We start from the raw sequence: 144,179 nt of genomic DNA, 5'->3' as shown, positions 1-144,179 counted from the left end.
TTTTTCTAAAATAAAAAAAAGGTGGTTTTACATCCTCAAAGGTAGCTTCTGTACATGTTAATTGTAACGCTTGAGAATATAATACTGCAACTATATATATATAACTTTAGAAATAATTAATATGGAGATTGGCCATCGATCCTCACAGTATGGCGATCAATCCACACGGCGATCGATCTACTCAACGCTCAATTGCCAATACCTGGCGATCAATCTACCTGACGCTCGATCGCCAATATCTGACCCTCGATCACCATAGTTCTGTAGAAGATGAGCTTCGCCGCACAACTGTCCTTTGATTTTTGTAGAATCATGATTATATGCATGACTCATCGTAATAGCTCATTACACAGGTGACTCAACACCCAATTGCTGCTTCCCTAACCCTTGATCAAATTCCTCCCAAAGTGATCCAAACCGTTCACAGTTTCTATAAATAGAAGGGTGCACCCCCTTCAGTTCACGCATATCCTTCTTCTTCGCTGTTGCTCTCAATTCCCAGCAGTCCATCCTCTTCTTTGAAAGCAGTAGCAAAAGCAAAGAAAAAATAAAGAAAGGAGAAGTCCTCTCAAAACTCTTCTTTGTTTCTTCTCTTCTCTATTTCGGTCACTGCAAAGAAAAAAGAAGAAGAAAAGTTTCCTCTCTCTATCTTTCGATCACTGCAACTCCAAAACTCTCTCAGAATTCTCTATTTTCTCTGTTGTCTCTCGGTAGCAGTTGGTCCAACAAAGCTCTCTTCTTTCTCTCTGTTCTAGTCTTGGCTTGTAACAGGAAAAAAGAAAAAAGGAAACCCTCTTCTCTCACCCTCTCTGGTTCAGTTGCATCATAAAAAACAAAGAAAAAGTCTCACTCTTCCCTTCTCTCTCAACCAGTAACAAGTTTCAGCTCTCTGTTTTTAAAGGAAAAATACAAGTTCCTCAAACTCTTACTCTCTCGGTCGGACAGTGGGTAGTAGGGGTGCAATTCTAGCTTTTGGTTTCTAGAAGCTCTTGGTAAAGCCTCTAAACTCTAGCTTATGGTTTTTATAAATTTTAAGTTATTAGGTTTAAAGAATTGTGCTTAGAGCATTCCTAGCAGCTTCCCTTCCCTTCCCATCCATTTTCCCTAAATGTAGGGAACAAAACTACTTTTTGCTTCCCTATCAAAAAAAACTCTACAACAGCTTCCCAATCATTTTCCCTATATCAATTAAATATTATTTCCTTATTACTTTTTCTTTATACTTTTTTATTCTTTATTATTTTATCAATGATTTTCAAGTCTCACTCTCTCACTCCTGGCTCACTCTCTCTGTCTCTCAAGTCTCCGGCGCCACAAACCGCATATCAGTGGCATTGGCACATTTCTGGTGCCAAGCTTTCCAGTTTAGATTCCTTCTCCAATTCCGTCATCTCCCCCCTACAAATATTTCCGGCAATTTATCTTCAATTTCACCAATGGCTACGTATAGTTATACAATCCAGTACTCATCTCAAAGATTAGTAGAAATGGTGCTTGCTCTAGCGTTTGCAATAATAGAGCTCTGGGGTTGTTTTGCCCATGGTTCTTGCTGGGCTCATAATTGCCATTAGAACAACCTCATCGTGTTGATCCATGTCTATGCAGGGAGGAGGTAGAGCTTCCAGAATTCCCTCGCCGAAGTCCCAGAGCCTTCTTGGGTGCGTAGAATTCGAAGCTTGTCTTGGGGGCTCGCCGAGGTTTGGCAATACTGATGCTTGTGCTGTCGTGGCAAGAATCTGTCCAGGACTTTGCATACTACAAACAGTACAAACAAGATAACCTTAACCAAATCTCACCGATTCCGGATGAATAGGACGTAACTGGCCCAAGTCAGTCTCTGAGTTCTTTACCTCCTCACCTGAAGAATTCCTAGAAGGCGGTAGACTGAGCTCGTCGTCCGAAGCTTCCAGAAGCTACCCGAGCTCCAGTTGAGACTCGCCGGAATCTGACGTCAGGTCGACCATCGGCGCCGGAGAAGAAGTACAAGCCTGGGCATGGTGGAGACGAGTTGGGAGATGTGATATGAGAGGAAGAAGAAGTGATTGAGAGTTGGGAGACGTGAGAGGATAGAGGAGAGAGAGCGGATGTTTTTGTTTTAAGATTATAATATTGAATGGGAGGTGAACAGTGCTTCCCAATGCATTGGGAAGCACTGTTCACTTCCTAGGGAACAGATAATGATAGGGAAGCTGCTGTGGGATGATTTTTTTGACTTTCTTAAAATTTTTCCTAAAATTTAGGGAACAGTTCCCCTGTAGGGAAGCTGCTAGTAATGCTCAATGATATGTTTAGAGTAATGTATTTATTTTATAAATACGCTATTATAATACCCAAATAAAATTAAGTATTTTATAAAAACGTCGTTACGCTGTCCAATATTGTAAAAATGTTTTTAAGCATTAGTCATACTAATACTGTTATTCTGCCAAATTTTATAAAAGGATAAAATAGAAATTATTTATATGCCATTATGTCGCCCATGTGTTTTAAAAATATTATATCCGTTATTTATATTAATGAAATTGTTATGTCTATTTTTGTAAAAGAGAACATTACATTTTAGCATACTAATGCTATTGTGATACTTGTTTTACTTTGTAGGTATTTTAAGCGTTAATTAATAAATGCCATAATAATGCCCACATGAAAATATGTGGTCATGCAACCGGTCTTAATTTATATGCTGCTATAATATCCAAATGACATTAGAAAACTATGTTAGGTTGTATAGAAGTCAGATATGACCAAAGTATTAAAATAGGTTTAACTATCACATGTACAAAATTGTATTGCAATGAACACTTGTGTGAATATTTTCTGAAGCAGGAAATGACTGTAAGTATAAATTACTTATTGAGCGTGATACTGATTTCCATAATCTAATGATTATAAATTTGATGAATTGTATGTGTGTGAATGGAGCATTGCATATTTTGCGTGCTATTATGATTAATGAATTTGTGAATAAAGAACAAGATCGGGGGTTAGAGGCACACGACACCAATAAATAAATAGACCGGGGGTTAGAAGCCCACATCAGCAATAAAGAAAAAGATCAGGGGTTAGAGGCTCATGGCACCAGTAAATGATAAGACCGAATTATGGGTTAAAGTTTCACAACACCAATAAATGAGACTATGCATATAAAACTGTCATTGCGCGCATCTCATATTTGCATTATGTATTTTGAAATAAGTCAGTAACCATTATATTATTAAAAATAGTTGATTCACACAATTACAGTATGAGATTGTGGTAATATCCACAATCACATAATTATGGATGTAGGTTTTAAAGATAAATGCATGGACTTATTTGCTAGCTTTAAATGATTTCAAGCTAACACCTATGTAGCTGGTTGTATTTATTTATATTCATTTGTGTTTATGGTAATGATTGGAAGTAACATGTTTGGAGAAATGTTTATATTTGGTAGGCTTTCTATGTATTTATTATGTAAGAACATGTTGTTCTTAGTTATTAATTTTGAGGTAATTCAGTAAGCTCTAATGTGTTATCAATTCCTAAGTTTTAAAAAGAAATATATATATATATATATATATATATATATATATATATATATATATATATATATTCCACTGCTAGATTTTATTGTTTCTAATATAGTAATGTCACGTAGCTTATTAGATATAACCATTTACGCCTTTTTGTAAAAAGCGGAGCGTTACATTAATGAGCCGTTTGGACATCCTTAGGATTTCAAGCCTTATAACAAGAAGTTCTTTGGACACCAGCGAATGCCTTGGTAGACGTCAAGGTAAAAATGCAGATGTAGATGCGGTTATTAGCAATATATGCGTCTGCATAATGCAGTTATCACTTTTAGGTATCCACATTCGCATTATGCGATTACTATCTGCATTCACGCGATTATTAAATGATGTTATTATCTACTATACACATATGAGGTATTGGACATGTTGGTTTATTTTAATTGGCTACATTCTGTTTAACAAAAACGCTTCCATATCAGAGACTTCCATAATAGAGATACCGTAATTCCAGAAGATTTGTTGCAGAATATTATTTTCAATATGGAAAGAGCTGAACAGGAAAGTATTTGCACATAATAATCACTAAGAAGGCAATATTCTGAAGATCTTAAGATTTTGGAGACTTTACAGCTCAGAAAGTCAGTTTTCTCTACAGCCCGTCCGGACGCCCAGATACCAGAATCCGGACGCTTAGCTCAAAAACTTAGAGTCATTTGAAGGTACGAACGGCTTATCGAACACGAGCCACAGAGAGCATCTGTTTACAAGAAGTCCGAACGGCTTAGCAGACGCGAGCCACAGAGAGCACCCATCTGCAAATAGGTCCGAATGCCGATGCGATGACTGTGGATGAAGGAAGTACTTTATGCAACCGTTCGAACGCTAGAGTTGCAAGTCCGGACGCGCTTCAACGATTACTTGAAGTTTTAGGTTCAAGTCTGGACACCGCCTATGCAAATATGAGTTTGTGTAGAATTAGGATTTCTGAAGTCTATTTAAAGAGGCTCATAGGCAGTGTTATTGTAAGGGATTCAATGTAGAATTCTCATTGTGCTAAGAGAGGTTAGGCAGAAATTGTTAGATGTGCTAACTCTCTTAGAGTATTTGGTTTGTATTATTCAACCGTTTGAAGTCTAACTTAGAGAGAAGCTCTAAGTTAAACGAATCTATTGAAGATCTCTTCAGACGGGGTCTGGTTGAGAGGCAGACAAGTAGATTTCCTGGGTTTGGTTGCTAGCCTCGGAGTGATTTTTCTCTTTGGTGCAAAGAGTTTCCACTTCGTAACCAAAATATCGGTGTCTATTGTTTTTCTGCTTTTATATTTTGGTTGCATGTTTATTTACGGTTGATTATTTAGGAGTCTTAATTTTTCAGGACATTTTGGAGTACTATTTAAATCTATATGCAAGATTAAATAATGCAGTTATTACTATATGAACTGTACTATTATGAAATATAAAACACATAAAACACAAATGACTTGAAATGGATTCCAGCTAAGTCTTGATATACTCTCCTGCTACGCCTGACTTACTTCAGCTACGATCCTTCCTCATTTCAGCAAAACTTCATCTTTCCTTCTTCTTTTCTGCAAAACCCAACAAATAGAGGAACCAATTGAACACAAGGTGCTCAAATTCTGATTTTGAGTTCTACATCAGAAGCAACTTTGAACATGAATCTTGTTCACTAGCTTTTCTCCAATGGCATACTTCTTCCACTTCAAGTTAAAGATAGATTTGTTGCCCCAAAAGAAATCCATGGTTGTGATTCTTGTGAACCTTGGCCTATTGCTCCACTTCTTCCTCTTCCTTGTGATAAATCAATGAAATAATTGATGGGTAGGGGCCGTAGGGCCAAATTTTTGAATGAGGAAGGGCCAAACAAGATGAAAATCAAATTACACCTTCTAAAAAAAAATTCACGCGAATTTGGGAGGGGCGGGCATTGGCCTATACCTGCCACCCCTCAGCTCCGTCTCTGGATTATACACTAGCACCAACTTACTTGTTTACCAAGTCATGCACTCATCCTTCCACCTGTAAATTTGATTTTCAAAGAAAACTAAAAGTGAATCCACACATTAGGACTAGAGGAGGCAAAATATTAGAAGATTGGGTTAAAGAACCTAGTCAAAAGTGTAAGTTATATGCAATGTGGATCCTTGAATTTTACATTTATATAATTATTCTCGGGCTAGAAAGATATATTGCAACTCGTAAAAACCCTTTCCATTTAGTCTCCTTCACAATATTGCTTACCAATTGCCTTAGACAAAAGTCTAAGGCTTGGTTGCAATATTCTCTTGTATATATATCTCAATACAAGAAATTTGCAAATTTATCATGTGAGTCCATGCATGTGTACGTACAAGAGACTGATATAACATATATATATATATATATATATATATATATATATATATATATATATATATATATATATATATATACCTCATTTCCTTATGATTCAAGTCACCCATTTATTGATTTTATTTTTATTTTTTTTCAAATTTTCAACTACTAAAAATGCGCGCCAACAATCTTGGTTCGATCCTTTTCTATTCCCCACATAAAAAGAAGGATGTCCACACATATGACGTACATATTCTCTTCTTTTTTCTCATCTTTCTTTTCGAACACATATATTCTCTTTTTATGACAACTGTTGCAACTTTTATTTTCTTCTTTTTTGGTTCTAATATTGGTTGCCACTTTAGGGTGCCTTCGAAATCAAAGCCACGTTCATGTCTCGGCTCCATGCATGCAACCCATGTTTTTAACCGTTGTCTTATTCCTACTTTTACAATTAAGCGCAAACTCCCACTCTACGAAATTCTATATGATTCTCCTTGCATATGTCCTTTTTAATCTAAAGTACTTATAACTAACGTAATGATCACTTTAATTCAATAATTTTTTCTTTTTTCTTTATTTTTTTCTGAGCAATTACTCTTTTGTTGATTATTGTGTTGGCAGTTGAATGTATCGTTTTTTTTTTTTTTTTTTTATGGATTAACGTGATTCGTTTAGCATATTTTGACTTTCTATTTTTATTTTGTAAAACGAGAGAGTGTAAACACTAATTAAAATAACCTTAACGTAATATTAGCATCTATTCGTTATATGAGCATGATTATAGTAGCACTTATTTGTTGGGGACCAATGGCAAGAGAAGCTTAATTAGATAGTAAAAAATCGTAGGCGTTATTTCAAGCTCGGTTGAGTCATAGTCTGACCTAATCCCATCAAAACATCTGTAAGACCTAAAGTGATTGACACTAATGAAGCTTACGTGAGGATTTTCATGGCGGAATTCCACGCAATATGTGTACGTGTTTCCTCCCCTCTGAATGGAGCAACAGTAGTAGATCGAGATGCTTTGCCCAATCGGCCACTACGTACTTAGTATTCCATGGGGCTTAATTATTGTTCTACATGGTTACCAAAAATCCTGGGCCTTTACCCTTTTCTAGTTTTCTTCAAGTTTTATTTTTTCAACTTTTTCTTTATCGATAAATATAAGACTAAAAAGTAAAACCTACCTCTTAGGATCTTGGACTTGAACACACATTTCTATCCTCGATTTAAGTTCATGTGTCCCACATTTCATAATCTTTTTGTGGTTGTCAAGCTTTTAGTTGGAGTAATGTTATATATATATATATATATATATATATATATATATATATATATATATATATAAGTGCTGATCATCCAAGAGCTGATTTTTATTGTTACATCATTTAGCTAGTTGAATGATAGTTATACTGGTGTCTATTAAATAGATTTACTCTAATGTTAGATACTAATCACTATCACATGCACCACTATTCCATTATGCTGATGGCCGGGAGACATTGTCTCTTATCAAAAGAAAAAAGAAAAGAAAAATATCAATGGTGGATTGGTAATTATGTCATGTTAGCATAGTGTGGTGGTTGTGTTGTATATATATAACATTATTATTATATTTTTTTTTATATAATTGAGTAATGTTATATTTCGCACTCATTTGTGAAAAGTAGCATTGTTGTTGACAATTTAGTAATAAAATACATTGAAACACCTTAAAAAGAAAAATTATTATTCAAAGAATACCATCATAATGGGCAGTCCGAGTTTAAACCCTAATTCACAACCAATAAAATAAATTATAGAAGACAAATACTTTAGTTGAACTCTTGAGACGAAGTTAAACAGGGAGAGAGAGTATTGCTAAGAATAATTAATTAAAAGGAAAAGGAAAAAATTGAGAAAATACAATATATATACGAAGAGGGACGTTAGATATCTAAATATTTCTTCCTGAAATTTGATTCCAACATCATTTGTCACAATCTTATAAAATCTATCATTTTAAAAAATATGTCAGGATTGTGATACATCAAATTAAAATCAAATTCTTCAAAAACAAAATAAAAAATTGAGATGTCAATCATTTGATTCATTTCCCATATACAAAGGCTCGAGGGACGGAGAGAGAGCTACGGATTCCTCTGCCAGTAATGTCTTTTGAGAGCCAATCAGAAAGCGAGTGCGGTGGGGTGGGGGGGTTAGATCCCACGTGGAACCCTCAAGCCTCTGTACAAGTCCCAACAAACAGCAATACAGAGCATCTCATCACGTGGATGGCCCATGTGACCCCTCTGCCTGCTGTGCTTCTCCCACGCGCGCACGTACGACCCCTAGACGTCGCCGTTTTACCAAAACTCCAGAACTGTTTCATGCACGAGCGTGTCCACAATGTCCTTCTCTATCTCCGTCACCATCTCCTCTCCTTCTTCCTCAAACGCCATCGCGCTTTCCACCTTAGCTTTCGGCAAATCTTTATCAATCAAACCATCAATGTCTTCAAGAACACGACAATCGGCACGTGGGAAGCTTCGAATTTTGGCACACAGCGTGTCAAGTAGCTGTGACCCTTGCATGTGACAGTTATAACCATGCCCGTTCGAGCTAGCCCATGGCTTCATGTTCATATACGGCTTCAGAATATCAGCCAAAAGCTCATCAACAAGATGAAACAGTAATCTTCTGTTGTTGCAAGAATAATTATCGAGTTGCTGAAAGGTTGATGGGTCCAAGGGGTGAGAGGGGGAGAACCAATTAGTGAAGGACACCAAGGTATCTTTCTGTATGCCAGTACGGCTTAGTATGTTGGCAACGAACTGATATTCTCCTGCACTTGCTCCGGTGGTGGAGGCACCGTTATCGCTTTCTCGGGCCGTGAGCGTGCGCGTCGCTTCTTGTCTGTACGTCTGGCCCGAAGAACTAGATAACTGTGTGCTAAATCTTGATTTTTGGTCATCAAATGGCGCCTGCGGCAATAACAAAATAAGTGGATAGACTAAACAAAAGTTTAGCAACAAGAATAAGGATATGACCTGAAAGTTAAAATTAATAAAAGTATATAAAAATAAAAATAAAAATTATTTAATAGATTATTTATACTACTGTTATATTATTGAAATAACATGGTAGTAGAGAAATTAACTCTTAATTTAATTTTCTTTTAAAAAAATAAGAGCTAATCCAAAAAAAATTTTTCTGAGAGATAATGAAGTTGTATTGTATAATTATATATCAGTATTCTAAATAGTATTATTTATAAAAAAATTAAGAACTGATTTTAACTACTATGTAACCCTTGTATGGTAATTCTATAACTGTCTACTAATTAAATAGCATCTCCCTTACCATAAATAAGATTTATTTTTTTTAAAAAAAAAAAGAAAGAAAAGAAAAGAAAAGAAGAAGAAGAAGAAGAAGAAAAAAAGAAAGAAAGAAAAAGAAAGCAATGGAAAAATGAGTCTTACCAGTTTTTGAGGAATTCTGGTTGCTGGTGGTGAAGGGTCTTTCTTGAGAGGGAGAAGGGTTGGGACAGTGATATTGAGAAGGTCATTTGACAACGGGGTTTTCTTGCATTTCTTGTCTGGCGTGGTGGCTGTTGATGGACGAACAAATGGTTCTTCTTGCTTGTTTCGAATTATATCCGATGTCTGCGGAGGCTTCTTTAGCCTTTGACCGAACCTTTCACCGGCTATCCCTTTAGATTTCTGGATTGACTTCTGGCCGGACGGCACCTGTTGCTTTTGCAATGTTTGAGGTTTCGGCTGAGCATTGGATGGTACTGAAGACAGTATAGACGACGAGGTTTTTGAGAAATGAGAAGCTCTATCTTTGGTGGATGGTGGTGTTGTGCTTGTTTTGGTCGTCTTGGGCTCCAAGAATCTGAGCCTTGGAGAGAAAGAAGCTGTTGAGACGTGCTTGCCTGGACTTGATTCTTCTACATTAACTTTGGCGAACGCCTTTGAAAGTTTCCTGGATTTGAACTGGCTAACAAGCTGATGATCAGTTCTTCCTTGATCTCTGACGTTCGCGATAGTGTTTGTGATGTCAAGCCCAACTTTCCTGCTAACTTTTTCTTTCATCTGCTTCACAATTTGCCTAGCATATTGGCTTGGAGTACTACTTCTGTTATTCTCATTATCTTCAACTCCCAGCTCTTTCCTTCTGAAATATGAAAACCGAGAAAACTCCAAGTCTTCACTGGCGGCGCTGATCAAGTTCTCTTTGTTGATTTGAAGCGACAGCCTGTGCTCCGCGTCCGATCTTCTGGCTGAGGATATTCTAGGAGTCTCCGGCAAAGACTGTGTACCCGTAACAACGTTGTCCAAGCCTTTTCTTAGTCTCCGGCGAAGAGGTTGTAAATGTGACTTTGAAAGAGGATTTGATGCGCCGTCTGTTGAAGAAGAAGAACAGGGTGATTGTGTTTCAGGAAGTATGTCAAGACCCATAAGCCTGGCTACCAAATTTGGAGTCTTGGTTCCAGGAGAGCCGCTGATTTCTGAGGAAGAATCATTTGGAGCTCCTGCTTTTGATCCTGCGCGTCCACTTGTTTTAATTTGGATACCCATCTGGATTTTTCAAAATTTTATTAGAGCATTAGGGGTTCAAGAATTAACACTATCATTATCATCATCATAACAACTCACTTTTTACAGAAAAATAAGATTATAAAATAAGTTCTTAACAGAGTAACTTACTGGGATATGTAAAGATTTTTCTTCTACTCTTTCTCTTATAATATGAGACAGCAAAAGCTCCTCTGATTGCAGGCTGTTTCTTGGTGCCTCGGCTCCTGAATTACACGAAACCCATAAATCGAAGTTTAAAAATGTGTGTGTGTGTGTGTGTGAGAGAGAGAGAGAGAGAGAGAGAGAGAGAGAGAGAGAACCTTTGGGAATGGTGGGTTCTTCAGGGAGGATAAAGGTGGAGTCAAAGGAGGGTTCTTGGTGGTGTAAAGCAAACTGAAAGTGATGGAAATCAAAGAACTGAAAGACAGCATTCATGCAACCAGAAGAGGAGGTGTCTTTCTCTCCTCCGGCGCCGCCTCGCTTGGAGGATTTTCCACCCCAATACCATTCCCTGCCCATTAGTACTCTTCTTTGGAGACGGGAAATATGTTGTAGAAAAAGCTTCTCTAACAAAAGGAAATCAGAACGAAAATGACAGGAAGATGCAGTACACTACAGAAAGAGACTTGGGTCTGTGTGTGTAAATATGGAAGAGATAGAGAAGTTTTCAGAGATCGAAAAAAGCTAAAAAGCTTGTGGGATATGTTGGCGAAGAAGCGAGAAAAGCGGATCCATGAAGCATAAAACAGCAATATTTGATTTGAGGAATTAAGTACATATATAAAAGAGAAAAAAAAAGAAAAAGGTGTACTCTCTCTCTCTCTCTCTCTCTCCCCTTGTTTTTACTACCGTTTCTCTCGTTATCTCATTCGGCTCTTCACACTCACTCCCACGTTTTACCAGACCAAAACAGAACCAACTCTGGCGTCATTGGGAATTGAGATGGGTAAAGAAATGAAAAGGATGACGATTGACCGCTATCCTCTCTTTCGCAGAAGGAAGCGTGACGGCCGCATGCATGTACATCAGTACATGCCTTAGCTAGGGAATATGTGGCTTACATGTTTTGGATAATTCTATTTTAAACCTTTTTTTTTACTTTTCTTTTTTTCCCCCTGTAAAAGAAGTGGTTACAGCTCACATGCACTACAAGAAAATTAAAATGCTATCTCTATATATATATATTCGTAAACTTATGGAATTACTGCTAAAAAAATTACAATTACAATATTAATATTTAATATTCTCTCTCCACCACTAGAAAGAGGCTTTTTTTTTTTTTTCTTATTCAAATATGGAAAAATGGTTACAGTGGATAGCACAACCACAAAGAAGTGGACACCATAACAACAGAGCCTAAATAAAAAAGATAGTATGAAAACATTGAACTCGGTATGAAAAAGTCTAATGTGTAGTCTATTTCTTTAAAGTTTCAAGCCAACATTGAATATCTATTTGAAATAAAAATCCTCCCAACCGATAGGAGAGGCGAATTTTGGGCTCTTATTCCCACCTCCAAAATGTGAGATATACCATAAAGTTTCATCTCTCCACACCCATGATCAACAAAATAGGGTTATTGAAAGGAAACATTGATATATTGTCGAAGCTGATCTCTTTATTTTGGCTCGTGTCCATGCCACAAATATTTTGGTAGAGACTTTTCAAAATGCCTCCTTGTTAATTAATAGAATATCATCACCTCTCCTAAAAAATAAGTCACCCTTTGACGTTCTTTTTAAAGAGTCCCTGATTTCCGTTTTCTTAAGGTTGTTGGTTTCTATCTTCTCCATTAATAGGAGTTGGAGTTGGTGTAGACTTTAGAGTTGCCTTTGACGTAGTCTCTTGTACTGCATGAACTTCAACACTCTTAGTTTTCTTTAGAATCAACAAGATGTTGGTGTCTTCAATCTTAATAGAATATGTGATTAATAGGCCTGAACAAGGTTTCCTCCTAGTATTCATTAACGAATTAACATATTTACTTTTGTATGCATTGTTTTTTCCTTGTATGCATCCCTGTATTAATTAGGTTACATTTAGTACGCTGAAATGATGATTACATAAAAATATGAATAAGTATTACTAAGAATACAAGAAGTTAGAATGAAATGACCATTTTTCTTCATTCATTTAGTGACAACGTAAGAATGACCAAATGTGAAAGCTCATAAATACTAAAATAAGAGGATGCCATTTAGCATGCAATGAGGCTTAGATTAAAAAAGGAAAAAATGATTACATGTCATGTTTAAAACACTAAAAGCTAGATTCCAAACTAATATATGTGCCTGTTTTTAATTTTTTTTTTTCTTCTTTTCTTTTCCTAATTGTTAAGAAAATTTGTCTTTCCTTTTGCAGGTTGAGAGTGTTAGATAATCCTATTATAAAATGAAGTTGAAATAGTGCCTTTAATACTGTTGATACAGTATGACCGCTACCTTTTGAACCCAATATCGGTATCTACAAAACAAAGGAGCAAATGGTGACTTGCCGGAGGTACTTACGGGAACACTCTGATGCCTAAGTCAATAAGGCTTTCTCTGTATAGAAAAAGCTGAAAGTAATTGTGAGAGGATGTATATTTAGCATACCTTTAGCCTAGGGTTTGTGGCGGTCTTTATAGAGCTATTACCAGTAAGGCAAATCCGCCCCACAAGGAAAGTATAAGGAGCAAGGAGCCTCTATGGGGAAAGTTGCTGATTCTTACGAGATGCCTTTCCTTTTTAGTATATTCTTGATGGATCTTTCCCTTAAATGGAGTAGGGGTGTATATTGGGCAAAGTAGTGAATAACTTCCCTATTAATGAAGCTAGTCTGCCATTTATGAGTACAATGGCCAAAGGTGAAATTATAGGTTTGTACAACTGATTGCTGTTGCGATTATTTTCTCATAACCTCAAGTGCAATCGGGGTAACCAATTATTCCATTTAAATAATCGCAACCGGTACCGATTGCGATTATTACCAACCATGAACAATGAAAAATCCATACAAGAAAACTCACTAGATATGTAACCCATAAACTCACCCGAGAAGGTAAATCCTAATATATACAGCAGAAACAAGCCCCGCGTGATCAATAAGTCCAGGTTGTTGCATCCTCAATGTGGCAGCCATTCAATTCAAAAACCTTATGTATGTTCTGAAATCCAAGTTGACAAATCTGCTTAGTGACCCGTAGCGTATTAGGCTACCTCTTATCCCCTTAAGGTACCATTTTGGGAAGTAAACTCTATCATTAATCAGTTGTAGCCGCAGTATTGCAAAACCCACAGGAAATGCAACTACGCACAAACTATTAATAGCAGCAAAGACAACAATATCTTGAAGGGTAGCCATTTGTTACCTTGAAAATTATTGATCTGCTAGATTCAGAAAATATAAACAAAGGAGGAACACCTTGAGTGAGATTGAGAAAGTGGGACTCGGTGAGAGACTGTGAGAGAGAATGCAAGGAGTCCAGTGAGAAAATGTTGGGTGGTCCCTTCTACGTGGGGGACCAACCCATATAAGCTAAAGAAACAAAAACTGTCGCCTCTGTTTCTGCTTGCAACAGAGCAAGTCACACACAATGCGTTACTTGCGACCAACAAAGAAAAGAAAAAAAAAAGAAAAAAGAAAAAAGGGAAAGGGCTTGCAGTTTTTACAGCCGAGACTGTGAAGAAATCAAGTTTTGAGAGATAGCTTTGAGCAAAAATAGTGAAAGAAGTGAGAAATGAAGTTTTTCACATAGTTATTTTCGTTAGAGATTGGAGGATCGTTTCTGGTCCGATCTTGATGAAATTTCAGTATGTTGTTCCTGACGACGAGAGCTACGCATTGACTGCTGTCGATCGTTGGACTCCCTTTCCAATTGCTTGGTTGTTCATCACCACTTGGTGAGACATTTCTTTGTTGTTGGAATACTCTTGAAGTGATGAATTTATGTTTTAATCCAATAATATATGTATTCTTAATGTGGTGATAACCTCTATATATTGTTTTAGAGAAGACACTTATAAGCCATTATTGTTGATAGTGAAAGTTTTAACTGGACTAGGTCCCGTGGTTTTTCCCTTCACATTGAAGGGTTTCCACGTAAAAAAATCTTGGTGTCTTGCTTGTGGGTTGTTTGATTTATTTCTATTCATTTTTTTTAGTGAGTTGATATTTTGGTGCTAGATTGACTATTTAATTTGCGCAAAGACGGGTAGATAATTTCCATTGTGTATGTTTTTGTTATTGACATTCACCCCCAACACAGTGGTATCAGAGCTTTGGTTGTGAAGTTGTGTAAATCAAATGGATGAGTCATCTAATAGCATGGTTAAACTCACAGCTTCCAATTATTCAATTTGGAAGATTAGGATGGAGGATATTTTGTATTGTAAATAATTGTTTGAGCCTATTGAGTTAAATGGGGTTAAACCGGATGCCAAAACCGATGATGAATGAAAGAAATTAAATAGGAAAGCCGTCGGACATATTAGGCAGCGGGTTGATCAAAGTGTCTTCCATCACGTAGCCAAAGAACTTGATGCTTACATACTTTGATTGAAATTAGAGAGTCTTTATAAGCAAAAGATTGCTCAGAACAAAGCTTTTATGATATGAAGGCTTGTGAATTCGAAGTACAAAGATGGGCAAAGTGTTATAAAGCACTTGAGTAATTTTCAGGGATTATTAAATGAGTTATCTACCATGAAACTTGTGCTAGATGATGAGGTGCAAGCATTATTTATGTTGAGTTCTTTGCCGGACAGTTGGGAAACCTTGGTAGTGTCACTCAGCAATTCGGCTCCCAACAGTGTGATGACTACGAGTATGGTAAAAGACAACATGCTTAATGAAGAGGCAAGAAGAAAAGAGCATGGTATTTATTCTCATACAGAGGCACTTGTTACAGAAAAGTGGGGGAGAAGTAAAAGCAGAAAACCTCGTGGTAATGACAGTCGTGACAAGTCAAGAGGAAAGTCTAAGTCAAGAAAGGAGATAAAATGTTTTCATTGTGGCAAGCCTGGGCATATAAAGAGAGTGTGCATAAAATTTAAAAGGGAACAGCTGAAAGAAAAAGGTGAAGATCGAACCAAAAGAAGAAAAAGACACAGCAGCATTTGCATCTGATGGTAATGGTTTAGTTGTTTGTGAAGATACTTATGTTAATCTCGCAAGTCATGAGTCTATGTGGGTAGTTGATACGGCAGTTTCCTTTCATATTACACGATATAGATATTTCTTCTCTTCTTACACCAGTGTCAATTTTGGTTGGGTAAGGATGGGAAACAAAGCAAAGTGTGAGATTGTGGGCATGAGAGATATACAGTTATAAACCAGCATTGGGTGCAAATTGCTTCTCAAAGATGTCAAATATGTTCCTGAAATGCGCTTCAGTTTGATTTCCATTGGGAAACTTGATGATAAAGGCTACCATAATTACCTTGGAGGTGGACAATGGAAAATTTGCTAAGGTTATCTTATTTTAGTCAGAGGGAGAAGACTCACACTCTCTATAAGATAGAAGCAAGATTAGTCAAGGGAGATGTGAATGTTGTTGAGAATGAAACTTCCTCCAAGCTATGGCACAAGAGGCTTGGTCACATGAGTGAGAAGGGACTTCAAATTCTTACCAAGAAGCAGCCCTTACCTAATATCAAAGGTATACCACTAATGCCTTGTACTCATTGTTTTGTTGGAAAACAAAGAAGAGTTTCATTTCATAAATCATCTCCATCAAGAAAAACTAATATTCTTGATTTAGTTCAAACTAATGTTTGCACTATGAAAACTAAAACTCTTTGTGGTGCACTTTATTATGTGACCTTTATTGATGATTACTTTAGAAAAGTATGAGTTTTTGCTTTGAAAACTAAAGATCAGTTGCTGGATGTGTTCAAAGTCTTTCACATGAAGGTCGAAAGAGAATCTGGGAGGTAGCTGAAATGTGTTCGAGTAGATAATGGTGGTGAATATAGAGGTCCATTTGAAGAGTACTGTAGAAGCCATAGCATCAGGCTTGAGAAAACTGTGTCCAAGATTTTGCAGCATAATGGCGTAGTAGAGAGAATGAACAGAACTATTTGTGAAAGAATTAGATGTATGCTCTCTCATGCAAAATACCTAAATTCTTTTGGGGTGAGGCAAGAACATAATTGACTTGATCAATCTTTCTCTGTTATTTCCTTTGGATTGTATCTTTCCTCAAAGGGTGTGGACAGGGAAAGATGTTTCTTTTAAGTTTTTGAGAGTGTATGGCTGCAGGGCATTTGTTCATGTTCCTAGAGTCGAGACGTCCAAGCTTTATAACAAGGCTAAACAGTGTATCTTCCTAGGTTTTGGACATGAGGAGTTTGGTTACAGATTTTGGGATCGAGTTACTAAGAAAATCATACGAAGCAGTGATGTTGTTTTCTTTAAAGATCAAACCATTGAAGACATGGAACAGACTAAAAAGCCAGAGTCTTTCTATGAAGAAATTGTTGATTAAGGTTCAGTTGTTCCTCCTTGTGTGACAGATGATGAACGTAGGAGAGATGTATAAGAAGAACAGGTTGACATAGGTGGTAGAAATGGTGAATCCACATTTGATAATGTGGATTCAGAAGAGCACCTAGAGCAAGCTCCCTCAAAGCCATCCACAGGGATTCAGTTGAGGAGATCTACCAGAGAGCGCCAACCTTCCAGAAGATATTCAATTGATGAATATGTGTTATTTTCTGATGGGGGAGAGCCAAAAAGTTATTAGGAGGTTATGCTGCATGACCAGAAAAATGAGTGGCAAAAAGTCATGCAAGAAGAGATGAAATCCTTGCATGAGAACCACATATATGATTTGGTGAAACTGCCTAAGGGCAAGAGAGCACTTAAGAATAAATGGGTGTTCAGATGCAAGATTGAACCAAACAGATCACAACCAAGGTACAAGGCACGAGTTGTTGTAAAGGGGTTTAGTCAGAAGAAGGGTATTGACTTTGAATAATTTTTTTCACCCATGGTGAAGATGTCTTCTATCAGAGTTGTTCTTGGTCTGGCTGCCAATATGAATTTGGAGATTGAACAGCTTGATGTGAACACTGCTTTCCTCCATGGCGACTTGAAGGAGGAAATATATATAGAGCAACTAGAGAGGTTTACAACTAAACGCAAGGAACATCTAGTGTGTCAGTTGAAAAAGAGCTTGTACGGACTCAAGCAAGTACTGAGACAGTGGTACAAGAAATTTGATTCCTTCATGGTTGAAGCACATGTATGACAAAACTACTTTTGATCACTATGTATTTGTGAAGAAGTTCTCAGATGGAGAATTTATCATTCTCTTGCTATATGTGGACGATATGTTGATAATTGGTCGAGACATTAGCAAAATTGACAGATTGAATGAAAAATTGAGTAAGTCCTTTGCTATGAAAAACTTAGGACCCGCAAGATAGATTCTTGGTATAAAGATATCTCGTGACAGGAAAAATGCAAGATTGTGGCTATCACAAGAGAGTTATATTGAGAAGGTATTGGATAGGTATAACATAAGTAAGGCAAAACCGGTGAGCTCTCCACTTGCATGTCATTTGAAGCTAAGTTCAAAGCTAAGTCCTACAAGTGAGAAACAAAATGAAGAAATGAAGAAAGTGCCTTATGTTTTAGTTGTGGGTAGCTTGATGTATGCTATGGTGTGCACGAGGCCTGATATCGCTCATGCTGTTGGAGTTGTCAGTCGGTTCCTTTTTAATCCCGACAAAGAACATTGGGCAGCTGTGAAATGGATTCTCAGGTATCTCAGAGGTACTTCAATGGTATGTTTGTGCTTCAGTAATTGTAAGCAAGTGCTTAGACTCAAATATGGCCGGTGATATTGATTCTAGAAAGTTTACTTTAGGGTACTTGACTACTTATTCAGGGAGAGAAGTGTTATGTCAATCCAGATTACAGATATGTGTTGCTTTGTCTACTACAGAGGCTGAGTATATTGCCATAACAGAAGCTACCAAAGAATTGTTATGGATGAAAAAGTTCTTACAAGAACTGGGTCTACAGTAAGAGAGGTATTTGCTTTACTATGATAGTCAGAGTGCGATTCATCTCAGTAAGAATTCAACTTTCCTCTAGATCGAAACATATTGATGTTAAATATCATTGGATTCGTGATGCATTGGATGAAAAGTTGTTGCAGATTGAGAAAATCCATACTGATGATAATGGTTCAGATATGATGACAAAAACGTTACCAATGCAAAAGCTTGAAACTTGTAGAAGGAAAGCGGACTTGGTGGAGCCCCCCACCTAGACTGTGAAGAAATCAAGTTTTGAAAGATAGCTTCGAGCAAAAACAGTGAGAGAAGTGAGAAATGAGGTTTGTCACATAGTTATTTCCGTCAGAAATTGGAGGATCGTTTATGGTCTGATCTTGACAAAATTTTAGTATGTTGTTCCTAACGACGAGAGCTACGCATTGACAAGTGTCGATCGTTGGACTCCCTCTCCAGTTGCTTCGTGTTCATCCCCACTTGGTGAGACCTTTCTTTGTTCTAGTTGGAATCCACTCTTGAAGTGATGAATTTATGTTTTAATTCAAGAATGTATGTATTCTTGATGTGGTGATAACCTCTAGATATTGTTTTAGAGAAGATACTTGTAAGGCCATTATTGTTGACAGTGGAAGTTTTAACTGGACTAAGTCCCATGGTTTTTCCCTTTACATCGGAGGGTTTTTCACGTAAAATAATCTTAGTGTCTTGCTTGTGGGTTGTTTGATTTATTTCTCTGCATTGTTTTTAGTGAGTTGATATTTTGGTGCTAGATTGACTATTTAATTTGTACAAAGAGGGATAAATAATTTTCACGGTGTGTTTTTGTTATTGACATTTACCACCAACAGAAAAGAAGAAAATAAGAGAAAGCAAGGAGTCCATTGAGACTGAGCAAGCGGCGTGAGAATGTGATGAGAAGAGAATTAGGTTAGAAACTTAATTATTTATTTATATATATTGTTAGTATTTATTTATTGGTGAATTCGGTGTCAAAACTTTATTGATTTATTCAAGAAAGGAAATAGACAAGATGGAAATAATATTGCATAAGTTTTCCTCAAGAAAAGGAAATGGCTAAGATGGAAAGAATATTGTAGAATATTCTTCAAAAAAGGAAAGATATGAGTGGAGAAAATATTGCAGAATATTAGTCAATGAAGGGAATATATGTGATGTAAAAAATATTCTGCATATTTAATTGTGTCTAAATTAATTCTTATTCTGTTGACAAAAAGATTCATTTTCAAGGATCTCCATAACAGGGACACCGATATTCCAGAAGATTCTTGCAGAATTATTAATTCCAATATGGAAGGTGAAAAATAAATATTGACTTCTAAACAACCAAGTGTCTGTTTGTGTGCAACAAAATATCTTAAATGCAAAAAATAAAATAGACAAGATATTTGTTGACGAAGTGGAAACTCTGTGAAGAAAAAAATCACTCCGAGGCAGCCAAGCTCAGGAAATTCACTATCCAAAGACAAAGCAAGTTATAAAGCACTTGTACTCACAAAACCCATTACAGTAGTCATACATTTAACTATAACACAAAGCCCATCGTGAATGATTCTCAACCAAGTCTCCTACTTGAAGGGGTCTTTGATGGATTCCTTTACCTTAGGGCCGACCCCTAAGATAAACTTCACACGAACTGTTGAGCACACACCGGCAACGGCTAGAGAGTTAGCGGATCTTCAATTCTCCCTAAACACCCTCTCTAAGCACTATGGAATTCGATACAGAATTCATATAAATTACAAGCCTAGAGTCCTCTATTTATAGGCTTACAGAAATCCTAAATCTGCTCAAATCTGAACTCTAGCTATCGAGCGTCCGGATGGAAGTTAGCCTTGTCCGGACAGTCTTCTGCGACCGCCTTCTAGAATAGCGCAATTCTTTCCATAACAAGTCCACGTCCGGACGATTTGGCCAAGAGTCCGGACGGTCTTCGTTGTAACTCCTTTTTGCACTTGAAAAGGAAGTCCGAAATATTCTGAAATGCTGGACAGCGTTCGGACGTGTTACCACGTCGTACGGATGTCTTGCAGAGACTTCCCAAACAGTGTGGACTGAAATCCAACTCTGTGTAGAAATTGGAGAAGCTTGACCTAGCGTCCGGACGATGTTGCTCTGAAATCCGAACGTCTTCAATGTTGAAGCTTCTAGACACTGCGGGGTGTCCGGACGCCTTCAAAGGCCCGTTTGGACGGTTGCACAGGAACCGGCTGTTTTGACTTAGAAACTGTATGGAATCTTCATGGACATCTTCTAGAAACTTGTGACCAGTCACATGACTTGAAATGAACATTGTCCATATTACATGAAGACTCTGAATAGAAACCAATCATCCTGTTTAAATTGCAACCATTACATGAAGTGTTTTTGTCATCCAGAATGTAGCCAACATAAAATACTAACAGAAGGGACTCAACAAGATAGCAATCTGCATAGATTGGCACTGATAAAGTAATTTCCTGATAAAGGAAATATTCTGGAAGATTTTCCATAGCAACTGTTCTGACGGGTCTTTGAATACGTCTGGAAGCTCCCAAGTGTCGAGAAGCTTCTGCTAGTGCATCTGTCCAGACGACCGGAAAACACCATCCGAACGCTAGGTCAAGCTTTTCGAGTCCTTCAAGTATTCGGATTTCTGTGAAGACACTGTTCGGGAAAGATTTCTGCAACCATCCGGATGCTTTGACAACACGTTCGGACATGACCCTATTAAAGGAATAATTGCATTTTTTTGGAAAGACGGTTGCAGAAGACCGTTCGGACGCTACCTTACTTCCGTCTGGACGCGCATGCTCAAAGTCCGAATTTTAATTGTAATAGGTTTTGTAAAGCCTATAAAGAGGAGGCTCTAGGCAAGTATTATTTACACAATTCGGTATTGAATTCTCTATAGCTTAGAGATGGTGTTTATGGAGATTTGAAGATCTTCTAGCTCTCTAGCTGTTGTCAGTGTGTGATTTGATCAGCTGTGAAGTCTATCTTAGGAAGGAGCTCTAAGGTTAAGGATTCCACTAAAGATCCATTCAAGTAGGAGACATGGTTGGGAGGCGTTCGTGTATAGGTACATGTCAGAGTTCAAGGTATGACCACTGTATCAGGGGTATGTGAGTGCTACTGCTTTGTAACTAACTTTGTCTTCTGAATAATAGAAATCATGGGTTTGGCTGCCCCAGAGTGGTTTTTCTCTTAACTGAGTTTTCACTTCGTCAACAAAATATTTGTCTCCTTTAAATTCCTCATTTAATATTTTGTTGCACACTGTTCACACATACACGGTTAATTAGAAGTCATATTTTATTTTCAAATATATATATATATATATATATATAGAAAACCGGTTACAGGTTACCCGGTTATAAACCGGTTTCCTAAAACCCTATAACCGGTAACCGCAACCGAGGTACCCGAGTATCGGGTTGCAGTTATTTATAGTTTTTCGATTTTTTGATAATCCAGTTAGCAGTTGTTCGTGATTATTAGCGATTAATAACTGCCTCACTTGTACACCTTTAGGTGAAAACATAAGCCACAACCAAGTATTGATACTCACACTTTGAGGTCACTTGGACACCTTTTAAGGGTCTTTCCTCGGGAGGGTACTTGTTGGCTAGTACGACACTTGGAAAGTCATTCAATCATTTCCACTAATTGAGGGCTTGGAAGGCAATCAAGGACCTACTAGAGAGCCGGGAGTACATATTACTCATCACCAAATACAATTGCTTCTGCAGAAGAAAGTTTTTCAAAACTAAAATTGATAAAATCCTATATAAGATCGACAATGTGTCAAGAAAGATTAAGTGAATTAGCCATATTCTCAATTGAAATGGAGATGTTAGAAAAAAATAATTTGAATATAAAAACTAAATTAGTAATTTTGCATCTCAAAAGATGAAAAGAATGGCTTTTAAATAAAAAATTAAAAAAATATATTTAATTTCGTTTTTTAAAAAAAATACCCTCACTTAAATTTGTTATCTTTCGCTTCAAAATTTATCGAGCCAAATCGAAAGAGAAGGGACTTTCCATTGCATGTTGGGTGCTTTTTGATCACTTTTATTTAGACCCAAACTCAGGCTTAGAATCAATGCATTGATGTGCACTCTACAATAATTTTCTATATACCTCAAAAAAAAAAAAAAAAAAAAAAAACCTCAATTTTCAAATTTTTTTTACAGAATTGGTGGTCCTATATGGAGCATGCATGTGATGATAGATAGAGAGGCTGGGTCTCTGTATTTGCAGGAGAAGGCAGTGGGGCATATCTGCCATCCTTTCAACTGATAATAAAATCCCACTTAACCCAGATTGTTGCTTGTCCATATGCACCTCAAGCACTCGAGGGGCTAGGGGACCACTACTATTCAAATGTTTCTATTCCTTTTTTGATATGACACATGCTTCAATTCCTATCCATAATCCTAACCTGACCAATATATTCAACTGTGCTTCTATAAACAATGATTTGGTCCCAATTTTTACTACACTCTTTACGCAAGTTTAAAAAAGTTAATATATACTTAACTAATGGAGTTATTTATTGGGTTGCTACTTCGTTAAGAAAGGGTTCTTATCTAATAAATGAAAGCATCCAAATATCTAGAAGGAATAAGGCATGCAATATGTGTTTCAGTTTAGTAAGAATAAAATATTTTGCATTTGTTCTTTCAAATAATGTAATCTCTTAAGAGAAGATTCGGGAGTATCTTTTCTTTCAAATAACTTGATTTTTAAGAAGAAGAAAATTGGGATAACCCAAGGTTTTTTTTGAGTAAGAGGGATCTTACGATTTGTTCATCAGCATATTTTATCTTGTATGAATTTCAGGAGGCCTCAACTCTCTTAAAGTGGCCAATCTATTTTCTATCTGATTTTCTCCCTGGGTTTCTGTCTGTTAATTTAAAAGTACATGTCAGCATTTAATTGAGAAGTGAATTTCAAGTTAAAAGATGGAGATGCTCCTCATTTCATTTGAAATTAATAAAATTTATTTTATGATTAAAATTTAAAGTTAATATTTATTCCCAAATCCCCGATAGGGAATAGCCTATTAGCCTTATCTATCCACACGTAATGCAAATAAAAAGTTCAAAATTACAAGGAACTCAAAAACAAATCTATGTTGAATAGTTATCGCTGGATATGATTAAATAGTAATAACATAATCAATTAATCATATGTTATGAACAATTAATACTCCTATTTCTTTTTCTATTCTTCTTTTCTTTTCTTTCTTGAACGGTAGGAAGATTAAAATTGTATATTTAATCTTATCTTATATATTGTCGTTTTTTACGTTTATTTGGTAATGGGTGAGGTCATCAGATTCAGTTTTTACGCGAAACATGGCAGATTCCCCCGGCCTACACATTATTCCTGAGACCTGCAGTTTGCTCTAAATTCTAAGTTGAATCTATCACACACACACAGAGAGAGAGAGAGAGAGAGAGAGAGAGAGAGAGAGAGAGAGAGAGAGAGAGAGAGAGAGAACTATTTGAAATTCAAAGTGGTCTGACCTGCTCCCAGTGAGCATAAAAAAGAGAGTAGAATATATGAGAGTGCCCAACTAATTATAAGAACTATTGAGCACGATTTTGAATTTAAGATGAAAGCAACGTAAAGCATCCCCATTTGATTGAAAAATATTAACTGCCCAGGAAAAAAAATTTTGAAAAATATTAAGATTTTTCATTGAATTATGAACGTATAAATTGTTATTTTTTTAGGAAAAACTTCACTTACTAATTATCACTCATGATCTTTCATTACTCATGTAATCATACCCATAAACTTTAAAATGTGTCAATTTAGTGTCTGCATCTTTCAATTTTTTCAATTGCATCCCTCCGTTAGAGTTTTCCATTAAATCTTAACGGAGGGGTGTCAAAATTCATAAAATATCCCTTCTTTAGAGAAAAAAAATTGCAAGAATTTAGGCAATGATCGGGATTTAGCAGATTTTACAAAAATACATATGCCTGACTCTTTATTTTTTTTTATATATATATATATATGTATATTTTTTTTTTAAAGAAAAAAAACAGGGTTATTTTGAGAATTTTAATATGATTTAACAGAAAATCCTAACAGATTTGTAAAATTGAAAGAAATTCAAAAGATTAATACACTAAAGTGAAACTTTTTAAAGTTTGAGGGTATAATTGCAAAAATAATCATAAAAGAAAGAGGTAGTAAGTGAAGTTTTTCCTATTTTTTATAATATGTGTCTAGTGCCTGTCTGCCTTGGAGCTTATTTGGGATTGCATTGGGACAAAAAAGGCTTTTATCTTTAGAGCCTAAAAGAGCATTTTAGAAAAAAAAATCTCATTTTCAAGCTTTCCGTAAACCAGTTTTGAGCTTTTAATAAGGAAAGAAAGTAAAAAAAAAGAAAAAAAAATGCTTTATAAGTGCTTTTATGAAACTTACTTATTATTGCTTGACACAGTTTTTGGTGTATTATGAGCACTTTTTAAGCTCCTTAATGCAATCCGAAACAGACTGTTAGTCTTTTTCTTTGCTTGTGTTTTGACATTTTTCTTCAAAATATTATGAACTTTTTGGTGAGAGTGTGTGTTGAGTCTTCCATAGTAACAACAGGACAATAGGTTGGAATTGGGAGCGTATGGTAGGGCAAGACAGAGAGGTGGGGGCGGGGCATATATAGATAGGGTTGTCCTGTATTGAGCAGAGAGAAAGAAGCTATTATTGAAAGAGAAAATGGGAAATGGAAACAGAGTATGTATGTATGTATATATATATATATAGAGAGAGAGAGAGGGGGGGGGGGGGGGGGGGGGGGGGGGGGGGGAGGTCCATCCCTACTCCTGATCTCCATCATAGTAGCATGTTTATGACCCCGGCTGATCTTTAGGAAAATAATGATTATTTTTCTTGCTTTATTTATTTTTTTATTTTTTTATAACAAAAAACGAATTAATGGCTGATCACCCTCTGTTTTTTAATCATAAAAAGGTGTAACGTAAGAATTTGGACCGGTGTTCATACACATGCATGATTGAGTTTGAATCTTCACATGGAAGGAAACAGGGAAGCATGCTTCATCTTTAATGTTTTTTTTTTTTTTTTTTTTTTTTTTTTTTTTTTTTTTTTTGCCATAAACGTAGAGAAGGGTTGGAGTAAAGGAAAAGCTATTTCAGCCTATTTGCATGATCATTGAAAAAAATACAAACAAAAGTGAGGAAACCTATTTCCACCTATAATAAGTCCGTGAGTTCTAGCAAGACTTGTAAAAAAATGGCCAAAATAAAAAGTTCGGAGTTCTAGCAAGACTTCAAGTCAATGTGCATGATTGCATGCAATTATGGACCTATCGCCAGGACCAATGGCTGAGATAGGAGGCCTGGGGAGCCCCAAAAGTTTTGATATAAAAAAAAGTTGTTTTAAGTGAGTTTTAAGCGTCAACCCCTTGTAAGATTCTACAACTGTGTTCTATGGTGTGACAGCCTTACCTCAATAAAGGTGAAGGCTATAAGGAAGTTTTTACATCATTATCAATCTGTTACAAAATTTTAAAACTGCGATAAACACTTGAAAATGTGTTCTATTTGTACTTTTAACTTCTTATCTAAATCTTCATACGCTTCTTCTTTTTTAATTGGATAAGAGAAAATACGATAGGTGAGGTTCTTCACTTTTAATCCAAATGGAAGAAAAAATAAAAGATCTTATGAGAATGCTTTCAAAAACAAGATTGAAAGTAGCACACTCAGCTAAATAATGACAACATTAATTGATCTAATTAATTATTTTCTCAAACCCCCATCACAATGACTTAGAAACCATGACCAAGGCCAAGCGCTATTTTTCCTCCCTTTTTTTTATTTGAATCGTTTTTTTAAAAGAAAGAAAAAGAGTTTTCATCTTCTATACGTATGCTCCATTTTCTATGGTATTAATTGCTTTAAAGAGACCTATGCATTCTAGGAGCTGGTTTTTAAGCACTTAAGAGATGTAGGGGCATGCTTAGAAATAAAATAAAAAAAAAAAAAAAAAAAAAAAAAAAAAAAAAAAACAAGATGTAGGCATGGTTGTAATTGCCTTGATATATGCCTTCTGAGTTTTACAAAAACAAACAGGATAATTGTACATAGTTTAATAATTATTATTTTTTTCAAAGAAAATTTGTAATCCTGCTTGTAGTTTATCACAATTACGTTGTGGCTGTTTTGCTTGATCTTTATCTGTAGCATGCTGGTGTTATTTGTGACTTGCTTGATCATTATCTCTAACACACCCCCCGCAAGCTAGCTAGGCTCAAAGGTAGATGAACAACTTTGAGCTTGTGACGAAGTTGGGCAAACTAAAAAGATGATAGATGAAAATATACTTGGGTCTTTACATGATAAAAATTCGATGTCTAAGAGTTTGGCAGCAACCATATCTCTAATAAAGTGGAAGTTAATTTCCACATGCTTCGTCCGGGCATGGAAAACGGGACTAGAGGACAACTATGTTGCACCAATATCATCACACCAAAGGATGAGAGGTTTGGATATAGAAATCACAAGTTCCTACAATATGATTTTTAACCCAGATAATTCAGTTGTGTTTGCAAGTACCTTATACTCAGCCCCAATACTTGATCCTGCCACTGTGGCTTGTTTTCTGCAGTTCCAAGAGATGAGATTGTTCCCTAAAAATAAGGAATAGCCACTGGTAGACCTCCTATATCATCATGGGAACCAGCCCAATCAGTATCAGATAAATGCCTGCAGCTTGCGGTAGAAGTAGATTTCTGAATTTGGAGGCCAAAGTGAACAGTATGTTTGAGATACCACAAAGAGTCTTTTAACAGCTTGCCAATGAATTGTAGAGGGTTAGTTCATGAATTGAGAGAGTTTATTTACTCTGAAGCCAATATCAGACCTTGCGATAGACAAATACAATCAGGAAATGATTTGCCATCAAATACTAACAGATGAGCTAAGGTTGCCATGGGAGTGGAGATAGGTTTGGCCTCCATCATGTTTGTGCATTTCAGAATATTGAGGATATACCTCTTCTGAGAAAAAAATAATCCCAATTGGATTGGTAATCACTTCAATTCCCAGAAAGAAATTCAATGTTCCGAAGTCTTTGACAGTTCTGCTGCCATCCACAAAGCCGTATAGATGAATGCCTCTCAAGTAAAGAATACACAAGAATGTGTTTTTTTTTTTTTTTTTTTTTCTTCCTGTTTTTGTCATATTAGTTTCTACGGCTAAACCATGTAATGGACTGGATTCAGATGAAAATGGTATTTGCCGCTAATGTAAGATACACAAGAATCATCAATAATTTCAATTCTATGCCGCTAAAACAGAATATATTTCAATTTTTTCAATCAATGGCATGTACCAGCAACAATTTCAAAGTACATATAAACCTCATGAAACCTGCTTGAACTAGTGTACAATGTTCAATAAATCAATATACACAAATACATACTTGAAAAACAAAACAAAATTAATAATAGACGCTTTGTCTCAAGTCTTTAATTACCTTATCAGTGGCATGAATCATATTACATAAGGTGGGTGATATACTTACATTCAAATATGTGCTTACACTTTCATTAACAATCATAGGAAGGAGAAGTATTATTTGACCTGGACAAGTCAGAAAGTAAACAAATACAATCATAGTGCAATATTATTTTTTTTACTTACGAAGCAATTTATTCGACGGTGAGAAATCATCTTTGGGTTTCAAAGACACCAGAAGCCTTCACTGCTTTTGAGCAGCGCATTTCTGGCAGTCCAATGAACAATTCAGTCTCCACATCTGTCTGTGAACTCTGGCAACTTCTGCTACAGTTCGTTACAACGTCTTTCTCTTGAGCTAAAACCTCCCGTGGATTTTTTGCTCCGTACTAATGTCATCAATATTAATAGGAAATATATATATCAAACATCATGGTTCATGTTCGGTTGAAAAGGATGGCAATATGACAATCTAAGAAAGACATCAAAGACCACCAGTGATGGTGGTTCAGTGGTCTCAAGGTAATTCTCACGTGGTTAGGCACGCACTAAGGAGTGAGTTTGAATCCCACAATGGGAATCACTCTCTTGATTAGTGTTAGCAACCTTAGGTCCTACTCATGCATTTGTAGGATTGGGTCAGATTATGACTCAATTGGTCTTGAGAGAACGCCTGCGGTTTTTCACCGTCTAGGCCTCTCCTGAGCAATTCTAGGCGGGTTAGTGCTACCATGGTAACGTCCAAATAAAGTAGTCACAATTGGTCGTCCCCTCCAAACCTTTTTAATGACACAGAAAAAAATAATGAAGAAGCTATCAAAGGTTCACCTGTTCGCGTAACCTTGCATTCTCCTCAAGCAGAAGGCTCTCCTGAATTTGAAGAAAAGATAATAAATTTAGTCACGTACATTTTAGCAACCCAAAAAAGAAGAAAAGACAGTCTCAACGTACGGCAATATATACCTTTGCTTTTAGCTGCGTTATCTGCTCCACAAATAATTGAGCCTGTAATTTAGGCCATTTCCTGTTTGTTAGCTTTCATGATTTTTCATTTTGTTATCATTTGGTTGCTGAGAATGGCAAGATGCGGAACTGAGAAGATAATCAGAATCTTCCAGCCTCTCAACTTCCTCTCCCCATTTCCATGGCAACCGGAGAGAATAATTTTGTGGAAGAAAGCCGTGTTCAGTTGAGGTTGTATACCTTTCTTGCCCTGATGCTGCGTAAGCTTCGCCCCAGCTGGCTTTCAATCTCCTGGAGTTCCTCAAAAGTACATAAGCTTAAGCCATGTCCCAAAAGCTTCCTGTGACAGGCTGATTCCAAAGTTTAGAAATACCAGTTAATTTATACCAAATACAGCAAGAAGAAGTGTCAAAGCAAGTGATGAACCTTTGAGAATCATCAAGATGCTCAATCTTCTTTGCCATGCTTGCACTTTCTCGCTTCAGTCGCTGCATGTAGAATTGATTCATATTACTTGTAGACTTTGTAAAGTATAATCCCAAAGCGTATAATGATGCTAAGAGAGATTATATTCGTTACTAGAGAAAGGCAAGAGAAAAACAAGTGATCATGACTTCCTTGGCAATGGGACTTCTATTGTTGCATGCATATGCATATGACAATGGGACTCTATCAATGACGTATACACATAAAGGCCTTATTGTTATTACTATATTTATCCTTATGTTCTAACTTTTATAGCTAACGATCAAGTATTATCATATTTCCGCTATTCATTCAGTGGGAGAAAAGATTAATGTTTTGAAGGCGAGGAAGATTAGATTTCATTATCAGAATTTCAAGCCTAAAGATAGTTGAAAGAGAAGGAGAAATTTGGTCTCTTATTATTTCTTGATGATCTTACTGATACAATTACAATGTTTATAAAGAGGAGCAATGATGTCAATCTAATATGAAAATACAACAAATGAGAAATAAATCGAAATCATATTAGAATCAAATCAACCTCATATCTTCAACACTCCCCCTCAAGCTGAGGCAAAGATGTTTTGCATGCCCAGCTTGCACAATGCTGAATGAAAAAGACTAGTGGACACCCCCTTCGTCAAAATATCCTTAAGTTGCTCCCTTGTCCTCACGAGGTGTACAAATTATACATGCACGCAACTTTTCCTTAATAAATTATGTGTCCATCAGTTTCAATGTTTTTAGTTCATTTAGTTCAATCATGCTTAATTGGATTATGAGCGGTATTAATGTGGCCTTGTTGTCGCAGTATAATCTCATAGGCTCCTTACAATCATATCCAAGTTCTTTTAGCGGAATCTTCAACCATAATAACTCACATATCCAATGGGTCATGGCTTGCAATTCAGCCCTGCACTAGATCTAGCAACCACTGACTATTTCTTACTATTTCAGGTAACAAGATTTCCTCCCAAAAGAGAACAATATCCCAAAGTAGATCTTCTATCAGTGACTAACCCAACCCAATCTGTGTCTATATAAGCTTCTACATTCCGGTGATCAAGTCGAGCAAACAACAATCCCTTCCCTGTGAAGATTTCAAATAACAAAGTATTTTGTAAACTGCTTCTATATAAAACTCCCAGGGTGAATTCATAAACTGACTTACTACAGTAACTACATAGGCAATGCCAGGACGAGTGTGCAACAAATATATTAACCTGTCAACCAATCGTTAGCACCTGCCTTTATCCACCAAAGGACTTTCATTACTTTCTTCTAACTTTTTATTCTGCTCTACTGGATTGTCAACAGCCTTAGGCATTCATATTCCCTTGAGTAGATCAAGAATATATTTCTGCTAGGAGGAAGATACCATGTCTCGATCTTGCTACTTCTATACCCAGAAAATATTTTAAATGACCCAAGTCTTTTATCTCAAATTCATTGGCCAAATATTTCTTCCACCTCTGTATTTCCACGTTATCATTTCTAGTGAATACGATATCATAACATAAGAAATTAAAGTAGTTACCTTTCCCTGTGACGAATGTTTGAGTGTATGATCCGCTTGACTTTGTTTATAGCCAAATCTCTGAATAGCTCGAGAGAATCTCTCAAACCACACTTTTATAGCTTGTTTCAGTCCATATAAGACTTTCTTCGATTTACACACTTGACCCTTAACTAAAGAGAATTGAAGGCCAGGAGAAAGTTCCACGTATACTTCTCCATCTAGATCTCTATGAAGGGAATGCATTCTTCACATCAAGATGCTGAAATGGTCAATCTAAGTTAACTACCACAGAAAGTACGATGGGATAGAATTCATCTTTGCTACTGGGGCCAACGCCTACTCGTAGTCTATCCCATAAGTTTGAGTAAAGCCTTTTGCCACCAACCGCACCTTATATCTTTTCACTGAACCATTAGCCGTATGCTTCACTCTAAACACTCATTTACATCCAACCGCCTTTTTTCCACTAGGCAACTCAACTAGCTCTAATGTTTTATTTTTGTATAGAGTTATCATCTCTTTCTGCATCGATTTCCTCCCCTTTGGATCACTAATTGCCTCTGTAAATTTTTGGGAATAGACACAAAAGACAATTTGAATACAAGAAACGATATGAGGATGAAAGATCCTAATAAGATACAAAGTTGGAGTTAGGGTGTTGAGTACAAGATCTAACTCCTTTACATTGAGCAGTAGCCAAATTCATATCATCGACAACAGGTATTGAAGAATTTAAATAAAGGGTAGAAATACTATTACTTGAGTCAAAGTAAGATGTTTGGCAAGTAGCATAAAAAAAAGTCTTACTTTTATTGCGTCCGAAGTAAACTCTCAACTCCTCCACTAAAGGTTGCTCATACAACTCATTAGTAGGAGACTAATCAACAAGCGGGAGACTCATCAACAAGCGGTTGTTGTTTATCATGCTCTAGCATAGGAGCAGGGTCAGGTAAAGAACTACTCATAGAATACTTCTCTTCGCTCGAACTCTCCCCTTGAATAGAAGTGTGGGTGGATAAAAAATATGGTTGACTCAAAAAAGGTAACATCCATCGAGACAAAAATGCTTCCGCAATGGGGGATGATAACATTTATACCTCTTCTAAGAAGGGGAATAACCCACAAAGATACATTTGAGAGCACGATGATCTAATTTACCCCAAGTTAGACCATGAATATGAACAAAGCAAACACAACCAAACACCTTTGGAGTTACCTCAGGAAGATGTAGATTCTTCTACTCAACAACTCCATTATGCTAGGGGCTATCAACACAAGTGGTTTGATGGATAATACCATGTTCATGAAAAAGGTACCGATACTAGACAGATATTCACCCCTTTTATTAGAACATACAATTTTTATTAAAGGCATTAAATTGGGTCTAAATCATGTGGTGAAATATTTGAAAAACAGATGAAACCTCACTTTTATCTTTTAACAAATAGACCCATGTGATCCAAGAACAATTATCAATGAAATACAAACTACCAATAATCAGATAAAGAAACCATCCGTGAAGGACCTCAAACATCAATATGAACAAGAACAAAAGGCACATCACTTTTAGTTATAATACTAGGAGAAAATGACACCGGATGATGTTTAGCATGTTCCCAAGTTTCAAACTCTAACTAAGAACAAGATTACTCAAAAATAAGGAAACATCTGATGCATTAACAGAATTGAAGGATGCTCTAACCACTGATGCCAAAGCCAAATTCTTTCTCCAGAGTCATCCAAGCGAACAATGTGATAAGCCTGTGTGAGACAACCTTGTGTCGTGGGCTGAGAATCCACATAGTACAAACCATCTCTCAAGCTACCAATACCAATATCCTACCCGTGACTAGGTTATGAAAAAGACGATAATCATAATAGAAGATGACTCTACAAATTAACTCATTGGTAATATGAGCAATGGACAAGAAATTAGCTACAAAATCTGGTATATGAAGGACAGATGACAACGATATGGAAGGTGTGAAAAAAATGGAGCCTTCACCATACATTGAATTCACTATTTTAACTTTTTCCCTGCCAGAACAAACATTATAAGAAGAAAATGAAGATATACTGGTCATATGATTGAAGGCCTCTGAGTCGATGATCCAAGAATCATAAGATAGAGTAGCAAATGCATTCAAAACTATGGTCAAATTACTTGTATAGGAGTAGAAAGAGGATGCAAGAGCAGATGATTCCAATCGGGACCTAAGCTGATGAAGTGTATCTATCACTTCCTTGTAAAATTTATTTCCCCTATTGTACTTATCTTGTTCTTTTTTTCAGAATGAAAATTTCGCCGTCTTTTAGCTCTCTTGCTCCCATTCTGAACCAAAACAAATTAACTACACCCAATTACATTGTTTGGAAATGTAATTTGTATATTGTGCTTACGGTTGAAAGGCACAAGCTTGTGTTGACTCAAACATGCCTAGATTTCCCAACTATTGATGCCTTTCATAAGGATCATCAGCGATATGATCGTTGGCATAAGTCCACTAAGATAGAAAAGTGCTACATTTTGGCCACAGTGTCAAATGTACTTCAGTACCAGATGCAGGATATGTAACACCCAAGAAAGTAATTACAAGTCACCATAGAAACACTTAGTGAGAAAAACCTTAAAATTTGGGGGGGAAAATGCCCAATACTAGTGTTGGCGTTTGAGTGGGAGTTTTTTTTTTTTTTTTTTTTATCAAACGAAACACTTCAGAAGTGACACAAAATGTTTCGTTCCCTAGGAGAGGTCGAGCGGTGTAGCAAACGGTAAAGGCCAGAACATTCTGTTCGCTAGGAGTGTTCGAACGTGTAGCAAACGGTGAAGGCCAAAACATTCCGTTCGTTGAGAGCGTTCAAACGGTATAGCAAACAGTGAAAGTCTGAATGGGACAGAATGCACCGTTTGCTAGGGCGTTCGAACGGCGCCTGTTCTAAGAGGAATATTTGAACATTGACTTGTGTCGTCGAAAGAGGCATCGAATTTGATGCGGAAATTGGGTTTAAAAACATGATTTTTGGCTCCACATTTCTCACTCTCTCTTCACAATTTTCTCTCTTCTCCCACCGAGGACTTGAGCTCAAGCCATGGATAATGATTCAAGAGAGTTTCTAAAGCCAAATCTAACCACGGGAACGTGATTCTTGGTGTTAGAACATCGTTTTCGTCGATCGATTTAATATAAATCATTAAACCCTAGTTTTTTCTAATGTTAGATTCATTTTTGGAGGTTAATGCTTAATTTCTCAAATTTCTTTAGGGCTTTTACTTGTAGAAGAGTAATTAGCTTGGGTCAAGCTTTGGATTGGAGTTTTGTGGTATGAAACTTCGGATTTCTACGTAAATCAAGGTAAGACCCCATACCCTAGATTTTTCTTCTAGGTGTTGTAAATTAGAATTTTGGTTTCTAACCCTAAAGTTTCTCTATGGGTTAATGCTAGTTAATAGGGTGTCAAATGAAACCCTAGAATTTCTACGAGTTATCATGGGTAGATGACACTTGTAATATTCAAGTATTATTGGATTGTGAATAATGGTGCTTTTGCAATGTGAAACACATGGTGGGCATAGCAAAGCTTAGGTTAGGAGTCCTTTCTCTAAGGTCAAGTTGATATTGTAAGTATATAATTTACTGAGGATGATACCACTTTTTTAATGTTTTTTAAAGGTTTTAATGTTTAATGTTTTGTAAGTATTTTACTTATAGATTAGCACAGGGACCATTTTTTAAAGTGGTTTCAAAAGCATGATATATGAATTGAATCGAGCCAATTGTATGTTGTGTTGATAAATGTATGATGATCACTTTTGATGTTTTCAAGTATGTTAAAAATATGTTTTGATTAGTTATGAGTTATGAAATAATGTTGAATGATGCATGAACATGAAAACAAAGTACGATAATTTTATGGCATGACGCCCAATCATGAACAAGAATAAAGAAATGTGCATAAGAGATTAATATATTAGGAAAAATCCCAGGAATTAGTCTAAGGAACAAGTCCCTAGGCGCAAACCCTCGATGTTGTTAACTTAATGATGATATGAAGGACAAGTCCTCGAAAGAAGTGAGTAGCAAGCTCTCACTACTTAAAGACAAGTTCCTCATGATGATATGTATGTTACGTGCAAGGATATCCTAAAAGCCGTCAGGAACAAGTTCCAAAGCAATAAGCAAGAAAGAATGTAAAAGACTGAATGGAACAAATGAAACCATGCATTTCATAATTTACAATGATGGATATGTTGTGAATTGTTAAGTTTTCATGCTAGATGTATTAGTATGTATATGTGCCTGAATGGAACATAGCACATATATATTGTTACAACTGGTTGCATATGATATTTTCATACGTGTCATGTTTAGATATGTTTATATACTTGTGTTACGCTACTCAATAGGACAGGCTGCATGTATATGGGTGTAACTGAGTTGTGATGCTTTACGATTCTAGGCTTAAATATGCTTATATGCCTGTGTTTTGCTACTCCAGAGGGTGAGATGCACGTATGTATGTGCAACTAAGTTATACCATATACTCACATATGTTATTACTTAAATGGGTTTGTATATGTATGCTTCCAAGCAAAAGTTTGAATCGTGCACATATATTCACAACTAAATAGTATGTTTTATGGTTTTCATAACTACAATTTTTTACTTCATTAGCTACGAACTGTTTCTTCTAAAAGAATATAAAAACCAAAAGTAGCTATTAATGTAAACTCGTGTGAAAAGTGAAAAGTCAGCTCAGTGTGAAAATTCAATGACTCTTATACTTGTTGAGATCGTGGACTCATATATCTGCCTATCTTATTGTGGTAACCCCACAATTAGGCTTGGCAATTTTGACACGACCCGCGAATCCAACACGAATATATAGAGTTTGGGTTTAGGCTATAACCCGTTTATGACCCGCCGACCTGTTTATGACACGTTATGACCCATCAACCCGTTTATGACATATTTATATCGCGTTAATGACACATTTTTTATTAAATTAGCTAAACGGGTTGACACACCAACCCGATGGGTTGACACGGCAACCCGAATTGCCAAGCCTACCCACAATCACATAGAAAATGTTGTTGATGCAGGTGGAGAGGACGTTGATGAGGATCATGTCCTCATGTACTTGGGCTACTACGATTGAGGTCGTGTGATGTTGTTTGCTTTTGTTAGTCAATCTCCTTTTGTACATCATTAGAGCTTGTCTGTAAACACTCACGATGTAATTATGAAATTTTGTCGCATATAACACTTTTGTATAGCCATTCTTTTGTATATAGTTGATGATACAATGTTAAAACTTGAAAAATATAAATTTTTTTTTTTATAAGTAAGAATTCATAAAAAAGCACAGAGAGGCGCAACCCTAGAACACAGGAAGAATACAGAAGAGCCCCTAAACAGAGGAAAGAAACGAACAAGAAAGTAAAAAATCAGCGAACAGCATACTACCCGAGCTATGTGCCGACACCCAAAGATATAACATTTTAAGCACATTTCTACAAAGAGCTCCAACCGATACCTCCATACCCACAAAAAGCCTAGAATTTCTCTCATGCCACAAGCCCCACAAAACACATGAAGGAACCTGCTTCAAAATACCGAGAACAGGACCACGACCACGCAAAGTGCTCCAACCACTCAATAACTCCAAGACACTACTAGGCATAACCCACTCCGCCCCGAAAAAGCTATAAAAAGAACTCCAAACAACCCGTGCCACATCACAATGAAGAAGAAGGTGATCAACGGATTCCCCATATTTTTTACACAAATATAGACTTTTATGTCAGCTTTGTGTGTTATGTGTTATTATGAAATGTTTAGATGTTTCCGTTGCAAAGTAGTATCTCTAATGTGATATGTTAATGTTATGAGAAGTTATTCAGTATGCACAGGTTATTGTGATGATTGGGATAAAATATTTATATTAAATCGGGTCATCATAGGATATATAACACATAGCCTAAACCAGAGTTAAGAGATCAAGTTTGAATTATGTGAATGGGGTCTTGGACCCGGAACAATTCTCGATTCAGCTTTTGGTCTGGGGGATCGATCCCAAGGACTCTAGGATGGATCCTAGGTCCTAGAAACCCTAGAGATCGATCCTTACTCGAGTGTATGCGATATTTAGGGTTTTTAAGGCTCCCGAACGATGGTTAAAGCTTGTGTATACCCCTTTAACATAACCCTAGCCTCCATTTAGTTTCCCTAAGCCTTCAAAAGCGTTCCTAGAGTGAGAAACAAAAAGAAGAGAGAGAAAGTTGAAATACAATAGTTCTGAAGTTTTTGTTGAGAGTTTCAAAGCCCCGTAAGCTGAAGATATCGTTTCTTATACGTAATCTCTCATGTTGAGTGATTCTTTTCTCTAGGTTTGTGTGTGTGTGTGTGTGTTCTTGGTTTATTTTAATCATTAGAATATTGTATTATGAATAGTTTTACAGTGTGTTCCGTTAAACTATAGCTTTTGGTTTGATGAATGTCTTAATCGATTTGTTTTTGGAGTTATAGCATTTTGGATTGATGAGACCAGAATTGTTGAAGAGGTTTATTGGTTGGTTGTGTTTGATTATCAGGTTGTAGACTGCTGTATTTGAAATGCAAAACTTTCTGTATTTGAAAAACATAGGCTTGGTTTTGAGATTTGAGGCCTTAGATGATGTCTAGGATGATCCTTCCGAACTTCCTGAACCCTTATGAGCTTGTTGAGTTCATTGAGGTTCTATTTTTGGTGTATTGTATCCGCTATCGTGCAGGCATGTTAGAACGGTTATCTAGAGATCTCGATGAACCAGACTATAGGTTTGATCATGATTTCTATTTAAGCTTTGAAGATATTTATTATTTGATTTATCGTTCTTAGTATATTATTTTTGGGGATTGTTTTGGATTTTCAGACTAGAGGGTTATCTATTGTTATTTAAGTTATGTGGGAAGGCTACTATTTTGCTCTGGATATTTATGGTGTTATGGTTTATTATATTTAGCAATCTTGTATGTGTTTTATGTGTTTAGTGAGCCTAGAGGTTTGAGAGATCCCTTGTAGCTTATTTACTAGGTAAATAGGTCTTGAAAAGCGCACCATGTTAATTATTAATTAATTAATTAATTTCAGGGGCGTTACAAGATGTCACTTGCCTCACACATCATGACCAGTCTGAATAAGATGTTTGGTGACCAGGGTCATGTTGCTACAGGACACGATGAGAAGCCTATTGTTGCGAGGATTGCTGAAGGAACTCCAATTAGAGAACTTTGTCTAAAAATGATCTCCTATATAAATGAACTAGAGATCTTGGGTGCTAAGATTGATGGTGAATCTCAAGTGCATATGATCCTCCAATTCCTGCCAAAATCGATCAGTCAATTCAGTATTCATGATGCGATGAATAAAAAGGTCTATACATTCTCTGAGTTGATAAATGAGCTTTGTGCAGCGGAAGGCATCCTGAAAGCCAGGGATACTGTCAATATGGCTCACGCTTCTACTTCTAGGTCTCAGCTAAAAGGCAAGGCTGGAAAGAAGAAGAAGAGGACCAAACAGTCAAGTAAGCAAGTTGCCACAAGAGTAACAAAAGCAAGAAATCAGGCAAGAAAGGCAATACCAAAGGGAAAGTATTTCCACTGCAGTGAGGCTAGGGATTGGAAGATAATTTGTCCCAAGTATCTGGCTACTAAGGGCTAAGGTATGTATACATCATTCTTAGTTGAAACATGTTTTGTGCTAAATCCCACAAGATCCTAGTGAATGGATTCAGGGTCCAGTAATCATATCTGCAATATGTTGCAGGGATTCCAGGAGACTGTATGATGGGGAGATGTACCTGACACTTAGAAATGGGACGAGTTTCCAATTTTAGCTATTGGAGTTTTTCATTTGTATTTCGGTTCTAGAATTTTAATATTAGAAGACTGTTTTATGTACCTAGTATTTGCAGAAATTTTATTTTTGTAACTTATATGGGTAAGTCTAGTTATATTTCTATTTTGAAACATGATGAAGTCATTAAGGAATATAAATTGTTTATATGTTCAAGTTCTATTGTTTATGGTCTTTATATTATTACTCCTTATTCAAACATTGCACAACTCCGAACACGAATCAGACTTACATGTTTTACCATCAAAGAGAAAATTTCCTTCTACAAATGAAGTTTATCTTTGGCTCTAGGTCATTTTAATCCAAACAGGATCCAAAAATTAAAATTGGTTAAGGATGGGATTTTGGGCTCATTCGAACTTGAGGAATTCCTAGTTTGTGAATCTTGTTTAAAGGGTAATTTGTAACGCCCTAGCTTTTTAAATAAGTCATAAAAAGATAAATTCCACGTACCACGTACTACTTTCTCATACACTTGCAGTGGAAGAAAGTCGAGTATAATTTTTCTTTTTCTTTTTTTGAAACTAAAAACTTACAAAAGTTATCCGAGCTTCTATTTGAACAACATTTCTCATATATGTAACTTAGTGTCATTTACAAACTTAACTATAATATATTTACATATACTAAAAAGAAGCCACAAGCGAAATATAAAACTTCTAAGAACTGGCTTTAGCAAAAGCCAGCTCTTCGAAAGGTGAAGGCCTCCGGCCAGCCTCACGGGTAAAAGTCCAGAACCACATACGGGTCCTTAATTAACCGCCTCTTAAGTGATATCTGTAAAATTTCACAATTTTACAGATGCATGTATGAGTCCAAGGCTCAGCAAGCATAAACATTCTGACCTTTGTAGTGTGTGATGTTTGTTTGCCCCATTTTCCTTTTAAAACTCCCTTCTCTATTATTTGTAAAGCAACTATCACAATTCAGAGTTTTCATAAAAGTTGTTTATATATATAAAGTGTCATAGCCGTTTTGAAAGTCACGTTTTAAAGAGAGGGTTTATACATAGTAGTAAAAACAAGCTTTATTTTCTTTTGCATTTCCTTTTCTACATATATAACTTCATACCCCATAAAATGAAGCAAGTAAAACAGTTGATATCATGTAGTAATGTAAACAACAGTTATTCAGAACATAAACAGCATAGAACAGATGCAGATATATATACAGAATAGTACTGTCAAGTGTTTAACCCCCACTTCACCTTGGGTAAAATAGATAAGTGTTTGACTCTCTTAATGATGTTAGACATGTTATGGATCTAAAGGAGAATCATTTCTATTAGATCCAAATGGCTGCACATGGAAAACAGAAAACGGAATTCTAAAACTGAGTAAGGTGCAATGGTTGGAAGCAAAGGACAGAAATTGGGGAACTCTACAAGTTAGTACGGAATACAGTTGTAGGTGGAGCAACAGTTACTACCTCAAGTGATAATGATAGTGATAGTACTGATTTATGACATGAGCAAAAGAGGCATGATGAAATCCTATAAACAAAAGCTATTGAAGTGTGTTTAAAGGCTGTGGGTAGGCTTTTGGAAATATTGCCTATATGGAAAACAATGTAGGGTTAGATTCAAGAGAGGTAGTCTACTAGTCACAGAAGTGAAGGTGATTGGATTGTGCATATATACAGAAATGAATGGGGTCTTGTGCCAGTACTATCAAAAGGTAAAAGCTGAGTACTTTGTTTCTTTTGTTGTCTATTATTCAAGAAAGGTATGGATTTATTCTATGAAGAAAAAAAAAATTAAAATAAATAAAATAAAATATTTAAGAGATGAAAAGCAGAAGCTGAAAAACAAATTAGTAGACAGTTAAAGCGCGTAAGGTCTAAAAATGGTAAGGACTGCAAATTCACAATATTTATTGATCACTGAAAGGAGGAAGGAATTGTGCCTCACTTTACCAATAAGGAATTCCACAACAAACTGGAGTAGCCGAATGATAAAACTCTCTTAAAAAGTCGAAAGCAGAATGTTGGACTTGATAAATCCTTTTGGTCTCAAACTCTGAAATAGCATGTTTTCTTATTAACAAATCCTCGTCTACAGCCATTACTCCAGAAGAGGTATGCATGATAGGCCAGCTAGCAAATTACTCTATTCTCAACGTATTTGAATGTCCAGCATATGCTCACATTCAAAGCACAGAAAGAAGTAATTTTGACCCCAAGTCAAGGAAGTGCATGTTCATCAGATATAAAAAGGGAGTGAAATAATAAAAGGTACTCGTTATCAGGATGTAGTGTTTGATAAATAGTGTGTACAAAAACGTAACAAAGAAGATGATACAAAAGGGTATTAAAATGGTCGTCAGAAAAGAGATATAGTTCTGCTGGAGGTAGAGTTAAATGATGCAAAATGTCATGAGATAGTGACATGGTGCAAACAGTGAACAAAAGTAGCAACAACACTACGTTATTGCCAGAGGAAGAGATAGAAGAAATCATAAGGCAACATCAGGTAAGACTTTGAAGATATGGTTTCTTTTGCTTTTATTACTAAATCTGGAGATCCATCTAATTTTCAAGATGCCATTAGTACTAAGAACCCTAAAGGAAAGAAAGCTACAGTATGTTGACAAAGATGGTGCCATTAGAAAAGTTCAAACATTGCTTAAACTTAAGTAGCTTGGAAAGATATTGACGTTCGCGGGTGTGGAAGAAAGCTATATTCTAAGTGGAGAGTGTAGGAAGTATGCTATCTTTTGGTCAAGGCATACGCGAGAGATCTTCAGATAACTTCCAAAATTCAACTCAAGGTGATGTGCCTTGAATTCTTCTACTTCGGATTATAAGCATTTTGAGAATTCCACACTCTATATAAATTGTAAACTCAAATCAAGGTTTCAATACTGTGTCTATTTTGTATGAGGAGCTGCCATTAGGCTTAGGAAGAGAGCTGGTAATCCTTATCTCTCACAAGTCAGCTAGCCGAAGGAACTCTCATCTTCAGCGAGCATAGGTATCATTTACCGAACCACTTAAATCCTGCGTTTTTGTTTTTCTTTTTTTTAATGTGAGTTGTTCTTCTTTATTTGCTTGCATTGAGTTTCATCTGTTTTGCACAACAATCCATTCTATCTCTTTCTGCCCCTTTCACACTGTCTATTTACAGTGATGCGCAATGACAAAAGTTAATTGGGTCCTGTAATTTTATTTAGGTTTTATTAATTCTAATTTTCAAGAGTCAAATGTGTTTTTGTAATTTAATTTACTAAATGGGCGTTGCCACAGGTTATTTTAGGTTATTAATTCAATAAATGGTAACAATGATGTTGCCCTAGATTATGTTAGACAAGTCAGTAAATGGGTGTTGCCCTATGATTTAGTTGTAATTAAGTCTATTTAAACATGCTTTGTAGTACTCCAATGGAGGCAGATTTTGATGGAATAAAATTATGAGAAAGTGATTTTCTCCCTCCTCTTTTTCTTCTTCCTCTCTTTCTTTCCCAGCTTCTTCTCTTTTCACTCTTTCCTTAGTTTTTTCTCTCTTTCTAGCTTGTCTTTTCTCTCTCTCCTCTCTTAACTTTTATACTCTAATTTTGCCCTAATTTTGTTGTGTGGTTTTTATGATTATTTTGTCCGGCATCATATAGCCCCATGAACTGGCCAATTTTGACTCTTAGCAACCCTATAAAAATACTCCTTCCCTCATACCCTCTCAAATCTTAAATTTCATAAATTTTTGCCAACATTTAGCCACCAATAACCAATCACATTTCAACCTTGAATCCTATTTTTATCACTGCCCAGAAATTCCAAAAGCGAGTTCTTTTGACGTTCATTAGAATCAGTTACTTTGCTCTCAAACCTTAAGCCTTTTCAATCGCTAATTAATATACGACCCTAAAGCATTTCTTACAGAATCACAAATCTTACTACCATAATTTTAACCAACCCCAATTCACTCACTTAGTAAGGGTGCGTTTGACATTGTGATTTTGTAGATAAAAAGTGTGATTTTAAACCAAATTCTTGGGATTGCGTTTTTAAAAAAATTGTGATTTGAAACGCAGAAGATCTGCATTTTGAAATCTCAACCAAAGAGGTGCTTTTTTGAAATCCCACAATTATAAAAAGCTTAACTGCAACTTTAAATGCCAAACTGCTATTTTGTCAACCATAACTGCATTTTTAAAAATCACTTTTTCAAATTGCACATTTTAAAATCGCTATTTTTAAATCGCAAACCCAAACAGACCCTAAGCAATAGCGGGTTTCTGGTAGGCACTATATTAGGAAGACAACTTTCCAACACATGGAGCAAACTGGTAATGCTTCGCCACATGAATCAGAAAAACCAGGATGTGATCATATAAACTGAACTACACTTATTCTCCTATCATGTCTCCTTCTCTCCTCGTCCCATTTCCAATATGGGGGGATATATGATATATAACCCTTTCAGCAAAGACATGATGAGAATTGAGCAAAAACTGCCTAATTATTTTGAACAAAAACTGCTGTAAAAAACGACGTGGAAGCAAATATCGGCAGTATTTATCTTCTTCATTATACTGATTGTGATTGATGCCAAGAGTGAAGAATTTACCAAATCCTTATTTAGTACGCATTTCTACTATCTTTTCCTCAAGAATATCACAAGAATATATTCTTAAATTCCAAGATAAAGGTCTACCTGCATATATTGTTCCACTTGATCAGTGTTGTTGGTTTGCCCACCTTTTGCATGTTTATAGTATCGTTCTATCGTCTTTTGCATGCTGACCATCCAAAGAACAAGATGTTATCATTACATGTAACCTATAGCTTAAAAAAGAAACTCTACAGCATGATGTAACTAAATTGTAATTGTATGATCGATAGCTAAAATATAACAGTTGACTTTCCAAGTTTTGGTATAATTTCAATTGAGAAATATCTTTTTACTGCATCAGTGTAATTGTGCCTATCATTCCAATTTAATGTACAGTTTGTTACAATGATGGGTTAGAGGCGATTATGGATCCCATGGAAAGAAAATTGTTTCCCTCTAATTCATTTAGAATTTTATCTGAAAAATAATATTAATGTATGTGTAACGAAAAGTATGACTCTAAAGCTTTCCATGATTGAAGTATGCTGCAACAACTCACGTTTTGTCCATTGTTATGCTAATGTTTCTCTACTTATTGGCATTTTCAAATGCCCTATTCATTTATTCAGCATATAATTTACTACTTATCTATTAAAAGTAAAAACACAGAAGTGTAATGGAATATATATGTTGCACCACAGAAAAAATGCTCATACTCGTTTATGATACATTATGGTCAAATATCTGACCCTAACTGTTATATGAGAAGCACATGAGAATTCAAATTGATATGGACACCTTATGAGAATTCAAGTTGACGTGACCCAAATTAGTTATCCTTATAATAGTTTACGAAACAGTCAATTGTTTAAATGCCTTAGAAATATAGGTACATTAATTCTGATACGCCCTTTTTTGTGTGCCAAGACCCCCTTATAAGTGGAACCTAACACATGAAACATTAATTAAAATGGGAGATGGAGTGTTGAGAAGCTTCAGTGCGATTTCTTATGAGATGGACTAGGCGAAGAGTTCAAATATCACTTGGTAAGTTGGGCTAAGGTTTGTTCTCCAATCTCTGAAGGAGGGTTAGGGGTTTGGAACATGGTGACGTTCAATCATGCTCTCTTAGGAAATGGCTTTGGTGCTATGTGCTTAAGAAAGAGGCTTAGTAGAGAGTGGTGGTTGACTCCAAATTTAGAAGTTCTTGGGGGTAGGTGGAGCTCTAACAAGCCTCTTGGGGCTTAGGGGTAGGGTTAGTATGGAAGAATATTATGAGCAGTTAAAGGAAGTTTTCCAAACATATATACCAGATTTGATATGGGAGATGGATCTAAGGTTAGGTTTTGACATGATCTTTGGTGTGTGGACACAGCCCTTAAGGATGCTTGTCTAGATTTATTTGGTATTGTGTGCACAAATTATGCATATGTCATGGCTCTCTTGGAGATTTCTAGCAGTTCCAAACAATGGAACGTGAGCTTTGCTAGAGCAACTCATGATTGGAAGGTAGATGTCTTTACTTCGTTCTTCAGGGTGTTGTATTATGTTAGAGTGAGACGGGAATGTGAAAACAAATTGTGGTGGGTTTCCATTCAAAAGAGGGTTGTTCGCTATTAAATCCTTCTACAACGTCATGGTTAGTAATGCTGGCTTTCGTTTTCCATGGAAGAATGTTTGGCGAACTAAGGTTCCTTTGAGGGTGGTCTTTTTTGCTTGGTGCAGCCCTAATGAAGATCCTTACTATAGATAATCTTATAGGAAGTGGCACATCATTGTGGTCAGCAGGTGGTACATGTGTAAAATGAATGAAAAGTCTGTAGACCTCTTCATTGTGAGGTTGCCGGTACCATTTGTAATTTTTTTTTTAGTCAATTTGGGTTGTCTTGGATTATGCCTAGACGAGTAGTAGACTTGTATGCTTGTTAGTGGATTGCTGGTAGTTCTCGGAGTGCAACTATGTGAAAAATGGAGTCTTCTTGCCTTTTATGGTGTTTTTGGAGGGAAATGAACAACAAAAGTTTTGAGGACCGTGAGAGGACTTTGGAGGAGATTCAGTCTTTATTCTTGAATATATACTTTGTATCTCTGAACAGCTTTGTTTACCCTTTGATGATTATTTATTATGATTTTTTTGTTCCTTCTGCTCCTAGCTAGGTGTTTCTCTCGTATACTTCCTATGTAAGTGGGAGTACTTTAAGCTTTTAATGATATTTCAATTACTTATAAAATGAAATAAAAAAATAAACATGTTACGCCATTGGCTTCAAAATTTAAATTGATAGAAAATAGTAAATTTAATCATTTAATTAATATTTTAATCGAATTCATGAGTAAATAAAATTAAGGGAAAATCTAGAAATCTTCAAAACTAGCTAGCTACCTCCTCACTCGGATTATAAAATGTAATAGAAGTATGCATAAACCTCATATTTTCACCTACTAACACCTAACAGCAAAAATTCGAACTTTCTTCTAACAAGTCCCAAATAAAAAATAAATAAAAAGACGGATGAGCTGCTAATCATTTTATGCAAAAGCTCCTTTAATGTGTTTAACATTAGGCATATCCTCCAAAACTTTTAGTGTTCTCAGTTGCCCTCTTTCAACTTATGCAGCTTTACTTTGAATGAGAAAAAAAGCCTGGATTATTAACTCCTTTAGCATATAATTTAGGTGATCTTAACCATCATGCACAACACTCCCACTGAAATGGGACTTCATTTATACTTGATTAGGTCATGACTCTCATTCCAGTCATTAGAGTAGAGAAGTTTTAGCTAGAGATCTTGTTAAAAGAAATAAATTAATTAATTTTTTTAAAAAAAAAAAAAGAAGAAGAAGAAGAAGAAAGAAAAGAAATAAAACAAATTGCAAAAATGTGTAAAAGAATATAGGACCGTAAAGAATTCATTATGCTCTAGAGCAATTTGAGAGTGAGATACTTGAGCTCTAAAGCTCATAGCATAAATTTATTTTCTTTTCTTTTATTCTTAATTTTGGCCAGAAGAAGACACGTAGCATGAAGCTAAAACTGCAAGAACCACAGAGGTGCGAGGTTCCTGATATCTAATGCACAAGCCTAGATTAAATCAATGCAGTTTATAAATGAGATGTATGTAAAGAAAACAAGGAGAGTACTGGGAAGGAATAATGGAGACATTTTGTTCTAAGTCGGTTTTTACATGCAAACACTAGGGTTTTTCATTATTTCTCTATATAAGGATGTCCATACTCCATAGTCGATTGGAGACTAAGCCTAAGCCGTCAAAAAGTTCTATATTGTTGCCTAGCTTCATTCTTCTTGTGTGCCAAGAGAGTTTTGTGTTACAGCTTCTGTTGCTATCTCCATTGGACTAGTTCTTTGTTCTTCAAACCACAAGATCATTGTTCAAATCAACATGTAGTCTACCAGTGGGTCGATAAGGATTCCATATAAAGAAGATTGGCCAGTGAGGAGATGGAGCTATCGTGGGCAGAGGCAAGCAAGAAGTTTGTCTACGCACAGATCGCCTTAGTCGTTACAAAGGGTTTTGTGAGTGTACTATGCTAACATATCAAATCTTCTTTAGTGATTGGTTTATTTGGTTTCACTGGCCAGAATGGTTTTACTTTTGAGGTGCTCAAAGTGTTTCCACTTCGTCAACAAAATCTTTGTGTTGATTGTGTGGTGGTTTTATATTTTGTTGTTTGTGATTTCATAACTGCTACATAATTTTTCAATTAATTGATGCATATTGCGTTTTTGTTTGTGCTTGGGGTTGGATCACAATCCTTTCACCTGTCAATTGGGAGCCCACGCGGAAAAATGAATGGCCAGGATCGAATCTTAGATGATAGCATTCAAACGAAACATCATCTCCATGTGTCAACCATTGTGAGGGTTACTAAAGAGCAGCACGATTCGGCGCGTATTTAATGCTTCTAACATTGTATTTTGAATTGGCTTTAAAAAAAAAAAAAAAAAAAAAAAAAAAAAAAAAAAAAAAAAAAAAAAAAGAAGAAAGAAGTAAATAGAGGCTCCCATCACACAAAAAGTATTGGTTTGAAGTAATTGCTTACTAAAACGTGGACTCACCAGTTCCATTTGTAGAATTGTTTGATTTTATAGTTTTAGTAGTAGAAAGTGAGGAGGATCCCAACATTCACTTGGACTACTATCCTTAGGATTTAAGGAATGTTCATTTTTTAGGTTTAGTTTTTGAGGTCGAGGCTATTTTGTGGAGGACCAATCAAGCTCAGGCCTTGAGCATGTGTAAACTTTTGATAATGTGTAGCATAGGGTAACAATGATATGTATATATTGTCAAAACATGTTTATGGTTAATGAAGTTATCTTTTAGTTAGTACTCTAGTGTTTATACTAAGTTTGTGGTTTCAACAAAATATATATATAGAAAATTTAACTTTGTTAATGTATGAGTAATAGTAGTAGCGCCACATGGATTATATGAAATATAGAATTTATTTATGGCGAGGCATTACAAGACCTGGTGAGGACGTCGGAGATTTGAGCGGGTAAGATTGGGACACCCCAAAAATTTAGTCTCACATGGTGGGTGGATTGTCCAAAATGAGTAAGTGATAAAGGCGTTCATGAATGCTAAATTCTACATTGGTTTCAGATTAGGTGAAATTGAGTTTTATAAATGATTCTATGGAACACTAATTGTAATTGATTAGTTCTTTTATAGTGATATTGCAGTTGCAAGTTTAAGCTCCCATCACAAAACTTATTAGTGGCTTTATTTGTAAAAAGTAATTGGTGAGAAGCTTAAAGGAGGAAAGACAAAAGTATTAGTTTTGCGGACTATTTGGAGATAAACACCACTTTCACGTTATGAGGACTATATAGAAGGAGAAGAATGCTAAGACTGTCGAAGGAAAGGGAATCCATTACCACATTCACGTTAGTGGACCATATAGATCGAAGGGGATAAATGCTAAGACTGTCTAAGGAAAGGAGCTAACAATATTGGGATTGGAAATTATATTCTTGAGATTGCTATTTGATTGGATGAAGGCCCTAGGGAAATTTCATTTTCATCTATCTTGGAATTCTTAGGCTTTTGTAATTCTAGAACTTAGTTTTAATAATCTTGCATATGTATCTCTTGTATATGTACGTCTCCTGCAGTACTAGAGTATACGCCTTTTTTCATTCCTTAAATTCAGATTATTTATCAAATTGTATCTGTTCCCCATAAAAAAAAAAAAAGGTTAAAAAAAAAAAATAAACAATCTTCTATTTACACCAGTAATGACCTTATAAGTTAACAAATCACTTGACTGCAGGTTTCTTTTACTGTTAATTTGAAAGTACTGCATGTGGCTGAAAGGATCATTTAAAGGAGATGTACTTGAGTCATCTCAAATATTTAGAAAAGAATGTACTGGGCATTAGGTTATAGAAAAAACTGTGTTCAGGAAAAAAAATTATTCAGGTCGTTTCGTATGCATATTGCTTATAGTTAAATTAAGGTTCAATTGAAGTTCCTTTCTTTCTATGCTACTGCTTCTGCAGAAGTTTAGGAGGCATTCAACAATATAATTCTATGATTGCAGAGAAGAGCTATAAGTAACTCAGAGTTAAAGATTTAGATGAGTAAATTAGTGCAGGTTTATGAAGAAACCAAAAGAGCTACTATTTTCTTCTAAAAGATATTGAAAATGATAAGAAAACTGATGGAATAAGTGAACTTGAAAAGGGAAAAAGAATGAAGTAATGATTTAGTGATGATATATACCAAATAACAAAGGCGATGGCATAAACAAAAAGTTAAGTGGGGGATGAAAAGACCAATGATTATGACTCTTGAACTTGAAGGTGAGCAAGTCGGTTGGATATATGTACTCTTTGGATGAATTGCAAGCCGTTTTATATGTCTTTGGATAATTTTCAATTCCACTAAATATTGAATGCAAAACAAACTTAAGCAACCAAAGATTTAAATGAAGACAGTTTTTGTAACAAAATATCTTAAACAACATAAAATTTTAAATAACATGTTTACACGCACAAGCACACATAAAATTGTATTGAAGTGAATATATTATTCACACATGAAGACATACTTTAGACACTCCAAGGTACCATATACCATTTACGTATTAATTGAGCACATCTAACCAGATTTATAAAACTAACATACACACTTGAAATTTTGGTTCTCCACCCTAAAAAATTAGCGGCGTCTTTTTTTTTTTTTTTCTTTTTGCGATTAGCATCGTTTTATAAATGACACTAAATGGTTTTTTTCTTTTTGTAGTGATATTAATTAAATGATATATTTATGTTGTAGTAGATACATAAAGTATATACTACACCCAAAGTTCAATAGCCCCAAAAGAAATCTGATTCACAATAAAATATACTTTCTTAACCAAAAAATAAAAAGATACATACACAAAGTACACATAAAATCTCATAGGTCAAAAAGTACGACATAAAAGAAGTGTTGATCAAAACAGAAAGCCTCATGAAATATTGTATACCACGCAAAGCACTATACCTATTGATGTCATCTATCAAACTTTTAAATTTGCAGGTCTTGGAAGGAACTTCTTATGTGTTAAATTATTTATTTATTGTCTCATAGGACAATCATTTTGATTCCATTTTTGGCGTTGTAATTATTATATTTTTATTTTTTTGGAGTGGTGATTTGATAGTAATTATGATGTAAAACTAGTTCCTTCAAGGAAATGTTTAAAAATTGCATTTAATTAAACCAGTTCCAAAAACAAACTGGCTGGCTGTAACCGTTTCTCATCAAACTATAACAAACCCTAATTACCAATTAAATTAGGCACTTGAAGAAATTCAGTAAAGATGAAAAGAAGGACAAAATCAGAAAAGAAAACAAGAATAAAGAAGCTAAGACAGAGAGAGAGGTACTAAAGATCATAGGTCTGTAAATTCCTCATAATTTAAAAGATTTGGCAATTCTACAAAATTCTTGTTTTGAAGAAATCTACAAAGGTTCTATATATGTAAAGTCTGATCAATGCGAAAGCTATATATTCAAACAGAAAGAGAGATCAATGAAATAAAATAAAATAAAAATCTATATATCAAACACTGGAAGGCAAGTACATCGTACACTAGGCCTCTACTACGATTTCCCAGACCTTGTTTGCTACAGCACGCATTCATAGATATTCCAAAAACATACATGATTCTTTATACATTAATGAAGAAACAAAAAAATAAATAAAAAACGAGTGGCTCATAAATCTTTGACTTCATGTTACCAATTAGTAGCATAAAAAATTAAAAGAAAAAAGAAATGGAGGATTGTGTGATTCTATATTGGGTGATAAAAGAAACATACTCGGTGCTTGAGAACTCATGGAGCCTGCCTTTCTGTGAAAAGACGATCACGGCGACTTCGGCCTCGCAAAGGACAGAGAGCTCGTAGGCCTTCTTCAGCAGCCCATTTCGGCGCTTCGAGAAGGTGACTTGCCGGCTCGTCGCATTCTCAATTCGCTTCATCTGAATCTTCCCTCTCACCATCTCCTAAATCACCACAAAAACTGTACTTTCACATCAATCTGACTTAACCCCCTCAATATCGGAGAAAAAAAATATCAACAAGAAATAATTCAAAATCTCACTAAGTTCTGGAGAAGATTCCAAAAACGCTTGTGCTTTGGTTCAAGAAGTGGAGGAAAGTTATGTCAAGAAGAATTTTGAAATCTATAACAAGTAAGTGCAAAAAATTGAGGGAAATTACACTGTGAGAACCCACCCAGACCAGAAGGAAACTTGGAAAAAAAAAAATTACTCGAAGTTTTGATGAAAACTATACCTCAGAAAGATTCACAAAAAAACGAACGGACACAAAAATATGAAAACCCAGAGAGAATATCAGAATTTTACATCCCAGAAAACCCAGCTGAAAGATTTCCAGAACAAAAACGCCGAATGATATCTCAAATCTTCCCAGAAATCCCAGGAGGATTTATGGGAGCGACAGAACACCAAAACGCATGGGATTTTTTCATAGAAAAACTCAGACCACGGAGACCCCAGTAAGATTTAGACAACGAGAAACAGCTACATATCAGAGGGATACGAAAACGGAAAAAAAAAACTTCAGAAACCCTAGGAAGATTCCGAGAGCAGAAACGAAGAGCGTCCCTATTTACTGTGGATGTAGCTATCTCTTTAGACCGAGACCACAAGACCTTTATTTTCTTATTCATCAAGTTCTTTGCCTTCTCTTTCAAGTTCTTTTACCCCACTAAAAAAGAAAAAGAATAAAAAGCAAATTATTACCTAAAATAAAAGATTCACATCCCTCGCTCTTGTCTTGTTTTGGTAAAATTAAGAAAAAGCTAAGCCAAGATTGAGACAGACAAAGTCGAGCAAACAATTAAAATTCATTATTTTATGTATAGACTCTGTAAAAGCTCCACTGTACAAATGAAGAAGAGAGTAGTTAATACACAGTCTCAACCCCTTCAAAAAAAAAAAAAAATACACAGTCTCAACAATCATCGTACAATGACGTGCGCCACTAGCCAATCACAAGTCGTCTCCGATTCTGACCTCCACTAATGGTAATCGACCGCGTCACGTGGCTCGCTTTGTACGGCGGGTCGACTTACACCTTTTATTCCCTTTTTCTTCTTTTTTTCTTTTTTCTTTTTCTTTATTTTTTTTGGGAGCTTCTACTTGCGACGGGATTATATGCTCGGAAAATGATAAATATACAACTCCATCACAACTTTAGTACAACTCCACTTATAATGAGGTGGGGCTCACGTGTATGGACCCCACCTCATTGTGAGTGGGTTGTACCAAAATTGTACAAAAGGATTGTACCACAATCATCTCCCTATATGCTCTGCTCTAATTAGTTGGTGGCAGGAAGGTGAAGCCTGCTGCATGTTCTTTAGGATGAGAGATTTTGATGGGCTGTGGGTTGTTTGCTGTTCTGTGTTGTTCTAGCCTACAGGGGATTAATTGGGTTTTTGTCATTTATGATTCCACTTCCCTATTCTAAAAGTTAAATAAATAGTGTTGAAGGCTAATTTTAAAAGAATTGTACTTGGGCCGAAAATAAGAAAGAACATCAATCCAGTAACTATGGGTCACCTAAAAGAGAGGCCCACCAAGACAACCCTTGTAATATCTCAACAAAACCCCTAATTAATAAATACGCTCGCTCTAATAATCAAAGAGAAAGTATTAAAATCATGAGAATAAAATTTATAATACTCTTGATTAAAGAAAACAGTGTTATAAGAATGGGCAAAACAAAGAATGGAAAGCGTACCTTACAATAAATAAAGACTTGATTAATAATAATTTCGTCAATTGAATATTGAAATACCAAAATTCTTCAAGTTTGCGTATGTTGTTCAACATAGACCTAGTCGAATTAAAAAAAAAAACGGTGTCTTTAATTCCGACATAAGATGAATAAAAACTTGGTGGTGTTGGAAAGCGGACACAAAATTTTATAACTTTGTATTTAACGAATAGTTTTCAATGCCGATTTTTACTATGTCAAAATAGACTGTCAATAGAAGTCTGAAAATCTGGATAGAATGGTTCAGTTGATCCTTCGTCGACCGAGGTAATGCAAAGATGATGCACAACAATCAAGTAGTAAAACCCAAGAGGTTCGGTCGACTGAGATAGTGAAATTGCATATTTTTCACCTGAAACCCTAGCTTCGATCGATCGAGCTTGAGCTTCGATCGATCGAGCTTAAGCTTCGATCGATCGAGACTCGCCACTGAGTGTTTGAAACTTAATTTACTTTTAGCTAAAACTCTATATTTTTCACCTCTATATAAGCATATCATACCACAACTTTCGTAGATCAAGAGAGGTTGTTTCTCAGTTGTTTTTGAGATTTTTATTCTTGTTCTTGAGTCTGAAAAGATCAAAACATTCTCTTAGTTTCTTATTAGCCTTTCAAACCACAGAATAACCTGCAACCACCGAAGTTTCGGTTGTGAAGTGGAAGAGGTTAGTTTGTGAAGTTGATCCATATAGAATAAGATCATAGGTCATTGAGCTACTGTAGTGGGAAGTGAACACGTTTATTAGGGTTACAAGATCAGGTCTTCAGGTTACAAAGTTTTTATAAATAGAACAACCAATAACATTAAGTCTTCTATAGTGGTTGCCTTTGGAGTTTGCTAGCTCCCAGAGTGGTTTTACTATTTGAAGAGCTTTTCAAATAAGTTTCCGGCCAATTCGTTACCAAATCAGTGTGTTCATTTTAATTTTTGCATTTTGTGTTTGTGGTTATTTTATATGTGATAATTTGATTAAATGTTCATTAATCGGGATTAATTGTTAATTAGCATTTAACGTAGAATTTTCAATTGGTATTAGAGTCTCGTTCATTTTGTTTGGATTAATTTCCTCAATGAGATCCTTAACCTATGTTGTCATAAAAAAAAAAAATCGCAATCCTTTAGTATAAGTTATCCCATTATAAGAGACTTTAGGGGAAGAAAAATAAGAATACCCTATACATGGGTGCATTGGTTTTGGACATATTCAAACAATATGTCGAAATTATAAGAAGTCTAAAATAAAAGTTATGAAAGTTACTTAATTTGTCGTCCTATGTTGTTGTAACCTATAGCGAATTGGTTTTTGTCATTTATGATTTCACTTCCCTATTCTAAAAGTTAAATAATGGTGTTAAAGGCTAATTTTAAAGGAATTGTACTTGAGCCGAAAAATAAGAAGAAATCAATCATGTAGCTATGGGCCACCTAAAAGAGAGGCCCACCAGGCCACCAAGACAATTCTTATAATACCCCAACAAAACCCATAATTAATAAGTTCGCTTTGCTCTAATAATCAAAGAGAAAGCATTAAAATCATGAGAATAAAATTTATAATACTCTTGATTAAAGAAAACATCGTAAATAAAAATGGGTAGAACAAACAATGGAAAGTATACCCTAGAATAAACAAAGACTTGATTAATAATAATTTCGTCAATCGAATATTGAAATATCAAAATTTTGAAGGGGTGATCCAGCCAAGACATGCTGATTCAAGTTTATGTATGTTGTCTAACATAGACCTAGTCGGATTAAAAAAAAAAATGATATTTTTTTAATTCCGACATAAGATGAATGAAAACTTGGTGGCGTTGAAAAGCTGACACAAAATTCTATAACTTTGTATTTAACAAATAGTTTTCAATTCTAATTTTTACTAAGTCAAAAAAGACTATCAATAGAAGTCTGAAAATCTTGATAGAATGGTTCAATTGATCCTTGGTCGACCAAGGTGATTCAGAGATGATGCACAACAATCAAGTAGTAAAACCCAAGAGGTTCAGTCGACTGAGATAGTGAAATTGCAAATTTTTCACTTGAAACCCTAACAACTCAATCGATCGAGTTTGAGCTTCGATCAATCAAGATTCGCCACTGAGTGTTTGAAACTTAATTGACTTTTACCTAAAACCCTTGATTTTTCACCTCTATATAAGCACAGCTACCATGACTTTCATAGATCAAGAGAGGTTGTTTCTCAATTGTTTTGGAGATTTTTATTCTTGTTCTTGAGTCTAAACAGATCAAAGCATTCTCTTAGTTTCTTATTAGCCTTTCAAACCAAAGAATAACCTGCAACCACCTGAATTTTGGTTTGTGAAGCTCAAAAGGTTCGTTTGTGAAGCTAATCCATATATTAAATGATCAGAGGTCCTAGAGCTACTGTAGTGAGAGGTGAACACATTGTTTATCGGGGTTACAAGATCAGGTCTTCAGGTTACAAAGTTTTTATAGGTAGAACAATCTATAACATTAAGGCTTCTATAGTGGTTACCTTTGGAGTTAGCTGGCTCCCAGAGTGGCTTTACCATTTGAAGAGTTCTTCAAATAGGTTTCCAATTCGTTACCAAAGCAGTGTGTTCATTTTATTTTATTTTTGCATATTGTGTTTGTGGTTATTTTATATGTGGTAATTTGATTAATTGGTCATTAATTGGGATTAATTGTTAATTAGCGTTTAATGTAGAATTTTCAATTGGTATTAGAGTCTCGTTCATTTTGTTTGGATTAATTTCCTAAGTGAGATCCTTAACCTTTGTTATCATGAAAAAATCGTAGTCCTTTAGTGTAAGTTATCCCGTTATAAGAGACTTTAGGAAGAGAAATATAAGAATACCCTAGACATCAAATGCCATGGGTGCGCTGGTTTTGGACATAGTCAGATATGTCGAAATTATAAGAAGTCTAAAATAAAAGTCATGAAAGTTACATTGAGGGATGAGTTAAACATTGATGACTCTCTTGGTGATAATAGAAATTGCATTGACTTTTACAGCTTCTGTAAGAAGTGGTAATGGGTCTACTTAGGTAGAACATTTGACCATATTGAGTCATCTCAGGATGATTCTAAGGATGGGGATAAACTTAAGATGGCCTATAATAAGTTATTTTAGGAATGTGCTCAATTGATGGAAATTAATAAAATCTCCCTTTAAACGCTTAGTAAAGTTAAGCTTAAAACAAAATCTTTACTTGCTAAACTTGATGATTTACATGCTTTGATTGATAAATTGAAAACGGAGAACTGTGTGCTTAATTAGGAAATCGAGACACTTGAGAATGAACTTGACAATTCTAAAACCTAATTGAAAAAAAATATATATATATATCTAGTGTACAACTTGATAAATTATTGAAGGGATAAGTGCACCATTGGTCCCTGGGGTTGGCCTAAATTAGAAATTACTCAATGTTGTACAAAAAGTTCATGGAGGGTCCCTATGGTAAACTATAATTACGAATCACTCATTGAACCGGTTTTCGTTCACCAAGTTAACAGATTCATTTAGTTTGTCACGTCATGTAACACCCAAGAAAGTATTTAATAGGTTAATTACAATTAAATAAAAATATATGGGATTAGTGTGGTTAATAATATAAGATAGTTTTATTTTATCTTATGGTCTTATGTGGCTTGGAAATGGTGGCCCAATAATAAGAGAGAATTAAACTATTATTTTGGCCCAAGTGTAGATTGACAAGTTTTAGGCCTACATTGTCCTCGTTCCCCACTTAAACTAGATGGGTATCTTGGTAATCACACAACCTTGGCTTCTCTTTTCTTTGGTTCACGCATAACTCTCTCATTTCCCCACTAGTTGACTTTTCTCACTTAAAAAAATGGACCACACCTCTTTCCTTTATTTTTGTCTAACATGGCACACTGCTCTCACCCTCTTACACGTGATATGCCCCATCACTAAACAAAAGAGACACACTCGGTCTCTTTATCGCCCAAGGCAGCACCAGCACCCTTATTTCCCCAAAATTTTCTTTTTCTCCTCTTCTCCTCCTTTCTCATCTTTACAGTGGGGGCTATGGCATAGTTAGTGAGCTGAATTTATTCATGGCAGTGCAAGTAGAGTGGTGAAGTGTAAGTCTCTCTCCCTTTCTCATTTTTATCTCTTCCTCTTTGACAAAAGCTTGGCTATGGGTATGAGTGTTGACAACCATTGAAAGGCAAAGCTTAAAGGTTGTATTTGGGTGGATGAAACAAGTTTTTCAAAGCTGAAATTTCAAAATTTCAGCCCTCTTTCTTACTCTCTTTCGCGTGTAAAATTATAGGTTGAGCTTGGATTCAAGTCCTCCATCACATTTGAGCTTTGGGTAACGATTATTGGTGTTAGGACTTTCAATCTACCAATTATCTTGAGGTAATTTCAAAACCTTAATTTTTTTCTAAGTTAGGTCAAATTTTGGGTATATGATGAAATTCTTGAAATTGCCATGGGGTTTTTGTGTGTAATGAATTCATACATGATATTCAAGCTTTGGATTGTTTTATTGTTAGGTTGAAACTTCAATTTCAAAATTATTAAAGTGTAGGCATAAACCCCCAATTTCTATAGTTTAGTTAATGTGGGGTTATTGGTGTTTAAACATTAGGAATATTGTTTGGCTGTGATGATTACACTTAATGTGTTGATTTAACCTTAAATTTCCATGGGTTCATGGATAATTATTACATGTTGTGTTTAGGTCCTAAAGGTCATACTAGGATTAATAGAATTGTGTTATAAATGTGAATTTAATATTTGGGGCAATATTACATTGTAGTTGTGCTTGAGTTGGGGGATAACTTCTCTAAAGTTGGGGATTTGTAAGTATAATTACTTACTGTGCCCTAAGAATTTAAATGCTTTATAAATGAAATGTGTATTGAAAAGAGAATGGGTTAGACGTGCTTTATACGTGATATGAGATGTGTCAAAAATAAGTTAAAGAAAAGATGTTAGATATGGTTTGATTGTGAAAGTAAAGAATAATTTCTTTTTATAAATAACATGATGTTGCATATGATTGTTGGAATGTGTATGTAATGAATGATGAAAATGTGATAAGAAATGATGATGAAAACAAGAATGCAAAACAAAGAGTTAAGATTACGAAAATGAGAATAAGAGACTAATGCATTTGGGGCTATGGCCCCCAACATGTGTGGAGTATGGGCCACACAGTGTTGTTAACTTAATAATAATATCGAGAGTACGGGCCCCAGTGCTGTAATACAATTGAAGAAGTTAATTGTGGGGAGTATGGGCCCCATCAGCCATAAACGCAGAGGAGTACGAGCCTCTTGTAAGTCGAAGGGAGTACAGGCCCTTATGTGAGAAAAGAATGAAACATAACAAGAAATAATGAAAATAATGAATGAAGGTGTTGCATATGTTTTGTGTTAATATATTACAAAATGGTTTTCTTGAGTTAAGGATTGATGTTTATGAAATGTGCATATATGCTAGTGTTCCACTCAATGATGTAGAATACATGATGTATGTGTATAGTTGAGTTATAAGTTAATTTTTATAACTAAGGTAATTTGTAAAAAATTTATTTCCCTATAGTGTCTACTTCATTAGCTATGGTTTACTATAGTGAAACATAAAATTCAGTATAGCTAATATTGTAAACTCACAGTAGAAACTTAAAGACGACTTATTGTTTTAAGTTAATGAGTTCTTATATTGCTGAGAAATGTGGACTCATATATCCGCCTATGTTATTGTGGTTAACAACCCCCTACAATCGCATAGACGTTGTTGTTGCAGGTAATGAGGAAGAAGATGAGGATGTTGACTCTGTAACCTTATACCTAGGCTACTATGGATGAGGCCATTAGGTGCCTTGGGATCGTTTGACTAACTTTTTAGTCAATCTTTTGTTTACATCATTTTTTGTAACACACACACTTATGATGTAGTTTTGGGATCATGCTGCATGTGGCACATGTGTTTAGACTGTCTTGTTTTGTAATGATACAATGTAACCGTTTATCAAGATAAATGTCTCTTGTTAGCTCTGATTATGTTATGTATATTGTGAGATGTCTTTGGATGAAAAAAAAAAAAAGAAAAAAAAAATGAGATAAAATAGGTATTCCGCTGCGAGACTATTGTCTCTGAGGTGATGTTGAGATAAATTTATATTTCAGGTTTAGTTAGATTGATTTGGCTATGTTTGTGTAAGGTTTCACAAGTACGGCATAACGTGCCATTCCACGCACGCCATTATGTTATATTGCATTGGTGTGTCTAGTCGGGTTGTTACACGTCATACCCAATAAAAAATCGACATGTGTCCACTACAATAAAAAAATATAAATAAAACTTAAAAATTATTTTTTTTTAAAAAAATAGAAAATAGAAAATGGGTGGTTGCCGGGGGTGGCCAGCCACGTTTGAGAGGTGACGCACAGCCTCCCCTAGGCCTGGGGTGGCCACCTATCGATATCCTATTAGGTATGACGTGACAAACTAATGGAATCTGTTAACTTGGTGAACGGAAAACAGATTCAAGGAGTGATTCGTAATTATAGTTTACCATAAGGACCCTCCATGAACTTTTTGTACCACGGAGAGTGATTTGTAATTTAGGCCAACCTCAAGGACCAGTGATGCAATTATCCCATTATTGAATTCTTAAAGGCCTTATAGTGATGGAGAATGTCAAAGATTTATTACTATGAGATCTTCCATCTCTTCTTCATCACGTTCTCCTCCTATCACTAAAAGAAAACTTGTTTTCATTTTTGCTTCCAAGTATAAGGGTAAAAAGTTTGTTTGTGACGTTGTGTCTAAGCCTAAGTCCAAACCTCCTCATAGAAGGTACCCTATTTGTAGGTTTGTGATGCAGGAGAAAATTATGTATAAGATTTGAAAATTATTTATTAAATAAGATCAGCCCAAAAATGGACAAAATCATACAAAATATTTGAATATTATTTTTAGAATAATATATTTTATTTTTTGTACAATAATTTCACTTTGTCTCCAAGGTTACGGTTATTTTTTGTATTTTTATTTATTCTTTTTGTCCAAGTATTATATTTGAAAAATACTCAAACATTGCCTATATAAAGGAAGGTCTGTATTTATTTTGGAATGAAGTTTTAAAGTATTAATTAAATTTTAAGTCTTTTAGAGTTATTTATATGTTTACTTATTTGGGGCAATTAGGGGTTATCTTTTCCCTATTTGTTATTTTCTCTCTTCCTGAATTCCATTTTCTATCTTAAATTCATAGTCTCTGTTGCTATCATACGTTGTTAGAACAATCTTAATTTTGCCCTGTGTCACTTGGTATTAGAACTTAGCGTCTTCTTAAGGTGAATTTTCATGGCTAGTGGTTGTGGTTGGCGTGGACAGGTTCCGAATAAGGAAGTTCTCTACCATGAATGCAATGTACAAGACGTAATGATTGAAGACTTGCAACAGCAAGTTGTGGAGTTAACCCAACGTCTAGCAACACAAAACATGGAGATGTATTGCGACATTAACGGTCACGATTCATAATTCAATTTCGAGAACCCGTATCAGAATCCTATTCTAGTTCGGGAACAGCGTGGTCGGGATGAAGAGTTTCAACATGAAGAAGATGTTGAAGAGCATTCTCAATTGTTTGGAAAATTATCATTCTCAAAGCCCAAGCAAGCCCATGACCGAATTCTGGGCCCAATCGGTTCAACCGACCCAAAGAAAGACCCATGAAGACCCGTCAATCGTCACAGTCTCCAATACTTCTTAGTGAATCTCAAGAATATCCTTCGGTTGCCAGAATTGAGGATTGATATTGCTAATATGTCCCGGAACTTTAGTCGCAGGAACACAATAAGAATACGTACGGAATGTTCATATCCAGTTGGTCTCGGGATCGGATTTCTCTTGACTACTATGAGGTGATATGGATAGAGTATGCTGAGATTCTTATCTTGATATTACAGCCGGAATTTATGGGATAGGCCTGATCCATAACTACCTGAAAAGATGCCAGAGGGGCTCTATCCCAGTTTTTTCGAGATGATCTTATCTCACAAAATATGGTGTAAGGTGCCTGTTCTGATTCAGTTAAAGTGTAGTTCTACCCGAACTAGACTCCCCAAGAGATAAGACCTAATCCCATGCAATTTGGGATTAGACTCCTAATTGAACTATAATCAGAGTACTCCAATTATATCAGAACTACATGCCTATAAATAGGTTGCTACCTCAGGTATCAAAACTCTGTGATCTCTCTGATATTCATGTACTCTCATATTCTCAGATATTTGTCTATTAGAACTTGAATTAAGCATCAGAGTGAGACCCTGTCGGCACACCCGACAAGCTCTTGTGTTGATCTTATTGTCTTGTAGGTATTGGAGAGAACGAATGAAAAGGAGACATGTCAACAAACTGGAAACTGTACCAACATCAATGTTTTGTAGATTGGAATTCTCCATCAACTTATGATACATATATCAATAGTGATCTTATAGAGGGAAGTTTTTTGTCATATGCTCAATAGGTTGAACAAAAAATGGATAGTCACGTGTTTAATGAAAGTCCAAAGAGTGAAATATCTCAATGGGTCTTCTGAAAGTTAATTATGTTGATTTTCTTGAGATTGAAAATTTTATGTCAAATTTTCCTAAAGAAAATCTTGACTTTTGTTTTAGTATGTTGGAAGAAATTTTGATTTTTCGTGATCAAGAAAGAATTAAAAAATTTTGGAAAAAAATTACGGAGAGTGAATTTATTACAATCAATTAAGAGCTTGTGAATATTATTTCATCTTAAGTTGGTGCGAGTAATTTCAGATCTAATATTCAGAGTCATATTGTGATAGCTAGATTGCAAGTTGCCTTTCTTCTGGCATCAAGTTGCTTTGGTGTTGAGAAGTATAGAATGGAATGAATTGATTAGACATCTAAAAGATCGAGGCAAAGATGATTTGAATTCGAGGACGAATTCTTTTTAATCTGGTGAGACTGATGCATGAGAAAATGAGGCATAAGATTTGAAGATTATTTATTGAATAAGATCAGCCCAAAAATGGAATGAATCATACAAAATAATTGAATATTATTTTTAGAATAATATATTTTTGGGTTAAATACAATTTAGCCCCTCAAACTATCACCATTTCTCCGGATAACCCCTCAAACTACCAGTGTTTGCATTTCAGCCCCCAAACTACTAATTGCTTGTTTTTTTGGCTCCATCCGTCAGTTTGTGTCGTCTAAATGGATGGAAACTGAGTCACGTGCATGGTAGGTGACTCTTTTAGCCCAAAAGCCCGAAAATACCCTTCTCTCCCCTCTCATGCGTGCTCCATGCAATCCCTAACAAACCCATCGCCTCTCCCTTGCCTCTGGTCAAGTCCAACTTATTTTTTCTGACAACGGCTTCCAACACTAGCATTCCGAACCCAAACACGTCCCCATGCTTGCCAGCAATGACCGATTCCAAACCCAACTTGTACGAACTTCCATTTCGAAAATAATCATACACAATGATCGTCACCGAGTCCAGCGCACGTCCAGACAAAACTTAGAAAAGTTGAAGAGAATCACAATCGAGCAACGGCTACTAGCTGTTGAAGAGAATCACAACCTATAAAAGTTGGTATGCCTATGAACAACTTCCCAATAACTGTAGGCTGAGGATGACCATTTTCCTCACTGGTTTTTTTTCTTAGATCACCATTTTCCTCTTTTCTTTTCTTTTTCTTCGTTTTTTTGTATCTTACTTATGATATTGGCTTGGTTTTCCCGTACATCTGAGGATGATAGTGCCTGGAAAAGGTTAGATGTTAGTTGTTGAGTCTATTTCTTAGTTGTGGAAAACTTAAATTCTTATTTGTTGAATTTATGCTCTAATTGTAATGTTTTCCTATTTACATAAATGTAGTTTTGCTTCTGCATGACTCTGAATTTGATCATCAGTTTCTGGAGACTAATTCTTTGTCATTTTGTGCCATTCAAGATTGGATATGAATTTGACTTCATGAGGGAGGCTAAAGCTATGGAAAAAATTCGACGTTTTCTATACAAGAACAACAAAAAGACTCATGTTTTGGTTCCAAGAGTGATACGGGACGTGGTTGACAGGTACACAATTTCACACGACCCCTCCATCTCTGCTCATCTCTACCTCCCTACACTCCACCAAACGGCCGCCCAAAACCAAAAGCTTCCCATCTTAGTCTACTTCCACGACGGAGGCTTCTACATAGAGACGAGCATCCTACAAATCCTTCAAACACGGTGCAGGTGTGAAGGATAATAGAGTGGTTTTAAACAGAGGAGGCTTGGTCATTCTCTTTCTGTCTCCTCCTCTATTTATGTTGTGTAGAACAGGGGAGAACAGACTGGTTTTTTTGGATGAATGAGAACATAGTGGTTGAGAGAAATCTTTGTATCCAGATTCTTGTGTGTAAAACAAAATGTGAAGTGTGTTAGCCTTTGTTATGTGTGGAAAAATATTGTAAGCATTGGTGGCAAGATGATTGAGGACTTGAGGTTGCAAGGTAACAATGGTAACATTCTGTAGAAGCTATTCAACTAAGCAAAGCTATAAATCCAATTGACAATGGCCTATTTTGCTAACTAACCATAATCTGAAAACTTCGTAGCACCAACATGCAGCTGCCACTCAAATGAGTTGAAGAGTTGAACCTTAAAACTTTGCATTACCAAAGGAGGCAACATAATCTGCTGAATCGTGGACATTATAGCACTTTTACATGTAATCATCTAGTTTGGCAAATCAAAATCATACAAAAACAAAACTCCAAAGTGAGTCAAGCCCATGTACGTCCAATTATATGAAAAAATCCTGACAGGAAATTACACAAGCAGGGCCAACGTGGGAGGCTCACTTCTCCAAATGGTGCTCTGGGTGCTGACAAATTGAACTCTCCATTTGAGCTTCTGTTTAGTGATTTCACTCTTGGTCAGGAAAGGGTAGCTTCGAATGCTCAAAGGAAAACTAGGATAGTATGTACAATTGGTCCTTCCACAAGCTCACGTGAAATGATATGGAAACTGGTTGAAGCTGGAATGAACGTGACATGTTAAAATATGTCACATGGGGACCATGCTTCACACCAGAAGACCATTGACCTTGTAAAAGAATACAATGCTCAATTTGAAGACAAGGTTATAGCCATAATGCTTGACACCAAAGGTCCCATGAGCAAATTCGATTCTCCAAACTGTTATTGTTTTCACAAGAACAAGATCCATGGCTATACTTTTAAGCCATTCGATGTAGTGATCCTTGGAGCTTTGGAAAAGATCTCCTCCAAACCATTGAAGTAGTAGTAGTATATGTCCAAAACTTTGGCAGGTTGAATCCAAAGAATCGCTGACGGGAGGTAAAGTCCACTCAACACGTCCGCTGCCCAAGGGAGGAGGATTGTGTAGACTAGGCCCGTAAATGGGCGACCCTCGTTTGCGCTGGACACGACAAGTTCATTGAGAGCTTGGGAGCCACGACGCTTGAGCTCGGACATGTAGTGGCTGACATCGTCATCGGGTTTAAACCTGTCGTCGTAGCCGTTGGAGAAGGTGGCGAAGGACAGGCCGTCAAGAGTGAGGATTTTGGTCATGCGACGGCAGGCAGCAACACTGATGACGAAGGTGACATGCGCTCCCAAGCTAATTCGGTGCTTGGCGAATTGGAGGCAAAATGGTATAATGGTAATAAGTAGCTCACGTTTGTCTAATTTTTTTTTTTTTTTTCCCATTATTGTTGTATTGTTGAGAAAGGCGAAATGGGAATTTCAAAGTGTAAGGAGAGGGGTATTTTCAGGTTTTTGGGTTATAAGAGTCACGTGCACGTGACTCATTTTCCATCCACTTACGCGGCACAAACTGACGGACGGGGCCAAAAAAACAAGCAATTGATAGTTTTGGGGGCCAAAATGCAAGCAATGGTAGTTTGGGGGGCCATCCGGAAAAAGAGTGGTAGTTTAGGGGGCTTTTTTATATTTAACCCTATTTTTATTTTTTGTACAAGAATTTCACCATGTCTCCAAGTTTACGGTTATGTTTTGTATTTTTATTTCTTTCTTTTTCTCCAAGTATTATATTTGGAAAATACCCAAACTTTACCTTTATAAAGGTATGACTGTATTATTCTTGAGTCAGAGCGCCATTGAATCTCATTTTTTGAAAGTAAGTATTTGGTGCTTAACTTTTTTGTGAATTTGAAACAGGTCATTCCGTCATTTTTCCATACATTTTTCTAACCATCGTTAGTGCCACGTCAACATTTTCGCCACATCATTTCAAAATATTATTATTTTATTTAATTATTAATTTAAAAACTTAAAATATATATATTTTTTTAAAAAAAAAATGTAGGGGATTTGGAGAGGGGGGTGGCCTGCGAGCCACCCTAGAGGTGGCCGTCTCTAAGGGTGGCCTTCGAGCCACCCCCGGGATCTAGGAGTGGCGTGCAGTCGGGGGACCGGGGGTAGCTGCGCAGCCACCCCTATATGGATCCAGGGGGTGGCTCGAAGGCCACTCCTAGATCTAGGGGCCACCCCAGACCTAATGGGTGGCTCGCAGGCCAACCCCCTCCCTAAATCCCTTATTTTTTTTTAAAAAAAAATAATAATAATATTTTATGTTTTTAAATTAATAATTAAATAAAATAATAATATTTTAAGATGATGTGGTGAAAATACTGACATGACATTAACGGTGGTTAGAAAAATGACGGAATGACATGTTTCAAATTCGCAAAAAAGTTAAGCACCGACTACTTACTTTTAAAAAGTGAGGGATCGAATTCAAATGGCGCTCCAATTCAGGGATTTATTAGACATTTATCCATCAATTAAATTTTAAGTCTTTCAGAGTTATTTCTCGGCTTACTTATTTGAGGCAATTAGGGGTTATCTTATCCCTATTTGTTATTTTCTTTCTTTTTGAATTCTCTTTTCTATCTTCAATTCATAGTTTTTGTTGCTATCATACGATATTAAAACAATCTTAGCTTTGTCCAGCATCAGTTTGTCCCTACTTGCCATCATTGTGGTAAAGTTTGTTACATTAGACTAAATTATTTTTAATTGAGATGTCGTAACTACGAGTATGAGAATTCCTATTTTAGGGATGATAAAAAAATGGACTTGTAAAACAATTCATGGCCTTAGCAGAACAAGTTAAGGTTAGCAATAATGTATTGGCTGGCCAAGTTGACTTCTTTGAATGATTCTATAAGTAGAAGTCAAAATGCACTACTCACATTCAAGAAGGTTTAGATGTGAAAATCTGACCATACCTACTCGTCGATGAAGGGCATTGCTTTTTTGTGCATGAACTTAGGTCATTGTGTCCCATCCCTGGGACTGCATTTAAAGTCACAGTCATCATCCTAAGGTATGCCAGTTTTGTTTTTCTTACATGTTACATTTTTTTTTTTTTTTTTTTTTTTTTTTTCCTGTTGGCGTGTTGTTTGATTTTTATAATAAAAAGAACCAAAAAAGTAAAGAAAGAAAGAAAAGAAAATTAAGAAAGGTCCTATGTGGTTTTTGCACTTTTTGAATGCTTCATATTCTCATTTGTGATTAGTGATATTAAATCACACCTTGACTTCGTTGTGTGTATCTTATTGGGGTCGCCATCCCAAGGTTTCTAAAAGTCAAGTGAAGATCTAAAGGCGAACTGCCGCCTAAACAAGTTCTGCGGCTCGCATGAGAATAACTTTTAGAAAAAACTTCACTTTTCACCCTTCATCTTTCATCACTTTTGCAATCATACCCATAAACTTTAAAAAGTGTCAATTTAGAGTATTCATTATTCAATTTTTTTCAATTTCACCCATTCGTTTGAATTTTCCGTTAAATCCTAACGGAGTGGGTGTCAAAATTTCTAAAATATCCATCATTTTTGTTTAGAAAAAAAAAAAGAGAAAAAATTGTAAGAATTTAGGCGTTGGTCAGGATTTAACGAAATTTGCAAAGATACTCATACTTGAATCTTTGAAATTATTACTTTTTTAAAAAAAAAATGGGTATTTTGAGAATTTTGATAGGTTTTAACGGAAAATCTTAATGGAGTGGTGAAACTAAACTAATAAAAAAAATGCATATACTAAATTAACACTTTTTAAAGTTTAAGTGTATGATTCCAAAAGTGATGAAAGATCAGGGATGGTAAGTGAAGTTTTCCCTAAATTTTATGATGGATTAACTTATTTTTATGTGCACATATTGACTTCTACAAATTTGAGCTCGACTATGAGTGAGTGTTTGGTTGGCAATCATTTGCAAGAGTATGACATCTTTTTGTAGATCAAATTGATCATCTCTAACTGAACCTATGACAATGTCTCTTACTTGGCTCTCCGTTCTTTATAAGGCACATGTGCGTGATAGAAAAAGGCGGTGTTCATAAGGTAGGGTTAAATCAAATGTCTTTATAGAAAAAGCCATTGTTAAATTATTGCATAAAAAGGCAAACAATTAATCAAAATGGACTTGGATACAATTTGGTGCTATGACTTAATGATGTAGAACAACCCGAGGAGGTGCCTCGGAGCATTAATTGTATTATCTCGAACAATGTCCGAGAAGGGGATTTTGAAGCGCCTCGGCAAGTTGATAAGGTCGTCTCAATGAAGAGCAGAGACGCAGCTCGGTGAATCCGAGCAGAAGGATTTTGAAGCGCTTCAACAGGTTGATAATGTTGTCTCGGTAAAGAGTCGAGACCCAACTCGGTGAATCCGAGCTGAAGACTTTTGCTTATGAATCAAACGAAGACCGGGATTTCTGGAGAGAAACAGTCATGCAGATTTCCTAGGATTCCCTAGAAGATTCCATTGCTGATTTCATGGGAATTTTGTTGACTTTCTGTAACGATCCACCCCCAATGACACAATACTGTCCGCTTTTGGCTCCCCATATTAGACTTCCTAGGAGGTCACCCATCCTGGGATTGCTCTCGCAGCGGTTCGCTTCACTGCGGAGTTCTGATAGGTTCATTGCCATCACGGCTTTAAAACGCGTTGTGTCATAAAGGGTGCATTTATACATATAAGCACATCCTCATTCCCAGGGGATGTGGGACCTCACACTTTCCATATTTTATTTTTTAATTGCCATGTCTTTCTTTTCCTTAAATCGTGGGATTACTTTGTCCATCAAATCTCATTCATTAAGGAAGATTTGATGATATCTTTTTATTTTTATTTTATTCATTTATAAGCTTTTAGGGTTTTGCTATAAATAGAGAGACAATGTAAGAACTGGATTATTGAAAAATCATTGAATTGAAATTGTTTTCCTTTCAACTTGTGAGTTGATTGTTGTGTTTGAGAACGAAGTTTCTCTTTCACTGTTTATCCCTTCCGCCTGCGCTACGTCACTTAAGAGGGGTATTTGTATGAGACTCTCTAGACCCTAGAAATAATGTTTGACTTTGGGCTTGTGAAAGTTGTCAAACTTTTGGCTTGTGAAAGTTGTCTAACTACCATTTGTAGTTTCATGTAAAAGCTTGGCCTCCTCACAAATTTAAGGTCTTAAGCTTGCTTATTGGGACGTATTCATACACTCACACAAGCATGTTTTAAATGGTATTCACTGTAATTGCATTTCTTTGTAAATGCCAATCCATCAACTTATAGACTCATCATGCATTTGATACATATTTTGGACAAAGTGGATGATTTACTTCTCATTGAGTGTCAAGTGCATTTTTATGTCTCATGACAATCAAATTCCTTTTGAGTTAAGGGGAGATTTGTTGTGTGCTTTGCTTGCGTTACTTGATGTATTTCATTTAGCTTATTCATTTTAGACATGTATATCGTCCAGACTTTAGACCTATGGTGTTTAAGTTGCATCAATTTTGGATTTTTGGTTCTTTTGTTGCTGCACTTATTTGACTAAGTGATCACCACGTACATCTAGTCTATATATTTAGGCATTATCATTTAGGTATCATGGTCCTTCCATTCTGTAACTTTTCATTTCTCATTTCGTAACAAAAAATGGGAGTAGTTTTGAATTTAAAGGGAGCATAGTCAGGGAGAGCTTTAGTACTTGATGCTATATGACATAGATGATTTTTGTGCTTATTAACAAATTGTTTCTTTGAGTTCGCTCTTGAAGGTTATTTATAATAATAATAATAATAATAAAAAGTCAAAGTTTTTGGAGTTATTGTAATGGAAGGAAAAACGTATCGTTTATCGACGTTACGAAATTGTGTCTTCAAGTTACAAGGATTTTATAAGCACCAAATCTTTTATAATGGATTTTTTGAATTTAGCTGGCTCCTAAAATGATTATACTATTTGAAATTTATATGTTTTAATAGGATTAATTGTTCATTAATTAGGGTCTAATCTAGAATTTTCACTAGTCACGTCCCAACAAAGTTAAATTAAACAGTAGATAGTTCTAGCATGGAAAGTCAAAACAACCTTTTGCCCTCCTAGATGCTTAGGCTAATAATTAATTAGACGGTAGGTTTTGTAGGCTGTGGCTCCAACGGAGTGTAGTACACTTTTCTCAAATGATTTCCGAAGAAACTAAAGGCTAAAGAGGGGGAATACAAAATACAATGCTATGTTTAGGCTAATAATTAATTAGACGGGAAGTTTTGTAGGCTGTGGCTCCAAAGGAGCATAGCACACTTTTCTCAAATGATCTCCGAAGAAACTAAAGGCTAAAGAGAGGGAATACAAAATACAATGCTATGCTTAGGCTAATAATTAATTAAACGGGAGGTTTTGTAGGCTGTGGCTCCAAAGGAGCGTAGCACACTTTTCTCAAATGATCTCCGAAGAAACTAAAGGCTAAAGAGGGAGAATACAAAATACAATGCTATGCTTAGGCTAATAATTAATTATACGGGAGGTTTTGTAGGCTGTGGCTCCAAAGGAGCGTAGCACACTTTTCTCAAATGATCTCCGAAGAAAATAAAGGCTAAAGAGGGGGAATACAAAATACAATGCTATGCTTAGGCTAATAATTAATTAGGCGGGAGGTTTTTTAGGCTGTGGCTCCAAAGGAGCGTAGCACACTTTTCTCAAATGATCTCCGAAGAAAATAAAGGCTAAAGAGGGGGAATACAAAATACAATGCTATGCTTAGGCTAATAATTAATTAGACGGGAGGTTTTGTAGCCAGTGGCTCCAAAGGAGCGTAGCACACTTTTCTCAAATGATCTCCGAAGAAACTAAAGGCTAAAGAGGGGGAATACAAAATATAATGCTATGCTTAGGCTAATAATTAATTAGGCGGGAGGTTTTGTAGGTTGTGGCTCCAAAGGAGCGTAGCACACTTTTCTCAAATGATCTCCGAAGAAACTAAAGGCTAAAGAGGGGGAATACAAAATACAATGCTATGCTTAGGCCAATAATTAATTAGACAAGAGGTTTTGTAGGCTGTGGTTCCAAAGGAGCGTATCACACTTTTTTCAAATGATCTCCGAAGAAACTAAAGGCTAAAGAGGGGGAATACAAAATATAATGCTATGCTTAGGCTAATAATTAATTAGGCGGGAGGTTTTTTAGGCTGTGGCTCCAAAGGAGCGTAGCACACTTTTCTCAAATGATCTCCGAATAAACTAAAGGCTAAAGAGGGAGAATACAAAAAAGCTATCTCAAGCTATATTCAGTGTTTTAACCCATTCACAATAAGCTCTTTAAATTTGTATTTTTTAATTAAGTTTTTTTTTAACAAAACACACAAAAATTACAATTTAAAAAACTCTTTATCAAAAGTTAAATTTAACATCCGTATCTCTCTTTAAATTTAAAGAGCCAAAAACTAAACAATTCAAAAGTTGGTTTCATTAATAAAATAAAATATTTAGTTAAAATAAAAAATTATTTAGAAAGTTTGATAATTAGTAATTTTTTTTTTATTAAAAAAAAAGAAAGAAAAAGGACTAACTAAACCAAAAAGTAGATGTATGCATTTGGGTTGGGTCCGTTAGGTGCAGTCTTGGCTGGATACAGTCGAAACGGGATCGATCAGCAATCAGCAATCAGCAATCAGCATAGGGTAGCCAAAAACAAAAGGGACCTCCAACTGTCGTCACTCTTGCACTTTTGTTACCAAATCTCAAAAAGTTGACTTGCTACCGACCCATTACAAATAAATCACCTACTTAATAATTGACATTAAAATTAATGAAAAAGTAGTAGTAGCCTGTCCGTTACATGTCATTTATTTTTAATTTTTTTTAAAAATAAATGTTACAGAATTCTTTTTAAAAAAATACAATAAATTTATGAGAAAACACGTTTTTTGTGATCTCTACTTAAGTTTTTTTTTTTTTTTTTTTTTTTTGTTGGACTTTCACTTTTTAAAGTTTTGACGGATTGAAATAGTTAATGCCGTGTGTTTTTTTAACTAATTTTGCAACGTCTGATAGTGCTACGTCTAATCAAAAAAATAATTTTGAGAGATATCACAAAGGAAGCGATCACTCATACATTTATCAATCTTTTTATTTTATTTGATTATTTGTTTAATAACACTTTGGAAAAAAAGAAATAAAAATTACGTGTGTTGACGTGGCTACTTTTTCTTTCATTTTAAGGTCAATTGCTAAGGGAGTGACTTATTTATAAATGGGTGATAATTAAAAATAAATAAATATCACTTTTTAGAATTTATTGCCATAGAAGTAGAAAAGTAACAATAGTTTTATTCTAATACTTTGTTCATTTAGGAGTAAAATATTTTTAAAAAAATATTTTTGATATTTTTCGATATTTGGTTGGGACAAAAATAATGGTTAACATAAATTATTTTTCAGTTACCCATAAAAGCTTATTTAATTTTTTGAAAACAGCCGTAAATCATTTTTTGAATTTAAACTCTTCATTTTTGAACGCACATTTGTGAGAATCCGTTACTGCTTGGCATTGGAGTTTGTTAGTAGCCCGATTCTACCGTCAAAGATCTCTAAATTTTGGTATTCAATTGCCGGAATCTAGCAGCATTGGCCAGTTCCGGCTAATGGTCGTCGGAATTTGGCAATTGCCGCCGAAATCTGGAAATTTCTGCTAGATTATAGCGAAACTGGCTAGAATCTAGCTAAATTAGCCGGATTTTGGCTGTATTGGCAAATTCCAGCTAGTTGCCGGAATTTGGTTTGTCGGAATCCGACAATAGCGGTCGGACGTCGCCAGATTCTGGCGGCGGTTGCCGAATTCCGTTTTACGCCGTTGGTATTTTTTCATACAAGTCAAACGTCAAAAAATATTTTCAAAAAATTCATTTCGTTAAAAATATTTTACTACGAAAAACATTTTACATCGAAACGAACCTAACATAAAACAAAAATAAAAAGAAAGAAAACGGACAGGTCTAATTATTGGGTAAATACTTGAAGTGTGGTGGTCTTGGCCCAACTGAGCAGCAAAGACCAGGCCATTTCTGTCCGACAAAAATGATAAATTGGCCCACACAAAGGAAATATTGAAGAGAGAAGCGAGAGTTGTATGGCAGAAATACCAGAAAGAAAGAAGCGAAGAATGGGAGAGAGAAGAGAAGCAGGTACCAAGAAACCGGCAACAACAACAACGAAGTGGCCACTCATCAAACCCAAAAGAAACCTTCAGATCACTCGCCTCAAAGATACGGATCTCTTTACTGTAAGAATTCCACTCCTCCTCTCTTCTTCTTCTTCTTTATTTATTTTAAATATGTTTTTATGAATGTGCGCATATGAGCTTGATTTACTGTGGTGGGTCGAATGTGATTTGTGTTCCAGGGCAAGAAGGATGGGGTGTCATGTTCTTGTTGTCAATTTTAGCGCTTGTAATTGTATACCCACATCCATATTTCGTTTTATAGGTTCAACAAATAAGAGATCTTTTCAATTTCAATTTTTTAAGGATATTGGCATTGGGTACTTGTAATTTATCCTAGGATGTTAATCGGAAGGGGAGAACATGGCTTGGTGTTTGATTTTAGTCATTTTTTAACTGTTGCAATGATACCCAATTGCATTTTGTGAGTCCATAAATCAATACTTTTTTTTAAAAAAAATAAAATAAAATTGGGAGATAATTTTGGGATGTGGCTGCTTATAATTGTACTAGGATGTTGATTATAGGGTGCGATAACGAATACTGGTTACTAATATTAAGTGGTTGGGATTCATTGGGAGCTTGTTCAATTGCTGTAAGGAGTGGAGTTGAAATATTGGGGGTGGGGGGTAGGGTGTGCTACTGGCAGGATTGGAGAGAAAAGGATCCTGGTGAATTCATTGGGAGCTTGTTCAATTGCTGTAAGGAGTGGAGTTGAAATATTGGGGGTGGGGGGTAGGGTGTGCTACTGGCAGGATTGGAGAGAAAAGGATCCTGGTGAATTCATTCGTGTGAAGGTAGAGACAAATCAATGGGGGAGAAGATTAGAAAAGCCAGTGGAGATTGTATTGGCATGTACAATGAAGAGCATTGGCTTTACATCAATGGGAAGCAGTAAACAAGGATTTAGGTTTCTGGTGTATTTTTTCTATGCTATCAAGAGTTGAGAAATTAATTTGTTTATGATGGATGACATGGGGTTTACACATATCAGTCCTGTATAATTTTTCATGTTCATGATGGCATGAATGGCAGTCCTACTATATATGATTATAAAATTTATAATTTCTGTTTAATACATGCTTGAGTTTCACTGGTTGCATTATCTCTTTCTTGTTTAAGATATCCAGGTGCAGAATTTCTTCACATCCGCTGAATCAAAGGCATTTATTAACGCTGCTGAGTCTATCGGTTTTGTCCACCAAGGGAGCCTTGGTCCAACGAAAGGTGAAGCTTATAGAGATAATGATCGAATCTCTGTGAATGATCCTGTTCTTGCAGAAACAATATGGGAGTCTGGACTGCACAAACTGTTTTCCGATATTAAAATTCGAGGAAAGGTTGCTGTGGGCTTAAATCCAAATATCAGGCTATACAGGTTGGTTGAAAGTTTTCCATAAGTTCATTCTTTTTTCCCTAATGTAGATATGATAAAAATGCTTAGCTCATTAGTTTGCTAAGGAGAATAATTTAGTGAAGCTTATTGATGTATCACAAACCATCTCTTTAACTCGTATGGTAAGAAATAGGAAGGACTGTTTTGGATTTGATCTAAACATAGGATTTCTATCACTTTAGCTTTTCTTTTATGATTTTATGAAGGAAAAATTATTAGCCAAAATTACTGCCCTATCCACCATGAAACTTCATATTGTTTTTGTTTTGGATGCTTTGAGTTTTCAGGTATAAGGCTGGGCAGCGCTTTGGACGACATATTGACGGAAGCGTTGATCTTGGAGAGGGAAAGTGCACCCATTATACTTTGTTAATATATCTGAGTGGCGATTTTAAACCCAAGGCCAAAAATGACCTGAGCAGCCCCAAGGATTCTTCCTCACAGCCTCTAGTTGGAGGAGAGACTGTCTTTTATGGTTCGAGGAATGCTGTTGTTGCTGAGGTAAATTCCTTGTTTATTCTCTCTTTTGTCCTATTTTTTGTTTGTTTTTTTTAAAAAAAACACTTATTTTTGCCGTTACATATGTGGAATATGCATTGTTTGTTAATATAACTCGAATTCTGAAGGTGGCTCCTACTGAAGGGATGGCTCTCCTACACATTCATGGGGATAAGTGTATGTTACACGAAGCCCGTAATGTTACTAAGGGTGTTAAGTATGTCTTCCGTTCGGATGTTGCATTTGCCTGATGAGTGTAGTCATCTTAGATTAAGTAGGGTTGGTAAATTTCTGAGTTGAAGGCAGTATCTCATAACTTCGCTTTCTCTCTCTTATTGATCATCTTTTGTAACACCTCTCTTTTTGTAATTGATTTGGTGCTCTGAATACAAATTTAGTTTTTGACTGAATGATATGCTGTAACCCCTGTGATAGATTGCAGGCTTGTCAACTCCTTACCTAAAACACTTGTTACTTTAGAGTTTAAAATTAGTATGTTGTATTTTTCTATTTCATGGTTCTTTATTGTGGATCAACAATGAACTGATCTACATTTACTGAAACCTTGACAGCATCTTGGCGTAATCTGCTGGTTTCTAAGGTATTTATTACCACCTTTTATGGTTTCAAAAGTGTAACAGAAGGGTAGGTTTTGGGGAGAAAAGAGGCAAGAAAAGCGAGATTAAGGGAGCACTGTAAACATTAACAATCTTGCATGCACACAGACGGAGGAACATACTAAGCGCCCATGGCTTCAGTAATACTTAGTTACTCTTGTATTTTGTTAGTCTGATTTCTTCCAACTACAATGAAGCAAATATATAAAACCTGGCTCTTCCTTACTTTAGTGGACTAAGACTAGAGAACTATTTTGTTTGGAAGGTACCAAATAGGCAAATGCATGCCCAGTAGACTAACTTAAAACTCAAGAAAACACTCGTAAAGCCTTTGGATACTCAGAAAACTCTAGGGTAGATATCATTGTTAAAGATCAATTTATATGCAGAGTTTTTATGCAGAATTTCAGTTTTGTCTCTGCCTATAAAAACATCACTAACTCGCAAACTGTTGTATCAAACTAAAACCTGTTTCAAAACTGGGATACTTTTGCATAGTTTTCCTAGGATCATACCCACCCTTGCATAGCATTTACATTCAGCTCAGTAAATTTACTCTTTATTTTAGCTAAAAATCATATTTTTCTATTTTAGCTACCTATTCTTTCAAATCATGTACATCTGGCTCTCTATTTTAGCTATTCTATTTAAATATTCTTTTTTTGAAATTCTAAGGTCTTTTAACATCTTTCTTGAATCCTAAGAACATGGTGCAGTTGTGTTTATAAGTAGGAGAATTTCTCTACTTATTATCTTTTAAGAAAATATTCAAAATTTCATGTGAGTGGTAAATTGGTAATCATTTAAAACAAAATAAATGTCACGTAATTATGTGGGGTGTTACATGGGCGGCTAGGGTTAGGAAAAACTCTAGCATCCATGCTCCTTATATAACATTGCCAGGACTGGGATTTTTCTCCCTACCCCGGCGTGTACCCAAGTGTTCTTGGGCTTGGGTTTTATTCCAAGTCCAGTCTCCTATATGCATCTTTATGTACTCTATTTACATCTCATGTTTTAACAAATTAAAACAAGCAACCTAATAAGATAGAAGTTTGTCCATAGTTAATTTACATCAATTCGAAGAGAGACATAAAAAGAAAAAGAAAAATAAAACTAGCTTCAAATAGGCATGTGACCCTTGTCATCTCATGATTGTCATAGGTTACTATTTAATTACAATTGATTCTACTAAACAATTGTAATTGCACTCTAATTTATATTTGTTTGTTAATGCAATTAATCTCTTAGACAATTCTTAATATTGACTTTTGATTGCTACATGAAATGTTCTGTAGCATAATTAAGTCAATGATACTGTAACTTTAATTATTTACTTCTTTATCCTTGAGTACCGAACTTAATCACATAATTTTGCCGTCTATGTGAAATCTCATTACACTATGTATAAATATTTTAGTAACTTATATCAAAATGTTATGGCCTGAGACTCAGAATAATTACTCTATTAAATCTCTCTCAATAGTAAATTGTTATCCTTTAAAGAAAGGACTTGGATTCCTTAATGAGAAATATGTTTCCACAATGCTACATTTGATCACCCAACGCACCAAGAATTTTGACCTTAGTAAATGTCTCATTTTCATTTCTAAATGCATCAAAGTGACTTGCACTTGACATTTGAGTTCATAATTTCCTTGGGATTCAGAATCTATATCACAAGAAGTCTGAGAGTTACAATTATTTCATTTTTACAGTGTTTAAAATAGAATGACAATTCTTGTGGTCCATTCAGTGAATTGTATCCCTATGCTTCCACAACAACAAATCAATTTGAAGTCACTACTTCACTTGATCAAGATAGATCATCACAATTGATGTGTAACAGTCTTCGCAAATAGAATGCCAAATTCCATTACCAAGTGCGAACATGAGATTATGAATTTGCAAAGTTTATGGTTTAAGATCTTCTGTGTCATAATCTTATTACTCACACCATTAACCATATTCAATACAACTCATGGACCATTTGCATACACATAATAAATAATCAAAAATAAAGATAAGCATGTAAAAGGTTTTATTGTAAACGATAACATTGCGACCTCATCACCTACACGTGTAGATTTAGTATCACGACCAGATTCAAAAGACGTCTCTCTAGTGCAGAACTCCTCTCACAGTCCCCTTTCTTTAAACTACTTAGATAACAGAATCCTAACAAATAGATAGTGTCTAGAGATAGGATTCTGTATTTTCAAATATAGATAGATTACAATTCTATTTTAGATATTTGTAATATAAATTCTAGATAGGTTTGCTCATGTAATCTCTTCCTCTATTTATACGTTATTATACATCAATGAAATGCATTAAACTTCAAAATCTATTATTTATGTCATATGCTCAATTAAATAAATCAATATCTAAAAACTTTATTCAATCTAAATTAAAATGTCTTAATAAAAACATTAGAGTTTAGGACACTATTCCCAACAAATAGGACCCATCAATGTCTTCAGTCATATGTATTAGCTTGGATTTTCAAAAAACAAGTGGAAAAAAGACAATGTTTACCATTTTTTCGTGAAGAAATTAATTGGACCTTGGGGACAAGGTCCTTTTAAAGGCGGAGGAATTTTAGGGATGAGCATAAAATGAGAGGGAATTAGGAATTGTATTAGATTAGGAAGAAGAGTTAGGCTGTTTTAAAATTAGAATTAGGATTAATTAGGAGTTCTTATCAATTTAAGTGTCATTGTATTATACTCTATTTAAAGACTATTTTGTTGTTAATAAAATAATAAGAGAAAAAAAAAATTGTGAATCTATGGTATTTTCCTACTTGAAGTGTATAGAAATATTTATTATTGATAGAATTTATTGGAGCAGGGCCCCATACATCAAGAAACAGCAATTGTAAGGGATTGCTGGAAATAGAAGGAGTGCTACTTAAATGAAGACGATGACTCTTGCCCTGTTGACATGGGGAACAGATTGAGGGGAACTTTGATGAAACCACAAGTAGTTTATTTGATTTAATGACTTGACTGACAATAGGAGAAGCTGGATGGCCCAACCGAAGATTCCATTGATCCAAGTAGACTTTTTCACCAATGAAGGCAGCAAGAGACCTGGAAGGAGCATGAGAGGATGGCCATGGATAAGGGCCGAACTTACTCGGGCCTTGGAGGAGCAGCTTGTGCGATTGGAGGTCCTTACACAAAAAAAATTGGGATGAAATTCAATAAAAACGTGGTTATCACGAGTAAATTGGTTGACAGATATAAGGTTTTTCTTGATTTGAGGGACATGTAAGAGTGACAGTAGGTGAAAATTATTTGGAGGACCAGGTAAGGTACCATGACCAGAGTGTAAGATGTTCAAACCTTGACCATTGCCTACTTGAATATGATATGAGCTAGTGTAGTCTTCAGCATGCATGTTGAGATTGGAGAGTTCATTTGTGAAATGAACATTTGAGCCGGTATCTGGATACCACTGAGAATCTGATGTAGAGTGGGCAGAAGCCAAGTTGGCATGCAACTGAGATGAGTTAGCCTGGTATGCTTGATCAAACCTGAACTATCATGTGGCTGCTGTGTGGCCTTGTTTGTGACATACTTGACATGTTGGGCGTTGTGAAGAGAACCATATGAAGAGAAGTGCTGAGAGGGTCCTCTGCCGCGAGGAAAGTTGTTGTTACAATAGCCTAAGCCATAGCCACGGTTGTTCCTTGCATAGGATGGGTTGTGGCGTTGTGCAGTGGTGATATTTAAGTCTACAGTTGATTTGTGGTGCTCGAGGCGTAACTCATAAGAGAGCAGATAGCCATAGAGGTCATTAAGGGAAATAGAGTCTTGCCTTGTGGTCACAGATGTGAGAAGAAGATCATATTCTGCACCAAGCCCAGCAAAGATGTGGGAGACTAGTTTTGAGGCTTCAATGGGTTTGCAAATTGCGGCTAACAAGTGGGAGAATCCTTGCACTTTCTGGAAGTATGCTGCAATTATATGAGCCCATTTTTTTAAGGTGGCCAATTGGAGTTTGACTTGCATGATTCTGGATTGAGATTTAGAGGAGAAAAGTGTCTCCAAAGTGAGCCATACCTCACGGGAAGTAGAGATGCCAATAACATGGGGTAAGGCTTCTACTGACAGCGTTGAGACAATGGCACTGAAAATCATCCTATCTTGATGATACCAAGCTTGATAACCTAGATTTGCAACCAGAAGACCGAATGTGGAGTTTGGGATTTGTGGGGGCGCGCAGGGGGGGGGTGTCGTGGATTTGTTCCATCGATGTACCCAAAAAGGTTTTGTCCCTCTAAAACGGGGACCATAAGAAACTGCCAGAGGATGTAATTATCTTGATCTAGTTTCTGGGAAATGTGATGATGCACATTCTGAATGGGTATGGGTATTGTAGATGAGGCAGGGGGTGAGGAAGCAGTGGGTGAGGTTTGGGTGGAATCTGTTTCATATTCGAAGGTAGCCATTGACGTTGGCCTTGAGATGGCTCTGATACCATATAGAAGCTTTAGATTTCTTTGTTAATCCGCCTACCTCAACTGCAGGACAATATACTTGTATCTATATTAACCTTTGAGTTTATCACAGTACATGATTTACATCAATGAGCTTAATAGACTTCTATTCTTATCTAATGAGTATAGAGACATAGTTCATTCCAACTCTACTTTATTATTATCTGATTCGATGGCAGAAGGTGTTGCTTGATCCAACTCTATAGCTTTTGCTTTATATTGAGTTGTCGAGTAGTTTGATCCAATAAAGTGGAGAATTCTTTAACTCAAACAATCTCCTTAATTGTGTGGGTTTCCATCAAGTACTAAGTGCAAATTGAATCTAGAGATCGATTTAAAGAGTTCAGGTGGATTCAAGAATAATCGCCCACGTAATGGGACTCCAAGCCCAAGATAGACTTAATAAGACCCATCTTACAAGTAAGATAGGCTCAATCAAGCCCTAGACAACGGGCGTACCAGCGCCGATAAAACATCTACAAAAGGTCATAACCAGGCCACGTGTACCCCAATGGCCATGTGTACCCTAATATCTTGATATTCTCGGGGCATGATGGAGCAATCGCCTAACGGAGTGGGGTCCAATAAATCAAATCGGTTATTCTTAGACCCCTCCCCTCCCCTGAAACAATCATCACACAGGAAATACTCTATAAAAGGAAGGGAAATGATTCATTCACAAGGTACACACCATTATCTCTCCAAACAGCTTTTTGAATTTCCTTCTCATCCTTAGTAAGCATATATTGACTTAGGCATCAGACTGTTCTCCTGTCGGCACACCCAGCGAGGTTATTCGTGCTTATTTTCCTTTCCATTGCAGATTTTGTCGGCCTTAAGCACGATGTCTGACCAACTGATTCTTTCTTCAAGTTCCATCATTGCTGATCTATAAGCAATACTAATTTAAATACAAGGAACCAAGGAAAAAGCAAAACAAAACTATAAGAGCGGTTTTGGATGGGAATGAAATTAGGCTACTAATATTATCTACCTCAAGAAAACAATAATGATAATGCAATTCCATGGGATATTGAACATGCATTACATTTTACTTATTATAAAGTTCCATCGTCAAGCTTTTAGCTTCTCTTTCTTTCCTTTTCTTTTTGTTCATTATATTTTTCAGCTTCAAATTTATGTACAACAGTACATGGAACCACTGATCTCTTAGAAATTAGTGTGACAATCAATATTAGGCCATATACGCTAGGTTAATCAAATTTATTAAATTTCAAAGACAACTTAGTAACAAGATCAGTGTTGCATTATTATAAACGCATGAATCACAAATTTAGGCTTAGTCTCTCTCTGTCACTCTCAATTTACAACTTGGCATTTCAGTCTCACTTCACCCTTTTCAATCCCCCCAACGTTCCCTAGTTTGATCATTGAAGCCACAAACTCCCTAAAGAACAAACTTTGATCCTATGCAAATGCTTCAACAATGCACCTAGTCCTATAATCACCGAACAATGCTTGATCCGATCCAAAAACACATTTTCCTGCCATCAATCTTTTCCAAGAACTCCCTGCATTGCAATTCTTCTTTTGTTTTGGGCATTTCTTTCTAAGATTTTGTGTAAACTCGTCATTCATATTGGGCTCAATGTTAATTAGCCAAGCTTTGAAAGAAGAACAATGCATGTGAAAAGCCAAGGTTGTGACCTCCGGAAAGAACAACTAAATCTTTGACTCCTAAACCTCTCTTGGCAAATCTTTGAATGAGTTGGGTTACATTGAAGCTTGGAGCTGGTAAGTTGATGGTTCCTGCTACTTTTGATACCCTTCCATCTTTCCTTGGAAAGGAGGCTAATTATGATAATGATTAGGAAAAAAGAATATAAATTCAGTTTCCTTAGTACTATATCAATTGTTGATTGTTCTTTGTTAGAATATTAATTAAATTACTAGTCTTATTAGCTTAAACTTTTGAGATGAGTGGTGATTTAACATGGTATAAGAGCCAGAGGTCATGAGTTTCGAACCTTGACTCCACAATTCACCCCCATTTCAGTTAAATATTTCCTCACGTTTTAATGGGGAGTTTGAACCCACAAGTGAGGGAGAATGTTAGAATATTAATTAAATAATTAAATCAATAATTTTCTATCAGTTTAAGCTTTTTAGATAAATAGTGATTCAACATGGTATTAGAGTAAAGGTTTTGAATTCGAACTTTGTCTTCTATCTGTCATTCACCTCCCATTTTAATTAAATGTTTTACGTGTTGGGCCTCACTTATTAAGAAAGAATTTTGAGCCCACACGAGAGTAATGCTATTTAGTAAACTCTTGTAAACGACAACCCTTGTAGGAGCACTTGTAAATAGTCTATTAAATAGAATTTTCCTTAAATTATTAAAAATCAACAATTTCCTATTAGTTTAAGCATTTGGGATAAGTGGCTATTTAACAGTCATAATATCTTTGAACAACCATGTTTATATCATAGACTAGTCAATGTGAAATTAGTGTAGTCAAATTAATAAAGTATAAATTCAGCTTTCGAGTAGATCGCAAGGGGTAGCTCAATCGACTTGGGACTACGCCTTAAGAAGCGGACGTCACTAGTTTTCAAATCCCCCTTGCTCTTCTCTCCTCTTGAGGTCATATATATATATATATATATATATATATATATATATATATATATATATATATATATATATATAATTCAGTCTTCCAGCAATTATCTTAAACAAGCTAATTTAATCATGGCTAGGAGGCTAGCAAGGAAATTAACATGGTTACAACATCTCTTGATGCAATGGCAATTATATCACCGCAAGAAACTATATGTGGACATGGCATTTCAAGCTTAGTTTAGGCATCATCAATCACATAAAATGGTCGAAGAGAGATATTTGGGGGGCGTCTTTCTCTGCTTGGTTCCCTAGAGTTGAGTCCAGCAATACCGAGGCATCACATCCCTAAAAAATAGTTTAAGACGATTATCTATATAACCCATTTCGATAATATAATGAAAGAAAAAGACAGAGAGGTCATACACATGTACCCTTACGAAATAATCATGGAAGAACATCCTAAGGATTTGAGTAAGAACTTTAGGATCATGCATGGATGCATCATAAATTGTCCCTAAAATTATCTTCTCAGCCTGTGGGCATGTGTTGGTCATAATAATGAGCATCGAGCACCTCTTTTAACAATGAAACCATGAGCAAGAGTAGGAAACTTCTTGTAAAAGAGACAACTTTTGGTGTGCAACCATTTTGTTTTCGAGTGAGATCGATCGATGAAGAAAGAAGAGAAGAAATGGAAAATGATAGTGGTGATGAAAGTTTCATGCAAGTATATTGTTATATATAGCTAACCATAGTTTAAAAAACATATATATATATATATTGAAAAATAAAGTGACTTCTAATTTAATGTGCGTGTGTGCAATGTGTAACAAAATATCAAAATGCGGAATTTAAAAGAGACAGATATTTTGTTAATGAAGTGGAAACTTAATTAAGAAAAAAACCACTCCGGGGCAGCCAAACCCATGATATCCACTGTTAATATTTTATATGGGCAACATTCTGGTTGACAAAAACACTTTATGTAAATGTTGCTTTTTAACAGGAATATTGGTTCAGTTCAGAGTCTTCAAGTAATATGGACAGTGTCTCAATTCATGCATTGTGTCTAATCACAAGTTTCTAGAAGATGTCAATGAAGATTCCATGCAATTTCCAAGTTAGAACAGCCGGTTCTTGTGCAACCGTCCGGACGAGACTTTCAAGGCGTTCAGACGCCCCGCAGTGTCTAGAAACTTCAGTGTTGCAGCTGTTCGAACGATCTGGTTACACTGTCCGAACGCTAGGTCAAGCTACTCCGAGTTTGACACGGAGTTGGATTTCAGACGACACTATTTGGGAAGGTTTTGCCAAACGTCCAGACGATGTGGTAACACATCCGGACGCTACCCAGTGTTCCAGAATATTCTAGGTCTCCTTTACAGATGCAGAAAGGAGTGACAGCGTTAACCTTCTGGACGCTCGGTCAAGCTGTCCGGATGCGGTCCTGTTTTGGAAAGAATTTCGCTATTCTGGAAAGGTGGTCACAGAAAACTGTCCGAGCGCATCTAAGTGACCGTCTGGACACTACTCGCCAGAGTCCAAATTTGAACAGAATCAGGTTTTTTGTCAGCTTATAAATATATGACTCTAGGCTTGTATTTTGATAGAATTTAGTATTGAATTCCATAGTTCTTAGAAAGGGTATTTAAAGAGAATTGAAGATCCGCTAGCTCTCTAGCTGTTGCCAGTGTGTGCTCAACTGTTCGTGTGAAGTCTATCTTAAGGGTTGATCCTAAGGTAAATGATTCCATTGAAGACCCCTTCAAGTAGGAGACTTGGTTGGGAAGTGTTCACGATGGGTTTCATGTCAGAGTCTTAGGGACAATCGCTGCATCGGGGTATGTGAGTGTTAATTTCTATGTACTGACTTTGTCTTCTGAATAGTGAATATCTTGGGTTTGGCTGCCTCGACATGGTTTTTTTCTTCACAGAGTTTCCACTTCGTCAACAAAATATTTGTCTCTTTTAAATTCCGCAATTTAAATATTTTGTTGCACAATATCACACACTTGGTAAATTAGAAGTCAAATTTATTTTTCAATTGGTATCAGAGCTTGGTACACTCTGTTTAAGATTTATTTCTTGAGTGTGATCTTTTTGACTTCTATTTTTTTTTTTTTTAAATGTCTCAATCTTTTCATTGGATTCCTGCCTTTGATGGCACGAATTATGGGTATTGGAAAGCTCGTATGTGCTTCTTTTTAAAATCTATTGATGTTAGGCAAATTGTAGAAACTAGTTGGATTAAACCAGAGGCTACAACTGCCGAACTATCTGTTGCTCAAAATAGTGCACAACTTTCCAACAATAAAGCACTCCATGCTCTATGTCAAGCGCTTTCCCCATCTGAATTCTCAAGAATTTCAAATTGTGAATCTGCTAAAGAAGCATGACAAATCTTAGAAACAACATATGAGGGCACCAAACTTGTTAAATCTGCCAAGCTCCAGATGTTGATTTCTAGATTTGAAGAAACTGAGATGTTAGAGAATGAGACATTCAGTAAGTTTTACACCAGGATCAACAACTTGAGAAACTCAATGGTGAGTCTTAGGAAATGGGTCTCTAATGTAAAACTCATCAAAAAGATTCTAAGGTCTTTGCCAGAGCGTTTCAGGATCGAAATGACTTCCATTGAAGAAAGCACGGACTTATGCTCCGATTGTTTCGGTGTAAAATGGTTTCAGCCGTAAAATATTTTTAGGGAAGTCATTTTTCAGAAAAATATTTTCCGTCGAAATCATTTTTCGGTGTTTAGCGCGTACGAAAAATTATAAATATTTTTTATATTTTAAACTGCCGGATCCCGGCCAGTTGACCGGAAGCCGGCCGTTCTGGCCAGATTCTGGCTAGCTGGCCGGGATCCTATTGAAGACCCCTTCAAGTAGGAGACTTGGTTGGGAAGCGTTCACAATGGGTTTCGTATCAGAGTCATAGGGACGATCGCTGCATCGAGGTATGCGAGTGTCAATTTCTATGTACTAGCTTTGTCTTCTGAATAGTGAATATCCTGGGTTTGGCTGTCCCAAAGTGGTTTTTTTCTTCACAGAGTTTCCACTTCGTCAACGAAATATTTGTCTCTTTTAAATTCTGCAATTTAAATATTTTGTTGCACACTATTACACACTTAGTATATTAGAAGTCAAATTTATTTTTCATCCACTATGCAGAAGATAAAGCTAGTTACAAAACAGTAGCGCTCATATACCCTTATGCAGTGGTCGTACCTTGAACTCTGACGCATAATCCAATGCGAACGCCTCCCAACCAAGTCACCTACTTGAAGGGGTCTTCAATGGAATCTTTTACCTTAGGGCTCCTCTCTAAGATAGACTTCACACGAACACAGCAACAATTTGAGAGCAACTGGATCAGCACAACAACTCCTAAAAAATACTCTCTAAGCACTATGGAATTCAATACTGGATTCCTACAAATTACATGCTTAGAGACCTTTATTTATAGGCTATAGAAGACCTAAATCGAGTCTGAATTGATTTTCTCTAGGCGGCGTCCGGACGGTAGCCGACGGCGTCCAGATGGACAACTGTGCAACCAGCTTTTCAAATTCGCTGAAATCCTTTCCTAAATAAAGCTGCGTCCAGACGGTGTTGTCTTAGCGTCCGGACGGCTGCACTTCTGCTGCACGCAATTTTCATAATAAGGACTGAGCGTCCGGACAGTGAAGATTGACGTTCGGACGATTACAACTCTACTAGATGTCTTGCCTTATCAAGGATAGCGTCCGGACGGAATAACTACGTCATCCGGACAGTTGCAGTTGTCTTCCCATATCTGTGTTTGGCAAGGAAATCATTTTACTTGTTGAACACTAAAAGGCGTCCGGACGTGTTGTTGAGATGTCCGAATGGATACAATCTAGAACAGTTCGAAGCTTCTGGATACAGATGGGAGTCCGAACGGATGTTGTTTGACTGATGAGCGTCCGGACGGAATACCACGTCGTCCGGACGAACGCAAGGGATCTGAACTTCACTGTCTTGAATTCTGCATAGAGTCTTCTTGAAGCACATAACCGAAGTGTAGACTCTGAATATAACAGTCTCCCTGATTAAAAAATGACATTACATAGAAGTGATTTTGTCCAACAGAATGTAGCCAATTACAAACTAACATATATATAGATATACCAAATTCTTTGTTCTGCTTTGAGACCAAGTATATATCTCCACCTAAGCTCTTATCTTGTACAATTAACAAAACAATTTAAACAATTCTTTTTTGTTTTTTGTTGATGACTGATAATATATTAAAAATTCATATTTTAGTACAGCTTAGACAAACAGATAGAGAAATAGTTTAGTTGTATATAATTATTATTATTATTATTGCTTATTAGCAAATGTCAAACGTGAACAATGGGAAATGATATGTTATTGTTAGTGCATGTCTATCTAGTTGGTTAAGGTAGGTGAAAAATGGAGTATACATAAACTATGTATTTTTTTTTTTCATTTTTAATTTTTTCAAAGGAGGTTCCTCATATTTAATATTTTGGTACAAAGAAATTGAAGCGATTGAAAACCTTTTGCAAATTTAATTGTGTAGTTGATAATGTAGTCAATTTGTTATATAAGAGAGAAATGGACCAAGCATAGGTGGCAACTTCTCAGTAAATATACATAAGAATGGAATATCTTACAATTTGTAGCTCCAAATATGTGAATGATCTTTCTTATGCTTTGTCATTTGGGTTAGATTAGGCTTATAATGCCAAAATCTGACTCAGTCCAGCCTCTTTTAATTATGCCCACGTATGAGCATGAGAGGATTTGGGGGTAACAAAGTTCTCACAAAAAAAAGGTTTAGAGAGAGGAGCATGGGAGGAGAGCCAAATTTTTTTTATTAAAATAATGCTAAGGGAATTACTTTTGCATATCTAAATTTATAGTATAACTTTTGGTTTTTTTGGTGTTTCCTTAGCTTAGGGAACAACAATAAAATATGATTCTATGGGTTTTCCCTACATCTAGATAAGAGAATGAGATTTAGAGGAGCTGTTGCTGGTACTCTTACAAAGGGAGTTCAAACACTTGTGATATTTTTCTAACCATTTAAGCTATTTTAATGTTGTTCTCATCAGGCATACTTGACAGGAAGAGCGATTTCTAATGACATGCATTTTGAGTTCGCTATGAATTTCAATAGAGTTTTGGAAGAACATTTTAATGACTCAGGAAAAGTTCAGTCTCACTTATTAAGGAAATAATGTTAGACTTAACATCCATGAAGTTGACAGATATACCCTTTAGGAAACCCAAAGGAATACCCAAAAAAAAAAAAACTTACTAATTAAGTGCTTGAACACAATGGCAAATTTTGTTAAGTTGTTTATACAATGAAATAAGAGGGGCATAATCATAGGTGTTATAAGGGCTTCCTCGTTGGTTTGTGAGATTCCTATTCAAAGCATGCAATGTGAAAGCTATCAAAATTACCCTTTAGATAGGGATTGGAAATATGCTCCAAAACAGTAATTGGCTTTATAATTGACCAATCCAAGTAATTATTGCACCGTTAGAATTCGACCAGTAATCCTCATTATTGCTCAAATTGACTAAAATCTAAATGATCCAACAAGGTAACATGTGCGTCGATGGCAGTATACAGACAAATTGAATTACACCGCTAGGTAAGTAGCATTTTTCTCAACATTTTGAAGTAAATTGTTAAGGAATTGCTAAAGACCAAAATAGTTAATGGCCCTACCCCCTCCTAACTATCAACTTTAATATCATATATGATCGATCCTGCCATCAATTTCAATTTCAAAGAGACACCCAAGTAGAAGAAGAGCTAAAACCAATAGACAATTCGGATCAAAGTATGTTTGACATTTATTTTGGAATAAATCATGAAAAATATGTTTTTTGTTCCTTAGAAAGTGTAATTTGTTGCATATATACACACACACACACACACGCACGCACATACACACACACACACACACATGAGTAATTATACATATTACACCTTCATCTCACTCCTATCTCATAAGGTTGATGTGGTAGTGTCCATTAGGCCTTAGAATATATATATATATATATATATTATAACAAATGCTGATCTAACCCAATGAAATAGAGGTGGAATTATAACAACCTGATCCCAGAACAAGCACCTAGAACATATATTTCACTTTATAACCCTTTCATAAATATCTGTCTTTCAGAATTCGTATAGGTTAACCAGAGCATCTATATTCTTTAATATGTTCTATAAATTATCACATAATCATCCAAGAATTTTATATTCCCCTGATAAAATTATAAGACATTCAAACTTAGTACTTCAAAATCTTTCAACTAGTTTCTACAGATTGTAAATGCAACTAAAGCAACAAGTAACAATTGAAGCAATTTTGGGCATAGTAGATGGTATCAAATTCAAGTTGCAACAATTACGATCTTGGAGTATTGAACATGTTAAGCGGGATGCAAATACAACAGCTCATACCATAGCCAAAGAGGCTATTTCGTGTGTCATAGATAAAGTTTGGGTTGAAGAAATTCTAACTTGTATCTGTGGTATTAATCTATGGAGGTTTTGCCCCTAGGTTATTGAATTATTCAATAAAGATTTTATATTCTCAATTAAACCACATAAGGTTTTCCTAAAACTAGCGTTTCACCAAACATACTTCATAAGAAAAGCAATCTCTCGCTAAACTTTAAGATTCTCAATTTTTTTTTCCTGGTGTAGCTAACATCAAGAGTATATGATACCTCTGAAAAAATGTAAATAAAATTTAATGAGTAACCTCAGTAAGTAGGAATAATTAATCAAGTGAGTGATGTCGAGCCATTTACCAGTTGGAATTATGCATATAACTTAATAGAACAACTCTCGATATTTTCAAAACAAGCTATGAAATATTACTTTTTGTATCGTTCTATAACCAAGAAAATGATTTGTACACATGAGTAATCATTCTTACTGTGAGCAATAAAATAATGCAATGACTCAAATATATTAAAATCATCTTCCAAATGGTATACACTTGTTGTCAAATGTTTTGGCCCTGTTTGACTAGGTTGTGTGATCTCCGTATTGGGACAAAGACATGGGCAGATGTACAGGGGCGGGCAGGGGCACCTGCCCCTACATCTTATTTATATATATATATATATATATATATATATATATATATATATATATATATATATATATATATATATATATGTCTATTTTTAAGTTATGTCCACTCACGCCACTACAAGTTTAAGCCCAATCAATTGCCTAGCCCTTTAAAAAATTAAGTTTACTTCAAATTTCCATCAGTCAATTAAAAAATGTGGACTCCAATCCAACACCGTCACCAAAACCCTTTTATTTTTTTATAGAGTACTGGGATAGTGGGACTATTAATCTATTATAGAGTACTGTTGTACTGGGACTATTATTTTGCATATAACAATTTTTTTTATTATTATTATTTACTTTACATTGTGATTTATTAAATATTAACCTTTTATTATGATTGTTTTCTTATTCAGATAAGAACAATATTGGCATCTTTTAAGAAGGTTTTCTTCATACTTTGGGATTTTGCTAGTATCAATAAGTTTCAGTAATTTTTTGTCACTTTCAGGTACGTTATTTGTTATTGTTTGGTCCTTTTAGTAAGATATTTTTTAAAAATTGGTTAGATTAATAGTAATCATAATATTGTAATAATTTAATTATAATATCATTGGAATATGTGTCATAAGTTATGAGTTTTTTTGTGTAAAAACACTTAAAACTAATAGATAAATAAATTTTCAGGTTTTCAAAATATCTTAGATTACATCATGGGCAAGCCAAAAAGAATTGATGCATTTCTTAAGAAAAAAGGTGTTGATTCCAATTTTAAAATGTCTTCTTCCACATCTAATCCTCAAGCTTCAGCTCCTGAGCAATGCTCTTCTAAGATGCTAAGAATTGAATCTCAAATTGAGTCAGTTGACATTTCTACTATACAACATGATGCAGGGTTACGTCCTCAAATATCGGAATATCCAATTAATCAACAAGATGAAATTAGACGTGCTTATCTTAAAGGCGGTCCACATAGATTCATTCCTTCTATCAGTTCTGGATATCCGTTTTTGGGAAATGGAAAAAATCGTCGGAGATTTCAATCATCTTGGTACAAGATGTTTGATTGGTTAGAATACTTTCCAACAAAAGATGCTGCTTATTGTTTGCTGTGCTATCTTTTCGGTAAAAGGCCAACGGGACAACCCAGAGCTAGTGCATTTACTATTGAAGGATTTCATAATTGGAAAAAAGGTTAATGATGGTATAAAGTGTGTTTTTTTGGTCCATATGGGAAATGATCCATGTTCACCTCATAATAATGTTGTTAAGTGTTATGATACTTTGAAGAATCAATCTCAACATATTGAAAGGGTGATTGATAAGCAAACTTCGAAACAAAAATTGAACAATCGATTGCGATTGAAGCCTTCAATCGATTGTATTCGTTATTTAACATCTCAAAGATGTGCTCTTAAAGGTTATGATGAGGGTCCGGATTCAAAAAATTGTGGCAATTTCCTTGAGTTGATAGAACTTGTATCCATAAGGTTGTCTTAGAAAATGCTCCACAAAATGCTAAATATACTTCACATCATATCCAAAAAGATATTTTACATGTCTCGGCAAAGAGGGTACGAAATGCAATTTGTGAAAAAATTGGTGATTCAAAATTTTTTTTATTATTGTTTATGAAGTATGAGATGAGTCTAAGAAAGAACAAATGGCTATTGTTTTAAGATTTGTTGACAAAGATAGTTTTACACAGGAACGTTTCTTTGATATTGTCCATGTTAAAGATTCATCGGCATCGACTTTAAAGAATGAAATATCTGTTATTCTTTCTCAACACTGTCTTGATATTCAAAATATTCGTGGACAAGGGTATGATGGTGATTTTAATATGCGTGGTGAATGGAAAGATTTCAAGCATTATTTCTTAATGATTGTCCTTGTGTATACTATGTTCATTGTTTCGCTCATCGACTACAATTAACATTAGTTGCTGAATCTAGAGAGGCAGTTTCTGTTCATGAGTTATTCTCAAATTTGAATTTTACTGTCAATGTTGTTGGTGCTTCATGTAAACGTCATGATGAACTACAAGCTAGTCAAGCAGCAAAAATTGCACATTTGTTAGCTATTGATGAACTTGAAATTGGAAAATGAGCTAACCAAATTGGCGCTTTGAAACGAGCTGGTGATACTCGTTGGAGTTCTCATTTTCAATCTATTTGTATCCTAGTAAGGTTGTTTAATGCTACTTGTTCAGTGCTTGAAAATATCATAAATGAAGGATATACTTACTCTCGATGTGGCGATGCTAATGTTGTTTATAAAATGATTACTTTATTTCAATTCATATTCATTTTACATTTGATGAAGGAAATCATGGGTATTACTGATAGCCTTTGTCAACATTTGCAACAAAAATCTCAAGATATCTTGACTGCTGTGCAATTGGTTGCTAATACAAAAAAACTCATCCAAAAGTTGAGAGATGAAGATTGGGATAATTTGCTTGAGGAAGTAGTCTCTTTCTGCAAGAAATTTGAAATTGACATTCTAGATTTGGGTGCTCGTTATGTTCAGCGTCGAGGTCGTTATTAATGAGATCACATCACAGTAGATCATCATTATCAATTTGACATATTCAATGCTACCATAGACTTTCAGTTGCAAGAGCTTAATAATAGGTTTAGTGAAGGGGCAATGAAACTCTTGACACTTAGTACAGCTTTGGATCCAAATGATGCCTATAAATCCTTTAACATTGACGATATATGTAGGCTTGTAGAGAAGTATTATCCTCTTGATTTTTCAGAGCAGGAGAAAATTAATCTGAGATTTGAGTTGAAACATTTTCAACTTGATATGTTTAATGATTCGAAGTTAAAAAATTTGTCTTCCATTGCAGAATTATGTCAAGGATTGATAGAGATAGAAAAATCAGAGAGATATCATCTTATTGATAGATTGGTTCGTCTTGTTTTGACTCTTTCAGTGTCTACAGCAACTACCGAACGAGCATTTTCAACTATGAAAGTCATTAAAACAAGACTTCATAACAAAATGGATGATGAGTTTCTCGTAAATAGTTTAGTTGTCTATATTGAGAGGAAAAATTCTGAGAGCTTCCATTCAGATTTGATACTTGATGATTTTGTTTTTCTGAGACACTTTGTATTTTTGTTTAATTTTGTACTATTGCCTACATGACAACTTTTTAATATATTAATTATGACATATTTATGAAGTCTGATATACTTTTTGTGATTCACATATTGAGTTGTTATTCTTATTTTGAATTGTGTTCACCATAATTTTATATATATAATATAAATGAAGTACTATATAATGAGAATAAAAATTTATTTTATCATTATATTTTATTATTCGAATTTCGTCCCTACTAGGACAAATTTCTGGCTCCGCCTCTGGACTGAGACCTCTTCTCGAGCAAGAAGAAGTGACCCTCCTTGGAATCTCTAGCCATGGATCCACGCCTGTATAATGAGAGATTTACCCATGACCGATTGCCATGTTACCTCCCCTCCAAAGCACACATGGTTGCACGATCCCCAAATTTGGGATCCAACGCTCGACGCCCTAATACAAGGACTAGTTTCAATACCGAGCTTATAAATCTCACTATGCCACAGGAAGTTTTCAAATCATAATCAAAGTGCTCACAAATAACTGAATCATTCATAAAATTATACAAAAGGTGCTAGTTTCTTCTTTCTGAAAACACAATGTCATATCTCATCATAAAATTCTCATCTGACACATTGGTAACCCAATGCCTTTCCAGATCAATCAATGCAACTCGCATTTATAAAATTCCACATATAAATTTCACAATGGCACCACTATATCAAATATAATTTTATACATCATCTGTATCAAAATATAGCTCAACTCACTATTTGCATGATTTATTCACCATTTACTTTGAGAATCAATAACAATGAGACATATGCACGTATATATACATCCAAATACATTTTATTTTAAAAATCTTTACTTTTGGGCGTATTATTTTCATAAAATCCATGATTAATCAGTTCTACTTATCTTAGATTCATGTACCATTACCACGAGGATTTACCACACCTCGGTCTATATCTTTTATTATCTCACACCTAACCCAATCTTGTCTTTGTCTTACATCTCCCTTTTTCCTTTTCATTTTTCACACATGTATAAGCCAAGATAAAATGTTTATTAAAATTGATATAAACGTTAAGGAATAATCTCAAGATTAAACAGCCATCATTCATATTAATAGAATTTCCAAATAAAAACACAATTACACCATCATTACTTGGAAATGACTACATCAATTCTCTACGGATGAGTTAGCCGCTCATGGACTTGTTGAAAATCACATTTGTTAGAGAGAAATCTATCCCAAGAATCTGTTGGAACTTTGAAACACTTTTCTTCCTAAAACTAGGACTAATTCTATTGATTTCTATTCTCTATTGTGGCATACCATTAAAGCACGAATTAGAGGTCTATTTATAGAGTACAAGAGCAACCCTAGTCCAATTCATGGTCTTATAGGACTTCTAGTCTAAGTAGGAGAATGAAAAATCTTTCCTTTTCTGATTTTGCCTTACTGTTAATTTTTACAGCACGATTGCGCTTGAGCCATTTTTAATTGCACTCTAGCTCACCATGTTGTGGGTTCCTGTTGGTGGCCAGATGGTGTGTGCTTGATCCATTGCACTCGAGCTCAAATTTTATTCAGCATTGAGGATTTGTGTTTTAAGCCTTAAAAGTGATGGATTTGCTTGTATTTTTCCTTGAACACCTGGGAATGCCTAAAACATAAAACATTATATTACAATGAAACTAAGGGCCTAACATATGCGAGTTAAGAGGCTTGAATATGCAATATTCAACGCTTATCAGCTCACAAAACAAATTCTCATGAATGACTACCAATCCAAGTCATTGAAGACAATTGGGAGACTATTGGAGGACTATACTATATACCGACGGGCCTTTATGGCTCGACTTTTAATAAAGTCAAAGGAAGTGTACATACCAACGAAGCCAAAATCATGTTAGGACCAAGCCTTGCAGCCAAGCCCACACAAGATCCAAGACTAACAACATGATGCAACTTTGTCTCAATGGGACACACCACAATCAATCCTCTCTCCGGTTAGGTCAGATAACAACCCCCCATACCAGAAACCATAAAAAAAAAAAATATAATAAATAAATAAATAAATAAAAAACCATATATTCCCTCAACAAGATATGCAACTAAAGGCCTCTAGAGCCTTAGGCAAGAGAGGGCAAGAACACTAGCCTATATATAGAGGGCAAGACCCCTCCATCAAGCACTAACTCGAACGCAATCAAACTCACGCCCTATGCATTACTACACCTACATACACACAATTTTTACTTGCCCTTTTACCTTCTTTTACTCCACAAAGAGCTTTTACGAACTTGGGTGCCAGAGTGCCCCTAATCCTCTAGGATCAGTGGGCTGACGAGCTCTCCTTTGTTTTGCATCAGGAGCTTTATCGCCAGCCCTGTCGTTCGAAATTTGCTTTAATACTAGCTATTAACTTTAATATCATTAACAATCTTACCATTGAATTCGGATTATGGAATTTATCCAAATGAAAGAAGATTCAAGAACCAAAACCAACAACTACCGAAGGGGGTGGTCTAGTGCCTAGTGGTATTAGGGCTAACTCTAAAATGTTTAGTGGGTGGAAGGTCCCAGGGTTGAACCCTGAAATGGGAAGTGCTTGAGATTATTTTCATATCACCGGCTTGGTTGTTGCTAGTGTCTTCGGTGGGGATGGGTCAAACTATGACTCAACCAGCTTAAGAAAGCGCATGCTGTTTCCCACCGTCTAGGTTCCTCATGTCATTAGTTCTTGAGGTTTCCTACCGTTTAGGCTTCTCATGTCATTAGTTCCTAATGGCAGGTACTACTATGATCACGATTAGATAGAGTAGTCACTTTGGTTGCCCCCTCCTGCCTTTATAATTAAATAAAAAAAAAAAAAAAAAAAACATATAAATTTTGTATAAAAAATACTTCACATCTACTTTGAATAAAATATTGTGACAATAAGTTTAGGAACGATTAAAATGAGAATGTTCTCATGTTTTTTGTAGGCCATATAACTTTTGAATAATAGTAATAAAAAAAGACTAGATTACTAAAACTCGTCCATACATTCGGAAGATTATATGAGACTTACGTTGATCGTACATCAATCTTACAATTTAGGTAGTTTATATTATGAATTTTGGAAAAATATGCAGTTTATATAACGTATGGTAATTAATTACGGAGATACATTTGTCATAAATATATGGGTAAATCTATTAATCTAACGTAAAGGGGAGGGGGAGATAACCAAAGGTGGAGTAAATGCATTTTTTTTCGATTTTAAATTTGGATTAACTTCTTAGGTTTGTGCGAATTAAAAATAGGCCATTTCGTATGATTTTCGTCCAATAAAAAGACATCCATTCGTGCCACGTTTGTATTATTGCTACATCAAATTAAGATAATAATTTTTTTATTTCAGTAAGAATAAAATATAAAATAATAAAAATCTTAAAAGGAAAAAAAAAAACTGTAATTTTTTTTAATGGCTAAGGTTTAATTTTAAGATTATTTATTTATTTGTGAAAAATAGAAAGCAAAGTTCAATCTAAACTATTAAAAAAACTACATATACTATAATTTTTTCTTTTTACTGCAGCTAAACCAAATCCATCTAGAAATACAACACTTATTAGATGAGACGGAAATTGGATTTCAAATGGAAAAATTAGAAAACAATTAAATGGTTAAATACCGCATATTTATGTAGTTATGGCCAAAATTAAAAAGTCAAATTGGTTTCAAAAAGTATTATGGTAGTACTTGTTGTTAATGAAAAACTTCACTTGGTACTTTCATCTAGATTCGATTTATTTATTTATTTTTTATGGTCGTCCACTTTACCACGCTTAAAATGTTAAAAAATGATAACCCATTTTATAAGGATGGGCTGTAAAACTCAATTTTTATAGCCTTCAATGAGATATTGACACATCATCTAAACACACATTACACATTAGATATGAAAACACTGAATTTTATACCAAAATACTAGATTTTTTTTTTTCCTATGCAAGAAATGAGTGCAGGAAAAGTTTCCTGCGCGAGAGCTCCTCTCTATCTTTTGTAGTAATTACTGTTTCGTTTACAATTTCAGCTTTAATTCGTTGAGTTTATGAATTTTCATGAAAACTTGCGGTAGGTCGTAGAGGGAGAGATTGAAAATCAGGTTATTGAAAAATGATCGAGTGTTTTCATGACTATTGTATTTTATGATTTTTGATGACTTGTCCACTTATAATTAGTTATTGTAAAATGAAAAAGCCCATCGGAGAGAAGGTATTCCCATCTAATTTCTTTTTTAAAGGAAGAAAAAATTAACCCAAAATTAAAAGAGAGTATTTATTTAAAAAGGGGAAAAAATTGTTGGTGATGCTTCACATAAGAAGGGTCCCCGGAAGGACAGCATAGCATATAGCATAACGCGTGTCAGTAAGTGCCAGCCTGGTATTCAAAAAGCAAACCTGGAGGTGCTATGTTGGGGACCACAACGCAGTCAAAGCACCAGGTGGGGTCCCAATCCTAGGGACACGTGCCCTACGCACATGGTCACATGAATACAACTCGTGGCCCACATTGACCCACTGAGCTTCGTCCACGGACCACCTCACCTTTGTGTTGTTGACCTACCATTACCCAATGTAGTGGACCCACTTCGCACGTGCATCACCGTATCACGTGGCCTCCTGCTGGACCCCAACCCCCAGGCCGCCCCGCCTTTTGCGGGACCACCCATTCTTTGTTGACCCACCCACCATCCCAATGGCATCAATGCCTACCCCACGAGGGAGATCCCTCACCTTCAGAGAGTCCCGCAACACCACAAATAGAACCCCACCTTGCACGTGTGAGTCTTGATCTCACGTGACAACATCCTGAACCTTTCCTCCAAAGTCCAAAATCATCAAAGAAAAGAAAAGTAATTGAAGATAGAGATTACAGACTGAAGCAAGTAAAAAAAAAAAAAAGAAAAAAGAAAAAAGAAAATCAAAGGTAAAAAAGGCAAAAGGCCTTGATGAGTAGAGTAAAATGTCAATAACGAAAAGGGCGTTTCTCTTGCATATTATTACACGAGAAAGTCTAAAAACCCTGAAAGTCTAATAAACCCTATATATGGCTGTATAACAAAAAAAAAAAAGAGCCAAGGAAGCTTCAGGGCTTTGAACGTGGCGTTTGTGAATTCCCAGGACGACCCAAGAATTGAAGCTCCTTCTTCTCGTAAATCTCCATAGAAAAATCCCTAAGCATCTGAGTCGTACCGGCAGTATTAGTAGTAGCAGAACCACCACTGGTCCCCGAACTCGAACTCGGCGCCATAGCCGAAGAAGAACAACTCCCCGAAGCCGTGGCAGCAGTGGAAATAGAACCCTGCTCGTCGCCCAATTGAAGCCCCGGTTGCATAGCTGACACGAAATTAGAGATGGGTCTGGCTTGCACATTAAAAAACGACGCCGCACCCGCCGGAATAGCCCAGAGCTGTGGGTGATTAGGCCCACCAGTAGCATTAGGAAACATAAAGAAAGGACCCCCGGCGGCAGTCCCCACGGGCCACATAGGGAGCAACCCTTGCGCCATGGCTGCTGGTGCTATTGGTGCTAGTCCGGCGGATGCGGAAACGTGGCGGTGCTCGTTGTCGTCATTCACGTCCGAAAACTCGCTGTTGGATGCTCTTCTTCGCCGCTTCCTCGGGAGGTCCTGTTGGCCGTCAGGGTTGGCAGGAGAGGTTGTGGGAATCTTCAGCGTGCCGCCCACGGAGACCGCTATAGCGGGCACCGTCCCAGTCCCCGTGGCTTCAATGATAGCCGGCTCCGCGTGCTCTAGGAGCCACTTGATGGTCTCCCCGTCGGACTTGTGCCCAAGCTCCCTCGTCAGCTGGAAGATCCTGGCCGCACACGTGGCCGGCATCCGGATCCTACGCCCGCGTCCTTCCACCTTCGTGTGGCGGTCCTTGGAGGGCCTCTTCGCCACCGCTGCCATCGCCGTCGATATGGGGACCTGGACGAGGCTCATTGGGAGGCGCTTGCCGTTTGAGTTGGACGACGGGTCGTCTTGGTGAGTGTCTTCTATGAGCTCTTCTTTTAGTGGTGGGAAATTCGGGTCCGGTGGGTCCGCCAGTGGGATCTCCGTAGGACTGTTATTGGGTTTTTCTTGTTGTCCGTTGTTGCCTGTGAAATCCTCGTCCTTTTGGTCCATACCCAGGTGTTGATCTTCAACAAGAACCAAGCGAAAAACAGGAGTGTTTCAAGGATTTTATTTTTAGCAAAGAGCGAGAAAATATTATGCACAAAACAAGCCTAGAAAAGTAGAGAGAGAGAAATTTTGAAGAACTTGAGAGCTGTTGAAGCGTACTGTTTAAGGTTACTGTGAGGATTGGAGGGAGTAGTTGAGGAATCGGAACAAAAAAGGATTGTTTTTTCTTTTTTCTTTTTTTCTTTTTTCTTTTTCCTTTTTCTTTTTGTAATATAAAAATAGGTGAATAAGGATCAAGGAACGGAGAGGCAGAAACCCTAGAAAAGGAACCCAGCCCCACTTTATCCTAATATGCGTGGGGGACCCTCTCAAGCTCCATTTTTTATTTTTAGGGAAAAGGAGATCCTACGGCTGGAGGGACTTGTCGAAGGCATGGGCCCCGGTGATAGTGACACGTAGTGGGTACTAGTTTTGTGGTTTAATCTCTGCGTGCTTGAGATAGCCCACCAATCGAAAAGGTCAAAAAGGTTAAAAGAGAAGGTTTATCTGCAGCGGAGTGCATGCTGGTGAGTTGCGTTAGCCAACCATATCACGCCAGATCCGCATCATGAAGATATAAAATTCAATCAAATTCAATCGAAGGTTGCTCCTGCTTTTAAGATTCAGGTAATGTGGTCTTTTAGAACCTCCTTTCTAAACATGTCCATTCTTTTTTGTACGAAGAAATATAAATATAAATATTTCATAAAAATTAAACTGCTTTTTCTTGATAAACGAAAATGTTTAAAATTATCTAATGATAACAACTTTGTTAAATGTCATAAGTTTATATCCATTTGCTATACCAGATACAACAAGTTATGTATGAGCAAAGAATTTAAAGGCCAATATGTTGCGACATAATTGACATGGTTTATTTGTTTTAATCCGTAAAGCATCGTTAAGATCAGCTTAGGTAACAACATAAAGTTAATCCCCTTAAATAGTAATCTTGAGGGAAAAAAAAAAAAAAAACAATTATATTGATTTAGGATCTTGATTAATTTAAAAATTGGAGTAATTAATTTTTTCCACATGAACTACAACTCATTTACAATTTGGTCCCATGAACTAACATTTGTTGCACTCAATTACATTGAACTACCATTTTTTAATGTAAAATTCCGCTGTTAAGAGTGGCCCCGCGCCACCTTTGGGGGTGACTGTCCAACTCATTTTCTTTTCTTTTCTTTAATAATTGTTTAGCTTTCTATATTTTTATTTTAAATATTTTTATTTTTATTTATTTTTATTAAGAATGCCACGTGTCATCACCTTATTAGCGTCGACATAACACCTAACAAAATTTTTTTTTTTTAATAAAATTTGACTATAAGAATCGATTTGTAAATGAGATTTGATTCATGCACTACACCATCACAACAAGTGCACAACACTCTCTCACATGAGGGTGAGCCCCACACATTGGGCCCTACCTTCATGTGAGGGAGTGTTGTGCACTTGTTGTGTTGAGGGCTAACCACATGAAGCGATCTGTATATTAGGCCAACAACATGGACAAATAGTGTATTTTTTTTACCAAATTGCCATGTTTGTTTGAGACAGTTGTCCCTATACATAATATCTTCCTATTATTTGACACGTGTAAAATAAGCCACCTGATAAAACATCTCCTTAAAAATTTGTACAGAAAGTTATGAGGCAAACCTAGTTAGCAAACGAATCAATCCTAGGTCGATATTTGTTTAAACCTTGATTTGGCAAAAGGCAAAAAGCTAAGAGAGTTCAGGGTAATTTCCCCTATATAAAAATGATTAATCAATTCAAATAATTAGGATGAAAAATTATAGAATTAATTATTCCATAATGTTAACATGAAACTTCCAATCAATTATTGATTTTTGTTTTTTTTATTTATTATTTTTTTAACAAGAACTAATTCAAGGGTTGATTAAGACTACTACATCAATATTGTGAAATAAAAATATAGTTTTTAACATTACTAATTTGGCATATATGGCTCACAAACGATAGAACAACACGTATGTAAACGAAACCATTTGGAAACACTAACACAGACATTCTAGGAGATTGGCCTATATTCTAAGAGTAATGCTATTTAATTAATTTTTATTCAACTACCATACAATTGAATATCGTGTTAGCAATACAACTGAAATACATGTCCGTAAAAATCAGTGCTTGGATCAGCACATGTTAAAAAAGGATTAATTAAAAAAAATTTGACACACAACATAAGAGTTGACGCTTTTTTACACGACCCGTGAACTCAACATGAACCCAACACAAAATTAACATGTTAGAGTTGATAAGTCTGTCCTGTTTAATTAAATAAGTTAGGCTAAAATCAACTTGTATAATCTTATACTCATGTATTAACATGACCCGAATCTAACATGCGAACACGAATTGCTAACCTCGCTAAATCTTGTAAAATTGAATATGCTTTAAGCACAAGCTCATTCACAACCTAAGGGTTTCCATTCAGTTTGGCTATCGACCCCCTATGGCCGAACGAATGGTATGAAACTCAACCACCTATGGCCTAAGGCATGAGCCGTGTACCAACCCGGAGGGCCTATGCTCAACCCTAATTCTTTGAAATGCATTAGATCCTTTCAATTATCTCGTCCACAAACCATAAAATTGACATCGTAGTCTTATTGCCGATTTTAACGCGAAAGGGTTTCAACGAGCCATTTACACAGCTGCAAGCCAAATTGTTGCGGCATGGGTGTGAAAAGAAAACCTAATTAGATTTCCACCATCTTTTTTTTTTTTTTTTTGTTTACAGGCCGATTTTTAGAAAAAGAAATACATAAATAGATTTTCTAGGAACCGAGATTATGACGGAGAGCCCCTTTCAATTTGAGCAATTACGCCGCTTCAAACAACACGACCACGTTGGCAGATGCGCATGAAAAAAATTCTACAATTTCTCTAGCAAGCAAATATCAGTGAGCATTAACTACTTACTGGACCATTAGCACGTGTAGAAACATTGGTTGTGATGTCGTCAGATTTCTTGGCATAAAATCGACGGTACATAGAGTCAACTTCAGTGAGATAGTAGGTGCCCGGGGTTAAGAGGCTTGTGTCCTTGCTTGTCACAAAGTCCTTTCCCCCATATCGATGCTCCATGAGCTTCAAAGAGTCGACGAATTTCTCAGGAGGCAACTGCTCATTAAAGGAAAATGAATTATTTAAGGTCGTAATGCATGTGGTCATCGAGTTAGAATATTAACAGAGGGTGCTGTAAAAAAGACATGTGCTGTAGTTTTTTCAACAGCACCTAAGCCAAATCCGAGTTGATTGGCCTACAGGTAAAAGAAAGGCGTAAAGGAAAGATACCTCATGTCTCGATTTCAACTTCCCAGAAACATTCATCACTGTTGAAAGGTTTGACAAGCTGAAAGGATGATGACCTTCTCGAATTTGGAATGAGAACAGCGTAGCAGTCGAACCACTCCCATATGAAAACATAGCTACCCGCTTACCTGCCTAAGTCAACGACAACGATATCAATTAGCTTGAGATGCATGAAGGCAAACTGAACATAAAAGATAATTAAAACGGTATATACCAGTGAGCTATGCTTGTTGTGAATAAGGGATGCAAATGCTGCATAGAGAGAAGCGGTGTACATGTTACCAACTTGCTTTGGAATCAAGGTAGTTGGCTGCACCTTTGCATCATATAGAGGTTTAGCAACTTGCTGGCTTGCCTGTAGATTGGACAATAACTAGGAATCATGAACAGGAGGCTCGCATGCAGCAGCCATGTTTTAATAGAATACCGACTCCGAGTGAGAATGGAAAGTTCACCTTTTCGAGATCCCGGCTCTGATAGCTCTCATCACAAGATAGAGCTGAAAATGGGGCTAGCTTTTCTCTTCCAATCTCATCAATAAAGCTGGTGAAAGAGAGCATATGTGAACCATTCAGTAAGTGAGTATGAGTCAAATAATTACACTCTGGAGGTTCTTCCATGGTTGATTAGAACAAGTTCTGTCTATATTTATCAACAGACATACCCAAGAATTGTTGTATGATGTTGTATTTTCATATGACAAAGACATGAGTTCAGAAAAGATGCACAACAAATCATTTTCAGGACATTTACAACATATCACTCCATGTCTGACATTTTAAGAAAAGTTGTGGATTGTAGTGGTAACATAAATTTTAAAGCCTTGGGTGAGTGAGGCTACATAACCTGTCTAGAAGAAGGGAGGGAGTCAGAGCACTTTGTGAACTTAGGATGGTGTTAGAATTTAAGAAATAATTTGATAAATTAATATGGCATTCAGGCAGCCATTAACATAGCAAAGTCAGACACGAACCTGGAGTTCCTCAAGAAGTCATTAAAGTACAACCGGGCAAAACTTTTTTGCACAAGCTGTAGCAGCAGTTCAAGAAAAATGGAATCAATAACTACATTTTTTTCAACACACTTGCAATGAGATGGTATACTGAATTTTAATAGCATAACTAAAACAACATACCTTGTTATATGGAGAATGAAACACAAAATACTCAGCATCAGAAATTGAAAATGGCCTGCCCTCCAATTTTTCAAACCTTTAAAAGCATAATGGTATGGATTTTAGTGAGACAGAGATATAAAATTGCTTTTTTTTCCTTGCTATTTAAGTGAAAACATACTTCTCACAGAAATGTTTGTAACAAGAATCAAGTGCCATGAGATAGCAAGTTTGTGACAGCTTTCCATCAACAACCTACAAACATAAATTGCCAAAATATGTATATATATATGTATTAGTATTAAAAATGGTACGAAAAAGGCTCTAAATCAAGTATGTCAGAACGTGGAGCCAAGACAGGATAATGGCCTTCTTAAGTTGCACTACAAAATGATATGACACTTTCACATGTATTACAAGCATGCGCATTTTTGACGTGAAAGTAGTTTTTGTTCCTACTATGAACTCTGTGTTGCTGTAAAAGAGTATAGATGTAGGGCTGCAAACATTCTAATGTATTTATTACCATACTTTCCTTATTAACCATTCAAAAGAAAATAGAGGTAGGTCATTATAGACTAAATTGGTCAGTATAAGAAACTTGGACATGGATACAAGTATTTAGTCCAATATAGGGGAATATGCTGACATATAATATTACAGCTTTTAATATTTTCATCATCAATTGAAGTGAATGAGAGGATGTGAGGAAGCATTACTGGGTATTCACTTGCAAGGTTGGGCTTGTAAAAGTCATAGGCATGAGACATATGACTGCCTCTTAATTTGCTTTCAAAAGCAATAGGAGCATCAGGCCCTATCAGCATGGCAATTGCAGCTGCTCCTCCAGTGGGACGGGCAGGCCCTTCTGCATAAACCTGAAACAAGAAAGGCAGTAATTAAGTCAAATATAGATGTCAGAACTAACAAGAGTTAATTGTCAGCGTTTGGCATTACATTGATGTTACATATATGCAAGAGCTCTGGGGGAAGTTAAAATATGTTTGTCCCTAGTGTTCAAGTTTACAGTGAGCTTACGGTAATGCAGGAAGGAAAAAGGAAAAAGGAAGAAAGAAAGCCCCTAGAACACTTGAAGATTCACCAGAAATGCAACTTTATGCTATTCAAATACATGGAAACTTCTTAGTACAGAAGATTTACTTTCCTTCACAATCCTGAGTATGATCCAGACTGAGGCAACCCTATAGATACTATATCCAAGGAAGAACTTTTTCTTTTTCCTTTTTACAGTAGTTCCTACTGTTGGGTAAAAGTATTAACCACATTAAAACAAAGCACTTCTTGAAGCCAAAGCTAAGAAGTAGAAGCGATTCTTTTGTATACATATTTTTTTTTAATTCCCCCTGCTTGGCAAGGGAAAAACAAATGTAGATGGGACAACTTATAGTATCTAGATTTTCTATTACATGTTACCTAAGCTTGTTCTATACTGATGCGACCAAAAGCATTATCCTTTACACCTGAAAACTGTTCAAATCTTGAACATTTCCAGAATCCAATGAACAAAAACACCACTATGATCATTTTTTATGTTTAGGTGTCTAAGACCCTAGACCCTAGGGCACATATGAAAGCTGTTCCTTTAGAGATGGTATAATCACAGTTTCAGAGAGCTATTTGCCTCTTCACCTGAACGTTCATCAGTAAATTATTCAAGTTATTAAAGTCCCAGTTACAAAGAGATCATACCGCACTGTCTGTGCATACAACAAGACCATAGCGTCCATCCCACGAACAACTTTCTACCCAATTCACACAATTGAATAAAGCTGCAGTTCCCCCATAGCATGCATTTGTCGAGTCAACTCCTTCAATGTCAGTATTACCAGATTCCTGCTTGTGACATGAGCGCACATGAGATATGCGATTCATACAAGAAACCAATGTGACAAGATACATGCAAATTAACAATATGTTTTATACTAAATGATATTGCTTTTTTGTATCCATCTCAAGCATAAATAAAGGCACAAACATACAGTATTCGTACATATTATATGTTCAAAATATGAACAATTAGCAGCTTTCATAATTTTGGGCAAAACTAATTCTAAGTTTATTTTTCTAGCGAATAACTAAACATTATCCCAAAGGCACTTCAATAATTAATGAGACCTTTTACAGGTTTTCATATTGTAAAAGTCATTTACACAAAACTCTTTCATCACTGCCACGAAATATCATATTCTCAAGATATTAGTAACTAAAACAGTCTCATCAATGCTAGGAAAGGAAAAAAATACCTGTATATTTCTTTTCTAGAATTATAGTTTCACATATATAATTAATTTCATTATAATGATTTTAGCATGCATAACATGGAAATTCATATTCAGTATGGTCCATATTTGACAACTACAAACATTATATAAAGATCTTTAACGTGATTTGAAGATATAACCAATAGGTGGTTTTAAACTTGGGTGAGGATTCAAACACCTGAAACCCACAAATTGGTGTCAATCTATTTTTCACAGGATTATAGATTAGGTATTTTCCTATTGAATCCTCTGTTAGCTTAGAGAGGTGAAACCTCATATTTCATAACATTGATACAGTTTGCAGTGAGGGGAGAGCCCAAGTTCTTCTGCAGTGTAGATCATGATGCCTCTAATTTCATAGCTTATGTTATTGTTTTTTGATAAGTAATAATCCAGTCTTATTAAAATAGCTTATGTAAATTTTTAAATCTTGGTGGTCTCCAATTTTATGACTTGGGGTATAAAAATTAGTAGCTGAGGTTGCTTCCTGCAAACAGTATGTGATGAGTATGATCCTGGCTTGCTACGGATAAAGTACAGAAGGTTGTTCTGAAAAAAGAAAAGGATCGGGAAAAATGAAAAGACAAAGAGAGTACCTCAAAAATTTGCATCAGGAAGGTTTTAATAGACTTGCTTTTGTCAATCACAGTCTCACTGCCAACTTCCAGTCGTCCAATTTGTTTTGGATCAATTTTATATTTCTCAAGGAGAGAAGTTACAGCAGTCAAACTGAAATTCAAAGGACTCATAAGCACCAAATTTTTTAGGCAAAAAGTTAAAACCAAAACGTAAATTTACTGTAATAGGAGACTTCACATATCTACAAGCATGCAATGAAGTGTCCAAACTAGAAAAAGTTCATGTGACTTTTGACTCATGGTGCTAAAAACATTCAGAATCATCAAAATGGACCTTATAATCAATATCCAAGTATGGCCCAGATTTTTTTTTTAAAAAAAAAAATTCAATTAGGACAATGTATACCCCAAAATACCAAACCATTGTCAATGTTCCCCCCAAAGCCAGCAAAACGACAAAAATGACACTATTTTTATTTTTATTTTTTCCAGTAAGACAAAAATACTCCTATAAATTCGGGAGGCGGGGGGGGAAGGCAAACAAAAAAAAAAATGTTTTTAATTTTTTAAATTTCCACACCCTTACAATATATATATATATATATATATTGTACTTTTGTCATTGGGGGGACATTGACAATTTTTTGTAGTTTGGGGAAGACATTTTCCTAATTGAAAGTCAATTATATGGTAAGTTTTTTTTTTTTTTTTTTTTTGGGGGGGGGGGGGGGGGGGGGGGGGGGGGGAGTGACCTAATTTCTGGTAAAAGCAGAGCATAATCTTCCATGTAAGTTCTAGCAAGATACGTTATTAAAAATGTATTATAGAATTTTGCTTCAGAACCTCAAAGCAATGAGAATGCAAGTTTCTTATAAACGGTTTAAAGAAGACAATTATGCAGTCATCCCTGCAAAAATTTATGAAGAGATGCTGAATGTTCATGTCAATCAAGAACCTTTTGTTTTTCTCATAAAGGAGGAAAGAATTATCCAAGAGGACCTTTGAGGCTAAACATCTCTTTTTTCTCCAAAGCTAATTATGGAGGCTTCACAGTAGAGTGGCCCGTAACATAAGTCGGTTAAAAAGGTATGCCTCAACTTCAACTAGAACAACAAAATTATCTAATTCAGAGCAGCTAAGAAAGAGACCTCTATCTGTCAGTAACTTATCCTTAGTACTTAGTAGCCAACAAAAGCATGCAATAACATTGCAAACCATGTAAAGATTAATAACCTCATTGAGATGACATCTTCCACATCTGTACAAAATGCCATGCAATCTTGTCCAAGCCCAATAGTATATTTTCCTTTGCTCACACCATCATGAGCCTCTAGGGCCTCCTATAAATGCATGTAAAACAGAAAATTGTATTAGGAAAAAAAGTAAAATGCATATCGAGGAATAGCCCTCTCGTAATTGAAATGCAAATGAACAATAATGTTAGAGATAAGTTATATTTATAAGGATTTGTTGAGAGCTTGTGTTATGAGGCTCTCAGGCCTAAAATATTATGAACTTGGCAAGTTTTACAAAAGAATAAAAACAAACAAGACAAGCATTGTTGTTAATGAAATCGATGATTACAATTGTGGTTCTTTTCACACCTAGTTTTATGCTTGTTAAAATATCACTTATCCCAAATACTTAAGCTGATAGGATGAAATGAATTTAATCATTTAATAACACACATACGTAACAAATGTGGGACATATAATGCATATAATCTAACAATGCTAAATGACAAAAATATGAGAGACATGTTTGAACCAAAATACACGAGGAAGAAAGCTTCATTTGAATTATCCTCACAAATTGAAAATTGATGACGAAAGGAAGGGCGTCGAGTTTCGTCGCTCCACCATGAAGGCTGTAATTGAGATAATGATGACGGTAATGATGACCAGGGACGGACCCACAGGAAGCCACCCCCTCCTCCTCCCAAAGGTCCGTCCCAATACTTTCTTTCTTTCTTTTCGTTGAGCCCTTGTATTGATGTTGAGATATTGATATTAGCTAGCTAATAGGTTTACACCTAAGATTACCTAGAAAAAATAAATAAATAAGCCTAAGACAGTGCGACTTTTTTTTTTTTCTTTGAATATTTTTTTCTCATCTTTTACACAATTCTGGATCACTCCCCAGGCCCCAAAAATTAGTCCGTCTCTGACTGTAGAATCAAAATACTCTAAAAGAATATATATATATATATATGACAAAACAAAAGCCTTTATAATTTGTTTATTGGCTCTTTGACCAAGCGCATATCTATTTTTATAGAAAGAAAAAGTAATGTCAACTTCTTCAACCTAACTCTTCTTTCATTTTCCTCTTAGAAGAACATGTAAAGAAATTTACAGACAAAAAAATTAAGAACTCTTCTAAAAAAGGAAAGATAAATAAATCATATTTGATGAATATGTCATAAATAATTTCTGTCATTTTTCTTTGCCCCTATACAAGTTCAACTAGTTCCCTGTTTTGTCACAAGTTAAAAAGTACTTCAATTTTTTTTTTTTTTTGGATAATTAAAAACATGTATTGATTGATACCAAAAATCTTTTTCTAGCACGAGCACAATGTAAATCTTGGACTATTTACATTTTGCTATGAACATTGCAGGTCTTTTATATGCTACAAATATTTTATTTATTCTGGTTGATCTTTACCAAATAATTTTTTCCCACCAAAAAAATTGAGAATATTATCATTCACCAAGAATACCCTACTCACATATTCTCATGGATGGACCTATGAGGTTAAGAGAGATTTTATAATTATATCTAGCCCCTCCTAAATAAACATCCTAGTTTCATTCCTGACGATGACAATGTCAAAGCACGACAGCTGTTTTGGTTGTCAGGCAAATGAACAAAACTATAAGCATATTCTTCAATGCCTCTTCGATGTGATACCAAAACTTGAATGGAGCTAGCTTTTAGAATCTATAAGAAACTACTTTATACGGGAAAGAACAACTCGCGCTGGTTTGATTTTCTAGAGAGGTTTTGCAAGAAACAACCATGTTAATTGATCACGCTTGAGCTGAAGATGCCTTTGAATAAGATGAACTTTGCTGAATATGCATAGATATTAACAACTAACTATGGCTCCTACGTTAGATTATTCTTTTTTATCTAATGAAAGCATGATGTTTCCCCTCAACAAAAAAAACTATGGCTCCTACTTTTCTTTCTTTCGTTGTTTTTTCAAAAAAAAAAAAAAAAATTAATAATAATAATAATAATAATAATAATAATAATAATAATAATAATAATAATAGTAATAATTATATTATTATTATTTCGAAAAAGAAAACATATTATACTTATATAGACACATACACACATACATATACATATATAGGCTGCCTTTGTTTATTTATTTTCTCTATTTTGTATAATTATTATTGGCCACCACTAGGACTAGCACTAAGCGCTGCTTGGTTACCGAGAAAATGCAGGAAGGCGAAAAAATTAACTCCTTAATCTTCAAAATTTTCCGTCTCCATTTCTATCCTTACATTAACCAACGAAAAAAAATTATAAAAACAAAAATAAATAAATAAAAAGAAAGAAAGAAAGAAGAAAAAAGAAAAAAAAAAATCCCAACGACTAAATAAAACCACAAAAATTATCTCGAAAAATTAAATAAATAAATTCAAGCACCACATTTTCCGTACATTTATTAAGCAAAAAAAAAGAGTTTAAACATCAATCAGATCAATCATATAGTTTCGAAAATTAGAAAACCAGAGGAATCTTCACCTGCTGCACACAAGTAGGAGGGAAGTAGATTTCCATGGCGAGGATTCCAACATTTTTCGCATTGGAAGCCATTTTCTAGCTCCCCGTTCCAAGCGCGTCGGATTCCCCTCGCTTTCTGGCTCCTTCAGACTAGTTTGGACGCAGAGAAAACCAGAGAAAAAATGGCCGAGAAAGTCTCCGTGGAGAGGCAGTAGGAGCTCGTGTGCGTTACTGAAGGCGTTCGAAGTGCGAAGAAAACGTGGCTGGGTGCGAATATGTAGGACCATCGGTTCATATTCGACACTTGTTTTGTATGGTATTTACGGTCTCGGTCACTTTTGATGAATTCAATGAAGGGTTAAATAATATATACACCCTTTGTTTTACTACTTCTATTTTTTATTCTTTCGGTTTTACTTTTTATGAAATTTGGTACATGTGATATATGAAAAGATAAAAATGGTATTTCTGTTTAATTTTTCGTCCAGCCACGTCATCCTACAAGTGTCAGCGTGCATGCACGACACCTGTCCCCATGATGAGTAATGTTTCTTACACAATTTTTGTACAACTTTTACACAACTTTAACAACTTTCTTTTAAAATCAGCCATTGAATATCTAGGACCCACATGTTGGAAAACAAATCCAATGGTTAATCATAACAAAAAGTAGTTAGAGTTGTGTAAAAGTTGTGTAAGAAACATTACTCCCCCATGATATACTTCAGCGCTGACGTGGCTATCATTTTTCTTTATTATTATTTTAATAATTTATATATATATAAAATCTGGGCTACCCCTTTGGGCCAGCCACCCCCATTTTGGCCAAGGGGTGGCTAAACCCCCAAGGCCACCCCCATTTGGCTTGGGGGTGGGTCGGCCACCCTCATTAGGCCTGGGGTGGCCGAACCATCCCCATGGGCCATGGGGTATCTATTGGGAAAAAAAATTATGATTCTTAATTTTAAGGAAAAAAATTTATGGGAGTGGCTGGCCATGGTGGCCAGCCGATCGGCCACCCCCAGGCCTAATGGGTGTGGCTGACCCACCTCCAAGCCAAATGGAGGTAGCTGAGCCACCCCTATATATTTTCCCATAATTTTATTTTATTTTTTTTTTTTAAAAAAAAAGCCTTAAAATTAAGAACCACATTTTTTTTTCCAATAGATACCCCTATAGTTTTATAAATTTCACGATGTACCCCATGTGGTTTTAATAAGTACCGAAAATAATATTTTGTTTTTGTAATTATAACGCAAATGGTACTTTATACATAAACAATATTTGGTATATTTGGTATGCCTGTTTTGAACCAAAAGTAACCTATTTGCCTGTCGTGTATCAAAATAATATGTTGACAAGAATTGAACCCTTCATAAAAATAAAAAATAAAAAAATGCTATCAGTCCTGTGTAACAATTGGAAACACAAAATAATCTGTGTGACCAATTGATATAACCCAGGCTTAATGGGGGTGGCCGACCCACTCCCAAGCCAAATGGGGGTGGTTTCGGCCACCCCCATTTTGGCCCTTAGGGGTGGCTGACCCACCCCCAAGCCTAATGGGAGTGGCTCGGGCACCCCCCAAAAATGGCCTTGGGGGTGGCTAAGCCACCCCAGATTTTTTTTTTTTTATTTTTTATTTTATATATATATATATATATATATATAAAAGAAATCATTAAAATAATAATAAAGAAAAATGATAGCCACGTCAGCGCTGAAGTGTATCACGGGTACAAGTGTTGCGCATGCACACCGACACCTGTAGGATGACGTGGCTGGACGTTAGTTTTGGACGGAAAATTAGACGGAGATACCATTTTCGTCTTTTCATGTACCACATGTACCAAATTTGATAAAAAGTAAAACTGAGGGAGAAAAAAATAAAGGTCGTAAAGCACAGGAGGCAAATAGGTATTTAACCCTTCAATGAATTGTATGTCTGGATTTATTTATTTATTTATTTTTTTTTTTTGTGAGCGTGTAGGACTGTAGGTGACTGGATTATCTTTAGTTTAATTTTAGGGTTAAATACTTTACTGCCCCTTGTGGTTTGCGACCTTTATTTTTTGCCCCTTGATATGCAATAATTACAAATCGATCCCTGGCGTCAAATAAGTATTTTTATTTATTTTTTTAATAAATTTATATATTTTTATTACGGTAGACACGTGTTGCTGACATGGCATTTGACGGAATCTGTTAAAAATTTTAACAAAATTTGACGCCAGGGATCTATTTGTAATTATTGCATATCACGAGGACCTCCCATGAACTTTTTAAACCATAGGGAGTGAAAAATAATTATGGTATACCACAGGGACCAACGGTGCAATTATCCCTGACTTTTTTTTTACCATAAGTAGTACATGTAGTATGGAAAAAGACAAAAATGGTATCTCCGTCCATTTTTTCATCCAAAACTAATGTCCAACCATATCATCCTACAGGTGTCGGCGTATATGCAAGACACCTATCCCCGTAACACACCTCAGCATATACGTCGTTACCATATATATATATATATATAAAAAAAATTAAAAAATTATGGGATGGCTAAGGCCATGATGGGGGTGGCCAAAACCACCCCCGTTTGGCTTAGCCACCCCCAAAAGCCAAAGTAAAAATATATATATATTAGGTTTTGGCCCTGGGGGTGGCCTACCCCCCAAACCGGCCGGTTTGGAGGTGGCCGAGCCACCCCCAGGCCAAATGGGGATGGTTTCGGCCACCCCCGAGGGCCTAAATGGGGGTGGTTTGCAAGGGCTATAGGGGTGATTCGGTCACTCCAAAAAATGGCTTTTAGCCACCCTTAAAAATCACAATTTTTTTTTTTCAATATATACCCCAATGGTTTTATACATTTCTTGATGTGCCCCATGTGGTTTTAATAAGTACCATAAATTGTACTTTAATTTTGTAATTATATCACAAATGGTACTTTATACACAAATAATATTTGGTATGCCTGTTTTGAACCAAAAGTAACATGTATGCTTGTCATGTATCAAAATAACATGTTGACAAGAATTGAACCCTTCATAAAAAAAAAAAAAAAAAAAAAAAAAAAAAAAAAAAAAAAAAAAAAAGGAAAAAGAAGAAAAGAAAGAAAAAACAAAACAAAACACAGTCAGTTTTGTGTAACAATTGGAAACACAAAATTATTTGCATGGCCAATTGATATAACCCAAAAAATAATCAAATGTTTGTTACTTAAACACAATTTTTTTTTTCTAATATATACCTCTGTGGTTTTATAAATTTCGTGATGTGTCTCCTGTGGTTTGAATAAGTATCATAAATGGTACCTTGAGGGTGGTTATATAAAAATAGTAGCCACGTCAGCGCTGAAGTGTGCCACGGGAATAGGTGTCGTACATATACGCCGACTCCTATAGGATGACATGGTTGGGCGTTAGTTTTGGATGGAAAAATGGACGGAGGTACCATATTCGTATTTTCTCATACTACAGGTACCACCTATGATAAAAAAATAAAATTCATGGAACAAAAAATAAATGTCGCAAACCACATAGGGCAGTAAGGTATTTAACCCTTAATTTTATTTGTTTTTTTTACAAAAATATTTTACTTCGAAGATTTCTCATTAGGCAAAAATCAATTTGTTTTGATTTTAAAAATATATTTATTGTAGATTTAAGATCCTTTCTAACTCTTAAGGCATTGCATCATGTACAACTCTTTAAAAATCTCAATAATTTTTTTTTTCAAAATAAATAATTCAAATTTTCTCAAGCATTATTTGTCACTTTTCAACATTTATTACGTGTTTATCATATTTTAAAACTTAAAAGTTATAAATGTTGATTTGATAAAAATTTAATTATTAATCTTAAAAATATGGGAATGCTACTTTTACAACACCATCATAACATGCACTTGGGGTGTTGTGCCAATATTGTGGGAGTGTAGTGTAACAATCAGTTCTCTAAAAATAGTGGTCGAAATTTAAGAAATTTGGGTGTTGTGCTTATGTTGCGGGGTGTAGTGCAACAATCAGTCCTCTAAAAATAGTGGTCGAAATTTAAGAAATGGGGTGTTGTGCCTATGTTGTAGGGGAATTAAGATCCCCTCAAATTCTTTGCCCGAATTTGATAGAATTCGGACAGGTAGTTGTGAGTGAGCATTTATGGGATCCACCTGACCAAATAAAAGTTGGGCTGCCTAACTGCTTATCCGGTCAGGTGGATCCCATAAATGCTTACTCACAACTACCTGCCCGAATTCTATCAAATTCGGACAAAGAATTTGAGAGAATCTTGATCCGTTGTAGGGGTGTAGTGCAGCAATCGGTCCTCTAAAAATAGTGGTTGGAATTTAAGAAATTAGGTTGTAGATAATTTATTCATTTATTCTGATTAGAAATTGTATTGGTTATGCTGAAAAGTCAGAAGTAATAAAGGTCGTTGTTAGTTGTGGGTTGTTGGTTGGTTGGTTGTACTGTACGGCTACTGCATTGAAAGAAAAATTAGAACAACCAAGGGCAAAGTGAGGAGTAAGGTTTTTATAAAATCTCATTTTAATTCTTTTGTAAAGTTCGAGGAAATATATATTTATTATCGGCTCCAAAACATAGAAAACAAACATACAAAATAAAATCGCCTTGGAAATAGGATGATGCCAAATGTTGTTAAGTTAAAGATCTTCTGTAATTATTTGCTTAGATAATTATAAGATGTTAATTATAAGATTCACCTGACTAAATAAAAATTGAGCTGCTCAATCACTTATCTGGTCAGGTGGGTTCCATAAATGATTTTTCACAATCATTCACCTATTCGAATTTTTTCAAATTCAGACAAATAATTGTAGAGGATCTGATCCAAAGTTTATGCCAATACACGATTGATATTTTGAAAATTTTTACTATAATTACAATTTTTAACTACAAGTATGTTATGGTGAAGATAAGATTATTTCCATTTCATTTAATGAAATAAATACTATCTATTTCAAATGAAAGATCAGAATTTAAAAGAATAACTTTAATGCTCATATTAATTATACTAATAGAGTTTTTTACTCTACTCTCCATCTTAAAAGATAGAAATAACCCTTAATTAGTAGACAATGAGTGAAAATAAGACCAAAATTTCTTTTTAATGGGAAGTTTATTTTCTCTCGAGTTTTTACTGATATTCTAACAAAAAGAAGCATTGTTATTTATCCGAGTAATGTTATTCTTCATATTTATTTATTATATTTATTTTATATTGGTTGACGTCACGTATTTTAATTGGCTAATATAAGAAGTCTCTTACAACTCGTCAAATGTAAAATGAGTGTGAATAGTAATAATACTAAAATTATCCATCAAAATTGTTCAACAAAAGCCTTAAACCAGCTGCATGGACATTTAGGGTCAGTTTGGCAAGATTTTTAAAAAAATTGCTTCTTAAACCTTGAAAACCTTTTTCCAAATATATGTTAACTAAAGAATTTTCAGATGTGACCCTATTTATTAACGCATTTTACACAATAAACCACCTTCTCACAAATCACTATTTAATATAAGGACGGAAAGAAATTTTTTACAACCTACATATAAGATTGACATGTGAAAAATACATGTTACTTAAATAGCATAAGTTTCTTATATGCTTTTTTAATAGCATTAATAAAAAAATATGTGCTTTCACTTGTTTAAAAGACACGTGTCATTTCTATATATGGGTTGTAAAAAAATTCCTACAAACTAATTTATAGGAAATTTATGTACTTAATATAATAAAACACAAGACATTTCCCAAAAAATAATTAACCGCAAGCTCATTAATTTCAGGCGTTCCTTATTACATATTAATTTTTTTTTGGCATGGTGGCCACAGGGCCGCCAAAAGACCACCACGCCACCGTGAAGCAACATTTTTTTTAAAATTGTTTCTTTTATTATGTAGAAATATATTTTTTTTTTCACTTTTTTTTTTTATTATTTTTCAGAAACACCCCTAAAAAAATTTTAGTTTCTTTTTTTAAATTTTATTTTTTTTGGTTTTAGTTTTAGTTTTTTGTTTTTTGTTTTTTAAATTTATAAGAAAATTTTGTCTTATTGAAAAAAATTTAAGGTCATTTTTGTTTTATGGTGGTTTTTTTTTTTTTTTTTTTTTTCTGTTAATTTTGGGAGACATTGACCTTTTTTTTACTTTGTTTTTTTAGGGGGGACATTGACACAATGGATATTTTGGGAAAACATTGGCAATTGAGTGGTATGATCCGTTTGTTTCGGCATAAAATATTCTTTGAAAAATGGTTTTCATATTTTATGGTGTTTGGTGCGACTGAAAATAATAGGCAAACCGAAAATATTTTTGGTTTGACAAAAAAAGCTTATTCAATTTCGGAAAATTATTTACATTTTAAATTCCGTAAATCATTTTCTGAGTTTGAGTTTCTCATTCTCAAACCGTTGAATCATTGTTGGACCACCACTAAGCCAAACTCGAGCCCTTGCCGAGTCACCACCAAACCACCCCGGACCATCACCGAACCACCTCCAAGACCACCATTGAGCCACCTCCAAGACCACCATTGAGCCACCTCTAGACCACCATCGAGCCACCCTAGACCATCATCGAGTTATCCCTAGACCACCGCCAAACCATCACTGAGCCACTCCCGAACCACTACCGAGCAACCCCTAGACCACCACTAAACCACCACTGAGTTATCCTCGAACCACCCCTGAACCACTACCAAGTAACCCTAGACTATCACAAAGCTACACCGGACCACCACTGAGCCACCTCCAAGACCACCATTGAGCCACCCTTGGACTATCACCGAGCCACCCTAGACCATCATCGAGCCACCCCTAGACTACCACCAAACTATCACCGAGCCACTTTCGAGCCACTACCGAGCAACCCCTAGACAACCACTAAACCACCACTGAGTTACCTTTGAACCACTCCCAGACCACTACCAAGTTACCCTAGACTACCACAGAGCTACCTTGGACCATCATTGAGCCACACCCGAACCATCGTCGAGCCACCTTGGACTATCATTGAGGCATCTCAGACCATCGTCGAGCCACTCTCGAACTACAACCGAGCCACTCTAGACCATCATCGAGGCATCCCTGGACCACCATTGAGTCACCCCTTGAACCACCGCTGAGCCACCCCCAGATCATAGTCGTGCCCCCCCGAACCACCGTTGAGTTCCTTGGATCACCACCGAGCCACCTCCAAACTACCATTGAACCACCCCGAACTACCATTGAGATACCCATGGACCACCCTCAGACCACCACCAAGCAATTATTTTATATTAATATTTTTATATTGTGAATAAAAATTAATTTTTATAGGTTAATATGATTGAATGAAAATATAAAAAATATCTGTGATTTTTTGTACGTGCCAAATGCTGGAAAATATTATTTTTTGAAAAATGATTTCCCTGAAATTATTTTACGAGAGAAAACATTTTACGTCAAAATAAATGAAGTAGTATTTTGAGAGAGATTTGTGTACTTTTCCCTAATAACTAATATACTATAGAAAGTATATATATATTTGTTTGCTAAAGTTAATGGAGTCGAGCGAGTTTATTTAATAATTGGGTTTGATTTCGTGTTCCACGATATTTTAATGATCGAGTCAAACTTAATCGAGCTGCACCAGACGAGTTCACGAGTATCTCGGTTTATTTACAACCTATAGCATATTAGGATATTTCCAGCAGGAGAGCTACTTTAACCAATAAGTTAAATTTGGCTATTTTTTTTTTCTCTTTTTCTTCCTTCAGCAGAGTAGCTATTCTAACTTTTTTGCTAACTTCATGAACAGTAAATAGCCACTAGTGGCTATTCACTATTCATATATCTACTATTTTTTTATTGTTTTTTTTTTCCCCTCTTCCCTCTTTCTCTCACTCCTCTCTCGCCCTCTCTCTCACCCATCGGAGAAGACGAGGTCCGACGCCGCTCCTCTGAATAGGCACCGGTCTCCTCTCTCTACGCCGACGCCGAGATCCGACCGATCCTCCTAAAGCTCCGGCGCCGAACGAGGCCGTCCTTGACGATCCAGATGTCGACGCCGTCTATGTGCCCCTGCCCACCGACCTCCACATACGCTGGGCCATTCTCGTCGCCCAGAAGAAGCAACGCCTGCTGCTTGAGAAGCCACCATCAATCGCACCGGTTTTGGGTCTTGGGTGTGGGTGGGCAAGTGGAGGTAGAAGTTGAGGGATTTAAGGAAGGCCCGGTAGGTGCAGACGTGGAGGCCATCGATGAGCTCGTCCTCGTCGACACCAAGCCCGACAAGCTTTGCGGCGAGATGCTCAACCTCCAGCACGTCGTTGCCTTCCTCTCCCACACCAAAATCCAGGCCTCCATTGACTACGCCGTCACCGTCGAATCCAATCTCTGCATCGTCACTGCCGGAGATGGGTTGGGGTTGGGGGTTGGGGGAGAGCAGAGAGTGAGAGGGAGAAGTGAAAAAAAAAAAAAAATAAAGAAAAAGATTAAAAAATAATATTTTAAGAAAATGAAGAGTGGAATAGAGATTATTGTTGGAGTGTTTTTAAGATATCCAGTAGTTAAAGTAGAAATTGATATTTTTTAAGTAGCTATTTTAACTCCATCAGCTGAAAATGGCCTTAGCGTCGCTCAATTACCCTGGAGCGTTTCTCCCCTCTTCATAAAAATAATATGAATTGATATAGTTAGTTTCAATCACAGCACGAGTGCATGGTCAAACAATAGGTCTTCTTGTGAATTCGTGTCGGACATTTGTTTGGAACAAGAAAAAAAGTCATGGAGTTCTTCGTAACATGGGGTTGGCGGAATTGATATAAACTAGACCATGCATTCTCCGAAATGGATTTTGTGCAAATCCATGTACAGTTGGAGAACATTTTTATTCATAGACCTCTTCTCAAGATGGGCATGTTGTAACGGATATGAGCAAGACCATGCTTTCTCGGAAATGGTTTCCTTTAGATTTCATTCATAGATGCAACGATTTGAGGTCCTTCAAACAAATCCATGCGCAACTTTTAACATCTGGTGTGGTTCGTGACGAGTTGGTTGTTAACAGAGTTGCTGGGTTCTTTGGGAAATTTGTTGAGTTTGGTGAATATGGCTGTGATCTTTTGAAGCAAATTGATTGTCGCATAAGCTCATTCCCGTCTAATTTGCTGATAACTGGCTATGCTGGTAGTGACACGCCGAGGGCGGCAGTATTGGTCTATAGGAGGATAGTGAGAGAGGGATTTATGCCTGACATGTACACTTTTCCGGCGGTTCTGAAATCTTGTGCTAAGTTTTTGGGGATTGGGGAGGGTAGACAGGTTCATGGGGTGATTGTAAAAGTAGGATTTTTAGGTGATCTATTTGTGCAAAACTCGCTTGTCCATTTCTACAGTGTTTGTGGTGATTTTGCCGTTGCTAGTAGGGCGTTTGATGACATGCCTGTGAGAGATGCGGTGTCTTGGACTGGTTTGATATCTGGGTATGTGAGAGCAGGGTTGTTTGGTGAGGCTGTAGCTTTATTTTCGAGGATGGATGTCGAGCCAAGTAAAGCAACTTTTGCCAGTGTTCTTGTGGCTTGTGGGCGAATGGCGTATTTGAGTTTGGGGAAGGGGATTCATGGCTTGATTTTTAAGCGTGTAGGGGTGGGTTTGGTGGTAGGCAATGCTATCGTGGATATGTATGTCAAGTGTGAGTGTTTGTTTGAGGCAAAGCAAATCTTTGATGAGCTCCCTGAGAGAGATATTGTATCATGGACTACTATGATTAGTGGCTTGGTGCAATGTAAACGTCCCAAAGAGTCGTTGGAATTTTTTCACAAAATGCACACTTCAGGCATTGAACCTGATAGGGTTATACTCACTAGCGTGCTGTCAGCTTGTGCGAGTCTTGGGGCTCTTGATTATGGCAAATGGATCAATGAGTATATTGATCTTAGGGATATCAAATGGGACGCCCATATTGGAACAGCTATGATTGACATGTATTCTAAGTGTGGCTGTGTGGAGATGGCATTACGGACCTTCAATAGGATGCCTTATAAGAATGTGTATACATGGAATGCCTTGCTAGGCGGTTTAGCAATGCATGGACATGGGCATGATGCACTCAAACATTTTGAAGAAATGAATAGATCTGATACGAGGCCCAATGAGGTGACATTTCTAGCCATTTTGACAGCTTGCTGCCATTCTGGCTTGGTTGAAGAAGGTCGTAGGTACTTCTATCAAATGATAAGTCAACAAAATAATCTTTCTCCAAGGTTAGAACACTACGGATGCATGGTTGATATGCTGTGTCGGGCTGGACACTTGGATGAAGCGCAGGCGCTGATAAAATCTATGCCTATGCCACCTGATGTGCTGATATGGGGATCTCTTCTTAGTGGCTGTAATGCCAGTGGAATTGTTGAACTCTCTCAAGAAGTATTAGATCGCCTCCAGGAACTTGAGTCTCAAGATAGTGGGATATATGTGCTCCTATCTAACATATATGCTACTAATCAACGATGGGCTGAAGTAACAAGGGCACGAAGGTTGATGAAGGAGAACGGTATAAAAAAGGCCTCTGGATCAAGTGTTATAGAGGTGGATGGTACGGCTCATGAATTTCTGGCTGGAGATACTAGCCACCCTCAGTATGAGGATGTTCATCAATTGTTAAACATCCTTGCTAATAAAGTCTATCTTGAAGGGCAATTTGCAGACCCATTCTTGATAACATGAGTGTGTTTTTATTACAAAGTTGAAGAGCTTTTTCTTTTTCAAAAGTTTTGTTTTTTTAATGTAACTTCCTAACAACTTAAGCCTTTTACATGTTTTCCGAGATTGTACTCTGAGTTCCATTAAGGGACTTCGAGATTGCATTTGTCATCTAATAATTGGGACAGGCATGTAGAAAAGAGCAATAGATTTGAGCATTAGTGTTAAGTGCGTATTTTGTGGTTACTTTATCTAGCCTAAGTGATTTTTTGAGCGTATGAAGATAAACTTCATTTCAATTGTGGGTATAGGAAGCTTCATTATGCATTCATACTTATCTGGAACCTACCCTCCCCCCCAACAAAAACAAGGGTACTCTTGGTGAGGTTGTTTGATAGTCAATTCCTTGTTATATGCAGTACTGTACACTTGGATGCCAAGTTTATTTCACTCCTCTATATATGTAGGGAAAATAAGAATGACAATGAAGTTAATCCTTATGAGATGCTGAAGACAGTCTGATTTCTATTTCAGTTCTCTATAGCTGTTAGGGACAGTATGAATGACCATTAACTCTATGCGCCATGAGCTATTCCTCTATGGTTTAGCTTGCAAACAAGAAACTGCTTTTTATTTGCCTTGTAATCAATTTTCAAAAGCAGCGATTTAGCTGTTAGGCTGATGAGCAGCATCACTACTATAAACAATTTCATCAAAATTCTGGTAAACTATGTTTAAATATCCGATGATAAAAAATTTAAGACAAGAAAATGATCTGAATGTGCTTAATGCAAACTATTGTTGAAAAGGGTTCTTATAAAAGTAATTCTTCATTTACGAGCTTTTGACTTGATTTCTGATATGGTTTAGGGTCTGACTGTATGTTGGATGCTGATAATGAAGATTATGATTTAGTTGGTTAAAATCCAATGCTCTTGCAGGTATTATTTCTATTTGTTAATAAGAGATCTGGTGCATACTTGAGCTGACAAAAAGATGTACCATGAGTTCCAGAGGCAACTTTCATGCCCATGAAATAAAAGAAAGAAAGGTCCTTCATGGCAATTCTTGGGCAGAAGTACTAAACCACCTTAAAAATCTTCTAATCTCCGATGCTCAATGTCATTCCACATATACTAAATATTGCCGGTTTTATAATGTATGGACTGGATATAGAAATTCATAGCCCTTTGGAAAACCAGTCTGGTAAGCACAATGCATGCATTAAGTCAAGTTTGTGGAAAATTGTTGCAATCATACAGAGCATTCCATAATTTTAAAATTTTGCCTTTTGCACTTGAGGTTAGAAAGTTATAGGGGGTGTTGAAGATCGTGGAGCAATCTGTGCAACTTACGACACGACGCCTTGTAAAATAAATTTAGCCACTGGAGCAAAGATGTTAGGACAGAGTTAAGTGTTTTAGCAATAGGTTTCTTTGGTGGAAGTCATTCAGCAGTAACTGTGAGTCTGATACGTTTACTTTTTATTGGTGAAGTATGAGTGCACAGTAGATGCTGGCAGTGGTTTTTTCTTCCCCGCGCTGGCACTGACAGAGTACAAACTCTATAATGTTCAAAATTTACCATATTCTCTTGAAGATGGAAATTGCAGGGAGGTATCATGTGAACCTTTTCTCCGAGATCATTACATAGGAAAGTAAGTTCAACATCTTAATGATGGAATAATGAAGATCTCTAAGCAACTGCATCACATATCATATGACCCTCGTTGTATTATTAGTTTATTGAGAAAAGGTGTTTGATATGCCATGTCAAATATCTTGTCCAAAAATTTGAGTCTAGTGTGATCATATGGGTTATCTTGTTCTTGCTACCTCTGATATATTTAGTTGCAGTTGGTCAATAATATAATTAGTTTTGGTTTTACTTATACTGTCTTTTTGGAGGAATCCAGTTCTTCAGTTTTGGTTGCTTTCCACACTACATGAGTTGTAGCATTTGTTAGAACTGAAGTAGACGGGTGGAAGATATCCACAATTTAATGGGGCAACAAAACATAGGACACGAAGTGATTGAGGAACTCTAGGCATGAAACACTCTGAGCCAGGGTTTAAGACATTTTGCCACTCTATTTCTCAAGTGATCTACTTGTGGTAACCATTTCTATCACGGTAAGCAAAGTTGATCTTCTTGTGGTACTGATGCTCATTTTATGTATTACTTTCAGTACCTCTCTGCTTATTTCTCAAGTGATCCTTTTTATCTCAAGCTATTTGAGCCTTTATGCAAACGAATTAAGATTTATATTTTTGACATTATCTGCAAACTGGAGAGGAGAATCTGAATTTATTCGTGTCTAAAGGAGATTTTTTTCAACTGTAAGAGATGTGAATATTTTTCTTTCTTTACTCCATGGTTATTGAATTGACAAACATTTATGCATATTCTTCTAAGACTGGAAGACCTGCTTTTGGAGAGTGCTATAATAGACAAGCATAAAAATTGTCTAGGTTTGCTAGTTACAATCATGCAATTTGTTATCATGGCGATGATTTGTGAATCCATCACTGTTCAATTAATTATGTGCAAGCCTTTAGCAAATCACTAAGTTTGAGTCTTCTAATGTGTGCTAGTTGTTGATTTTGAGAGCTCTGAAAGGGAAAGACTTGTGTAGGAAAAACATTCAAGATAAGATAAAATATATTAATATAAAGGTGAAGAAAACTATGATATACTAATAAGTATGTAAACAATATGAACTCTTTGTTATATGTACCATGAGTTTATGGCTTACTTTTGGACATTCATCTCCAAGCTATCTAGGGCTGCATAGATGGTACATGGATCTTATCATTTTAAGTTAGAACCCAGCAATATTTTGTTTTATGTTGGTTGATATCGTCTGTTGTCTTTCTGACTGAAAAACTTGTGAGCAAGGACGAGTTTTCTGATCAGTTAAAAACTCGAATTATAAGTATATATGTCATCCGTTTGTGCTAATATTGGACTAGACTTGGAGTGACTTGGAAAGATAAAACGAAATAATAGTTTGTGGTGGGGTGAATATTCGATAATTTTGTGGACAGAAAGTGAATTCAAGTTTCATTCTATAATCTACCATGTTTATATCACTTCTAAGATTTGTTCTGCTGAAATTCATGTGCAAAGAAAAAGTTAAGGAGGTATATTAAGACAAAGAAGTGTCTGAAAATTTCTGAAACTCATTACATGAAAGAACAAATTGTGATTAACTCTCCTATCACAATTTACTTTTCATATGAGCCTATATCTAGAGTTGTTTGCACAGGCTTCAATATCTGAGCTCCAGCATCCTGAAGAATAAATGAATAATTTGTTTTTCAAACTTCAATTGTTTTCTGATTAAGAGCTGTATATCTCCATCGCTCCTTCTCCACAAAGTCTGCATCTAGGAATTGAGCAACAAAAGCCCAAAGCTTGTAGGTGTCTTGAAAATTGGCCAAGAACCCAAGCGCAGCTGTAACCACAGTTATTCCATGATCAGCTTTGTCCTCCCTCTTGTTTTTCACCACTTTGCTTGATCCAGATCCTCTTACCTCGAGTACTCTCTCCTTCTCTTCTGCATACATATCTGAGAACCAGATATTGTGTAAGAATCCATAGCTTAGAGAAATGTTGCTTCTATCAGCAAGTTTCTGTACAAGAACAGGCTCAACCTTTTCTCCTTTCCAATCAAATACGTTGAAAGCCAATGCAGGTCCCCTGTTAAATTTTATCTTTGGCCCATATATTCTTACCAAGGGAATCCCCACTGTGTTAGGATGCTCAAGCTTCATCAAAGAGTGGACCAGCCAATTGATCAGGTACCTTGCTCTGTTAGTAATCAGAATTAGTCCCAATGAGTCCACCTGATCCAAGGCCCTGCATTCCATTTCCAAGCTCTCATTTGTGCTTCTCTTGGCATGTCCAATTTTAATTAAATCAGCAGATTCTTCTGACTCCCCAATTTCGGAAGCTCCCAATTCTTTCGGTTCTGCAGGTACCTCTTGTTCCAATTTTCCAGACTCTATTTGTATACGACCAGAGAAGGAGCTCGATTCGGTGTCAGTACCAGAAGACTCATCCGCTAACCGAAACAGCTTCTCTGCTGGGACGAGATTGATCATACCTGCGCTTGTAGAAGCTTCCAGGATTGGAATAGTAGACTTCTTGACGAAGAGACATCCAAATCCAGATGGGTTTTCCCCAAAAACTTTGTAGAAGGAACAAATGAAGAAGTCCGGGCGAAAGAGAGAGAGGCCGAAGCTGTCCATGTCCTTTGGTCCCAATGCACAAGCATCAATCAGGAGATGCCAGCCATTCTCCTGTGCTATGCTCATCCAGAGATAAGGATATCTGGATCCTGTTATTCTAGAATGAAGAGGGAAGACAAAAAGTCCCCTTTTCTTTTTTTTACTCTTACTCACAACCATCTTCCTCAGCTTCGCAGACTGAATCCTCAGTCCTGGCCATGAAAATTCTGCCGACATGATTTGGGCGCCTCTCTTCTCTGAGCTATTTGTCATTGCTTCCACCGCCTCACTTTGATAGTCATAAACTGTCAGAAGCTTCCGACTTGATTGGAACGGGTAAGATTCTGCTAAAAGTTTAAACGCTGATGTTCTGTTTGCAGTGAAAACCATGCAGTAATCATTTTCGGAAATATTAAGAAAACCCATGATCCTTTTCTTCATTGCAGATTCAAATTCAGAATGTCCGCCACCATGAAGTAGCTGCGTTTTCAGACTCCCTGTCTTGAAGGATATACTAAAGAAGGGAAAATGTGATTTTCCAGGAGGTGATGGGGGTGGTGTAGTAGTAGAAGAAGAGGCAATTTCGTTTCTTGAGGGGTCCTGATTTTGCTGTTGAGAATAGGAGAAGAGGCCAATACCAATATAATCATGGCAGGCATGGTTGGAGAGCGAGAGATGGTAATATTCCTGGGCTCGTATTTGGTCAACTTGATCAGTATCAGAGTACTGTGGGTATGCTTTGGTGAATTCAGCAAATGATTCTCGCAAAGATGGGAGAGACTCATGGTTGGAAAACTTGGTGTTTGGGAAGATAGAGGTTTTAGTTGTTGATGCAAAGTCAAGGCGACAAGCTGCAGAAGTGCTGCGTCTTGGCTTGGTGTTCTCAGGTGCTGTCAGGCTGAAGAGGGGGGTTGGGCAGCAACCATGAAGGCATACCTTTGTGACCTCATTTTGGCAAGATGACTGCATTTTTCTTTCTTCTCTTGCCTCAACACTTTGCATCTTTCAGTTTGATTCTCTCCTCGGCTGAAATTGGTTTCCTTGTTGCTTTCTTCTGAGTCAGCTATCGTGGTTTATAAGGATGAGTAGTTGTTTTTAACTGTGTTTTGGACATGGTGGCTGATGGCACACTGTATGAGCATATTGAACAAGTCTCTGAGGCATAAGTTGAACTTGTCTTCCATTTTTTTTTTATTTTTTTATTTTTTTATTTTTTATTTTTAAAAAAAAAACAAAACAAAATTGACACTATATGCCTCGTGAGACGGCATAAAGTACTGTTTCCTAACCTTATAAATGGACCTAATCAGCCAGACCTATTAACAGGGCTATTTTTTTTTGTTGATAAATTAACAGGGTTATTAGCTTTGAATGAATCTCTCTCATTTTATATTTTTTGTTACTTAATTGAATCATCTTTGCTGTACTTCTGGTTTGTCCATTGATTTCAATTCTTGCATTTCAGAAGTGGTGGGGTTCATCATGCCAATGAATGAGATAGATCGTCGCTATGAGCGCAGCATGAGCTGTAGTCATCATCCACATGTATGAGATATCTATATTGAAATAGGGGCCAGGCAGCTTGTGGTGGCATTTCCTTTTATTGTACTCGTTTTGGAAGGTAGAGCAAGAATTGAGAGTGACATGCGGAAGTGGACGACAAAAAGGCTTTTGCATTGGCCAGCATCATCGATGTTGGCCAAAGTTATCTCTTTTGGACTTCTTCCAGGTTGCTTCAGTCTTAAGTTCCAGAATTATGCACACGCAGCCCCGCTTCACAATTGCGTGGGAAACAATAATATCCGTATGTTAAATGGGTTGCCAATTATTTATGTGACCAGCGAAACTGGCACGAATTTAACACATAATTTGTGGGATATAGTCAATAGAACTGACTCGTTTAATTAGATGGGTTGAGTTATAATTGATCTATATAGTCTTACATCTATATTTGGACACGACTCAACCTGATACGTACATAAACTCGACATGAATCCAATACGAAATTAACGAATTATGGTCGAGGAGGTCTGACCCGTTTAATCAAATGGATCGAGTTAGAATTAGCCTATATAATTTTATATTTATAACTCAATTTGACCTAAACTCGATATGCGAACATGAATTATCACTCTTAAACTCTTGTTTCTAGTATTAAGTTAAGATGGAGATTCGTGCAAAGTCGTGCTTATTATTGTCTAAAACAAATAATATATATTAAGAAAAAAAAAAGAAAAAAGAAAAAAGCTAATCATATACTCCATTTCCCACTATTATTTCAACTCAATCATGATTTAACTCTATTATTTAGGCCTTGTTTGATAAGCATAGTTACATAACAGGATAGTGCTTGGCACTATTTACTGTACTTTTTTCTACTTTTTTATTTTTTCCAACAACAATTCACATCAAAACATTCTTACTTTTTTCACTTTTTATATCACATCAATAATTTTTTATTACTATTCAAACAAAAAAATTCACTACAATACAAAATTTTTTCACTTTTTTATATAAATTCTTTTTATTTTATATCACATCATCACTTTTTACTAATTTTAAAACTAACAACCCACTACTTTGTTCTGTTCTTTGCCAAACAAGCCCTTAATTTTAAGTTTATTTTTGTTTTTGTCCAAAGTAAAGTCTATTATTACCTGTACGTTTAGTTACGAGTTAAGCAAGCTAGAAAAAGCCATTTGAACGAAGCTTTATATCGGCGACAATGGGCTCTGACAGAAGCCAAGGGCTCAGATTTAAAGGAAAAGAAAGTGAGCATTCACTGTCCTTGCTGCGTTGCAATGATGAAAAAGCATAGAGCTGCACGCCAACAAACGACGAAAGCAGCGAGAAATCTAAAGAAGGATTAGACTTTGCATATCATAATCTTGACGAGAAAAGCAGCATGCGCGCTGAATCAACCCAATTCCAATCCAAACGAACACAGTTTTTCTTATTTTTATAAGAATATTTTTTTAAGTCAGCCTAATTTTTTTTAAAGGCGTTAAAATAGTTTATTTATTTAAAGGTTACTATGTTATGAATGAACGAATAAAATAATTAATCAAAATCAATTCTTACGTTATGGGGTTCAAATTTCTTCTAAAAACTTAAATTATCTTGAACTTAGGTTCGCAACACTTTAAGCAGCATTTCTTATTCAAAATATCAAGTATTTATATTTTTATAAGAATATTTTTATAAGTCGCTTGATTGATGATTCAACCCTAATTTTTTTTTTTAAGGCCGTTATAATAGTTTATTTATTTGAAAGTTGCTATGTTATGAATAAATGAATAAAAGAATTAATCAAAATCAACGTTTGCATTGTGAGGTTCGGATTTCCTCTAAAAACTTAAATTATCTCGTTACGAACTTAGCTTCGTAACACTTCAAGCAGCATTTCTTGTTCAAAATAGTCATTGCGGTAGAAATTTCCAGCTGGTGCATATCAATTGAAACAAAAATAAAATGGGTAATTTGGAAAAGTTCATGAGGTTCGGGAGTTCCAAGGATTTGTTCCATCGATAGAATCGTTAGATTTGTGTTGTGGGTCCAAATTAAGTATTTCTTTTTTCAACCGAATAATGCTTTTTTACTTGCCTAGTCTTTTGATGGTTTTGCTTCGAATGATCGAGTTATGGTAAAATAATTGCCTAGATTCACGCAGCAGTTGCCGCAGGAAGATCTCAAAAGGCGGCAAACTTGAGCTTCCCAAGAGAGGCAATTTTTTATTGACACAACAGAAGAAGAAGAAGAAAAAACAAAAAGATTGCATGGCAAAGCGAAACCCTAAAAGCTAAAAAACAATTTAGAGGGGATCAAGGACAAACTAAGTCCAAGACTTCAAACATCTGGAACAAGGCAGATATATTTCTAGAGTTTTAAGAGAATTAATAGAGGAATTCTGGTAATATCATTAATGGTGTGGGAGAAAATGGTGAATAACAATAAATGGTAGATTCGATGTGCCACCTTCCAGAAGACAAAAGCAATTAATGCCAAAAGATAACCCTAACAACCCTGAGGCTTTATATTTATAGCCCCTTACAATTAAGCCCACTAAGACATAGATAATAAAAGACCCACATAAGGCCCATAACCTTGCCCATAACCCTGGCCCTTATTTGCTGATTTTGGTGGCCCAAATACATTCTCTTAGACACAACGTTTTGGACCGCACTAGTGAACTCCAGTTGGAACGCATCTCACCAGCTACTCATCTTCCTCAGCCACGTGTTTCTTGCAACTCTACTTCTTTTGAAACTCTTTCATTTCTTCAAGACTCCAACTTTACCCTTCTTCCTCTCTAAGAAGAGAAATGCTAGGGGTACTTAAAGTTTTACTAAGAGAACCTTACAAACTGATGTGGCAGTCTGATGTGGCATTTCTTTAATTGAAAAACTCATTTAAACCTCCCACGTCATTCCTCTCTTTTTTTTTTTTTTTTTTTAAAAATAATAATAATTACCTGCATTTGTTCTTTCTCGGTTTCTCCAACGCACGCAGCCCTCTCTGTGCTTTTCATCTTCCTGCTTCATCTTCATGTTTATCTTCATGTTCATCTTCATGTTCATCTTCCATAAACTAACATGCTAAGGGTCAATCTCTCTCCCTCTCTAAAAGATTTAGAAAAAAAAAAAAAAACTGCTTCTTCTGTCCCTGGTCTTCTCTCTCCAAAAAAACTGCTTCTTCTCTCCAAAAGATTTAGAAAAAAAAAAACAAAAAAATAGAGAGGCCAATAGCAGATGATGCTATTACTATCACATATCAAAGATGACTGTTTCTTGCATGTACTGCAAACAATTCTCAACATTTTTTTTTTTTTTGGATGAATTAAAACTTTCATAAAACCAAACTCAGCAATTTACAACATTCATGAAAAAACTGGAACTAAAATTCTCAACAAGAGAATAAACAACAGCCACCAGCCCACTACTACAAACAGCAACAGGAACCAACACAGAAACAAGCAGCAAAAAATCAAGTCTGCAGACAACAAAGGACAGCACAAGCTGTGCCTCAAAACAAACAAAATACAAGTCTGCAGACAACAGAGGACAAAACAAACTGATCCTCAAATCAAACGCCAACTACAAGCAAGATTTTTTTTCTAAATCTTTTGGAGAGAAGAAGCAGTTTTTTTTGGAGAGAGAAGACCAGGGACAGAAGAAATAGTTTTTTTTTTTTTTTTTTTCTAAATCTTTTGGAGAGGGAGAGAGACTGACCTGTAGCATGTTAGTTTATGGAAGATGAACACGAAGATAAACATGAAGATGAAGTAGGAAGATGAACAAATTTTTCAGGAAGATGAAAAGCACAGAGAGAGCTCTTTACGTTGGAGAAACCAAGAAAGAACAAAGGCAGCTAATTATTTTTTATTTATTTTTTTTTAAAAAAAAAGAAGAAGAGAGGAATGACGTGGGAGGTTTAAATGAGTTTTTAAATTAAAGAAATGCCACGTCAGACTGCCACATCAGTTCGTAAGGTTCTCTTGGTAAAACTTTAAGTACCCCTAGCATTTCTCCTCCAAGAACTGTGACAACTACCCCCCGATTAGAACACCTTGCCCACAAGGTGTGGTTAAGCGTCCTTGAGACGGTGGTACTCCTCTCAAGTGGCGTCGTCAGTGGTTTGCCAGTCCCAGTGAACAAGTATTTCGACGAGAGCCCGATTGTTCTTCGGCCGAGATCGGCGGTCCAACACTTTCGCAGGTTCTGGTTGGAGAACCCTCGTGCGTCTACGGGAGGCAATTTTGGTAAGGGCACCACCGTGGATCCCAGTTTCGGCTTCAGCTGTCTCATGTGGAAGACCGGGTGAATACGGGCTTCTAGCGGTAGCTCAATCTCGTATGCCACCTTCCCCACCTGTTGGAGCACCCGAAACGGCCCATAAAACCGAGGAGAAAGCTTCAAGGCCCGTCGATGGGCTACGGTGGTTTAGCGGTACGGCTGGAGCCTCAGGTACACCCCCTGACCCACCTTCAATTCCCGCTCGGTTCTTTTTAGATCCGCATATTTTTTTCATGTGTTGTTGGGCCTGTTTGATGTTGTGTTGAAGCAGATGGAGGATTTGCTCACGGTTGCGAAGCACTTCGTCCACTGCCTCCACTCGAGTAGTTCCAGGTACATAATTGAGGAGTCTCGTTGGTGGAACCCCTTAGATCGCCTCGTAGGTTGTCATTTTGATAGCCGAATGACAATTGATGTTATACCAGTATTCGACCCATGGGAGCCAGTGGGTCCATTCCTTAGGGCTATCTTGTGCGAAGCACCTTAGGTAGTTTTCTAGGCTTTTGTTCACCACTTCAGTCTGCTTGTCGGTCTGTGGGTGATAATTGGTGCTGAGCTTCAATGAGGTTCCCTGCAACCGAAATAGCTCTCTTCAGAATAGGCTGGTAAATGTGGGGTCCCGGTCAGAGTCTATAGATTGGGGCATCCCATGGAGCTTGAATATATTCTGTATGAATAGCTGAGCTACCTTGGCCTCAGTGTAGGGGTGAGAGAGAGCTGTAAAGTGGCTATACTTAGACAATCTGTCCACTACAAACAGAATCACTGAGTGTCCCTGTGAGAGGGGCAGGCCTTCTATGAAGTCCATAGATATGCCAGTCCAGACTCGGGTTGGGATGGGGAGAGGGTGGAGAAGCCCTGCTGGCTAAGTATTCTCATGCTTATTTTGCTGGCATACATCACATTCTTTAACGAATCTCTTGATCTCCTTCCGCATGCCTTTTCGGTAAAAATCCTGCTTTGCCCTTTGGATGTTTTTTTTCATACCCCGAGTGTCCTGCCATAGGATCACTATGTACAAATTGAAGCACTTGAGCCTTGATTTCTGGGGACTGCCCTAGGATAATCTTCTGTTTATACAATAAAACTCCATCTCGGGTTGAGTACTTCCGAATGTCTAGTTCATTCCTTAGCCATTTCTCCCATAGGGGCTGCAGTTCTTCATCACTTTGATATTGCTGCTTGAGTTCCTCAACCCATTTTGTCATAGGAATAGATAATAAGAATAGAGAACCATCTTCTTCCTACCCCTTTTTTGTACTCCACTACAAAGTCATACCCCAGCAACTTGGTGATCCATTTCTGTTGGAATGGAGTGCCAACCTTCTATTCTAGCAAAAATTTAAACTCTCCTGGTTGGTTCTCACCACAAAGGGTTTTTCCAATAAGTATAGCCTCCACTTTTGTATTGCTGTTACCAAGGCGAATAGCTCATTTTCATAAACTGACATGTATAAGGCCTTGCCCTTAAGGGCTTTACTCAAGAAGGCTATTGGCCGATTACTCTGCATTAAAACTGCTCCTATGCCAACCCCGCTAGCATCGCATTCAATTAAGAATGGCTGGGAGAAATTTGGAAGGGCTAAGACAAGGGCTTGTGAAACTACCCTCTTAAGGGCTTGAAAGGCTTCTCGGCCCAATTCAGTCCAAGTGAAAGAATTGTGGCGCAACATGGCTGTCAAGGGTGCGGCTATTGATCCGTAGCCCTTTATAAATTTTCGATAGTAACTGGTAAGCCCTAGGAACCCCCGAAGTGCCTTAGTAGTTTATGGAAGGGACCAATTGATCATAGCTTGGATCTTTCTCGGGTCAGCACAAACCCCTTCAGCCAAGATGATGTGGCCTAGGTACTCCACCTCCGAACACCCGAATTTACATTTGGACAGCTTGGAAAAAAGCTGGTGTTGTTTAAGCATGGTTATGGCCTTTGTCAGATGCACTAGGTGGGTGTTCATATCCTTACTATAGATTAGGATATCATCAAAAAATACTAGAACAAATTTTCTTAAATAGGGCTGAAATATGTGATTCATCAAACTTTGAAATATGGACGGGGCATTGGTTAGCCTGAAGGGCATAACCAGAAACTCGTAGTGCCCGTAATGAGTTTTAAAGGCTGTCTTGGGTATAGCGGCCTCCACTACCCGAATTTGATGGTAGCCAGATTGAAGATCCAACTTAGGAAAAACCTTGGAACCCCATAATTCGTGTAATAATTCATCAACTAAGGGAATTGGGAACTTATCTCTCACCGTCACCTTGTTGAGAGCCCGGTAGTCCATGCACATCTTCCATGTGCCGTCAGCCTTTCGCACAAGCAAGACCAGGGATGAAAAGAGGTTGTGACTTGGACGGATTACCCTCGAGTCCAGCAGCTCTTGGACTAGGGCTGAGCATGGGGCGGGGGGGGGGGGGGGGGGGATGGGGTTTTTTTGCCCCCGCACCCCGCAGATTACCCCATGCACCCGCACGGGGCGGGTGGGGATGGGGCGGGGTTGCGGGGCGGGGATCCCGGCGGGTATGCGGGGATCCCCGTGGGTTATGATTCATCTCAGAAACCAACAAACAAAACAGTTGTAAATGCATATAACAACACTCCAATTAGAGTAGAGCTTACCAACTCTTTGAACCGAAACCAAGCGCTCGACCGCCAAGGGCACAGAGTTCTTTCAATTCCTTAAGAGTACAAAGGGGTATGCGCAAAACTGGAAAATTCGACCAGAGCAAAAGCCCTATCTCAGCTGTGACCCGGCCTGGAGATGAAACTGGATAACAAATATCAGCTATGAGCAAAAATTGGCAGTAACTCAAACTCTAAAAATAACTAACTCTGTGAGAGAGAGAGAGAGAGAGAGAGAGAGAGAGAGAGAGAGAGAGAGAGAGAGAGAGAGAGAGAGAGAGAGAGAGAGAGAGAGAGAGAGAGAGAGAGAGAGAGAGAGAGAGAGAGAGAGAGCATGTACGGACTGATCTGCAGGGGCCTTCCCCTTCCTCTTATGCCGTTCTGCGGCCTGCCGGTGTGTGAGTCTGTGACGTGTGCTGCGGCTAGGTTAGAGACTTAGAGAAGTTAGAAACTTAGAAGGTGGGTTGAAGCTTGCAGCGGGCCGGCGTAGGGCTGAGCATGGGGCCTTTTCTGCTTTTTTGTTTTTTTGTTATTTTTTTTTCAAAATCTGTAGGGTGGGGCGGGGACCCGCAAAATTTCAAAGGCCCCCCCCGCACCGCACAGGGGGCCCAAAAAATGCCCCTAAACCCGCACCATGGGTGCGGGTTTTAGGCTTCGCGGGGCGGGGCGGGGCGGGGCGGGGCGGTGCAGGTTTCTGCGAGTATTTGCTCACTCCTATCCTGGACTATGCGCTCTATTTCTTCTTTCTGAAAATACGAGTACCGATAGGGTCGTATCGAGACGGGTTGGGCTCCTGCCTCTAGCACTATGGAATTGTCATGGGCTCTTGAAGGAGGAAGGCCTTTGGGCCCCTTAAAAACCTTTTCAAAATGGTTCAAAATACTTGTTACTGGGCTGGGTATAATTGGTTGCTTTTCTGTCTTTAGACCAAGTTGGCAGGCTTGTGTTTCTCTGGTCCCTTGGGCCTCGGGTACAGAATGGCCCACTAGATGTAGTAGCAACCCTTTCTGTTCAAGCTTAGGGAGTTTAAAGGAATCCCCTCCTTCTAGATTAACCCTGGGCCTTTGATGTAAGCCTTGTATGGTGCATGGTATCTTTCCCAACAAAAAATGCATGGTGAGGGCAAAAAAATCCCAGAAAATGGGCCCGAGAGTTTGGAGCCATTGTATGCCCAATACGGCGTCACACCTAGAAAGTGGAAGAATGAACAAATCAATCTGAAAAATAACCCCTTGTAATTTAACCTCCATCTATTTGCTGCGCTCGGGACTGGCCACCTCTTGGCCGTTAACGATTTGGACCGTAATTCCGTCTTGGGGTTGGGGTTGGATTCCCAATGAGGCTGCCAACTTAGTATCCACAAAATTGTGGGTGCTCACCGAGTCAATGAGGACAATGACCCTGTGGAAGTGGATGACTCCGACTATCTGCATGGTTTTCGGGCTTGGAGTCCCGGTAATTGCATTTAGTGAGATCTCTGGAAATTCTTCCAAAAAAATTCACCCTGGTCCTCCTTAACTGGAGCAACCGGGTTTCCTTCTTCCTCCTCTTCCTTTTGCACTGCCTTGATTAAGAAAAACTTGGACACTGAGCATAGATGGCCATGAGTCCATTTGGAGTCACACAAGTAAAAGGCCACGACGGCGACGATCCTCCATTTGTGCCTGGCTGATTTTTTGTATCAAAACCAATGCTTGATTCAGGTTGGGGACCTGGTTCTAGTTGAACCCTTGTCTCACTGGAGATTGTGAGTTCAGCTTGGGCTGCCCCACCGGGTTGGCCTGAGGAAAAATTCCTTTTCCACCACCAATTAGTAGCTCCGAGCTCATGCTATGTGGGGAATGATTAAATGGAGTAGATCTCCACGGTGGTCGGAGGCCCCGAGCCAAATTAGACAAACACTCCTCTTGGATGCGGGCAAAGGAGTATGCCTCTACCAAGGTTTTAGGGTTGAACATCCGGACGGGTAGCCCGATTTCATCCTTTAAACCACCCAGAAAACAGCTGAGCTTATTCTTGTCGGGTAGATGGTGTACCTTGAGGGCAAGAATGTCAAACTGGTTCTTGTAATCTTCCAAGAAACCTTCCTGCTTCAACTTGGAGAGAGTTTCCATGGGGTCATCGTATGGACCTCGGCCAAACCGGATTTGAATTGTTTGATTCGCCGAGACGAGAGTTTCCATGGGGTCATCGTATGGACCTCGTCCAAGACGAGACTTCATAGCTGGTGATAAGTCTTGAATTGTTTGATTCAAGACCCCTTTATTTGCATTTGTTAGACCTAGTTCGTATTGTATATTTAACGTTTTGTTGTAGTTTTTGTGTTTTATCTTATTTTCAGGTCTTAGTTGAAATCTAATTCAAAACTCTTGAATTAGACCTGGAAATACATCAAGGGCATTTCGGTCACTTCCAGAGTTCGAGATTGACCCTGAGAAGATGGAAAATCGTCCGAGGCATTTCGATCGATCTACTATTTGTACAGACAAATAATTCGATCGATCGACATATTTTCGATCGATCGAATTCGCCGTCTTCCAGAAAATCAGATATTTCTAGATCTTTGCATTCTTTATGTAATCCATCTCACCTTAAGCTCTTGGAGCCACACCAGGGCTTTTCCATCCATGTGGAAAGCAGAAATGGAGAAACGTTGGTTGTCCGGTGTGCAATACATCTCAAAAAATTGCTCGGCCCGACAACACCAAGTTTCAGGATTTTCCCCATCGAAACACGGGAATTCCAGTTTAACGGTTTTGGGTTTAAGTCCCTCCCCGGAATGGGACTCATCGCCAAAGCTGACGGGGGGCAAGTTAGGAGGGTGTGGCTCAGAATTTTGGAGGGTATGTCTGTTTGGGGAGTGGGTTTCAGTGTGGGTTTTAGTGTTTTGGATAGGTTGTTTTTCTGGGTTTTTGGGACGATCATTTAGAAGGAGCTGCACCATCTGTGTTAGGCGATCCATGGCTTCACGGGTGCTCTGAATTTCAGCCTGAGTAGCCATCTCGGCTTGTAGGCTAGTCACTTGACCTTGAAGTTGAGCCAACTGTTGGGAATCTTCAGCTATGGCAGCAGAATGGGTTTTCATAGACTAGGATCGGAGGCTTTGATACCAAATTGGAACAATGCAGATATATTTCTAGGGTTTTAGGAGAATTAATGGAGGAATTCTGGTAGTATCATTAATGGTGTGGGAGAAAAGGGTGAATAACAATAAATGGCAGATTCGAGGTGCCACCTTTCAGAAGACAAAAGCAATTAATGTCAAAAGATAACCCTAACAACCCTGAGGCTTTATATTTATAGCCCCTTACAATTAAGCCCGCTAAGACATAGATAATAAAAGACTCACATAAGGCCCATAACCCTGCCCATAACCCTGGCCCTTATTTATTGATTTCGGTGGCTCAGATACATTCTCTTAGACGCACCATTTTGGACCGCACTAGTGAACTCCAGTTGGAACGCATCTCACCAGCTACTCATCTTCCTTAGCCACGTGTCTCTCACAACTCCACTTTTTCTTCTAACTTCTTCTGAAGTCTTTCATTTCTTCAAGACTCCAACTTTACCCTTCTTCCTCCTCAAGAACTGTGACAACATCCCAATCCATAAGAGATAAAGTTGGTTATCTTATAAACATAGGGATGTGTTAGTTACACAAAATAAAGGTGTACAACAAGACATATTGATGGGGCTCATGTATGTGAGTCTCACATACATGAATCCCACTAATGTGCCTTGTTGTACAAATATTTTGCACCTTTATGCTGTGCAAAAATCATCTTTCATAAACATATTTGACAACATAAGCTAAAATTTTATTTAGTAATACCAGAGCATTTACTAATGTAAATACCTCAAATTTAAAATTAATGTTTACATTGTAACAACCATAAATAACTGTTGGATCCGGAAAGATCCATTGTTCGCACATTCGGGGTTCCAAAACCTGCAAAAGAGGAAAAGGGGTTGTTAGCAGGCCGCCGGTCTTCTGACCATAGGCATTCTAAGGCCCAAATCAGTCTTTGCTAAATTACAGGAGGAGAAATTTAGAGAGTAAGAGAGAGAGAGAGCTCCCTCTTTAGGAGGAGCTCCCCTCGTTTTTTTGAGAATAATTGAGTTATGAGGAGAGGAGAAGACCTTATAGGTCTTTTTGGGCTCCTTGTTGGGCTTGAGTGACAGATACCCTTCCATTAGGCCCTTTTGGGCTCAACTTGGCTAGAGAGGAAGTAGATCCTATATTTGACTATGTCCTGGGTCTTCTTGATTATGCTTAAGTGTGTCTGAGTTGGGCCTCTTGGAAACCCATGTAGTCCCTGTTCAGGCCAGGTCAGAGACCCCTTAGGCCTAGTTTGGGTCTCCTAAACTAGTGACCCAAGGGGACCCTAAGTTAGGCCCATATAGGCGGGTTGAATCCAAACCCAACGATAACCAATAAATAACAATGTACTCAAAATCAACTAAAAATCATTTTCATTGTATTTGTGGATACATGTACTTATTGTAAACTATAAATAATCAAACCTTGAATTCTTCAAACATCTTTAGTTGTTTGGAATGTCTAACTCGGATTTTCAGCACTACTCGCATTGCTATTTGAATGTTAAAAGAAATATAGGGTACGTGAGCCAAAACTTAGTAAGTGTGGGAGCTCCTTTTCTATTGTTGTTCAGGTAGCAGACGGACAACCCTCAAGCCTTAGTTTGTTAGAAAGAAGAAGCCAAGCCTTGAACTCACGGCGGCTGGCTAGGATAGTTGACGGCTACTAAGACACTATAGGCATGCAACAAGAACTCAAGCTCAAAATGCCATGAGATAAGAAGGCTCACGCGAATACAATTAATAATTATAATACTTAGCTTCAGTAGGAGCGCCAATGACAACTCCAACAACAATTACAAGATGGTAGAAGTGATTGATAACAAATATTACAATATTAACAACAAGAGAATAACTATATATTGTGTATATATACGAAATGAGGAAAGGAGGAAGTGAATAAGGAAGATAGGTCATGATTGAGTGGTTTTGTAGTAGTGGATGACATTGCCCTGAACTAACAGTGACCCCGACAAGCTTCTAGCAGTAACCCAAGTAAGCTATTTTCCCCCAAGTACCTTTCTAGTTTCAGAATGATTATTCTCTCCCTTTTTTCACTATTCTGACTTGTACTTTTTAGGCTATGTGTTTGGCGTTACTACATGTGATTGTGCTAAGAAAATCAATTTCTTATTGGCGGTCTAAAAAACGTACGTCTATCTTCCCTCAAGGCTTGGGTTTGCCCTCCTTATATAGAGGAGTGGACTTCCCTTCTAGCGATAGGGGAGACAATAGGAAAAGCTACCACATGACACCACTTTTTCCCTTGGGCAGTGTCCATCACGATAAGTGAGTGAAAAATAGGATGTTTAGTCGTTTACTCTAAATGACAAGACTTGGTGGCTACTCCTGTTTGGCCTTAATTCCCGAAACGTGCAATATTGGAGGGTGTGATTTAGACACTATAGGGAACATTAATGGTTGAAATATTCGAGAGAGGGAGATTAGTCAAAGTTAAGCAGAGGTTTAGTTGGTTGTCTTACTACACACCACCTATGTCGTTAGGTTTTCCAAAGACCTGTCAATTGTGTAAAACCACCGAATGCATGGCCTTCGTGGGTTTGATGATAGATTGATTGGATCACACCCTTATCTAACGAATCTCTATTTCCCTTCTTCCCTCATAAGAGGTGGATGCCTTGTTTACTGTTGCTCTTTTTTTGATTATGATCTTGACATCATGTGTGCTCCTTCTTGGTGCTTTATTGTCGATGATGGCCATCAAGATGCAACCCTGGTGATGAAGACAAAGACATCTCTGATCTATGGAGCATTTGTCAAGTTTCATTGAATGGATGTCAGTTGTATAATGCTAGCAACTGCATAATAAAACAAGAGTATTACTATATACCTCATTTTTGTTCTACAACAATTCTACAATGCAGATGTGACAGTCTCAACCAATTCTTGGATTATTTTATTTTATTTTTTAAGATTCCTCGGAATGTTTCGCTTTGTCATTTGCAAATTTACCGTCCTATTAGTCAAGATTTAAGTCACTAAACCTAAAACTCTACCTTTTACCTAGCGCAAAAATTTTCCTTCCTTCTGAAAAAAAAAACCCCTATCTTTATTTCCTGCATACGTTCGTTCGAATGAAATCTATCTTCATTTAAAAAAAATTGAAATGTCATGCGTTTTTCACGTTGAAAATCACCTAAACCCTAGTTTCCTTTTCACCATTCATCTCTTCCATATCTCACCATACTTCACCAATGAATCAACAAACATAAAACAACATCTACAACACCTAAAATCTTTCCTTTTGATCAAAATCCTAATAACATTGCTTATAAAGAATAACAACATCAACACAATTCTTTAACTGAAAAAACCATTCATTTTTTACAATTTCAACAATAATAATCATAATATCGCAACAGTAATATCAAAACCCTAAACACCAAAAACAACGACATCACAACAATAATTTCATTTACCAACACCATCATCTATCCCTCCATAAAAAAGTTTTTCTCCAATAATAAATATATGACCTCAAAATAACAAAATAAAGTTAGAAAATTATACCCTTGAAGCTTTCCCTTCACTTGCTCAAGCCTCCTCCTCCTCCTCCTCTCTCTCTCTCTCTCTCTCTCTCTCTCTCTCTCTCTCTCTCTCTCTCTCTCTCTCTCTCTCTCTCTCTCCCTCTCTCTCTCTCTCTCTCTCTCTCACAAATTTGGGACTTGTTCGACTGAACTCACTCAAATTTGAATTTTAGACGTCCGATCTCACATGTTTGCACATAATATTGTCACATGAAGATGCCATTTCATTCAAACAAACCCCAAGATCGTCCGAACAAACTTAAATAGATTTGAATTATTGAAAAACTAACTCCAACTTCAATATCCCATAAATTGAATGATAGGATTGAACTGCTGTGGTTGATGAATTGCAGATGATAGTAGAAATGGAAATGGGAAATGTTATTGACTGTTCTCCACTTGAGGTAGGAGTCACTGATTACACATAAGTGTTTGATAAAATACTACAATCCCCTTTTCTCTTGCTAATGCTGGAATAAATAGCTACTCCTACTTTTCTTTTTTCTTTTTTTCTTTTCTAATTGAATAAGGAAATGGTTCAATGGGAGGATCCTTTCCACTCTTGATTCGAAAGGAAGCAGTGGACGATCCTATAATTGAAAAATGAGTGGGCTCTCCAACAATAAACCCAAAATAAACTACACCAGTGTGGAAATAATTACTAATAGAAAACGGGTTAGACTAGTCATCCGATCGATCATCTCAAGGGGCTGCACAAGGCGGTTACAGAAGCTAAATGGGCACAGATTAAGGCGGACTTATCTGAACCCCCACTTGAAAACAATATGACAATCACTGGATGGAGACTACTCCTACTTAATTTTTTTTTTTTTTTTACATGTCCACACAAGAGGGGGAGGGGGGATTCGAATTAGTGACCTCCGCTTCATGAGGCGTGGTCCCCAGCCGATTGAGCTACCCCTTGGGGGCAACTACTCCTACTTAATTACGATAACAACTACTAATGCTTAAGATAATTAAAGATATATAGTAACATCTATACTAATTAATCCTAAGATAAAGATAACTGATAGAGATAATTAATATAAATGACGTGATAATTAAGGTGCACTAAGCTCTCCTTATCTTTTATACTTTTCAATAATGATAGGGCTAATCCAAATAATTAGGATTGGAGGAATCCTATCAATTCTACCCCCTTGACACGACCCTTGTCCTCAAGGTCGAAGGTAGGCCGTCGTATACCCAGTGAGTACATGTAGAGAATTCTGATGAGCAGCTCCCTCTTCTTCATTTTCGTTGTCTGCTTCCAGCAGGTTCAGCCGCAATTAATTAAAATGTTTACAAAATCTGTCGCAAATCCTTTTTCATTTTTTAATCATTTTTGTCCTTAAAAAAAAAAAAAGTTTGAGTTTTGAAGCCAACAACATGCAATGAAGTGGTTGGCCACTTTATTGGAAATCCGTTCTCATAAATCGATAAAGTATTTACTATCTATTTGAGCTAAAAATGACATTTTTCCAATATAGGTAGAACTGTCTACGGGTTATTAGACCTTGGATATTCATAAGCGGCCTGGAGTCACTAATTATCTTCACACGTCTATCGCGACAATAAAGTAGAAAGCAAAAAGTAACAAAAAGAGGCAATATTTAAGGTTAAATAGAAGTTCGACTAATTATTTGATATTTATATTTTGGTTCACGTGAACGATTTATCTTAAATGAAATTTATATTTTGCTTGCTTCACGCAAACTATTTAACTTAGATGAAAGATATATATAAAATATATAGATAGATTCCGAAATTTTTTAATACTACTTTAAATTATTTCTTATACCAAAAATTTTAATTACTAAAAGTGACTTTAATTACTTAAAGAATATCCTAACTGAAATTGCTTAATGTTTCATATATGCTTACTTAATTAACATGGGATGAAAAATCCTTCAAAAAAAAAAAAAAAACATGGGATGAAAAAGCAATTAAAAAGATAGATGCCTACATAACGTAGGTGGGATGGAAAAGTAAAAAAAAAAAAAATATAAATTTTAATTTGTAGAATAATTTGAGAAATCTTGAACCTCCTTATTTTAGAATAGTTCGAGAAACCCTAAACCTCTCAATAAAAAAACGTAAATATTTGATAACTTAATCCATTGATTCTTTAATTAGCTTTCTAGTGTTTTTAAATAGACACTTACAATACATAGTGAAATTAAGTAAAAGACTAACTTCTAATGCGCGTAACACTTAAACTATCTATACAGTGGATGTATGAAAAAAAGTTTTTCCTTTAACCTCAGTTAACGTACCTTTTGCATGCATTTGTGCATGGATGGAGGCAACAAGATAGTATTAAGCTAAAGCAATTACAGGGCAACTCTCCTTTGGCAAGTTCACAGGGATTAATTTTGGTAGCTCCATATAATGTTCAATCCCCCACCTGGCCACCCGCTAAGGAAGAGATGCCCTGCAACTGGTTTGCTTGTTTAACCAATTCTCCTTTGTGCGAGCCTATCTCGAACTGCTCTGGGTTTTGGAAGTGACACCATAACAGGCTTTATATGGACCTCGATTTCTGCTACAGTGGAAGAATAAGCCATCGTAACAATGGCGTTTGCTTCATTGTTATGCGATGGATATCCTTAGGATATCTGCCTTTCTTTTGGTGGTGGGGAGGGGTTTTTCATTTCACGATCGATAATCATGCAAAAATCTCTTTCCAAGCGTCAAAGATTCTTTGTTGCTTTGAACGTGAGAAGTAGAAAAAAGCAACTGAGAGAAGAATCAGGTGATGTGCTCCCCACATGGCCGCATTATCAAGCTAAAGAGACGGGGGGGGGGGGGGGGGGGGGGTGTGGGCGGCTGGGCTTTTGACTGCAGCATCTCGTCGTGTCATATTCTTTGCCTTTTCTTTTGGTTTATACGATGGCCTTTTGGGGTTTCTAGCAAGCCATTGTTATGATCTCTTGCTTTTTGTGACAAATCTTCAAATTAATGAGCCACCATTAGTTGCGTCTTCTTGGCAAACAAAGAAAATATGAGACAAGAACATATGCTTTGCCTAGTTCGGCTAATGATGCTGACAGCCACACGGTGGCGAAGCCAAGATTTTTCTCTTGGAGGACCCGAACTAATGAAACAATACTAATAAAAATAAAGTTTAAACATTTTCTAAAAGAAAAAGTTTCAAACGAGATACTTTATATATTAATACTACTTTAGAACGAAAGAGAAGTATGTAAGATATTATTCCTTTTTTTTTTTTTTATGGCCTTTTATATCACATATTACGGCGTTTGCTATGTTTATTATATTTTAATAAATAAATATACGGTATTATGGTTATTTCTATTAATTTATATTACCGTAAATATGGAATCGTTTAATTGATTTCAAAAATCAATTAACAATATTGTTTCTTTGATAGAAGGAACAATACGGTGTTTACCATTTTGAGGGTCCCTAACCTAGCCTATAAATAGAGTGCCTGTGTGTTGATGACCATATGCGATATATGTTTTATTGATGACCATACGCGATAAATGTATCTTTACTTCCTAACTGACAAGGCTGAAGCGCTAAATGCCTTCAAAACCTATAAGGTGGAAGTGGAGAAACAAAAGGAAAAAAAAAAATCAAGATCGTGAGATCTGAAAGAGGCGGAGAGTACTACGCTAGGTACACAGAAAATGGACAAATGATCGATCAATTTGCGCAATTCCTTCAAGGAGAAGGTATTGTTGCTCAATACACAATGCCTGGCACACCACAACAAAATGGTGTAGCAGAAAGAATGAATCGCACACTTATGGACATGGTTAGGAGCATGCTTAGTAATTCTGAATTACCTTTGTTTTTGTGGAGTGAAGCCTTAAAAACTGCTGTGTATGTATTAAACCGGGTTCCATCCAAGGCTGTCCCCAAGACACCTTTTGAATTATGGAAAGGATAGAAACCAAGTTTAAATCATATACACATATGGGGTTGTCCTGCTGAAGTGAGGATTTGCAATCCAAACATGAAGAAACTTGACACAAGGACAACCATCGGTCATTTTATTGGCTATGCGGTAAACTCAAAAGGATTCAGGTTTTACCGTCCTTCTCATAGCACTAGGATTGTTGAGTCTATGAATGCAAAGTTTTTAGAGGATGCTGAACCTAGTGGGAGTGCTCATCCACAAAGAATAGAATTAGTGGAAGCACGAGAGTTGGCCAAATCTCCTCCTCACAGAGGAAGATTGATTGTATTCAGGGAAAATCAGATTGATTATCCTGAGCTACAATTAGTTCTAGAACAACCGGCTCATGAAGAATAGGGAAATCAATTTGATCCTCCTGAGCCATAACCAGTTCTAGAACAACCAACTCATACAGAACAGGTTCAGAATGAGTCTACTCTCCCGTTGCAAAATGCAGAGGAAGTGGAATTAAGAAAGTCCTCTAGAATAAGGAGACCAGCAATCTCTACAGATTATGTTGTATACCTCCAAGAGTCTGACTTTGATGTTGGACTTAAGGATGATCCAAGTATGTTTTCACAAGCCATGAGTGGGGATAACTCCACATTATGGTACGATGCCATGAAGGAAGAGATGGAATCCATGGCTAAAAACCAAGTCTGGGATCTCGTTGACTTACCAAAAGGAGCTAAAGCCATAGGCTGCAAATGGGTTTACAAAACCAAAAAGGATGCTTCTGATAATGTTGAACAATATAAGGCTAGACTTGTGGCCAAGGGTTTCACTCAAAAGGAAGACATTGATTATCACGAAACCTTATCTCCAGTATCAAAGAAGGATTCATTTAGGATAATCATGGCATTAGTAACTCATTTTGACTTAGAGTTACACCAGATGGATGTGAAAACAGCCTTCCTGAATGGGGATTTTGATGAAGAGGTTTATATGAAACAACTTGAAGGCTTTGATGATGAT

At 36.5% G+C, this 144,179-nt stretch overlaps 7 protein-coding genes, 1 long non-coding RNA gene and 1 pseudogene across 11 annotated transcripts; 3 read left to right on the top strand and 6 right to left on the bottom strand.

The window, feature by feature from the left end:
- Positions 1–7,845: 7,845 nt before the first annotated feature.
- LOC133861130 (uncharacterized) lies at positions 7,846–11,432 on the bottom strand. Its single transcript, XM_062296846.1, has 4 exons — positions 10,755–11,432; positions 10,564–10,658; positions 9,334–10,434; positions 7,846–8,835 (listed from the first exon to the last, which is right to left on the bottom strand). Exons 1-4 carry the CDS (start codon positions 10,951–10,953, stop codon positions 8,218–8,220), a joined length of 2,013 nt encoding a protein of 670 aa, XP_062152830.1. The 5' UTR covers positions 10,954–11,432; the 3' UTR covers positions 7,846–8,217.
- A 16,467-nt stretch (positions 11,433–27,899) lies between these two features.
- LOC133861819 (MADS-box protein AGL42-like) lies at positions 27,900–51,555 on the bottom strand. 4 transcript variants are annotated; one of them, XM_062297636.1, is made up of 9 exons: positions 51,138–51,554; positions 50,944–51,025; positions 50,661–50,862; positions 43,429–43,513; positions 29,327–29,388; positions 29,141–29,240; positions 28,901–28,942; positions 28,766–28,807; positions 27,900–28,326 (listed from the first exon to the last, which is right to left on the bottom strand). In XM_062297636.1, exons 3-9 carry the CDS (start codon positions 50,840–50,842, stop codon positions 28,150–28,152), a joined length of 690 nt encoding a protein of 229 aa, XP_062153620.1. In that variant the 5' UTR covers positions 50,843–50,862; positions 50,944–51,025; positions 51,138–51,554; the 3' UTR covers positions 27,900–28,149. The 4 variants fall into 4 exon arrangements, with proteins under 4 accessions (XP_062153620.1, XP_062153619.1, XP_062153621.1 ...); XM_062297635.1 differs by having other exon boundaries at positions 50,661–50,845; positions 51,138–51,553; XM_062297637.1 differs by having other exon boundaries at positions 27,900–28,302; positions 50,661–50,845; positions 50,944–51,555.
- Positions 51,556–56,516: 4,961 nt separating this feature from the next.
- Positions 56,517–58,667, top strand: LOC133861752 (uncharacterized). The gene is made up of 3 exons (XR_009899073.1): positions 56,517–56,740; positions 56,932–57,020; positions 58,401–58,667. It is a non-coding gene; the product is annotated as an uncharacterized LOC133861752 (long non-coding RNA).
- Positions 58,668–72,070: 13,403 nt separating this feature from the next.
- On the top strand, positions 72,071–74,516 carry LOC133861089 (uncharacterized). The gene is made up of 4 exons (XM_062296794.1): positions 72,071–72,251; positions 73,319–73,566; positions 73,872–74,085; positions 74,211–74,516. Exons 1-4 carry the CDS (start codon positions 72,099–72,101, stop codon positions 74,331–74,333), a joined length of 738 nt encoding a protein of 245 aa, XP_062152778.1. The 5' UTR covers positions 72,071–72,098; the 3' UTR covers positions 74,334–74,516.
- A 6,010-nt stretch (positions 74,517–80,526) lies between these two features.
- Positions 80,527–82,516, bottom strand: LOC133860389 (peroxidase 66-like; annotated as a pseudogene).
- Positions 82,517–96,979: 14,463 nt separating this feature from the next.
- Positions 96,980–98,431, bottom strand: LOC133861815 (transcription factor TCP9). Its single transcript, XM_062297631.1, has one exon. It carries the CDS (start codon positions 98,178–98,180, stop codon positions 97,140–97,142), a length of 1,041 nt encoding a protein of 346 aa, XP_062153615.1. The 5' UTR covers positions 98,181–98,431; the 3' UTR covers positions 96,980–97,139.
- A 2,403-nt stretch (positions 98,432–100,834) lies between these two features.
- On the bottom strand, positions 100,835–109,552 carry LOC133861814 (hydroxymethylglutaryl-CoA synthase-like). The gene is made up of 12 exons (XM_062297630.1): positions 109,306–109,552; positions 106,775–106,881; positions 105,560–105,692; positions 104,392–104,535; positions 103,401–103,559; positions 102,863–102,936; positions 102,703–102,778; positions 102,541–102,596; positions 102,023–102,110; positions 101,782–101,922; positions 101,550–101,699; positions 100,835–101,375 (listed from the first exon to the last, which is right to left on the bottom strand). Exons 1-12 carry the CDS (start codon positions 109,375–109,377, stop codon positions 101,163–101,165), a joined length of 1,413 nt encoding a protein of 470 aa, XP_062153614.1. The 5' UTR covers positions 109,378–109,552; the 3' UTR covers positions 100,835–101,162.
- Positions 109,553–117,970: 8,418 nt separating this feature from the next.
- LOC133861258 (pentatricopeptide repeat-containing protein At4g38010) lies at positions 117,971–120,616 on the top strand. The gene has a single exon (XM_062296999.1). It carries the CDS (start codon positions 118,216–118,218, stop codon positions 120,007–120,009), a length of 1,794 nt encoding a protein of 597 aa, XP_062152983.1. The 5' UTR covers positions 117,971–118,215; the 3' UTR covers positions 120,010–120,616.
- A 2,491-nt stretch (positions 120,617–123,107) lies between these two features.
- LOC133861813 (uncharacterized) lies at positions 123,108–125,340 on the bottom strand. Its single transcript, XM_062297629.1, has one exon. It carries the CDS (start codon positions 125,217–125,219, stop codon positions 123,306–123,308), a length of 1,914 nt encoding a protein of 637 aa, XP_062153613.1. The 5' UTR covers positions 125,220–125,340; the 3' UTR covers positions 123,108–123,305.
- Positions 125,341–144,179: the final 18,839 nt, after the last annotated feature.

This window comes from Alnus glutinosa, chromosome 2 (assembly GCF_958979055.1).
Source record: "Alnus glutinosa chromosome 2, dhAlnGlut1.1, whole genome shotgun sequence".
In the NCBI taxonomy this organism is placed as follows: domain Eukaryota; kingdom Viridiplantae; phylum Streptophyta; class Magnoliopsida; order Fagales; family Betulaceae; genus Alnus; species Alnus glutinosa.
The sequence above is the reverse complement of the archived record's forward strand: the minus strand, read 5'-3'. Positions and strand labels throughout refer to the sequence as shown.

Bases quoted from the DNA above. Each gene is read 5' to 3' on its own strand.
- LOC133861130 (XM_062296846.1), bottom strand. From the start codon at position 10,953: ATGGGCAGGGAATGGTATTGGGGTGGAAAATCCTCCAAGCGAGGCGGC. The intron at 10,435-10,563 runs GTAAGTTACTCT...TGAAAAATCCAG, and splicing joins AAAAATCTTTACATATCCCA to ATGGGTATCCAAATTAAAAC. The intron at 8,836-9,333 runs GTAAGACTCATT...TTATTGCCGCAG, and splicing joins CCAGAATTCCTCAAAAACTG to GCGCCATTTGATGACCAAAA.
- LOC133861819 (XM_062297634.1), bottom strand. From the start codon at position 50,842: ATGGTGAGAGGGAAGATTCAGATGAAGCGAATTGAGAATGCGACGAGC. The intron at 29,389-43,428 runs GTAGACCTTTAT...TTCTACATGCAG, and splicing joins AAGTGGAACAATATATGCAG to CGACTGAAGCGAGAAAGTGC. The intron at 29,241-29,326 runs GTTCATCACTTG...AGCCTGTCACAG, and splicing joins CATCTTGATGATTCTCAAAG to GAAGCTTTTGGGACATGGCT.
- LOC133861089 (XM_062296794.1), top strand. From the start codon at position 72,099: ATGGCAGAAATACCAGAAAGAAAGAAGCGAAGAATGGGAGAGAGAAGA. The intron at 73,567-73,871 runs GTTGGTTGAAAG...TTGAGTTTTCAG, and splicing joins CCAAATATCAGGCTATACAG to GTATAAGGCTGGGCAGCGCT. The intron at 74,086-74,210 runs GTAAATTCCTTG...CGAATTCTGAAG, and splicing joins GGAATGCTGTTGTTGCTGAG to GTGGCTCCTACTGAAGGGAT.
- LOC133861815 (XM_062297631.1), bottom strand. From the start codon at position 98,180: ATGGACCAAAAGGACGAGGATTTCACAGGCAACAACGGACAACAAGAA.
- LOC133861814 (XM_062297630.1), bottom strand. From the start codon at position 109,377: ATGGCTTCCAATGCGAAAAATGTTGGAATCCTCGCCATGGAAATCTAC. The intron at 102,937-103,400 runs GTAATGCTTCCT...TTATGTTTGTAG, and splicing joins ACCTTGCAAGTGAATACCCA to GTTGTTGATGGAAAGCTGTC. The intron at 101,923-102,022 runs GTGAACTTTCCA...TCCAATCTACAG, and splicing joins AGAGCCGGGATCTCGAAAAG to GCAAGCCAGCAAGTTGCTAA.
- LOC133861258 (XM_062296999.1), top strand. From the start codon at position 118,216: ATGAGCAAGACCATGCTTTCTCGGAAATGGTTTCCTTTAGATTTCATT.
- LOC133861813 (XM_062297629.1), bottom strand. From the start codon at position 125,219: ATGCAAAGTGTTGAGGCAAGAGAAGAAAGAAAAATGCAGTCATCTTGC.